Raw genomic sequence first — 109,801 nt, forward strand, 5'->3', positions numbered from 1 at the left:
ACTGTTCCCACCACTAACACATGACCCTACGCTGTGTTCACTGCATCATTCCATGTTTGGCACTGATCACCACCTGCACTCATGTATATATCTTTCTACGTAGCACTCTTAATTCTTATTCTCATGTATATATCTCATGTATAGCTCATGCACATATGTTTCCACGTAGCACTTTTAATTCTTATCCCTACTTTTATTTTTTTTCCATGTCTATTTAAGTGCTATTTATGACACTGTTTGCACTGAAGCACCGCAGCAATTTCCTAATGTTGTAAACCTGCTCAACATTTGGCAATAAACCCCATTCTGATTCTGATTCTGATTACCTCTGCCAACAAAAATTGCTTGTTTTTTGGCAGGATTTATGGAGAAGTGGTAGCGGTGACCAAGAATGGTTTTAGAATATTTAGGATTTTTTTTTTCCTTCATATGAAAAACACAAAAATGGATTACTTGTCATACACATAAATTTACTGTCCAATGTACCCTCTAGTGCACGCTTTACAAAATAGCAAACAAAGGCTAGAGGCTGAAGGCTTTATATAATGTTTATTAACTGTGAGAAGCCAAAATTGTGACAGAGTGAGATTTCATTACTTGTGCAAGTTTAAAACTCTATAAAACTGAGACTGACGATGGGAAATCCTCACACTGGAGGAAAAAGGTTTACGCTTGCAGAGCCTCATGTTGCTTTACTAATAGTTTAAAGTTTAATTCCATTACTTCAGTAGCTTTTCACAGTTTACCACCATCAGAAAACTAAAAAGGAAGAGGCACGAGAAGGTTCTTGGTCATGAGAGGCATTTCTTTATTGATCCTCAGGGCACCAGAGACTACAAGAAATAAATAGTGATCCAATGAACACCACAATAGAATCGCACCACGACACGAAACGCGGTCCGGCACAGACGGAGTATTTTCATCTTCTTACACAATATAGAACAGCTGGCCGGTTTTTGGAAAGTGGAAGTAAACAGCTGAAGCAGAGAAGTTATTTCTTCTGAGGGAAGGCTGCCTTCACCAGCTCAAACAGCACATATCCAACACCTGGAAGGAAGAGCAAAAAGACGAAGATTAAAATGGATTTCAAAGTGCTTCACTAAGGATAAGGTCCCATTATTTTCCAATGGATCTGTATCCTCATATGTACTACTTCATGTTCTGTGGTCTGTGGAAAGAACACCATTTGTTAATAGCAGTAAGAGTTACCATTACTTAATCCCAGCAAGATTCTTTCTATTTGTTTATCTGAAAGGTATCAAATATCAACTACCATGGTACTAAACTTGTGTACCACCTGAGGCTAAATTATCAGGCTGGATTTTTCAATTTAAATAAAAACTACAGCAGCTCATGAGGTTCATAAAGTAGCTCAGAGTTTAAAGCAGTTACAAAGACAGGTGTACTTACCCAGGACGGTGAGTGCCATCGTTGTCCTGTAGAGCAGGGCGTCGGCACTGCCTCCCTTTAAATGAACCGGCATACCGTTATCCTCCTGCAACAGAAGATGGAGGGGAACAATCAGGTTTGTAAGCCCTGCTTTAACCAGAACTCATCCAGACACCGACAAAGATTAAACACAGTGAAGAGCAGCAGCAGTTTGCAAGAAAGCCTGCTGATGAGTGAGCATCAAAAACAAAAGAACAACTTTTCAACATCTCTATATATAAATAAATAAAATTGTTCACAATAAGGGTGTTTTATTCTATAAAAGTGATATCTGCTTCTATTCCAACATGGCACAAAGACTTTTGTTTTACACATTTTGGGGATTTGACTGATCTTTTCCCCCCACTTCTAAATCACCATACCAAAGTGACGTAACATGACCATAATGTTCATGTCCATCAGGAATCTGGGTAAGTTAGAAATCTGCATTTCATGTAAAAATTTTTTAGAAAAAGCAAACAATCTTTGTTATAAAATAACCAAAAATAACAGAAGAATACTTTTTTCCAAGAAAATATGAATTTATCAAGAAAAAGGTGGAATAAAGCCCTCGCTTTTTTTAACCTTGTGTCAATAAATAAATCCACAAAGCAAAAATAATCTTTTTTTAAAAAGTTATGAAGCCAACAAAATTACCTGACGCTTAAAAAAAATAAATAAATAAAAAAAATCTGTTACTCAGATCAAAGCTAACATTTAAAAATAGATCCACTTTCTTTACAGTAAATCTTTAAGATGTGTTAAAAAAATATTAAATATATCTACTATCCGAAAAGTGCTGCAATAAAAATATATTCTTAAGACACAGGAGGACGTTTTAGGATATTCATTTTTATCACTGGTCTGAGTTACAGATTGAAAACGGACCTTTTGAAAGTTCAGGTCTAATTTTGTCCTCTTGTATTAAAGTATGCAATTATGTTTGCAGCTGTTTAATCATACAACACATAAGTAGCAGACTGGAGCAGCCAACAGCAGTGCAGGAGAACAAACCAGCTGGAAACTAGTTTAGTCTGCAGCACACACTGGAAGCTGTTCAAATCATCTACATGTTCTTCATTTTCACACCGATGATCTGCTTCAGCACCAGCTCGTCCTTTTCCTGAAAGCTAAAAAACTACTGAAGCCCAGCTAGTGCTGCTGTTAGCGGCTGATTTACTGCAGGTTAAACATGCAGAATTAGTACTCCACTCAGTTCGGAGACTTATCTGTGGAGCTAAACTGACTGAGGTGTCCTCATTAGAAGAACCGCTGCTAAAGAAAGAAAAAAAAAAAAAAAAAAGCACCATTGACCACAAAACTGCAAGAGGAACACATAAATAATAATCCATCTTTGTGTAGACAGACCGGACACCAAAATCTAACTCTTTCAAAATTAAACACAAAGAAAACCAAGAAACTCGGATGGACGCTCGTCTCCACACTGCTCAGAGACTACAAATACGGTTTTAATGTCTGATCTCTGCAATTTAAAAAAAATTATCGTCTACGTTTTTTGCAATTACACAAATCTTAAATGAACATTTTATTCACTGAGGATTTCTGAAGCTCAAACTGAAGTATTTACTGAGTTTAAGGACGCCATCCAAAAGTGAAAGCAAAACCAACCAACTAAAAACAGTTCTGACATAAACATTTCCAGCAACTGCATTTTTCCCTGTTCTTCTCATCTACTTCTTCAGGGTTTCCTCCACTGTCTCATTTTATAGCTAAAGAATAAATAAGCTGATAGGAAAACTTTTAGTTTATAGTAAAACTGCTTGTTCTTTCTTTAAAACATTGCTGCAGGCTGACTGGACATGCAGAATTTACTCTACGATAATGTTTAAAGTTAAACTTACTCCTTATTTATGGCATTTATATCTATGATATTTATATAAAACAAATCTAATAAAAATTAGCAAACCACAAGTAATTAAAGGCATTGCCTTCATATTAAATACTTTTTAATTTAAGCCAAAATAAGACGTTTTAAGAACATCTTAAGGATTTGTAAGCACTGAGAGGTGTCACAGGTTTTTAAAGTGGTATGTTTAGCTAATTTTTTTTAAGAAAAAAAAAGCTATAGAATCTCATCTTAAGAGGTCTCAACTTGATTCAATTGCAGCTCCAGATTTTGGCCAGCAGAGGTCACCATTCAAGCTTGCATTTAACACTGGATCAAGTCATTGCTATTTTTTTTAAGAGCCCATTTAAACTTAAATTCAGACCATGACTGAAAACTTAGATATTAAAGGTTTTTGTTTTATTTATTTCTTATTCACTGTACTTCTGGCTCTAAAGCAAATCTGATATTGGTTAAAAAGAAACAGTTATACTGTTCAAACCATGTTTTCATGGTCTGAATGCAAAGTTAAAACAAAAATAAAAGATCCAGATAATTGACTGCAGCTCTGAGGGGACCTTAGCTTCCCCAAGCTTTAAAAATGATTGATCCCAGATCACGTTAGGAGTGCCTGATGGTTGACGTTCAGATAACTGAGTACACACCAAAACAAGTGACCATGAGAACATATTTCCTTTAAAATAAACACCTACTGAAGGGAGATAACAGAACTTTGGGTTTTTGTTGTTTTAAGTCAATGACACAAGTTAGGTGGGTGATTGTTGAGGGGCTTTGGTGTCCTCTGACTCCTTCCTTTGGTTGCTAAATTTAAAATGAACAGAGCAGATCTGTTGTCAGCAAGGTGAAGAAAATATGCTTAACTGTGATAAATATCTACAAATATGAACAGATGTGACACCATAGTGACCTTAGATAGCCACCAAAAAAAATTACATTAAAAACTTAAAGGACCTCCAACTTATATTATTCAGTGTGGATCCCTTGAACTAATCACACAGAATGAACACATTAACAATTCCATCATCATTAATTCAGCTTTCTACATAGAGACAGACACACACACACACACACACACAGGAATTATTATTTTGACATATTAGAATGTTTTCAATGCTCCTGTATCCTTTAAAATTTCCCAGCGCACTCCCAATACAAAGATATGAGGTTTGGATCACAGGACAGAGCCTCAGTTCAAATAATAATTAATATTATAGGTATACAGGAAGTAGGAAACGGTCGTATTCTGAATTTAAGGCCGACAACAGAAACACAAAGGAGGCCTTCGATGATGACAGGGTTTTATGGAACAGTTGGAAGTGCAGCGGTCTGTCTGTGTGACCTTTACCTGGAACACCTTCTGTTTCTGGGGGACTTTGTTCTCAACCTGCCGCCGGACGGAGCTGGAGATGCTCCGCCGCGCCACCTGCTGAAGCGCCTGGAAAACAGCAGCGCAAGGACACGGAGAAACACTCATTTAATGAAAATATAAGAACCCAGTCTTGAATACACAGAAAACAAACACCGAGAGGCCGGACACCACCGCTAAATACAACTCCTCTGCAAAGCTAATGCTAACTCTTCCCGGTGTTGACCCCTGCTAACCGTTCTAAGCTAAATATAGCCGACTGTTTTTACCCCGGTGGCTCATCCATCGCATTTATCCAGCTCACTAGTTTAAAAAACAACACCCAAGAGAAACTTGTAAATAGAAAATAAACTTACATAAAATTGTCTGTACATGCTCATCGTCCGTCTACAGTCCGCTGTCTGTCACAAGGGCACAGGAAACCTTTACTTCCGTTTCCACTGAAATCTTCTTCGCTATCATTAACTGTGCTCATGCTGCGCGCTGCTGCCCCCTACATGAGCGTCAGGTACCCACAGTCAAGCATGAGAGCAGATTTACAGTTTTTTCTGAATGCCTAAGCACATTTTTTGTAACTATTGGCTAATTTTGCAAAACTCTTCACACAAATAAGAAAACCTGTCACCCAATAATCAAAACATTGTAGTTCTCTTGCAAAAGCAAACACAGCTAGATTAACTCTTCACACCTTCGTAAAAATGGTGTTTCCGTATCAAACAGTACACACAAGCCATCATCTACTAAGCACACAATGCGCCAACTGCACACTGATGGTATGAATACAAAACACATCTGGCTTTTGCTTTCTCTGTGCACAAGGTAGGCTATGTCAGTTTGAGCTCATACTTCTGTCATAGATCCATAAGCATAGACGGATCCAAACTTCAAGCACTGGTGTTTATTCAAACACATCAAAACAAACACAAGTGTTTATTTCCAAGTATAGGATTATTTGCAATCGCCATAATGACTATATGGGTTACTTGGTCTGCAGTGAACATGCTTCCTCTGCCCCCAGCATCTGGTCATCTAGCAATTCTGTAAAGTAACAATTTCAGTATTTTTACATCAATGGTATTGGTGTGTTTCTCATTGGCATATGGCAGTGCTACAAATCTTTGTGCGAAGTGACTGTACTAACCGACTCTCATTTCAAGATGTCCTTATGGTACTTGCTACAGTGTAGCGGCTCGAGTTAGGCTGGACCCGTTGGCCAGCTACCCTCAGGGTCATTCGACGGTTGATTACATGGTCCACTATTGTAGCTCTGATGTCATCAGCAATTCTATTTCTTACTCTTCCTACCCTTCCTCTCCCCCCTCCTCATCTTCCTCTCCCCCTCCTCGTCTTCCTCTTGCTCCTCCTTGTCCTTGTCGTCCTCTTCATCCTACTTCTTCACCTCCACGTCCTCTTCCTCGGCCTCCTCTACTTCTCACTCTTCCTGCTCCCTCCATTGTACTCCGCACACACAGCTTACCTGTATTATAGTGCTTAGGCTGATTGCAAAGTGAACTAATTATCTAAAGAAGTTTTCACATGTGAAAGTGTGCCAGACAGTTGGCAAATTAGTGTTAATGATAGCCATACATGTGTATACTTTTGCTAGCAGTGTGTTGGAAATTTGGTAATTGAGTGTTGTGCAGTGAATTGTGCCTACAGTTTTGCAAAGTGTGTGTTACAAAATTGCAAACTGAGTGCAAAGCAGTTTTTGTGCTTTTAGTTTTGCAAACTCAGTGAGTGGTTTTGCTATAAGTCTGAATAGTTTTAGAGATTGTGCTACAGGAATCACAGTTAGGGTTTAAGCATTCAGAAAAAACTGTAATCAAACGAAATTATAGAATTTAGAATGAACTGGTTCATATATTAATAAATATATTATACATATTATCATATCATATATCATATAACTTCATATTTGCTTTCTGTTAAAGAACCTCTTCTGGGCCCTCAACACCAGCTCCATAACTAAGAAAGCCCAACAGCATCTCTAGTTCCTGTAGAAGCTGAGAAAAGCCCATCTCCCATCATCCATTCTCACCACCTCCTACAGTGGGACTAAAGAGAGCTTCCTAAGCAGCTACATTACTGTCTGGTACACCATCACTGCACCATATCAGATTGCAATACCCTACAAAGGATAGTGAGAACAGCTGAGATCATCGGAGCCTCTCTTCTCTCCATCACGGACACCTATCGCACCCGCTGCATCTGCAAAGCCACTGGCATTGTGGAGGACCCCATGCAGCCCTCACACACACACTTCTGTCAAGAGGTACCAGAGCATTGAGCCCCTCACTGCCTCACTGTCTTCCAATGTTTAAAGACGCCGCTGCTGCTGAACAAGCTGAAGCCAGTTTGAAGATGATCCATTCAAAATTTGTTGGTAATATAATAAAAATATATTTTTACTAATTTTTTTAACATTTCGTTTGATCTAGACCAGATTTTCACCAAACTGGAAGCAGCTTGAGCCATTATCGGTGTTTACCATCACACAAAATCTGAAAATGAGATCTTGAAAACTGTGGATGCTAGAGTGCTAAGATACTGACTACACACTCCCTCCCTTTTGGATTGGAGAATAAAATACAGTAAAAGTGTTTTATGACATAAAACTTATGAGAAAAATAAAACTATTTCCACACTTATCATTTCCGGCTGACGAATTAAAACGACTCATCTTTTTTTTTTTTTAAATCACAAATTTATTCTTTTAAAGCAAAAACAACAAAACACAGGTGAAGTATCAAAAACACAAAAGTCAAATCCAACCAGACACAAATGCAGGTAATAAATTCATTTCTATGTTAAAAAATAAAAAGCATAATATATCTCGGCACATCTGAACATGCAGCATCTATTTAACGAGCAGGTGGAAGCAGCTGCAGCTCCTCGTAGCTTAAAAATGGCTGTAAAACGACATAAATTCACTCGTAGCACAGAAAACATTTAATCACATGTAGTGCTGAGTCATGCTGCTCTGTTGTTACTGCATGTAAACCACAGTGGATGAAACTACGCATCAGTGCAAATTTCTCTGGATACTCACTCAAATTTAAACCTGTTTCAGACTCTGCAACCCTGAGGTCTCACGTGCAAATACTGGCTTTACTCTAGCAAGCAAACATCTCATAAAACTGTTCATGTAAATACAAAAAATAAACACTCTTTTTTTTAGCTGCAGTACTCTGTGTGTTCCCTTGAAATTGCTACAACACAGTTAAAGCGGAGTTAAAGATTTAGGACAACAACAAAAAGGAGGCACAAAGACAAGCCACCCGTTCAACGCCGTACCAGAACCAACGAGGGGCAGAAAGAGACCGCGAGAGGGTCTCTTTTTTTAGTTTTTTCCTTATATTAATTCTGTCATATTTGCACATTTTGTTTCCCATGAACTTGCCAAATTTCTTTTTTACATTTTCACATTTTGACAGTCTCATACATTTTTACTATTAATTTTGCCACTTTTTCTGGTAAATTTACAACTTTAGCCACATTTTCTGCCTTCGGTGGGCCTAACACACCATCATACACCCGAGCAGCGCGGTGATAACAACATCTCAGCAGCATGCAGCTCACACACTTATACTCCCGCTCACTTCCACTTCACCATCAGAGATCCTAAAGTGACGTAAAAAACTTTCCAGACTCCTCCCTGTTAATTTTTTATTATTATTTTTTTTAATATTTGAAGAGCCTGGCTGGGCTTTAGGTCGTTCTGCGTGCTGACTTGAATCTCTGACACAATCGTTTTTGTTAGACTTGTATAGTTAGGAGAGGAATGAGCACATTTTCAGCTGATTTCTTTAAGATTGGCATTTGAGTGTGACTTTAGAACATGAACTCTGCACTACAGCTGAAGATGAATCTACCATCGTCACCCGTTTCCTCAGATTCATCATCGCATCACATTTATGGCGGTGGAGGCGAGCTGGAGCGCAGCCGGCACCTCAGTTTGAGATGTTAGCGCTGTTGTTGCGGTTCCCGTATTTGTGGTGGATGACCAGCAGCACGACGCCCAGGAAGAAGCAGACGGAGCCCACGGTGATGTAGGCGATGCCCAAGAATGGGTTCTTGCCTCCCATCCAGGAGATGGTGCTCAGGATCATCCGCTTCCTGCCCTCAAAGCTGCGAACAGGGTAATCTGGTTTTATCAGGTTAAAGGTACGACAACCACTTATTTTTCTTTTAAACCTTCATTTAAATTTTATAAGAATCTGTTTCTGTTTTTTTCATGCAGTTTTGCTGTCACGACTTTCACGTTAAGGATACTGTAGTCCACCACTAAGGTGTAGTTTCCTCGGGGGAGGGTGGGGGCCATATTGTTCTTCTTTTGGATGATGCGGTAGAGTTTGCGGAAGGTGGGCAGAGCGGCAGTTCTCATCCACACGATGAAATCCTCATTGATGAAGCCGTTGTTCTCCGGATCAGTGTCCAGCTCGTACACAGGCCGGTGCCAGTTCACCGGCTTCACTGTTCCTGAAGTGGAAGTGAAAAAAAAAACAAAAATAAAAACGGAATAGACGTTGATGATTATCTTAAAAATGGTCAGTTTCTGATATTGTAGCATTACCAGTATTTACTAGTAATATTAGTAACAGAGGATTACTATTAAACAATCAAATATATTAAATAATAAAAATCTATCTAATCTAACCACACAATAAAATGTAAAAAGTGTGTTGTTAAATTATAAAAATACAAATATTAAAAACTAATTAATACAATCTAAAAAAAAATAAATGTTACTTAATAAAAAAAAACAAAAATGTAAAAAATAAAGGTAAATAAATGCAGAATTTATTTCTGCCAGTCATCAATATTTACTTCTAATCTCATTATGGTGCATGTTACTGCATATTCATTTATTTATTGAGCCACTTTTAGGTTTATGCTTTATTTCAGCTGTTTTATTTCCTGTGTTTATAACACGGAAACAGTGCAGCTCTGTGCACAGGAGAACGAATCCTTTTTTAAGACTTGTCTGCAATAAGAAAAACAGACAGCCTCTCCCTCAGAGAGAGGGAGTGCAGCAGACGTAGCTGACTGGCGATACCTTGAAAAACAGCCGTGAGGTTTGAGTTGGTGCCTACAGGGTTCCTGAACTTCACATGTTTGTCCGTCCACCAGGCAATTCCTGTGGACGTCAGCGGGATCGGGACACTTGTGCCGTTGGGGTCGTTGTAAAACAGCTTCAAAGTGTCTGCAAAGAAAGCAAAGACGGCTGATAAGAGAAATGTGAGTCCTTCAAAGACACGTTCACACAAACTGATCTGTGATGATCTGTGACCATAATCATTTACTAACAGTCATTTTTTTATGTTTTCTTCATTCTCTCTTTGTTGTTAATCTGCAAGAAAAAAAAATGGTCTCACCGTTAAACATGCTGTTGGCGATGGCCCCACACGGAGCAATTGGCTTATTATCAATGGAAGCATATGGTTCACACTCCTTGCTGGGCTTCTGTAAAAGACGGAGAAGGAAAAGGTGACGAGAGAGAAGTGGCAGCACGTAGCGCAGCATTTAGAGCTGTAAGCAAGGATATAACCCAGCAACAACCAAGTAGAACTTCCTCTAATGTTGACCGAGGCTGGCTCCAAATGTGACACAGTCCCCACAGACTCCTATGTTAAAAGGTTCAGTTTTAAAGCAAAAATGAGCATGTTTACAGTCAAGATTTTTTTTTAAAAAAATGCATTTTGGCCTTTCTGGACACTTCATAAAGGTTTTACAGGATGACACCCCTATAAAATTGGGGGCGTAGCTGCTTGGACTGATAGATGTGCTCACACAGGCAGCTTGAACAATGTGTTTGTGCTGCTGTCTGAAGCGTGTTTAATATTATCATCTGACAAACGTTATGTCATCCTCTCCCGTTAAATGTGCTAATGGACCAATGAGGCCCAAGTCTGGGCTCCAGGTTTGGTTCTCCATACTTGTCTTCAAATGTTGAGATCACCACCATGTTTTGGTTTGTTTATTTATTTATTCACCTGTTGCTCTTCGTTTCTTTGACTCATGCCTGAAAATTAGCGTATATATAAAAAACTAAATATGTTTTTGAAATCTAAGTTTTAACTGCATTTAAACCCATTTTCCCTTGTTGTTTTCTTGGTCTGTGACCTAAAACATTTTGTCCTTGATATGAGTTCACTTTCTTTTTCCTGCTTGCCATTGGAGATGAAGCTCCTACCTTGAGGGAATCGATGTTTCCGTTCAGCTGGCTGTCATCTCTTGACTTCACGTAACGTCTGTGATTTTGGTAAAAGTTGGAGAGGCCATAATACATGAAGACGTTGCTCTGTTTGATTGAGAGAAAGATGTGTAAAGGTTAGCTTAATCAAACTGGCTGCCGCTGGGCTGTAGTCCTGGATGCATCTTACCTCGTAAGGCTGATCCAGCTGGAAGGGGATTGTGCAGGTGCAGGACTTCGTGTTGTTCCAGCTGAAGTTCTTTGCACAGTTGTAGCAGGGACTGGACGTGTCATCTCCGGTATAATCGATCTGTAAGCACGAAGAAAATAAATATGATAAATAAATAAAGTTAGCTCAATATATTTCATGATACTGACAGCTTTATTTATTTAAGATATGTGAATGAAGAGATATTCAAGATACAATTATATCATGAATATGAGCGTTTTGGACAAAATGTCAGTATTAACAGAATCATTTAGCTCAATAAAATGTTTAACCCTGTTTTGGAAGAGCTTTACCAGATAATGATCAAATTGTGTTTGTGCCATTTGATGGGAGTTACACTATGTGGACAAATACAATATTAATGCAATACTCGTGACACAGAAAAATCAGCTCAGTTTACCTCAAACTCCTTGATGTTGTTAGACGTCACGTACAGGCCGATGCCGATGGGGATGAAGATGAGCCCGATGATGAAGAAGGCCGGGAGGACAGTGCCCGCGGTGAGGATGGGCTGCCACGCGGGGAGCCTCTGCTGCTTAAAGGCGGTGTTTTCGGGCTTCTTGTTCCGCAGAGTCCCGCCACCGGGTCCAGACACGGTGATGTGACCGTCCTCGTCTTTGGCGCTGTAACTGGACGCCATCATAACTTCGGATCTGTGATTTATCCAGCTGACCTTAGCAAGCTAACGGGGCTAGCTTCTCGACGACAGTTGTTTTTAAAAGGCGCCGGTCTTAAACGACGTCGTCATTAGCTTGTTGCTAATCAAAGTTCTGTTAGTTCATCTCTAAACCACGGAGAGGCTAGCTAAAAACGGCTAGCACTTCCTTTCCCGGAAGTGTGCAAACAGGTTTGTCAACAACACCCAGTGACGTAACTCTTGTGGTGGCTACTGCTGCATTCAGTGACCGCTGCGGAAACAAAAGATTCAGTCAGTGCTGTATTGAAAGGACACGTGGATTGGTGTAACATAAGAAGATGGAAATCTGTTTAGTATCTAATTACAATTATTTTATTCTACGAGTGATACAGCGATGGTTTTATTATTTCTCGCTGGAATGGCGAATAATTGTTTTCAATTTCCAAAGATGAGATTAAGATGTACGTGAATCACCTAAAGGCATCGTTATTAGTCATACAACGTCCAAAAATCAGAAATAAATAAGTTTCATTTCACTGCTAGTAGAATTTTATTGACAGATTTAATTCTATCAACATAAAGAAGTTCTTCACTGAGAATATCCGTGTGTGTGAATAAAGTCTCAGAAAGCCATCACGTAGGCTTCAAACAGCATACATCATGTATATTGAAAAAGAATAACAAAAAGCGAGATGTTCAAGGATTCGAATTGAAATTTCCAAGCACTGTTTGCATATGTTCACATCCACATAAATAATATGGCAAATAAACCATCAGAGACACTGTATGTCATTCATTATCCTCATGTCCAACTGCAGGATATTCAGCAACTTTCAAAACATGTTTGTTTGTTTTGTTTTTATTTCATTTCATATATGTTTTAAAACTGATTTAGCAAAAAAAAGAAAAGAAAAACTTCTTCTTTCCACTGTTCCCTTTAAGGGTCACCTCAGTGGATTACCACAGTGCCTCTACATCATCCCATCTCATCCTATCATTCCCTTTCACACCAATCCTCTGTATGTCCTTTTTCACTACATCCATGAATCTTCTCTGAAACCTTCCTCTGCTCCTGCCTGGCAATACAGACTAAAATTGTTAACGATTTGATGCCTAATAATCATAAATGTAACTTCAAAAGCCTCAAATGTGTTTTAAACTTTTGAATATTTGTCATTTAAAATGTATTAAAGCAGGTAAAACAGCGTGCCAGTACACCTCACTGGGTTGAGCAGATACAAATAAGCCACAAGGCGATTACCAAGCCCCACATTTGAATTAACTGAGTGTTTTCCCACTCCTCTCTCTCCTGGCTTCCCTGTTATAATAAAGGATAAAAAGCCCCCAAATAATAATAATTCCATTTTATGGTGTTAATTTATTCCACTAATGGAAGGTGTTTGTTTGTGAACACAAAGGGGGGGAATGGGAATCATCAGAAGTGGGAGGTGTGACTGTTTGCATCATGTACTGAAGCTTCTGATTTTTTTTTCTTTTTGTTTTTGTTGTTAAAAGTCTCCCATCATCTTCACCATTCTTCATGGCTCAGCGGTGCCAGTTTACTGTGCCAGCATCCATCAGTGAACCTGTGGTGGAAAACACACAGACAAGAAAACCTTCATTTGAGTCATCACGCTCCCCTTAGACAGCTCATCAACTTTAGAGCAGTAGGCAGTTTCATATGTATAAAAGATTTTAGAAATGAAACAGAGATTTGCTTTCGTCCGAGCTCTACCTCTAACCTGTTTTAAACTTACAGCTTACATAAATGAAACCATTTACTTCCTGTTCGACTTGTAACTTAATGAAGATAAAGGAAGTGATTATTTTGTAGTTATAGTGCCAGTTATTATATTTATTCAGTTATTATATTTACATGAAGAAAGGGTCTACTTAGAACAGGACCTGGACTGAATGGATGGATGGATGGATGGATACTGTTCACTGTGTCTCTTGTCTCTTTGTCTTCCACAGCTATATGTTTAGCACCCATCAGCAGATGCAGCTCTCTGCGTGTTTTTTGTGTATTTTTTTATCTATTATCGTGTTTGGTTTTGTCAATTTTGTCTTTTGTCAGCATCAGTTGCTTGTAAATGTGCTTCATAAATAAAGTTGTTTTGAGTTACTGAATACTTCACATGTGCACAGGGTGTGAGAAGATCAATCAGTAGAAGCAAATACAGGAGGACAAATATCTGAAAAATGAGCACAGCACAATATCCGTGAGTGCATCTCCATCTCCGTCTTAGGTAACAACATCGAAAATGCATCCTGCTCTCTTTGGCATGAAAATATTGTCACCTTGATCTAAAGTCTGGAAAAACAGTAAACATTCCTCATCTGCACTAAAGCGGTGCAGTGACTTTGCTGCAGGCTATAATAGCACACATCAGAGTGACTGAAACACGCTATATAACAGGAGGCCAGACTCTTGTCCCACCCTGCTTTCTGGGTTACTGAGGAGTGCAACAAATCAGCTGTATGGGTGCTTACTTGCATAAATGGAAGTGCACAAATTGCACCTACACTGGGCCTTTAAAGGGGCTACCTGTTAGACTCCGGATTGGTTTTAAAAGCCGCTGTATTGCTTCAGACTAGCTCTCGCTCTTTTTCAATTCTTGACCATTTTATTTGTATCATCCTATTATGATAATAAGTCTGTTAATCAGGAATGGCTGTGGCTCAGCGGGTGATCTACTGAAGGTTGGTTGTTCAATCCCTGGTATCCTTGGGCACGATACTGAACTCTCAGTTCTTCCTGATGTGCTCATCAGAGTGTGAATATGTGTGAAAGGGTGTGAAAGATGTGTAAAGGGCTCCAAGTGCTCAAATAGAGTAAATAAAGCACTTTATAAAAACCAGTCCATTAAATCAAGTGACAATATATATACTGAGGAATCTGTCAATTTTTTATCTGTTTTATTCGAGTGTAGCCTGGATATAGTTGGATATATTATATAAATCTAGTTATAAATGAGTAAAAGAAGACACAATCAGATGAGTCCGAGCTGTAAATGATTGTTAGTTGTTAGACACTGTAATGGCCGGCCCACTCCCGGCAGTTTTTCAGCTCTGCAGCTGGACTGCAGCAGAAAAGTCCCGCATGTCGGTTCTGAGCAGTTTTCTCTGAGGAGTGTGCCCGGCTCAGCCCAGCTATGATTTTCATAATCCTGTTCAGCCTCTGATGTTGTTCCCAGAAAGGACTTGATCCCCCCCAAATCTCTAAGCAGCAGGCTCTGGGATTGATCATGTTTACCCTTCTGTTTTCCAGCTGCAGTCTTTAATATCCTGCCATCTTCCTCTTTCCTCCTTACATCAGCATATCTCACACTCTCCATCTTCCTGAATCACTCTAATTAAGTGGTAGCACAGTTGCTTGTTCATATCACCGCATCTCTCCACATCTCCTGACAGATTACACAATCAGCAGGTAATTGTGTTGGCTGTTTTGTTCAGCCTGCGCTGAGACAATCATTAGAGGAAGCGTGAGGCTGCTGCTGCCTCACTGAGGCAGTTTAGAGATGTCAGATTTCTAAATGTGATCAGTTTGTTGCTGAAGTGAATCTCAACTCAGTCGGTTTATGTGCACTTGTCCACAAGAGGGAGGTGAACGTTCACAATGTGGACTAACGCTCACAGGTCTGTGTGGAAACCATTCTGAATAATGGCCAGCAGGGGGCAACTCCTGCGATTAGAAAGAGAAGTCAGTGAGAAATGGGTCGACTTCACCCAGCTGAACACTTTCCTGATGAGTTTATGATCTCAGCTGCTATTTATATATGATGCTCATTTAGTAAATGATCCCATTAGAGCCAAACTGACTCACAGGTCGCCAACTCATGATGTACCTTGTCCCTCTGTTGCCACGGTACCAATATTTACATCATACAACTCAATAAATCCCTTTACCAGGTAACTTCAATTATCTTTAGTGTCTAAATTTTATTCTTGTTTTTCTTTACTTCTCAGGCTGAGGTCCACATGCATCTGTCCAACTGCTCACATTCTCAAATGCACTTTAGTTGAAACCGGAATAAGAAACCATTACTCTGCACACCTGTGATGAAGGCAAAATCCAGGCTACTTAAAGGTGAGGAGTACAAATATCTTACATGAAATGAATTTTTACTTCTATACAGGATGTGGAATCAAGTTCAGAGAATTAGTTTTCATGGTTTCCCGGAAGTGCTCTGGGAAGCAGCACGGGCACCACGCAGTCACAAAGATGGAAGTTACGAAGCAAAGCCGTACTTGGTTCAGAGATAAATAGTTTTTATTTTGGTGCGTGTCACAAACAATTCACAGTCAGCGCCTCGGTCACCAGAAACCTCCATGAGCTGCGGTGAAATAAACACATGCTATAAAAATACGATGATGACATTAAAAATCTGAACCATCTATGAAGGAGCGGCGAGATGGAGTTAATCAAATCAGCAAAGCTTTCTCGTGCAATTAACCGGCCGTTCAAATGACATGAATATTATCTGAAAACATGAGTGGTAGCACATTAAATGATGTTTGTAAAGCTAAGCTGTGGTAAAAGGCAACATCACACACAGTCCCATGGTGAATGCACACAGATGTGTTCTGCGTCTCTATTCTGGCAGCAGATTTGGGGATTTGGTGGTGAACCGGCACTCAGCTCTTTCCTGCTGCTGCAGAGGCCAAGCCACACACAGTCGGCTTCCTCAGCTCGATTTTCATCGCGTGGCTCTCGGCCCGTGACTCTAACCTTGTCACCGTGGACACGCCCAGGACCGCTTTGCTGCTTGGTTTCATACCTTTTGACACAGGGATCCGTGTTGCGGTGCTCCGACTGTACTGCACATCTGCACTGGGCTACAAAAAGAAGAAGAAGAAAAAAAAAAGACAAAAGCCAGCATGAGACAGAGACAAGGATCTTTTAATCGTTTTATTAACTGTGTCACTGATTTCACTGAAGCAGGGATGGTGAGAATGTGAGCTCCCCAGTAAGCATGCTTTTGGTGGCTCTGATACACGATCAGTGGACTGAGTGATGGTGGGTCATTTCGGGGAAAGGGGAGAAACTCCTAACGACTAGGTACATAAAGCACCGTATTTTTCGGACCATAAGGCGCACCGGATTATAAGGTGCATCAAGCGAAACAAAACAGTCAGATAAGTCAAACTTTACTCAACTCATTCTTCTTGCTTCGGTCCGTTTACAGCATCCTGCCACGAGATTGCATTTGTCCCCAACCATCGGGAACCCTCACGTTATTGCGTTAAAAGTTAGCGTTCGGTCTCCAGCTTCCCTGCGTTTATGTTATGCTAATATAGCTAGTGATCACGTAGCACATCATTATATACCAGCTAGCCCAACTTCAGTAACCATACAACTGTTACTGCCGTTTAGTTTTCTGTCTTTATTTATGTTGGAAGTGATAGCAGAGCTGTACGTTTTAATTTTTTCAGAAATCTCTCAGTCAGGACATGGTATATCATGTTTAGGTGGAAACTAGCAAGCTAACCTCCTGCCAACTTCTAACCCCATTAAATTTAATAAATTCTGTTTTTATGGATGCCTGGATGTTAAACTTCATTGTTACACCTGTTAACGAAGCAACGCTTATCATTTTAATCAAAGATGAAAGAATTTACAGTTTTTAAATCTCAGTGATGCCGCTGTGTTCGTTTGACTTTGCGACCTGAAACGGATGGAGTTTTGTACCCAGAGTACTCCGCGAGGCTCCTGACTACGGTAGCCATAATGCTCTGACAATCCATCAAGCTTACCAAAGTTGTACTAAAACATTCGAGGTCAGTAAGCGCAACCAGCATTCATACATAAGGCGTACCGGATTATAAGGTGGACTGTTGATTTTTGAGAAAATGATAAAATTTTAAGTACACCTTATAGTGCGGAAAATACAGTACACTGAAGTTTGTATTGCTTTGTGATAACTTTTCCATTTCTGTTATATTATGAAATTATGTAGTTCACTGCTGCTGGCGTTCATCATTCTGCACCTCTGGGCCAAAAAAAAAATAAAATCAAGCCCAAGTACCAGAAAGCTGCAGTTCCTGTAGTGACCACTTGAGGCTGGCTCTAACGGTGAGTCACTCAGACGCAAAGGTTAAAATAAGAACTACTAACACACCCATTTAAACTGTCCAAAGGTTTAATTATGCATATTTAAGGGAGTGGTTTGGTTGTACTTAAATACACTCTTAGGAATCAGCTGTTGCGTTTTTAGCATCGTTAAATATTAGTTTTTTCTTTGTCCATCAGTTATCGGGATCTTCTTTGTGTCTCAGTTGTACAGATGTACTGTTTTCTTACCGATTCTTTATGTATAAATCCTAATTTAAACATTTATTGATATCTTTTCAGGTAAAGTTGTTTAGCAGTTTAACCTGAATGTCCACAAAACCTGATTTTCACCTGAATGTATTGATTTGACCAAATCAGTGCTTACTGGACCTTTTCGCACCAGTTTGTTAGGGTTATGTTGAGGTGACTTTGGTAAATGTAAATCTTAAGTGCTCAAAAGTCAAACCTTCAGTGCTCAGTAGCTGCTTTAACTTAGTTTGAAAAAGTGAACTTGTCAGTTTGTAAATTTATGCTTGTGTAGGAAAAGCCTCTCTACAGTGTTGAGCAGTTCTGGGTAAAGCATTCTGGGGTTAGTTCAGATTATATATTCACAAATTCAGTGTTTAATACCTGGACAGAGTGCTATCTAGGAAGCACAGACCACCTGTTTTCATTTTGAAACATTTCAGAAGCAACTGAAACGTAAAAAACAATTGAAACACTTCAGCCATTGCTGGAAACAAAGAGGAAGATATTCATGCCTCTAGGTTTGTATTCAGGGAGAGAGACAGATGGAGGTCATTAGAGCTAATGATCTCACCACTGACTGCGTCGGCCTGGAGGCGGCCGAGGTGATAGGCGTGATCGTTATGCTGCTTGTCATTTTGCTCGGAGTGGTTTTCCCCGCTTGGCGTGGAGAGCGGAGAACTGTTCCCGTTTCTCTGCTTTCTGAACTCAGGCCAGTTGGCCTGAGTGTCAGCACAGGACTGCTGCAGGCCTCAGATGGCCTCTTAAACTGTGGACCCAGGTGGATGTGGATCTTGTTGTCCTCTGTTGTGATGATGTTGCTGTTGTATTTCCTGACAGGTGCAGTTCCAGGCTGCTTCTCTGGGGTCACCTTGATTACTGTGCAGCCTGTGGAAACTTCGTGAGGCTCAGATAAAGCACACGCTTCAGCCACAGGGGTGGTGCTGACCGTGATGATGGACACTGGTGACTGATGGCTGCTCCCACCATTCCTCTCTGGACTCTTTGCTCTGGAGATGGTGGTGATTGTGACAGGAGATTTGGCTCGATTGAGACCTTCCATTCCGTCACAGGTTTTGGTCTTTGAGGTCACGGTCGTGGGTTTAGGGACGATTGTGATGCGGGGTTTCTGAAGACCGAGAGTCGGGATGATGGTGGTGCTGGAGAAGAAATCTTCAGCTCGAGGGCTGGTGATCTCCAAGGTGGCAGTGCTGTTCCCGTGATCTGGGGTCACTCTGATATGAAGTGGCTGACCCGGTTTTTGGGACATGGTTGCCTCCGGTGGATGAAGCAAAGAGACCCCGTGGATCTTCTCAGGAGTGGTCTGCGTGATTGTGATGGCCTCCTTCTTTTTCATCCAGGGTATCCAAGACTTTTTGGCTCCAAGTTCCGCTGAAGCTGGAGGGTATCGTTCGAGAACTGTTGGCTTCTTGAGACTGTGTTGCCTGAGGTTACTCATCAAGTGGTTCTCCTCAAGAACTGATTTCCGGATAAAGCCCGCTGCCGTCTCGTCCTCTGCGGGCTCGCTGGCCATCATATCTGTCTGGACGGCTGTGGAGGTAACCGGGACATCCACCATCCTCCTGCCATTCATGCTTGGCCTCAAGGCACGACTGTACCGCTTGGCAGCTTCAAGCTCCTTGTTGAGGTTCTGCATTTCTTGGCTCATGCTCTTATTCTTCTCTTCCTCCTCCATAAATCTCTGCTGGAGGACAGAGAAGTCAACCTGCAGCTGGGAGAGCTGGTCCTCTTTGTTCATCAGCTCGTGGATTTTCTCCTTTAAAGCCAGAACATCTGCCTGCAGATCTTTGGTTTTGGCCTCCTCCATCTTGCAGCGAATTCTCAGCTCAGCCTCAGGACTCATGACTTCTCCTTTCTCTATGGCTTTGTTTCGGGCAATCTGACTTTTCATCTCTTCCAGAAGCTTTGATAGAGCATTTGCTTTATCCTGCTCTGTCCTGAATTTCTTTTCAAGCAGATCATACTCATCTTCAGTTTTCATCAAATCGCCCTCAACCACCTCAAGATGTTTGAGCCGGCTCTTCAGTCTTTCGATTTCTAGCGTGAGCTCTGTTACTTTGTTATCCTCTTCTGGATTTTGGTTATTTTCCTTGCTGGCCCGCTTTCTCTGCATTTCCCTCTCCGTTTCCTCAAGTCTGTCTATCGTCATCTTCATCCCACTCAGCTTGCCATTTAGCTCCCTACACTTTTCCTCTTCACCTGCCAGTTTATTCTTTAACTCATCTCTCTCTTTGGTAAGCGTCGTCACCTGGATCTCCATCTCCGATTTGTATTTCAGAACTTTTTTGCTCTCCTCTATCAGCTTCTCTGTGACCTCTGTCACCTTCCCCTGCTCTGCTTTGAACATCTTACTTAAATCATCACTTTTCAGCTCTTCCTGTTTGAGTCTTTCTGCCATGTTTTTGCGTTCATCTACCAGAATAACCGTGAAGGACTTCAGCTTCATGAGCTCATCTTTAAGGGCCATTTCCGCTTTTTCGAACTTTGACTCTGAGGACTCGAGTTCCTTCATCCGGGTTTTCACCATCTCCAGCTCACCGGCCAAATCCTTCACGACACGTCTCTCTTTTTCCAGGTTTGCGTGAAGCTGTGAGCACTCCGTTTTGCTCCTGTTAAAGATTGCCTCCAGTTTCTCCAATTCAGCCATTCTCTTCTGGAGTTTCTCAACTTCCAACTTCAGCTCCTTGCTGTGGTTCTCCTCTTCCTGCAGCTTCTTCCTCAGCTCCCTGCACTGAGTCTCTGTTTTGGTAATCTCCTCATCTTTGCCCTCCATCTCCAACACTTTCTTACGCAGATTCTCCAGCTCGGCCATTAGTGAAGAGTTCCCACACTCTCCTTTGCTGATCTTCTCCCTCAGCTCCTGCAGGTCCTCCTCTGATTTCTGCAGGACTTTGTTGCTCTCTTCCAGCTCTTCAATCTTGCGTGTCAGTCCAGCCAGCTTCAGCCTCAGCTGCCGGCTCTGGGACTCCTGGTTCGCCAGCTTGGCGGTCATCTCCTCATGCTCCTGTGTGAACTTTGCTGCTCTCTGCTCTAGCTCGGCCTCCAGCTTTAGGACCTTCTGGCTGCTTTCCTTGGCGGTGTCGCTGACAGACGCCAGTCGCTGCTCTTTTTCCTGAAGCTTCTGAGTGAGATCCTGGATCTTCTGGCTCTGCTGGTCGATCTGCTCAATGTGCAGCTGTCGCTCGTCTACCAACATCAGGGCAAAGGACTTGAGCTTCACCAGCTCTGCTCTGACCTTCTCTAGCCTTCTGCTGTGCTCCTTGTCCTTACGAGCCTGGTAAGCCTTCTCCTGCTCCAAAAGCCTTTTGAGTCTGAAAAACAAAGACAGTGAAAGATCTTAGTTAATCTCTGCTAAAAAAAAATTTTTTTGGAGCACTTGCTTTCATGGACCAAATGTGAATTGTTTGTTTAAAAAAAAAGAAGAAAAAAAGCCAATTCAATTGTAATATTCTTGGGATGGTAGTCCAAAAAGATCCAAGTGCATGAATGCCAGCTATGAGATGGCAGTTTAGATTTGGCAATTTAATTTTTCAGTAAGTTACTACATTGGGTTTACACTTTTTAAATGTAGTTTGTTTCCTTAAAAACAATAATTTATTATTAATTATTATTATTATTATTTCAAATGTGTACACATGTAAACACATCTATGGGGAATATATAAGATGTTCTTAAGAGGCATTATAAAACACACTCACAGACATCCCCGTCATACGGACATGCAAGTCTCAAGCATTATCTGCATCTCCTAAAGCTTGTATTTCTGATCAAATAGATAATTTGTCATTTGTATATTGTACTTTAGTTTTGTAAGTGCACAATATTGTTTTTAGTTAGGTTTTTTGTTTCTCGAAAGTGAGAAAAATATGTTTTTTTAAGTCTACTTTTAGTTATGAATTCATTTTTTCATGTCATTTTATTCCAGGATTGTTTTAACTCCGCGAGTTTGTAAAGTAGATCAAGTCGAGTAAAACTTTTCCTTTTGATAACAAACATTTTCCATTCTATGTGGATACATTTTCACCTCATCGCCCCTAAAAATTACAAACTAATAGTTGCCTTTAATTTTTATTTTGAACACAGTTTGCAAAGACGGGAAGATAAATGGAGCAATTTCACAGATTTAAAAATGGCATCAGCACAGCACTGCACAGTGGCCTACAAAACTGAGAACTGAGCTTTTATTTGTAGATGTTTAACTGATCTCTGCATGAGTCCCTGCAGGTCTGAGAAAGACGCTTTACAGCAGTTACATAAGACACTGGGATACATCAGCTGAGCTCTGGATCAAAAAACAAACTTCCAACCTCTACACATACACCTTCACAGCTTTATCCTCCAGGGTCAAAAACTTCTTCCCCTCCAAACTGAACTTACCCACCGGCTGGGCTGCAGTGCTTGCTGATCCATCTCTGAGGGTGTTTTTAAAAGTAGCAGCCAGACTGCAGCTCAGCGTCTCCTGGGGGGGTCAGAGAGGGAAGGGAAGGAAGGAGGGGCCCCAACTCCACTGGAAATTAGGCATCACATTCCAAACAGCTCATTGGAGGACAATGAGAAAGGTGGATGTCGTGCTAAAGAGCACTGCTCTGCTGGATGGTGATGTCATCCACCCATCCATATATGGACACAGAGGCCCTGCCCTTGTTTGGACACCAAAGTGGGGGGAGGAGGAAAGGCTCAAATCTTCTTCACTGTTTTGCTTTCCCTCTGGGGAAGGAGGCACGACTAGACAGCAGGTGACATGACTCACGTAACGTGTCCACTTTCAAGTTCAGATTTCTTTTTCCTCATCTTTACTTTGGCTCCAGTTTTAACCCTCTGCTACCCACCATGCAGCCCTGCAGCATTTCCACAGAAACAAGACAACAATGCAAGGCGGGAGTTTTTGTTTGGGAGAGGACAATGCCAGAGTTGCACAGCCTTTCTCATTATAATCCCCTGGTATCGTGCAAAGCGAAAGGACATAGATATAATAATATATTTCTCCATAGTGGCTAAAGGGTGGGTGTGGGTGTGTGTGTGTTCCAGACAGAAAAGGCCTGTGGTTTGCACTGCAGAGGCTGCTAAATGAGCCAAATATGAGCAGTGCAAAGAGCTAACAGATGCTTACAGCTCTTCATTATTCCAAATGCATGTGATACATAAATACCACAGGAACAAGAAGCCACACTGTACAGTAACTGCCTGTGTTTTGTGGCTTCGATACTTACACTTTTGTTGGATGTTTGTAATTTAGAGATCTGGGAAATTGCTTTCTCAGCTTTGTATTTTAAATGAATAAAAACCATGAATGTAATCTTTCTTTTTAAGTTCAGAAAAAGCAAATGCCTATCCTGCCATTCAGTGTAGGAAATACTAGAGGAAAATGAGGAAGTACTCTCATGTGATTAGGGATTAATATCACCAAGGACTTTTTAATAAGTTCTGCTCAAAGAGCTGATGCGTTATCAATTTCTCACCGAGATGTCCCTCAGCCATCTGAGAGATACAGTCTCTCTGGTCACTGCCACCAGGCCTCATCCCACCTCAACATGCCTAAAATACCTCACCTGGGAGGTGTCCCGGTCAGATGCTGAACCACCTCCGCGGGTACCTTAAAGTAAAATAGGAGATCTACTCTGAGCTTCTGACCCGGTGTCTAAGGAGGAGTCCAGACATCCTTGACAGGAAGCATGCTCACATCCACAGTCTCGTTCTTACAGTCACTGGAAACATTCAATAACCAGTAAAAACCAAAGCTTCACCTTCAACGCAGCATTCGCATCATTACAGACTCTGCACCAATTCCTCAAATCCAAACATCTGGCAAGCAAATGTTTATTAAGGTTTAATTCTTTTTAAAATTCGCTTTTTTAAATAAATCTTGGTAAAATACAAAACCACATTTTGTAAGATTAAAAAAAAAACAAAAAAACAAAAAAAACTGAGCCCATAAAGTTTTTACTGAAGGCCAGAGACTAAGAGCTCAAGTCTTTTTACAACGTCTGCCTAGTTCAAGACACTTCTGCCTTCACTTTTCACCTCCATCTTTTTGACCATCTGTGGTTAGCGAGCATAGCAATCCTGCTGCCAATGTTAGCTAAGAGCTCCACTCAGGTTTGAAGTGTCACTTCACCTGCTGTACCCCAGTATATGAAAAGCCCTGGTTTTAACCATCTTGGGAGTTTCCACTGCTTTGAACATCCATTTAGATATCAACCATCTATCCTGAGCCTACATGAGAAAAGCTCTGAGGCTTTTACACCATTTAGACTTAAAACAAATTTGTTTCAGATTAAAATCGTACCACGCATTCAAAAGCTGCACTTTTGAATGCGTGTTTGCACATTAAAATTCTTCCCTTCCTCCCAAATTTTACTCCGATTGCTCCCCCATGCTCACAGGACACAGTATCTGTCATTGCTGCCTTGTTGGCAGATGATGGCTCTGCAGAAAGCCTCTCTCTGTGTTTGGGTCTATTCATAGCCTCAGCACTAACCGAAGCCTGTCACAGAGAAGGAAGAGAGCCCCAAACAACCATAAACCAGAGCATGGCTGAGCCCACAGCAAACATCGGGCCAGGAGATGCTGATCTCAAGCTAATAATAGTTGCAGTAATTACCATTAACGTGCTGAACAGACGCGTCAACAGGCACGCTTTGATACAGAGGAGGCACAGTTCATGTTCTGACACAAACTGGAAAATCTCCACCACTGTGAAATTACAGAGAATCAAACCTACATTTTTCTAAAGACAAGCCTGATTTATCGGTCAAAACGTCGATGTCTCAAACCACATTAACCCATAACCACACTGGGCTCAGGGCCCTCTGGGTGGTCATGACAAAAACTGACAAATCCATGTTGCCGAGACTGTTGGATTCCCCCATCAGGAATCGATGCAGATCGACGATATTATATGGATAACAGTTTTCCCCTTCATCAAAGCCACTGAAATTTGTATTTCTATAGTACATACCAGTCATGATGACAAGTCGTTTCCATAAATACATTTTAAAAAAATTAATGAAAATCATCCAGCAGGCAACAGGTCAAAACAAGAGCTGGAGCTTGGATTCTGTGAGGTAAAGTTAACTTTTACATCACAACCTTTTGGACATTTCTTCCTTCATTAGTTAATAAACATTTGGTTGGTTGCAGCCCTGGTTTGTTTTATTTTAGCCAAATGAATTAAATTTATTGCTTAGATCAAGTCTCTAAATGGCAGGTTTTTCGGCAAAACACTCAGCCGTAGCTCAAAGTAAATGGATGTAAACCCTGCTGGTGCACTGTGGTGGACATATTTTCATTGAAGGATCTTAGCTTGTTTTTGGTGGGGGCCTTCCAGAGTCAACAGATTCATAAGCTGGTCTCTCGACACTTATTTTGTGTAGCTGTAGTGGTCTGTGACTGTTGTTACGCAAACAGAGCCTTGTAATCGGCCAGCGGGATCTCTGCTGGGAATGACATCATCAGGGTCGACATGTTGGTGATGCGAATCCACACGCTTACTGCAGCCAGCAGGAATGTGTTATCAGAGCAAGGGGAGAGGTGAGATCAGGGCGACGTTAGAGACACAGAGTCTGAAAACTTCCTAACGACCATGAAACTGAACCAACAGCTCTCTAAAAAAAAATTGAATACACCTGAACATCTTCACTGTTATACTTCAGGTCTGTCCTTCAACCTGCAGACCACTGAGCAGGCACCACTGCTTCAGAGTTTAATTCATTTAGATGGTCTTTTCTCTTTTTTTGAGCCATATTCTGTTTACTTGAATGTTAATTTGCAGTAACATTCACTCCCTTTTAACTCTCGTTTAGGTCTCCTCCTCCACCATTTTCTGAGAAAACCAACAGTTAAATCAGTTTATCAGCTACAAACCTAAGTGAATCAGGTTTTTATGACTTTTCCTTTAACCTGCTGCATCTTAAGGAAGCTGATGAGAAAAAAGTGAATGAGGAAGAAAAAAAAGGAATGGAAAAGCCCCACAATAATGAAGACAGCCAGTATCACACATATTTATGATTCTTAAACCATCACTGAAAATATGAAAGCAAGCAGAAAGATGCTGCTATGAGCCATGCAGACAGATCTGAGACTCGGTGAAGCATTTCTCCACATTCGGGCTGTTAAGAGTTTTTATGGAGCATGAGGAGCAGCTGAAATCTTCTATTGTGCAGATCTTCTTATGCCATCTCTCACATTTGGGCTGTTTTGATGTTGGGTAATGGAGGTCAGTCACTGGAGCCATCAGCACACCTCAAACAAAGACCTTATCAGATCACTGCACACGTTTTCTGATGCTCAGTTTGGGAGGCCAGAGTTAAACTTTCCAAACCAAACAAGCTCACGAGTGACAACCATTTTCCACCATGTATAAAACCTACTGTATCATCATAAATTCTGCTTTTATTTGGAGCATTCATAACCATAAGCAGCCCAGACGTGAATTACAATGTGCAAAATGTCATAAAGTCAGAATTTGAACCTTTTCAGTCATCATTTCCTTGTTTTTTTAAATAGTCTTACACAAGCTATTTAGTTGGATTTAGTGATTGTTACAAACTGAAATAAAAAAAAATTCCATTATGTAAAAGAAAAAAAAAGAAAGAAAAAAATGTTCTTATTGTACAGATAAGGCCTCCAATCAGACTATAAGGATGGATGGAAAGACACCACAGTGCCACCCATTGCTTGATTTTATAACCAAAAGAAAGCTGCCATCATAAAATGTGCAGGTACAAAAACAGTTATCTGCTAATTACTGCCAAGAAACAGACCAACAGTTATATAAAAGTTGAGTTTCACTCACTAAAAATGAAGCACAGAAATCCTGTTTGTTCTTTTAGTACAACTATTTATGTAAAAATTCATATTTTTACTGACACGGGTGGCTACAGCTGCCCTGCTCGGCATCTGCTGCTTAATACGCCAATTCTTGATGATTTTTTTTTTTTGTTTTATTTTGTTTTTTGTTTTTTTGTTTTTTAAAAAACTCATTTAACATAATTGTTATGAAGGAGGAAATCATTTATGGAGATCAAACAGTTGGAACCACTTTGTGAAGAGGCTTTTTTGAGCCACATTAAGTGTACTGACATTTTCATTTGGAGTAATATTCAATCTCTTTTAGCTCCAGTTTTGGTCTCCTCCGCCTCCCACACCATTTTCCAAGAAAAGAAAAAAAAAACAAAACAGCAAATGTTGTTTATCAGCTACACTGACTTTTTCCTCTTACCTGCTGCATCTAAAAGCAAAGCTAATGAGAACCAAGCGAATGAGGAAGACATTAATTTGGACATTTTAAAAACTGGGAGATTATGGGGATTAACTCACTTTTGCAGTTTTATGTCAGAAGCAAAGTTGCTGCTTTAACAGTATTTAAAGCAATGCAGCACATCAGTTCACATCAGTCGCTGCTGCGTGTTCTGTTTTTGCGATGACTCTGTAAGGCATGTTTCACCACCTTGCCTATCAGACAGCATCTAAAACCCCGCTCTAGGTTTTATCTGACCTGGCCAAATAAACATGCATCTGCAGAACACACGTTCTTTCAAGAACAACTCATCTCTCATCATCTTTTAAGAAACGTATCCCTAGAGTCTGCAAATCTTTCTAATCCCATGGAGTGAAAGATCACAGCTTGGTGGACTTCTAAAAATACAAACATTACACATAACATCAAATGATTTCAGCATCCGGCAGTGTTTGGTGTAATCGCATTACTTTTGTCATGATAGCTTGATTTCAAAATGTTTTAAAAATCCATGTGGGAGATGGAACAAAAAGGGGTGATGAGCACTTCTAGTTTGAAGAGTGTGGCTAGAAGCTGAAGCTGTTCAGCACAGCAAACTGAGCACAGGATTGAAATTTAAGTTTTTCTATTAAAAAGTTTGGGGTTTTCTTTAGCAGAGCTGAGCAGCTTCAGCTCATGATAACAATTTTTCTGAGAAACATCTGTGATGCAGATCCTTCCATTTGCTCTTTGTTTTTTTGCAGAATACTTTGTGTGTGTGTGTCCATATGCACTTGCATCACTAACTTCAGGGTGAACTTCAACTGAACTTCAGGGCTTTTTCTGTAAGCCACATGACATCAAAGCTCAATAGAAAGCAACGCTGACCCTCTCTTAGCAATTTAGCTTTCATTTTCAGCAGGTAACCAAGGCAGATATGGACAGGCTTGTAAGCGTGATGATGCAGTCCCAGCTTTACTGCTTTCTACAGTAGAATCTCACCATTTTTCTGCTCTGTGGCCTCGTTTTCACCCACTTTACTATCAGCTTTGTCCCAATACTAAAAACTACTGAAAGAAAATTTGTGCAGATTCAGCTAGCTAATAAAAGCAGAAAAGCTTAATTTAAAAATCAACAAAGATCCAAACACCACACTGGGGACAAAGTTAACAGGAACACAGTTGATCAAACAAAGACAGAGAGGACGAGAGCAGCTAGGAAACAAGACACAGGTGGAAACAGTTAAGGTGGAGCAAACAATCAGAAACACAGGGTGAAAAACCAACAGAAACTGAATGTATATGAAAAAATATTCATAGTCACCCCTTAATTCAGGTCATGAAGTCTTGAGCTGACCGTTTTCCCCACCACCATCTAGGTGTTTTGAAACAGGATTTGACATGCAGAGAGGCGGATCTGACTAGAAACTGAGGTGACTGCGTGCTCATTGGATAAGAGCTTGTGATTTTCAAGTCATTAGCCAATGAGCATAACCCTCTGTCACTCTAAGGTAAAATTTATGTTGTATTTAAATCACACAGGCCTAGAGATTGGTTTGCGACCACCTGGCAACCCACTGGTTGCTAGGGGAAAAGCGAGTAATCAAGTGGTGGCCAGGGAGATTGCAGAGTGGTTTGTAGGCCTGTGTAACCAAAGCCATTAACTCATCATAATCGCTGGCCGTTGTGTTCCCATGAATAACTGGAGTTCCGATGAGCTGCCCCCTGCTGGTCATTTGATAGAATGCAGCAGCGCCTGAGAACAGATGGCCTGGATCAACTTTAACAGCGGGGTGTTTATTTTTTAAAAGAAAAGGGAGAGATTAATGCGCCACCTTCACAATACACAGCAAATTCAGGCATAAACAACCCATCTGAAACCACACCATGAACGCTTACAGCGAGTTTGCAGGTTTTAATTGAGCTGAATCCAGAACTGAAGTCAGAATCCTGCTCCTCACATACACGGTCTTAAATAATCAGGCCCCATCTTATCTTAATGACCTTGTAGTACCATATCACCCCATTAGAGCACTTCACTTTCACACTGCAGGCTTACTTGTTGTTCCTAGAGCATTTAAAAGTAGAATGGGAGGCAGAGCCTTAAGTTTTCCGGCCCCTCTTCTGTGGAACCAGCTTCCAGTTTGGATTCAGGAGACAGACACTATCTCTACTTTTAAAATTAGTCTTAAAACTTTAAAACCTTTCTTTTTGCTAAAGCATGTAGTTAGGGCTGGATCAGGTGACCCCGAATCCTCCCTTAGTTATGCTGCAATAAGTGTAGGCTGCTGGGGGATTCCCATGATGCATTGAGTGTTTCTTCTTCACTAACTATGTGTTAATAGACCTCTTTGCAGTGAATCATACTTGTTACTAATCTCTGGCTCTCTTCCACAGCATGCCTTCTATCCTGTCTTCCTACTCTCTGCCCCAACCGGTCGCAGCAGATGGCCGCCCCACCCTGAGCCTGGTTCTGGCGGAGGTTTCTTCCTGTTAAAGAGAAGTTTTTCCTTCCCACTGTCGCCAAAGTGCATGTTCATAGGGGGTCATATGATTGTTGGGTTTTCACATATTCTATTATTGTAGGGTCTACCTTGGAATATAAAGCATCTTGAGGCGACTTTTGTTGTGATTTGGCGCTGTATAAATAAAATTCAATTGAAAATTGAATTGGTTCGTGCGCTCTTGGCATCTTGGTACAGATGTTCCAAGCTGCTATAACTAACAAGGGCTTAGTTGTTAGTCCAATAATTTACAATAATCAGCAATGTGGGCATTTTATTAGCATTTTCATTATCAGCTGACGAGGCACAAAAGCTAACCTTCAAAATAAAACAGGAACTAACCTGAAGAAGGATCACAAAGGCAGAAGGGGACGCAAAGAGGCACAAAAGTTACAACGGGGCCGTGGAATAATGCAAAACTAATAAAAGCAGAGAAATATGAGTAGGCAGAGTAATGCATTACTTTAAAAAGCAATAAAGATTCAGTTGTTATAGATTATGTTTTTGGCTCACAAGACCACAAAATGTTGATTAAACCGCTGCTAAAAATAGTTCACAGCAGCTTATAAAAGGTGCAGTAATCCACCTCCAGCTTCATTTTAAACATCATAGTTTGAGCTGATTTTAAACGTTTTCTTTTATCTTCTTCAGGGACCACATGGCTTTGAGTTTTAGAGATGGACTCATTTTGTTGGTTTTGGCAGACTAACTAACTTTTTTCTTCAATATTTGAGACTGTTGAGCTCTTTTCATGCCAAAGTAAGCAATCTAAAAGAAAACAGGTACTTTTGTCCAGCCAGCCTGAACTCACCTCTCTCTCTCCTGCTCCAGCAGGTTGGTGAAGTCGTCACTCTTGTTGATGAAGTCGGTGTGCTTTTGCTTCTCGTTGTCCAGCTCCATGACGGTGCGGCGGTGGCATTTCTCAGCCAGCAGCAGCTGCTCCAGCATCCGTCTGTACGTATCCTTCTGTTTGTCCTCCAGACGGTCCAACTAAGGGCAAAACGCGTCAACACTCATTATGGACAACAACCCGCTCTCTAACATCGCATCTGCCAGCACAATATCACAAACCATTAGCCATGGTTATGGTGAGATTGTACTTGTGGGAGAGACTCTCTGCACACAATTCAAAACTTGTCACGCTTACTGCACATTTGTTCAGCCTTTCTTCCTCCACTGCACCCGCAGATTTCACCGAGCATGGAAAATCAGGTTTTGCTGCCATTCTGCTCACCAGAGAATCACTTTAGGATCTAATTTCAATATTTCTTTTTTTTCAAGAACTCCAAACCAAAGTTTTACAATAACTGTTTTATAGCTGGATATAAGTTTAATTTACTCTGTGTGTGTCTGACTGAGCACAGTGAGGACATTATTTCAAGCTGTGGTTACTCCACCTTCCTCTATAAATCATGTGTTGTCTCTGTATTCAACAGTCAAAGCTTCGACGTTTCCTTTTTAGTTTAGGTTCAGTTCACAGTCTCATTTACAACAGTGCATCATCAAATAATTGTTTTTATTATTATTATTTATTCCTAAAATAGCTCGGTACCTTTGAGATTAATGCACTTTTTTTGCCACTGTGTGCTCTAATCCAGTGTAAAAAACTTGTAATTTCCTTTTAAATGATGAAATGAAAGTTATCAGTGTGCTCACTGACCTCAGCCATGGGCTTCTCGTACACATCATCTGTGCTGCTGCCACTGTGGGTGAGCAGGGCGTCTCTCTGCAGGGCCTGCAGGGGTTTGGTGGGCACAGCCGAGCCATAGTGGGCCTCCAGAGTCTCAGGACGGGTTCTCTCGGACTTCAGCAGCCCGATGATGTCCTCTCTGGCCTGAGGAGACACAACAACGAAGGCGTATTGCATACATCCACCTCATTCATATATTATACTGTGAATATTTCTTTTCAGAGGTTTGGTCAGCACTTCCTGACAGAGAGAGAGAGCTGAGACACTCAAATGAGACAAAGCTGACTCCAAATAAAACAGCATGCAAAAAGCTTTGCGTCAAAAAAGGCTTTGCGTCAAAAAAGCTGGAATGATGCAATAAAAATACAGATTATAAAACATATCACATGATTTGATCATTTTAATCTAAAATAAGCTCTCCAATAAAATAATAATGGATTGCATGTATATAGCGCTTTACAATTCCACTATTCATTCACTCTCACACACTGGTGTGAGTAGTCTGTCATTCTACCCACAGCTGCCCTGGGGTAGACTGACAGAAGCGAGGCTGCCATATTGTGCCATCGGCCGCTCTGGCCAACACCAGTAGGGTAAAGTGTCTTGCCCAAGGACACAACGACCACAACAGAGAGAGCTGGGGGATTGAACCAGCAACCTTCCAGTAACAGATGAGCTTCCCAACCCCCTGAATCACGGTCGCCCCAAATGCTAATGCAAAAAACAAAACATCATCAACTGCCATCAGCTTCAGTAACACACATTAGCACACAGCTTTGCATGATGCACAGTTCAAAATAATCGTTCTTTATTTTATACCAAGCCTTGGTGCAGCTTCTCTAGTCATCATTTGTTTAAAATAAAATAACTCCTCCCCTTTTAAGCTAACGTTTCTCTGATAGGCTGACCTTGTAAACAGAAGGTTTAAACAGCAAATGGGAGGGGCTTCTGTCAGTAGAAGGCAAAACTGGTCTCCATGACATGTATAAATAGAAAAACCCTGCAGGAATTATTTGCACATAGACTGACATCATTATTTGAAACTTTGGGCATGTTTAATACGAGCAGCCACTGTTTGAACAGCATCTGTTTGACAGGAACTAAGAGGCAGAGCAGATGCCCTTCTAGTTTTATGTGCAGTCTCATCCCTGACCTTCCAGGTTTGTGCCAGCAGAGAGCGCTGTTTCCTTCATACAGCATTTCATTTCACAGATCTACAGCTATGAAGCCTGCTTGGTTTATTAAAAGCATCACAATCACCTCTATTTTCACAGCACTGGAAATATACATTGATTTAAAAAGCTGTTTTTACGTTACAGCCATTTAAAACATCCGCACACCTTCACCAAAGAGGGCTCTGTAGTCTGCTGCTCCACCGTCTCAGTGTGTGCTGTGACATCTAATTCAGAGCCTGTGTTCTTACTTTGTATATCTCATACAGCTGTTATCGCAGCCAGCCGTGGATCCTGAAGATTATAGTTGTGATCTCATAGAAAGCATCAAATCTCTGTCCTGTTATTTTCTGTCTTTACCCTACATGTCACTAGTGAGCTATTTAGACCAACACATGGTGGTGCTGAGATGAGCAGGATAAATGTGCACAATAGAAGTCCAGAAAGTAAGCAAGAGAGGAACTAAATTAAAGGAGAAAGCAACAAGATCAAAAAGACAAGGAACGGCTGAAAAAATGCAGATAGGTTCACAAACTGACAAACAGTGAGGAAAAGCACAAAAGCACAGCAGAAGGACAGAAAGTCAAACTGCAGCGTGTGCAGCTGAAAACAACCCGCCAAAAACTGCATTTCCCCACATGTCCACTCAAGACTGACGCTAAAAGTGAGTTACAGCTTTTGGGGCTGCAGATGTCTGGAGGAGCGTCCTCCTGTCAATCAAAGTAGCTACGCCCTGAACTTTAAGTAATGACAAAAATCAGGTGGATAAGTTTAAAAAAAATTGACCTCCAGAAAAATTAACTTTTGATAGAGACCACATGCAGCAGTCTTATTCACGTAAATATGTTAAAGTTAAACATCCCAACATGGAAGTCTATGGGGACTGCCACACAGTTGAAGCCGACCTCTAGTGACCATTGGAGGAACTGCACTTTAACACCGGCTCGGTTTTTCAGCTCCCGGAGTTGCTGCTCAGTTAAAAATCGATATAACTCGGGATTCTGTTGCGGCTTGAAAGTTGACAAGTGGCCACTCGATTGGTGTCCTAGCTGTAGCTGCTAGCTGTCTGCTGGGCTTCACCTCAGCTAAACTGGACCTCTGGGCTGTGTTTGTTCTGTCAGTGACTTTAAGAGCATTTTTTATTTCATTCTTAATTTCTCAGAGATTAGAAATCAGTGGATGACATCATAGTGGCTACACCCATCTTTTATTTACAGTCTATGGTTGAAATGCATAAATGAGACTTTATTTAAAAGGATGCTCTTGTCATGGTTAAAAATGTGCTTATTTAGCTTGAATCTAAAGCAAAGCCTGACCCTAAATAGGTCACCAGTAACCTGGCAACGTTCCTTTCTCAAACAGGAAGAAAAGGAGTGTGTATGATGGGGAGTATTTTCAGCAGTGGTTAATCCACATTTGATACTCCTGTGAGGTTGTATGTGGGTCTGGTTTAAATAAACTGCAGTGTGTGTGTTCATAGTGATGAAGTATCATATCACCCGAGGGAAGAGTGCGGCTCACTGATGTGTTTTTAATAGTTCTTGGACGATAACGGAGCTCAGAGGAATAAGATATATAAAGGTTTAATCCACAGTAGTGGCATGTGATCAGCGTTAGTTTAGGTATATTTATGAGATTTGTCGACTTGGAGAAAACACATGATGATGCTTGTTGTATTTCTGGCTCTGTCATGCTGCAGCAAACTCTCCTTTTGTGTCTAAAATCTTGATCTGTTTTCTATTCCTGAGCACCTGACACGTGAAACAAAGCAGAAGAAAAGCAGCTCTTCCTGTGCGAGACATTGCTCTGTGCTGATTATTTCTCTGCCTGATGGAAAATATTCAACACGCCCAAACAGATGAGCAGGATGGAAACAGAGGGCGAGGCAGCAGCATCCTGCCTCTCCGGAGAGAGCTTTATAAATGTGCCTCCATTAGAAAATCATTATCAGAGTGGAACCCAGAAGCAGCTGGTGGGCTGTTTCCACAAAAATCTCACCCATCACATGCTGTGAAACATCAATATGTCTCAGCGATGATGAAAAACTCCACTGCATTTATGGCTTTCACATCCCCAAACAGCTTCAGGCAAAGAAAAAGAAAGGAAATAATCAACACTTCAGCTTAAACGACTGAGCTGTCAAATAAACACTACTGCACCATCTCAACCAATACAATTAATTATTAAGACAACTGATCCTACTGTAATCAAACTCAGCTGATTCAGTCAGGTGTCCAGCATGTTCTCAGAGGTGCTGCAGGTATAACGCCACAGCCATGGCAGACATTATTACTGTCTGATGGTATGATGGCTAAACCCGTACATGAAAAGATGTTGACACTGTTTCCATGCACGATTGAAGTTCAGTCAGACACAGACACACTAGGATTACCAGAGCATGTGCTTTTAAATATAATGAACACTTTTCAAGCTATGTGCATATTTACATTACATTACAGATAAGAGGAAAACAGCTGTCCAATGGCTAAAAGAAGCAGCAGAAAGAGTCTCCAGCTGGTTGTGGTATAAGCAATAAAAAAGCCCGGAGGAGATGGGCAGTAACCACTCTGGGAAGGCTTCACCTGGTGACCTCTCCTCCACCTCAGGGCTGGATCCATTAAAACCAAATGGAGTAATTAGGCGTCTTTGATGTAATGAAGCCCCACCATTAACAGAATGCTTTTCTAACCAATCAGACAACTCAAAGAGCTTTAGACTATGAGCCACATTTAACTATACATTCATGCAACGCTGCACTCTTTAAGCACTTGATCTACTTCACATCCACAACCAATAAAGAATCATCACTTAACCTGGCATGCATGTCTTTGGACCTGTAAACAAGATTAAATAAATAAATGTGTACTTTATTGATCCTCGTGGGGAAATTCCTCTCTGCATTTAACCCATTCACCCTGTGAAGCAGTGGGCAGCCATTGGGCGCCCGGGGAGCAGTGAGTAGGGATGGTACCTTGCTCAGGGGTACCTCAGGGTAGCCGTTCAGTGGAACCCCCAACCTTCCGATCATGGGGCCACCACTCTACCTACTGAGCTATCCCTGCCCAAAGCAGGTTCAAAGTGACCACTCAGTCTTCGCTGTCTGTATTAATGAGCCACACCAGCGGCTTTGACAAACTACTTTTTGCCCCGTGAATGAGAACGAGTCAAAGGTTTGGTTGAAAATACACTTTCTTTTAGGGAACATGGTTAAATATGAATAACCAAATCGAGTTACTGAGCTTTCTCATTAAATAAGGACATTTCTTTGAACTTTAACCAGCCACCATCTGAATGCACGTATTCCCTCTCAGATGTAGTTGGCAGCGCTCAAGCCATCAGTTCATTAGAGATTTGCATGAAGTTGGTTGCCAGACACATAAATGTGTACAGATGGTGTGCAATAATATGCATGTGAACATACGTATGAACATGTGATCACTGTACAGTATGGAAATGTTCATGACCATAATCACAAATGTGCAGTTAAATTAAATCAAATCAAACTGGAAAAAATGGGAAAGGGTGATTTTTCAATGCAACTGCTGCAAGGGGCAAACAAAAAGGGACAAATTTACAAAAATATGTCACATGACCTTGATGTCATTCATACCTGAACTTCTCCCTCCATGACTCCTAGCAGGTGAAGCAGGTCCTTCTTGGACAGATCTGGTGTTGCTGGCTTCTGGCTCTCTGCAGCTTTCTGAGGTTTCTTCACTGAGCCCGACACCCCCGTCCTCCCATCCTTCTCCTCTCGGTGAACTTTCATCTTCCTCTTCGTCAGCTCCGACATGTTTTCATCTTCCTGCTTGATGAAACCTTTACTGGGCTGGATGTGTCCATCATCTGGACCTTCCATGGTGCAGGTCCTGGATCGCATGTTTTTACCTGTGGGAAAGGGGAAAAAAATGGAGACCATTAAGTTTAAAAAAAAGACCCAAGGAAGCCAGATGTTTGTCTTTTTATATCAGTGTTGGGTTTCAGCTTGTAAAGATTTAAAAATGGTAAAAATGGCCTGCATTTGTATAGCGCTTTTCTAGTCCATAGGACCCCAAAGCGCTTTACACTACATTCAGTCATTCACCCATTCACACACACTTTCACACACTGGCGGTAGCAAGCTACATTGTAGCCACAGCCACCCTGGGGCGCACTGACAGAGGCGAGGCTGCCGGACACTGGCGCCACCGGGCCCTCTGACCACCACCAGTAGGCAAACATGGGGTTAGTAACTTGCCCAAGGATATTTGGCATGCAGCCAGGATGCAGCCTGGGATCGATTAGTGGCTGACCTGCTCTGCCACCTGAGCTACAGCCACCCCATTTACTTGGCTTGAAGGTTTGCTTTGGACACCTACGACATTAACAGGATCATTGTATTTGCAGCTCAGCCTCAAATTCCAGCTGTATGCACAACAAAGACATTAGCAAGTGATGAAAGCATGACAACAAAATAAAGGCAGTGAAATATTAACCATGATGGATTACCCAGCTCACCTTTCAGAATTTCAACCACTGCAAAGATGATTTTCATAGTATTCAAACTAACTGGCAGCGATGCAGCAGCTGCCTGGAAAGTCCAAACCACTAACTGTATATAAAAGATGATCATGGCCACCAGACTACAAATCACCCAGTGGCTTGTCGAACGACATTTGGAAGGCTTCTCAAGTTTGACGTTTTGGCCGTCATATAGCGGACGCCTTCAGTGATGCACAGCATTGGTGATACAATAACAACAGGTGACTCATATAAATATTTACTCATCATCTAAGCTTTAGACGTCCAAATGTTTCTGCAGCAGGCTGTAAAAATGTTCATTTCTGCTGAAAGTTGAACATTTTAACATGAGAGTCTATGGGAATTGGCTTTGGGAGCCAACCTCTAGTGGCCATTATAGGAACTGCAGCTGAGTTGAGTTGGTGAGAACTAAGGTTCATATCTTCATCATATTGGTTTCATATTGCAATCATGCAAACATCCCAAAGAGCATCATGTCACATTCTCACATATGCGGCTTGCATTACCCTGTATTTGACAATGATTGGTTTGTAGGTGGAACTGTGCAAATGATGTTGCTCAGTCATCGATTAGACAATCACCAATTGAATGAACCAAGAAAAACGATTCACATTCCTCTCAGGACTTTTTACATGACTCATGAGAAAAAGAAAAACAAGATATAATACAATGAATTAACAATTTAGAAAGGTTTAAACACTTTTTCAAACAGTTTGTTTTTTGTGACCCTCGTAGACAATGAGGACATTTAAGTATCCTTAGTAGGAGGAAGAAGTCACATTCATGCCTCAATTTATGAAACTGCATCCTGTAACGAGGTTTCTTAAACCCATTAATGGAAAGATCTTGGAGAAGCTCGCGGCTCTTCAACGGTAAATTGATACACCTGATGACCAGTGATGGTCCATCCATATTAAGTGACCATATTAAGTTAACTTTAAAAAACAGTTTAAAAAAATATTCCCATTCCAAAATGTTATGGGACAATCTCATTGGCTTACAGAGTGATGATGTCACAAGGACAAAAGGGGAGTGAGACGCAGCATTTTTAGTTGATTTGTTCACAGCAGTTGTGTTCGCAGCCTTCAAACGTTTGACCAAAGATACATTTGGAAACCTTCTCAGAGTCGCTGTGTACAGACTATGTATCCACAAAAACGCCAACTAAGCAAAAAAGATTACGCTGCCTGAGGTGATACATTTCTCCAAGAGAAGAAGCAAAGCTTGATGAAGCGCTGGGAAAAAAATAAAGAAATCCTCCAACAGAAGGAAGAACAGGACAAAAAGCAGAGAGAAATGGAGCGCAAATTCAAAGGCGTGGAGGGAGAAAACAAAGTGCTGAAAGTCAGGCTTGATCAAACACTGTGAAACAATGAAGAGCTTCTTCAAGAAAAAGAGCAACAGAAGAAAAGACAGGAAGAAGAAGAATTTATTCTCCAGGACTTTGAGAGGAAAAACCTACAACTGCAACAATTCTGTGATGAAATGAAGGACAAAACAACTGAACTGAAAGGAGAAAAGGAGAAAAGGAGAAAAGGAAAAACTGGAAAAACGATGTTCAGAGATGCAGCGTAGGATCAACGGAATAGCGAGAAACAACTCAGAGCTCATTAAGGGGATGTTGTTGAACTTCAGTGACTTCAAGAGTGAAAACACAGAAATGCAGGCACAAAAGCAACAACAAGAGAAAGTAAATGAAGACCTGCAGCGTACGCTTCAAGAAATCCAAAGAAGAAATGAGCAGTTAGAAGACATGCACAACAAAGCACAAGAGAGAAGTACAGACATGCACAAGATGACTCTAATGCACGAGGCAACATCCAAAGAACTGAGATAAAAGCTTGAAGACACACAAGCAACATTAGAAGATGTGCAGCAAATATACCAGAAACCCGAGAAGCAAAATGCTGAAACAACTGATGAGTTGAAAATCCTCATCCTGGAGAAAAAAGCGCTTGTGGAAAAGTGCCTGAAAAAAAGCTTCCACTTGTTCCAGAGGAGGGACATCCCCCCCCAGCCTGGTTCTGCCAGATGTTTCCGCCCGTTAAAAGGCAGTTTTTCCTCCCCACTGTCGCCCAGTGCTTGCTCAGAGGGGATTGTTGGGGTTTTCTCTCCTTTACCCTGTTTTTTTATTTACTTGTTTCTTTAACTTTTGGTTCTTACTTTGTTTTACCTTGTTTCTTTATTTACTTGTTTGTTGAACTTTTTTTCAACTTACTTAACAAAATAATAAACCAATTGAATTGATCCTTTCAGTATTTTTCATCTTATCTTTATATAATTTTTCCAAAACAATTTCAAACAATCAGATCTGTCTTTTATTTTCTTGTTGAAACCTCATAAATGGTGAACTAGGTGAAAGCTTTTCTGCTCTTTGCAGTGAGACAACAGAAATGCAATGATGGCAGAAAAAAGTCACACTTTGATGAGCCACAATTTAAGCTTTACTGCTGCACTGAATACTGAGTTTCGTTCTTTGTGCATTTTCGATGGGGGAAAGCTTTGGAGAGCCCGACCTTCCCATGTCTGAGCAAATCTCCTCTACGACCAAAGCCAGGTTAAACTATTGTGCTCACTGTGAAAGTGAAAAGTAGCTTCGGCATCACATCACAGGAAGATAAATGCAGTCACCTGGCTGTGACTTCTACCTTCATTCATACGCATAATAAAAAAAACAAAACAAGTTACAACCAATTGAATCTGAATGAGGCCAAAGTTCATGATGTCTGGATGAAAGCAGGTCGTGACTAAGCCAAAGAGAATCCTGGCAGGCCAGAAGTAGCAACCACGTTACCGATACCCGTTATTAATAGTTGTTTCAGGGTAGATGCCAAAATTTCCCATGTGTCAAAACCACAGAGCTGAAAAGAAAAGGCTCAACCAGGGGGTCAAAATCTAAAGCCAAGACAAGCTCATCTCAGTAGCTGGAGGTCCAGGTGTCAGATGGAGAACATTTCGACAAGTTCAGGGAAAGAATCTGATCTTAAATCCATTCAGATTATATCCGCTGCCCCAAATCTGGATTTAATCAACATATCATGGATTCCAAACCACAAATATGGTGTCACTCCACATTAAAAAGTGTGCCTTGAATCCGGAGTCAGTCCGTATGATTTATTCTTCTTCTACCCTTCATCTGGAGTTAGTTTATATCATAAAATTAAATACTGAATTTGGATTAAAAATGAAGAGTTCAACACTCAGAATGTGCAGTCAATCCATATGATGAATTCTGATGTGATTCTGGAGTCAGTTCATAGGATGAATTCTCTATCGTCAATCTGGAGTTAATCTATATCACAAGTTCTTTAATCTGAATCTAAAGCTGGTTCATTTACACGTGACTGAAGCATGTAGCTCATGTTTAAGAAAGCAAACAGCAGTTCACAGTTTTAACAGTTACTCTTATGTCTGTCGTTGAGAGTAAAACAACTATTGCACCACAAGACCATAAAAACAAGCTAAATTCTAGTTATGCTAGTAAGAAGTTGAGATAATAAAATTCAAATTCGAAGGATATATTCTTTTAACCTGTAGAGTTTTATTTTGTTAAATGCTTATTCTGCCAGTCTGCATTGAAAAACTGTCCCAGGAGGAACTGCTTGAGCAGCGTTGATGCTACTGTACATAGACACAACATTAAAACACCAACACAATCTCTCCCACTTTTTCCTATTTTAGTTCAGATATGACACTAAATGCCCAATACAAGTGTGTCCTGACTCACAAAGGATCCACAGGCAGATCACCACCAAGAAAAACACATTATTTCTAATTTTTGTGTACTCTTGGCAACAAACAGACCAAAATTTAACCAATAGCATAAAATCGTTGGAAGTCAGAAAGTTTTTGTCCACAAGGTTTAATTTCAATCCTAACTCTGAAACCTGCACTGATATCAAGCTCACAGGACAATGAAGCTCCTGGGACATGTTGCTGACGTTCAGCAGGCCTTTCACTGGAAGCGGCGCGTACGGCGTCTGTAAGCAGAGATGCTCTGTTTACAGGTCATGTTGTTTTCATTTCTGTTGCTACATGTCACATCAAAGACTTTTGCAGGCTTCTGATGGACTCTCACTCGTCAGATACCGACACACTGTTGCACCGAGTCCCAGATAAGTAAAGCCATCCCTATAAACAGTTTACCTCCCCAGAAGGAGCTCTGAGTCATGATTTCACTGTGACCTTATCAGCATCACATCCTGATGAAGCACCGATGAAAAGTCTACTCAAAGAGTTTTCCATCACTGAACGTCTTCAGCACAGAAAAACAGATTTATTTCTCGAGTATTATTAGAAACCTCTTCCTCTTTAATGTCGCCTGCAGTGTGTCGTCCACCATCTGTAACTTTCCAGAACTGGTGATCTCACTTCCACATACAGGGAGTGCAGAATTATTAGGCAAGTTGTATATTTTAGGGATAATTTTATTATTGAACAACAACCATGTTTTCAATGAACCCAAAAAACTCATTAATATCAAAGCTGAATGTTTTTGGAAGTAGTTTTTAGTTTTAGTTATTTTAGGGGGATATCTGTGTGTGCAGGTGACTATTACTGTGCATAATTATTAGGCAACTTAACAAAAAACAAATATATACCCATTTCAATTATTTATTTTTACCAGTGAAACCAATATAACATCTCCACATTCACAAATATACATTTCTGACATTCAAAAACAAAACAAAAACAAATCAGCGACCAATATAGCCACCTTTCTTTGCAAGGACACTCAAAAGCCTGCCATCCATGGATTCTGTCAGTGTTTTGATCTGTTCACCATCAACATTGCGTGCAGCAGCAACCACAGCCTCCCAGACACTGTTCAGAGAGGTGTACTGTTTTCCCTCCTTGTAAATCTCACATTTGATGATGGACCACAGGTTCTCAATGGGGTTCAGATCAGATGAACAAGGTGGCCATGTCATTAGTTTTTCTTCTTTTATACCCTTTCTTGCCAGCCACGCTGTGGAGTACTTGGACGCGTGTGATGGAGCATTGTCCTGCATGAAAATCATGTTTTTCTTGAAGGATGCAGACTTCTTCCTGTACCACTGCTTGAAGAAGGTGTCTTCCAGAAACTGGCAGTAGGACTGGGAGTTGAGCTTGACTCCATCCTCAACCCGAAAAGGCCCCACAAGCTCATCTTTGATGATACCAGCCCAAACCAGTACTCCACCTCCACCTTGCTGGCGTCTGAGTCGGACTGGAGCTCTCTGCCCTTTACCAATCCAGCCACGGGCCCATCCATCTGGCCCATCAAGACTCACTCTCATTTCATCAGTCCATAAAACCTTAGAAAAACCAGTCGTGAGATATTTCTTGGCCCAGTCTTGACGTTTCAGCTTGTGTGTCTTGTTCAGTGGTGGTCGTCTTTCAGCCTTTCTTACCTTGGCCATGTCTCTGAGTATTGCACACCTTGTGCTTTTGGGCACTCCAGTGATGTTGCAGCTCTGAAATATGGCCAAACTGGTGGCAAGTGGCATCTTGGCAGCTGCACGCTTGACTTTTCTCAGTTCATGGGCAGTTATTTTGCGCCTTGGTTTTTCCACACGCTTCTTGCGACCCTGTTGACTATTTTGAATGAAACGCTTGATTGTTCGATGATCACGCTTCAGAAGCTTTGCAATTTTGAGACTGCTGCATCCCTCTGCAAGATATCTCACTATTTTTGACTTTTCTAAGCCTCTCAAGTCCTTCTTTTGACCCATTTTGCCAAAGGAAAGGACGTTGCCTAATAATTATGCACACCTGATATAGGGTGTTGATGTCATTAGACCACACCCCTTCTCATTACAGAGATGTACATCACCTAATATGCTTAATTGGTAGTAGGCTTTCGAGCCTATACAGCTTGGAGTAAGACAACATGCATGAAGAGGATGATGTGGACAAAATACTCATTTGCCTAATAATTCTGCACTCCCTGTACACTTCACAGAGCAGTCATTCAGAGAGGGGCGAGGCACGGTGCTTGATTAAAGCTCCTCATTTTCTTACGTTATCAGTGTCTCCCATTCCACCCTTTTTTCAACAGAATTATATTCTGGTTATAAAAACATTTCATTTCTTTCACATGTGGCCCTGCATGAAGTCATGAACGACTGCACAACACCTCTGACATGTAAGCAGACATGCATAAGTTTACTAGAGCTTTACTAAAGCATAGGGCCAAGGATGTACTCTAATGGAAGCAACCACTTCGATGAGAAAGTCCTCCACAATACACTACAAACGTAAATAAATCAGACAAAACTGGGTCCTGAATAAACAGTGTTTCCGATTTTCAGTCCTCTGTTGTGAGCCATATTTCTGGACACATGATGAGTCTAAGATGTTCTCTGATTTACAAGACGGTGTGGATAAAACCTCTGACAGCTGTGGACTGACACATGAGACTGTGTGGATGAGTGGAAGCACGGTGCTTAAGAAGATCGTCCAATAATGACAAGGTCACAGCATTGACCCTGTGATCGACAACTGTTTCCAAAGCATTTTAGGAGATAATCTTTAATGTGAGCACTTCTGTTGTGTTATTAAATAATAACCCTACATTTAATGTAAAAGTCCAGATTTAAAACCTTTTGTGTCACATAAGAACCCCAAACATGAAGTCAGGTAGGAGACACTCACTAATGTTGCCGACAGGGGTTAGCGTGGGATAGCTTGGAAAAAGGCACTAACTCGTGTGCATTGAAAAATTGAAGTTTTTAAGTCTGTTGATGCTGCACGAATGCAGCGCTCTCTGATCGGGGGCAGGTGTAACTTAATCTGAGGCCTGATATGTCACTCATGTGCTATGCAGCCCGCTAACAGTGTAAATACAGCTAATGGGCGTCCTTGCAGCAGTCTCAGCTGTTTGTTTGGTGAAACTTAAAGAGGTATTTTTAGGGTGTCCCCACTCATGTCCAGGGTCCAACAAGGGGAGACTCTGGGGCTATCACTTTATGAGCCATCAGCAATCTCAGAGATGCCTGAACCTCAACTTCGCTTCACAGCTGCAGCTCTCGCACACATCCACAACAGCATTTGTTGTAAACAAAGTGCCCGTTAATCGGGCGAGCTTGAAGCGCCTCCAAGTTAGCAGAGGTCACATTTGGATGAAAACACCAGAGCAGTTAGCAAACAGCCACCGGCTCGGGTTTCATATTGTAAAGATGTGTCCGGGAGTAAATATAGATCATACTGACAACTTCATGTGGTCTCTTGTTCATTAAATGGATTAGAAACAAACACCACAAGTGCTGTCATGCAAACACAAACCTGACAAAGTTGGGAGACTATGATTTACAAATGATTTGCAAATCTCAGAAACCAAAAAGACCATAGAAAACATATCAAATGTTTAAATGTACCATTTTGAAAAAAATATTTTGAATTTTGAATTTTAAGGCAGCAACACATCTCAAAAAAGTTTCCAACTGTGCAGCATCCCGTCTTATTTTAACATTAGACTGCATACCTCTGTGAGCTGAGGAGAGTAGCTGTGGACTTTAACAGAGGAACGTTGTCCTGTTCTGGTCTGAGGAGGATTCTAGCTGCTCAGCAGTCCTGTTTCTGCTTTGTCCTGTTGTGGGTTTCATGATGCTCCAGATGTTCTCAGCTGGTTGAAGGTCTGGACTACCTGCAGACCAACTCAGCACCCGGACTTTTCTCTTACAAAGCCGTGCCGCTGGAATAGATGCAGTCTGTGGTTTAGCATCATCCTGCTGTAATATGCAGGCCTCCCTAAAATCGCACATCATCTGGATAGGAGCATGTGTTGCTCTAAAACCAGTATATACCTCTCAGCATTGATCCACCCCCACCATAGCATCAGAGATGCAGGATTTTGAACTGCGCACTGATAACGAGGAGGATGATCCCTCTACTCTTTAGTTTGGAGGACCTGGTGTCTTTTTTGGGATCCTCTTGGGATCCTCTTTGCCTCAGTCCATTTTAACAAGCTTTGGTCCACAGGAACCGGCGCTGTTTCTCCATCACAGTCACAGTCAGTCTGGCTTCTTCACTGCATGATGGAGCTTTAACCTGCGTGTGTGTGAGCACCACACTGAGCAGTTCTCAGACGGTGATTCCTGAAGTGTTCCTGAGCCTGTGCACTGATCTCCTTCCAGAGTCATGTTTTTAATGCAGCGCTGCCTGAGGACCAAAGATCATGAATATCTATTATTGATTCTCAGTCTTGTTCTTCATGCACAGAGCTTTAACCCGCCCTAACCCCCACCAACTGCAGTTTTCTTGGCTGATTCCGAAAACACTTTTTTTAGATTTTGAATTAGTTTATGGACAGTGCATCTGCATATATGTTGGTCATTAGGCAAATGTACTGAAACCTGCAGTCAGCTGAGACTGAAGAAGCCACTTGGATGGATGATGAAATGTTCCTCCCACTGAAAACGTGACATCCAGATGAACTGAATCAACTTTCTGGGATTTCCTCACCTGGATGATGGAGCATGCATCAAGACTCTACTGGACAGGAGTGAAGCTGTTTTTGTGTGAACACTGCGTAAAATGTTTATGTGTAATATTTAAGTTTCCTTCTTTTCCACTCTAGCTCTAATTTTGGTTTCTTTAGTTTTGTGTGTGTTGCAGGGTGGATTAAGAATATAACAGTAACGACAAGAACAAGTTTGTTTATGTGTGAAGCATAGAGTATAATTTTTTCTTAGCTAAACTTCAAGGATAGATTAATAATTCCAAATGCTGATGAACCAGGAAGTCACATGAATCTTTTTGTGAAAAATTTGAATGCAGTCTTTCAAAGGCTGTTTGACCTGTTTGTGAAGCTCAGACTGCTGAACATAATATTTGAGTAGCTAATAATCACAGAGGTGACTGCTGATATTTCATCAGAAGCTAACTTTCTCGTCCACTGGCAGCAGTAGCCGTTGCCTCACAGATCTCTCACCACTTGCTCTGTTTTACGAGCTCAGCTGTGAAGAAATAATCCTGCGAAAAGTCCGTGGCTTCCTGCCAGCTGAGCTCACAAACCTCTGGATTCCCAATAAAACTCCATCCTTTACTATGTGGGATTCGGCTCATACTGAAGAGGCAAAGAAGTGTTTATTTGTGTAAGGCCTATCAATAATGCAAGGCCATTCACAGCACTTTATACAAGACATAAAAAGGATCACGGGGGTGTCATTAAAAGATGTATGGTTCTGGTCTCCTTTATAGAGAAAGATAAGTTATGATGAAATGAACACTGGAGCAGTATCATAAAAATCACTGAGGTGAGCTGCAGTTCCTCTGATGTCCACTAGAGGCTGGCCAGACAGGGAGTCGGTCTTCACAGACGATATGTTAAAATGTCCAACTATACAAATAAACACGTGAATGTGAATTATTGTGTGACTCATCCAGGGAAGGTTTTAAATTAGAGGTGTGTAATTTGAGAGACGATGTGACAACGATCCACACAGAGAGTTTTTCTGCAACACAGCGTTAACGTCACAGAAACCACGCAGACATTAAGTGTTTTACTAACATTACTAAAACAATATATCACACATGGGGTGATGTTATAGTATAACTTTGTATTACTTTTATTTGTTTTGTAATATTGTTATAATGGGGTCTTACCTGTTCATGTTAGTCTTACATGATCTGACATGTTTACTGAAAATTTCCTGAAAATTTTATTACTATTATTTTTGTTTTTGTTTTGACTCCCGCTGTTTTTATCCATTTGTTCATTTTACCCAGTGTGGTAAAGCCTTCGTTCTCTTGTATCTCTCTTGACCCCCTTTTCCATTAGTACCAACTTGGATCGACTCGCCATGTCAACAGCGTAATAAATGACTCGCCCTTTGTTACTTTGTCTGCGTGTGAGCCCTGGATTTGTTTCCTGTCCATCACACTTAATGACACAAAATTTGCTTGTAGGGTCTCAAAAATGATTGCAGTGTTGGTGGTGCATTAAAGGTAGTCATTAATATTTTAATGAAGTTCTTTGATTTCATTCTTCTCTTAGCATTGAAATGTTAACGACTGACGTCACAGTGGCTATGTCCACCTCTTATACACAGTCTGTGGTATGAACCCACTTTTCCCTGTGGGTAAAATTTCCTGCACTGCAGACTTGGCTCATGTTAGCCAGTCAAGTCGGGTGGGGTCACATGCACTCAAATGACCTCACAGTAACTCTGCTCCAATCAAAGTGCACTTTCTCTAATTTGCTGTCACGCATACAAAAATCCCCACATAAATTGACCGTGTAACACAAAAATCAAAGCACTAACTCAGCGTGTCATTCTCCGCTTCAGTCCATGGAAAATCACTGAGCAAGGCAGGCTGGGATAAAATGCTTGACTAATATCAGCCCATCAAGCTCTTGTGCTTATAATAGTGACACTTACAGTTGGTTTCAGCGCTGCTGCAGGCTCATATTACCTCCTTATTACCAGGCAGTCAAAGCCACATCAGAAATAGAACAATTATAAGCAGCACTCGACAGCCAGCACGTGCCCTTACAACCACATCCTTAATGCTGTTTCTATACCTTCCACATATCTGCTTAAATTAGCAACTTTCTTGCTTTGACCTTGTCCTGAAGTCACAGATATGACAAGCAAACGAGCAGCCAAGGTGAACTCATCTTAATGTTCATGGTTTTTGACACAGCCATTATTCAGCCTTAGTTCACTTTATTAATCAGCATCCATCATTTTAATCAGTGGATGATTTTAAAAAATAATCTGTTGGACAAACTCTGATAAGGTTTTCTTGAGATGCCATATGGATGAATCTGATAGCATGAAGGGTCATTTTTTTACACTTAACACAGCAAATAAAAGACACAATAATCCAAACCTGCTCCAACATGGGAACAGCTATTCATGGATAACTTGGACTATGACAGAATACATGCACATCTGGGCAGTTCACTGAGGACACAGATGTTGCTGTTATGAAGGAACATTAATTCACTATGAATGCAAACTGTATCCTTACTTAATTTAAATTACAAGAATTTGTAGGTTTTTATAACGTTTTAAAGATTATTTTATTAACTGCTCACTGAGGAGTATAGCTTCATACACTTGTTTTATTTAATAATTTATACCTGGTTTTTCTAAGTTCAGACACGTTTGCATTTGCAAAGACAAAGACGCTTTGCAAATCTCAGCTTGCATAAAGTGAATCTTAAGTGTGTGGCTATACTGTCAAGTTCAGGTGACTGATCCTTCTTAAAACAGCACACTCAACCAGTGTGAGTAAAACTTATCTATATTTTTTCTTATGTAAGTATTTCAGTGTTTGAGTCGGTATAAAAAGAAAGATATTTGTTACCTGTTTTACTTGTTTTTATTGAAAGTATACTTATTTTCATACTTCAAGCCTGAAAAATTATTAACCAATGTTTCCTACACTTCTAAATTCCTACATAGACCCAGAGAATCCTACACAAATCTGCAGAAAAGGAGACACGTAAATTAACATATCTTCTTCTGCATCCTTTTCCTCTTATACATTTACTTTATGTAGTATTCATGTAGTATTTATGTAGTATATGTGATTTTACTGAATGTTGTGCTGCACACAGATGCATGTGTTCTTATTGTCTTGCCGTCTGTGAATTGTGGGACAAATAACATACAAACAGATGAGGGAAAAGTAATTTTGTCTAAAGTATGCACTGTAAATACTGAAAGGCTGACCTTTGGTTTCATCCCAGAATGACTAAATAGATTATGAAATAAGGTGTGTAAACAGACAGCTCAGCCCAAATACACTGAATATATTCACTGTTTTTGTGTGTTATTGAACAAAATATGGCCTTTTTAAATCACTAAATCTATCCTACCCTCATTTTTCCAGCTGAAAAATAAAGGAAATGTTCAGTTTTTACACCCAGCAGAACAGAGTAAAAGGTAATGTTTCTTAGATCGTCATGTTTTATCCATCCTCTCCATCGCTGCCTGCTGCCTTACATGGAGTCTTAAGGCCGCTCTGGTAAGTGAGCAGCAGAGCCACAAAGAAGCTGGTACAAAAATAGAAATCGTAAATGCAGCCCAGTTTAACCTGCTCGCTCCAGCCTGCTCACCCATCTAGGTGAGGCAGGAGCCACAGGCATCCTCTGCACACGCCTTCCTCTGGCTTTAGTAATTCATCCATTCATTTACAGCCGACAGCCCTCATCGGCAGTTCGGTTATCACAGAGCATCCATGACTTACTTTTATCTTTTATTCAGCATACTGTGTATTATGGAATATTATGAAAGAAAAGGAAGGATTTCACTAACATGTCTGCACAAGGTATATTCTACACCTGAAGACTGACTGTGGCTTAAATGTTTGTATCTGTAACTTTCACTGATGTAAACTCTACATGACGCAGACGTGCTCCTGAATCAAATCCAATATGTAAATTATTTTTTTCTATTTTCATTTTTTGTAAAAAGATCATGAAATGTTGTTTGCTCTCTGAGCAACAGAAACTCCAAACATGCGATTATCCTTGGGTTTTGAGCTTTGTTGAGTTTGTGGGTTTTGTAAATGTTTTTTTAATTTGTTTCTGGGTCCTTGGGTTTCTTTTCTTATTCATGACTGTGTCCTTTACATTGTTACGTTTGGTTTGCCTAGTTTACTCTTTCTGTCTCTCTGGTATTAGTTTGACATTGAAGTTGTCCGCATTTTCTCTCTGTTAAATTCTTGTTCCTGTTATGACATTATTAGTTTCCTGTTTGACTTTGATAGCTCTTTCTCACTGGTATCTTGTGTTTAGTATTAATTCATCTCCCGTGTCACTGTCTTGATTGTTGTCACTGGTGACTTATCATCCAGCTGTTTCCAGTCTGTCTCTGGATCTATGTTTTGGGGCTTTCTTTGTTTTTTAACTCTGCTTTGCGTTTGGGTAAAAAAATGTCCTACATGCTATCCAGTCGTTAAGTGATGACGTGACAAATCCTACTTCCGGGTCTAAAGTAGTCTGCGTTTAATATGGCTTTTGTGTTGTTAACATGTTTAATGTTTTGTATTTTCTTCTATTTAGTCTCAAAAAGCTCCTAAAACAGTCAGTGATCACTGTTGACCTCTCTCTAATCATTTATTTAAGCTCAGTTTTTAAAACCTTAGGATGTAACTACAGCCCAGCCCATGCAGCAGTATATGAATGACTAACCTCGTATTGTGGATGGATTATCTCAGTTGTTCTCGTGGCTGAAGTTTGGTCTTTTTACAGCATCCTGCCATGCGATTACATTTGTTCCTGACCACCGACAACATTCACGTTAACTTTTATCAAGTGGGAAAAAAGTTAGCTTTTTATATTATGCTAACATAGCTGTGTCGCTAGCGGTCATGTAGCACATCATTACTAGGGTTGCCAACTCCCTGAAAAATAAATAAGGGACACCTCGTGGCCAGGGCCGGGCGACCCAGTTGTCTTCACCCTTCCCAGTGTGGTGAATTTTCTAGCTCTTTTTTTGTGTGTGAAATTATTTTTTTAACCATTTGACTTGAATTTGATTTAAGTAGATGTGTATTCTTTGTGATATGAACACATGTGAAACAAATGATCATTTAGCCATTTATTTTTAGCTCAAAATGACAACATTAACACAATAAAACAGGTCTCCTTCTTAAACAGAAGCCTGTCATGCTTAACTTTTGAGAATATAAGTAAATCTTTCTTTAAAAGAACTCTGTCCTGCTTAACTTAAAATAATAGAAAACAATAGAAAGAAAAACATTCTTGTAACAGTGCACATTTAGTGCATTTAGTACAATTGGCTTAATGCTAATCAGCTGCTCCTGTTTGTAAACCCGCTTGTTCCCATGATTACGCATCTTAACTCATCATCATTATTCATCTATGTATTACTTTTATGTATTAGTCATCTATTTGTTGTAATCATCTATCCTTGCAGTTGTTTATTACACAAAATAAATTATATTATCACACTTCTGGCCACATAGCGCTGATATTCACTGCACATGCCCATATTAACTTTTTCCAGCCAGGTGTTTTCCTTTTCCCATTTTTCCCTTTCTCTGAACAAACATTGCTGCTCTAATGCTGGGCTTACACTGTGCGGTTTTAGGCCCATTTTGAGCCGATTTTTGAGTGATCGGACCGATTTTGGCCTTCATCGTGCATCGTGTAGTATACGTGGGGTAACGAGAAGTGATTAACACCTCACGACCAACTCCCGATCATCAATCGCTCGTGAGGGTCTCACCACAGCCGCTCACACTGCTCGCGCGCAAACACGTAAACGTTGGTGTAAAAGATGGAGCAGCACGGCTGTGCAGCCTGTGATCTGGACACAAGCGATGGAGGCACACAACCGTGAAAATAGTTGGATCTACACTGCTGCTCTGTCACAGCTGCCCGATCAATGTTTTTCATTAGCAATTTAGCAAAGTTGATGGTGGTGGTGTGTGTGTCTGTGTGAGTGTAATGCTGGGCTTACACTGTGCGATTTTTGGCCCATTTTGAGCCGATTTTTGAGTCGTGCGACCGTTTTGGCGATCGGCCCGATTTTGGCCTTCATCGTGCGTCGTGTATTGTGTAGTATACGTGGGGTAACGAGACGCGATTAACACCTCACGACCAGCTCCCGATCATCAATCGCTTGGTCGGGAGGGTGTCACCGCAGTTTGTCACACTGCTCACGCGCAAACACAAATGTCGGCGAAAAAGACACCGCAACACAGCAGTGCAGCGTGTGATCTGGACACAAGTGATGGAGGTACAACTTGTAGAACTTTGGAAAGCTCATCCGAGCCTTTTCGATGTGGCCTCAGAAATTATCACGACACAACAACCGTGAAAATAGTTGGATCTACACTGCTGCTCAATCACAGCTGCCTGATCAATGTTTTTCATTAGCAATTTAGCAAAGTTGATGGTGGTGGTGTGCGTGTCTGTGTGAGTGAAAGACTGAGAGAGAGAGCGCGACAGATTCTCTGTTATAACCTTCATGTTATGGAGGCACAGTGTGAGCACTCAGGTCGCATCAGAGCATCGGGCGGTATAGTGTTAGACCCTGCATCGTGACCTACCAACTTCTAACCCCTGCGAGTCAATCGTGCAGTTTGAGCAGGAGCTGAATAACGTGACTGAAAAAATCGCACAGTGTTTGCCCAGCTTTAGGTGTACTGTCGTCCGAGACTTGCACCGCAGTGTCGGCGTTTGTTTCCCTGTTGGCCATGCTTCTTGTTGTGGTCATCTGTTGTCTTCCGGTATTTTCTCCGTAAGCGACCTTTCCTTGACCAATGAGATGAGCGGTAATCTGAATTGTCATACTCGTAAGTGTGCTGTCAGCTCATTGGTCACAAAGCAGGAGAGGGGCTGGGAATTATGTTTTCAAACAAAGCGTTAATTCCATTAAAAGTTATAGACTACTTTTGATTCTCACTGTATTACGGGACAAAGTGCGTCCCTTATTAGCTCAATACGGGACGTGTACTTTTGTTTCGAAATACGGGACGATTCCGTATTTTAAGGGACGGTTGGCAACCCTAATCATTACATACCAGCTAGCCAAACTTCAGTAACCCTACAAACGTCACTGCTGTTTAGTTTCCTGTCTTCATTTATGCTGGAAGTGATAACAGAGCTGTACGTTTTAATTTGTTTCCAAAACCCCGCAGTCAGGACATGCTATATTGTATTTAGATAGAAGCTAGCGAGCTAACTCCCTGCTAACTTCCAACTCCGTTAAATATCATAAATTCCGTTTTCATGGATGCCTGGATGTTAAACTCAATTGTTACACCTGGTAGAGCAGAACGCTGATCATTTTATTAAAGATGAAAGACTAGACAGTTTTTCAACTCTCAGTAATGCCATAGTGATCATTTGATATATGGACCTGCAACGGAGTTTAGACCCAGACACGGCTAGTGACGTCAGACTTAACGACCGGATAGCATATAACATGATGTGTAAACATGGTAAAAGGATTTACCATGTAAAAAAAATGTATACGTTATTCAATGAGTAAACAGACACGCTGGCCCAAAGGACTCCAGGACCAGGAGCTCTAAGCTGGTCTGTACCTCGTATTTTTTTAATGTAAACGTAAATTACTCAAGATTTTATGTAGTTATTAACATAGCATAAACTGTACTTTCACTCCCCAAACTTCCTTCCTTCCAATTACTATATAATGTGCTACTGCTTTATAACGGCAAAGCTTTGTAACATCAGCTGATAAAGGTGAGGAAGAATTGAAATTCTATTAATAACATGTCCAAGTGAAATCACGTAACCTTAGATAATTACGGTGGCCTTGCAAAGAGTCAGTTGTGAAATTAACAGACTATCGTTCTGATCATCTTCTGAGTTGAAGCAGCAGTTCATGAAAGGAGGAAATGATTGCACTGAACATAATCAAGGTAGTTATTCTTTTTAAACATATTTGTCAGAACCCTTTAATTATCATTAAAATGTTATGGTTTTTGGACAGCAGATTAGATTAAAAAAATATTTTGTTACCTAACAAATCTTCTCAGTCAGTTTCACTTTCCTCCTCCTCTTTTCCTCCTCTCTGGGAGCTTTTATCCACTTAATAATTCTGCTCAAGCTTAAATAGCTGAGATGCTCTCAGCTTCATGGAGAATTTAGTTTGTTTGCTGTAGTTTCACCATAAATGATCATACTGAAATCTAATCTCTTGTTGCTTCTACCATAAAACTCCTAAATTAGGAGGTTTTAACCATCCAAATCCTGGTGCATTCTCGGACCTCGTCAGTCATCGAGGCTAAAATTCTTCGGGTTTATATGAGGCAGGTTTCCTCCCAGGAGTTTGTGCGTGAGCTCTAATCAGTGGTGACCAGTCCAGAGAGCTGACATCATCCCAACATGCAGTAGGCCAGCAGCCAAGTCCCACATGCCTTTCAAATGGACTGAGTATGAAGTCACTTGACTCATAAACTCTGAGAGGAGGAGGAGGGGGAGGGTGCGGGTGAAGTGAGAGCGAGGCAGGATATCACGAGGGTTTGAACACTGCTCATTTTACGTCGCTTTAAATTTTTACAAGCCGTTTAGCTCCTGAGCGTTGACCAATCTCAAGTGGTTGGTGGTCAGCCCACCACATGCATGACTCGAGAAATGAGTCATGAGAGAGGAATAAGTTTGGACCGTATCATAAGACTCCCACCGCATCACAAACAGCCATACTGACTAAAGGGGACAGAGATTTATTAAGTATGCGTAAGGCTTCTCACATCAATGAAGAAGATCTACATTTAAATAGAAAATCTGGGATAGGAGAACCTGAATAACTAAATCAACATTTAATGAGAGCCTTGAATTACTGATACCTGTTATCAGCCGGCTGAATGGCTGTTATCAGTCGTTATCAGTCTTTTGCCAGCATGTGGCTTCTTCAGCCAACGAGGAGGCCGTTATCACTTCATTCACTGGTAAGTGCAGAGCATAGAGTTACACACCATGGCTCATCCACTGGTTAGTGAAGTCCTGTTGTGAGCTTAAGCTGACGTTTCTTGCATCATTTTGTGTTTATTTTGAAACCATATGTGATGAACAGCAGTCCATCTCACTGTGAAACCCTTGACAATGAGCACAACCACAGTAATCCTCCAGTTTAACTTGAATAAAGACCCTTATTTACAAAAATAACCTCGTGTTTTATTCAGAAGCCTGGAAACTAGCAGGAAAGTGTTTACTGAGGTAAATATGAGGGAGCACTGGGTCATTTTCCCACAGACTTCCACGATTTAAGCAGAAGTTTTTTATGGAAGTACTGGAGTCACCTCCTACTGGCCCCTAGAAAGAATGAAGATTTCAGTTGTTTGCAAATTAGTTTCAGACCCAGAAGTTACATCCATCTTTGTATGTTGCAGATCACACCGCTGTGTTACAGCATGTATAGAAAACCAATGCCCTGTGGATGAGAATGGACTGGGTTTTCCAGTACCATCCAAGTGGGAGGAAACCCTGGAGACAAACTATCTCATCTGGCCTGAGAATGGGTGGATGGGTGCATGGATGGATCGATGGATCTTTTAACTTATTTTAGGGTTCTCACCAGTTTTCTTTGGTTCTGCTGTTTTTAGGACTAATCTATTGAAGCAATCACTGTGTAAGGTGAATGAGGGGAACAAACTTGCTGGATTTCAGCACCCAAAGGAGTGTCAAAGAGGGGGATTTTACAGTGTGACAACCTGGGTCATAAGGAAGTCTTTGCAGTAAATATTAAGGTTCAGATCACACATCAAATGCATCAAACAGACAAAGTCTCAGTCCAGATATTGGAGGACATTATGTCCCTACTTCAGGGTTTCTGAAAGAGTAAAAATAAATATGATTCAAACTTGGATAAGAGTGCAGTATGTCTACCTTGTAATATGATGGCAAATTCAAGGCTGAGCTCAGACAGCTTGCCACAACATCAACATCCCATCTTTCCCAGCGTGATCCATCTTGATGTTATCAGCTGTTTGATATGCCCTCCTCATTGCTACAGAAAAGTGTAGCCAAACAAATGCAGTGCTCGCCTCTGCTCCCTGTTATGCTGTCATGGGAACAGCAGTTGTTGTTATGAAACCAAACATGACGGCGGACGCTGGTCCCACACAGATTAGTGAGCTGAATTAGCAGAATGATCTCATAGTTCCTGTCTTATCAGTTGGCCTTGGGTTGCAAATGGAAGATACGGTCACACTGTTACAAGCTGAAGCTGAGAATTTAAAGGCTAATGTGACCAGAATCTGCAACGGTTTTAGAAATCAGTTATAGTTTTTCCTCATTTTTTTTTCTTGAATCCAAATTCAAGTCAAACATTTGATCAAGTTTTCACAATCACCAGGAGGGTATTTTAAAACAGCCAAAAAGAAATGAGGGATTAATCTTTTGCTTTAATTGTGTTTGCTTTGGATCTGCAAAGCGATTTTCACCTCTGATGTCCACCTATAAATGTACTGGAAACATTGGAGCTATTCCTAGAAGCAAATCTTTTCCATTATCTACGTTTGCTGAGTCAAACTTGGAAACATCAAGTTTTATTCACTTCACTTATCCAGATAACGGAGTAATCCTACCCTATGGCACGGAGCCCAGGCAGTAAGGATTTTGGGTACAAGTTTCTGATCTATCAAAGGATTATAATGGAGAATTACAAGATCTAATAATGCTTAGGGACTGATTAATTCCTCACAACTACAAGACATTAATAAGAAACACTAAATTTGTCATTTTCAGCTCTTTAAATCATTAAGGAGATACCTATAATCGACTGTTTGACCAGTTCTGGAAAATACTCAATTTATAAACTTCTTATTAACATATACAACTACTTTATTTGTCATTCAGCTGCATATATAAATGTTTCGCACTGCTTAGAAACATAGCTTCATGCAAACTCTCACATCCCACCTCGTCGTCAGTGTATCAGTCCATGTTTGCTTGTGGTGTACCTCAAAACTCTTTTAGTTTTTTTTTTACCTCTTGGTGAAATCTTCCAGGAGCATCAAATGTATGTACCACTGTTATGTAAGGAACTAAGATCTATTTTGCAACACAAAGCACAATAACCCTGAAGCAGAAGTCAAAAACGTGATTTCTCAAAACTTTTTTCTGACTAGTTACTTTTTGATTTTGCACCAGATTATGACTGAGGAATCTCAGAAGAACCACCCCTTCTGAAACCCAAAGATTCCAGTTATTGGGAAATTAAAAGGAAAGAGACACAGAAGATGATGAAATGACACAATAAGAAGAAACTCTTGAGTTGTGAAAGCTGGGTTGAGATGAGATCTTTTTTATGAATTGCATGGTTCGAATGTTTGTTGGGATCCTGGTCATCATCAGCGCTGCGTTCACAAACCGTTAAACCCAAACACATCCGCTCTTTCATCATAACAGTTTAGAGGAGACATATGTTGACCCATTTAATATCCTGTTAGGATTTGAAACAACTGGTGCAAATCAAACATCTGGATCGCCACCAAACTCTAATCAGTGGTTTCATGTTGCAGATTATGTTTGATAATTTTGAAAAATAACGTGCTGACGGACGGGTCAAGCAAACAATTTCCACATTCAAAAATTTAATTATGCTGCTTTTTATTCCCATCCGTTGGTTTTTGTTTGTTTTTTTGTTGTTGTTTTTTGCTGCCTGTATGCACACTTTTTAAAATAGCTAGCAAAGCAAAGGGAAGGTCCCAGGAGATCTGGGCAGGGTCGGAGTATGCTGAGTACAACAACAGAGAGGAGGTCGAGTTAAAGACCTTCTCTGTTTAATGTTCAGCTCTGAAACACATAAAAGCGGGAACATTTTTAAATAGAAGAAGAGACGTCTGATGTATAGTTCAATCCTCAAAGCAAAATCAGAACCAAAGCAAAACCATGAAATTAATCCAAAGGAAACATGTGAAGGTTTGTAGCCTGTGTCAGGTCCGGCTGTGCCCGAGGAGTCCAGTGCACAAACATTAAGGAGTAAAGGAACAATATATAAGCTTCTTATATAGTGCACATCGGTCCAGATTTCACAAATATGCAGACTTCATCTGATAATACATGATTAAAATATTTTCAGATGGTTTCCAATCTTCATTTTTTTTTATGTGCAGAAACAAAATGTTAAAATACAGTACAATGTAAGATTTTAAAATGAAGGAATTTTTTGTATTCATTTTTTACTTTTTTCTGTTTTTTAATTTTGTTTTACCTGGAATTTTTTTTAGGGTTATTTTTATTTTATTTTTTTACATTTTTGTTAGCCACCAGAAAGAGTAAGATGAGCACCTTTTTCTTTCTGTTGTTAAGGTTTTACTAAACAAATACATTTTTGAGATTAAAACTCTCTTTTACGACAGTGTCCTGGGTCCAGGCAGTTCCACATAACCCACCATGTTTTATGCTACTGTGGGTTTATTCCTAAGAAGGTGCTACAGAAAATCTGTTTTCTTCCATTCAACCATTTTTCAAAACTGTTCATCCAGCTTGTCCTGGGTCTGCTCCGGGAGTAGGCCCCGGGGCAGACCCAGGACACGCTGGAGAGATTATATCTCTCGGCTGGCCTGGGAACGCCTTGGGGTTCCCCCAGATAACCTGGAGGAGGTGGCTGGGGAGAGGGAGGTCTGGGCCTCTCTGCTTAGGCTGCTGCCCCTTGGATAAAGCGAACGAAGATGGATGGATGGATGGATGTTCATCCAGCTTAGAGTCATTGAGGGTCATCTGTCAGCGCAAGGCTAACACAGACAAAACGTTCACACCAGCAACAAATTTAGAATCACTGGTTAAAATAATGCGTACGTCTTTGGACTGTGGGAGGAAGCACCCATAGCACCCATGTGTGTGCAGAAAGAACACTAACTCCACACAGCTGACTGAGCACTTTTGGCCACTCCCTTATTTTCCAAGGGGTCGCCACAGGGATGGATCCACATTACACCAATACAGGACTGCCCTTCCTTCCTCCCTCTATCCTGGTTTGATACTGCCACGTGTCCCGTGGTTTCTTTCTCCCACCAACTTATGTTCACTACTACACTACGGTATTGCGAAAATGCATCTTTTTCTCTCCGTTTTGACCTTCCGTCCACACTGAGACGCCGTTTTTTGTAAAGGAAAATGCAGCGTTTTGAAAACGCTCTCCAAAACAGATACATTTGAAAACGCCGTTTTCACTTCGCAGTGTGGACAGCGAACCTGGAGCCTTTTCGAAAACGATGACATTGACGGAGGGCATTATACAGCAGTTGTTTTGTTTGCTCTCAATTTTGACAGCCCTATTAAATATTAATATCTCTTTGTACATGCTCCAGATAGCTTTTCTTCAAATTCTTTAATTCTCACTTGCTTTTCCAACTTTGTACTTTTGTGTTACTCGCAGCAACAACTCCACCTCATTGTAAGTCCATTTAAAAAACTTGGTGCTTTTCCTCAACATTTTACCGCAATGTTTCAAAGAGCCGGAAAGTAAATAAACGGCAGACAGAAATGAGGCAGGTCGAATCGTCTTGCATTGCACGCATGCGCATGACTGGAGCGTAAGCGTTTTCAGCCGTTTCAATGTCCGAGAACGCTTACACAAACTCCTAAACACAAACTTAACAATGTAGTGTGTGCTGTACAGTGTAGCGAGGAATGCCCAGACCTCTACATTGGAGAGACCAAACAGCCACTTCACAAACGCATGGTACAACATAGAAGAGCCACCTCCACAGGACAAGACTCAGCTGTCCATCTGCATCTTAAGGACAAAGGTCACAAGAAGCAATTTATGTCCACAGTGAGCGACTATCTTTGAACAGAGGTGGTGGCTTAAGACACCAACTGTCTGCCATCTATAATACAGTTTTGAGATCCCTTCCCAGACGCCTTAACCCCCACATCCCGGGCCATCTGACCTCAGGAAATCACATGATAGGGTGGGGCTAGGTTTCACCATGAGCTCACCCGAAACCTTGGCTGATTGTGACCTACTCATGTGATTAGGTAGAGGATCATTAGGGGATTGATTGTCCCTCTCGATGGGATACTCCCACAGGGCTTAAATCTGGGACTCTCCACCATTTGACCCTAGAACAGAAGAAGCTTCTTGGATGAGAGGTGAAACGTCTTCAAGCCACTTAAAGAAGTCCAGACGCTTTTCTTTCCAAGCTCCTTAGACTACGATGACCTGGATGACTGAGAGCCTTCACAGACATCTGCTGTTTTGTGCTCTAGTTTTGGAAATTAAAATTCCAGGATTTTCTCTCAATGTCATCCGGATGCGCTGGTGTGTTGTGTATGTACAGTTTTTTCCCTTTTTGTTTCACAAACCAACATGGAGGTGTTACACTACTGGGTCTGTGTAATTCTGGGTTAAGTTATATTATTTGATTTGTTGTTTTTCATGGGTTTGGTTCTCTTTAATTTTTTTTATGTGTGTTATATTTATAATTCCTAGTTTCTAGTTTTCTGTCTCTATGCCTTCCCTGTGTTCCATGTTTAGTTACTCTAGTCTCTGTGTTTCATGTTCCTAGTCAGTCGTGTCTCCATGTCACAGTGTCAAGTCTGCATCTTTGTGAAGGTTTCCTGTTTATTTTGATAGTTCCTTGTCCTGTGTTCAGTGCATTTGGTTTTGCTTCCTCCACGTCTCGTTATGTCAGATTAGTCCAAGCTCTGTTTTCCTCCTGTTTCCTATTCCCTCGTTACTCCGTTGTGAATTTAAGCCCTGTGTTTTCCTCTGTCTGTTGTTGTAATACTCTATGTGCTGTAAGTTTCTCCAGGTTTCTGGTTTCTATTATTCTTAGTTCCCTGCTCCTTGTTTCCAAGTGTTAAGTTCTTAGTTTCCATGTTCAGGGTTTTGGTTTTTGTAAGTTATTTTATGGAGGATTTTTCCCAACGAAAAAAGCTGCTGCTTTAAGTTTACATTCCAAGTACAAGTCCTGCATTTGGGTCCTTCATTCTGCCTACTGCACCTGACATGATGCAACCAGAATCCTAAAACACTGAAGCTACACAATAAGGGGTACTACACCAATGAGTGACATCACTATCGCTATGTGCATTTTTTATACAGTCAGTGCCAGTCAGACCAACAAGCCTGCACCACTGCTAAACACTTCTCACTGACTCTCAATGATTACAGTTTTTTCTGATTGCTTACAGTTTTTTCTGAATGCTTAAACCCTAACTGTGATTCCTGTAGCACAATCTCTAAAACTATTCAGACTTATAGCAAAACCACTCACTGAGTTTGCAAAACTGCTTTGCACTCAGTTTGCAATTTTGTAACACACACTTTGCAAAACTGTAGGCACAATTCACTGCACAACACTCAATTACCAAATTTCCAACACACTCCTAGCAAAAGTATACACATGTATGGCTATCATTAACACTAATTTGCCAACTGTCTGGCACACTTTCACATGTGAAAACTTCTTTAGATAATTAGTTCACTTTGCAATCAGCCTAAGCACTATAATACAGGTAAGCTGTGTGTGCGGAGTACAATGGAGGGAGCAGGAAGAGTGAGAAGTAGAGGAGGCCGAGGAAGAGGACGTGGAGGTGAAGAAGTAGGATGAAGAGGACGACAAGGATAAGGAGGAGCAAGAGGAAGACGAGGAGGGGGGAGAGGAAGACGAGGAGGGGGGAGAGGAAGGGTAGGAAGAGTAAGAAATAGAATTGCTGATGACATCAGAGCTACAATAGTGGACCATGTAATCAACCGTCGAATGACCCTGAGGGTAGCTGGCCAACAGGTCCAGCCTAACTCGAGCCGCTACACTGTAGCAAGTACCATAAGGACATCTTGAAATGAGAATCGGTTAGTACAGTCACTTCGCACAAAGATTTGTAGCACTGCCATATGCCAATGAGAAACACACCAATACCATTGATGTAAAAATACTGAAATTGTTACTTGCTAGATGACCAGATGCTGGGGGCAGAGGAAGCATGTTCACTGCAGACCAAGTAACCCATATAGTCATTATGGCGATTGCAAATACAGTTTTTTCTGATTGCTTAAGCACATTTTTTGTAACTATTGGCTAATTTTGCAAAACTCTTCACACAAATAAGAAAACCTGTCACCCAATAATCAAAACATTGTAGTTCTCTTGCAAAAGCAAACACAGGGCAGGGATAGCTCAGTAGGTAGAGTGGTGGCCCCATGATCGGAAGGTCGGGGGTTCGACTCCACTGAACGGCTACCCTGAGGTACCCCTGAGCAAGGTACCGTCCCTACACACTGCTCCCCGGGCGCTGCACTGGCAGCTGCCCACTGCTTCACTGGGTGAATGGGTTAAATGTAGAGGAACTATTTCCCTATGGGGACTAACACGCACACTTTACTTTTACTTTACTTTACAGCTAGATTAACTCTTCACACCTTCGTAAAAATGGTGTTTCCGTATCAAACAGTACACACAAGCCATCATCTACTAAGCACACAATGCGCCAACTGCACACTGATGGTATGAATACAAAACACATCTGGCCTTTGCTTTCTCTGTGCACAAGGTAGGCTATGTCAGTTTGAGCTCATACCTCTGTCATAGATCCATAAGCATAGAGGGATCCAAACTTCAAGTACTGGTGTTTATTCAAACACATCAAAACAAACACAAGTGTTTATTTCCAAGTATAGGATTATTTGCAATCGCCATAATGACTATATGGGTTACTTGGTCTGCAGTGAACATGCTTCCTCTGCCCCAGCATCTGGTCATCTAGCAATTCTGTAAAGTAACAATTTCAGTATTTTTACATCAATGGTATTGGTGTGTTTCTCATTGGCATATGGCAGTGCTACAAATCTTTGTGCGAAGTGACTGTGCTAACCGATTCTCATTTCAAGATGTCCTTATGGTACTTGCTACAGTGTAGCGGCTCGAGTTAGGCTGGACCTGTTGGCCAGCTACCCTCAGGGTCATTCGACGGTTGATTACATGGTCCACTATTGTAGCTCTGATGTCATCAGCAATTCTATTTCTTACTCTTCCTACCCTTCCTCTCCCCCCTCCTCATCTTCCTCTCCCCCCTCCTCGTCTTCCTCTTGCTCCTCCTTGTCCTTGTCGTCCTCTTCATCCTACTTCTTCACCTCCACGTCCTCTTCCTCGGCCTCCTCTACTTCTCACTCTTTCTGCTCCCTCCATTGTACTCCGCACACACAGCTTACCTGTATTATAGTGCTTAGGCTGATTGCAAAGTGAACTAATTATCTAAAGAAGTTTTCACATGTGAAAGTGTGCCAGACAGTTGGCAAATTAGTGTTAATGATAGCCATACATGTGTATACTTTTGCTAGGAGTGTGTTGGAAATTTGGTAATTGAGTGTTGTGCAGTGAATTGTGCCTACAGTTTAGCAAAGTGTGTGTTACAAAATTGCAAACTGAGTGCAAAGCAGTTTTTGTGCTTTTAGTTTTGCAAACTCAGTGAGTGGTTTTGCTATAAGTCTGAATAGTTTTAGAGATTGTGCTACAGGAATCACAGTTAGGGTTTAAGCATTCAGAAAAAACTGTAAGTCAAAGTGTTTAAACAGACCAAATTACAGGAGACCATAGGGGTGGATGAGCAGGGTGCAGCACGAAGGTCCTGGGCAGGCTTGAACCAACCCAGCGGGGCTTTTCCCTCCACCAGAAGTAACATGCTATAATTCAAAAAACGTTTTACAATTACGTTCCCCTCATAATGATCCCATTACATCTCTGGAATACCATAAAACCATAACACAGTACATCTTTACTACTATTAGTGTAACACAAGTTTTCTTTCATTCAGGAAAACTAATGGCACTTGACTGCAGAGCATACTTGCACAAACGTTCATGTTTTCCATTCATTAGCTGCTTATAGATATTTCAGTCTGGACACAACAAACCTTGTGTGACTGAAAATTGTTTTCCTGCTGCAGCATCTCCGCCCAGCTGCTGTAGAAACTGTGTCGGAAAGAGCAGAGCTTGTCTCTCAGCTGAGCGGCGCTTAAGCACTCTGGTAAAACATCTATTAAATTAATGCCTCCTGATGTACTGCTTCCTGAAACCAGCCTTTACTGGGCTGTGAATAAGGGAGTCATAACTCACTGATTCACTGAGCGAGTGTCTCACAGACGATCCTTTCATGACTCAGTAACGACACACTCAGCGTGGCTCAGTGGGTGTCGCTCCATTCCAGTAACTCATTATTGAAGCCGTCACTATACATCTAAATGACGCCTGAAAGCATTTAACTGATCACACTTACACTTTAGTTCTGAAGGTTTTATTTTGGCCCCACTTCAGCCTTATTTAAAAGGTTGATAATTTCTCGTTTACACACAGCACCTACACAAAGCTGAGCCGAGTCTGCTTTTCCTTATTCTCTGTCATGTATCTCTTGCTCCAAATGAAGAAGTCAGCGTACAGCATGTTCAAGAAATCCCTGCAATCCCCTATGATGCCACAGGAAGTGGATATCCCTGATGATCCCATCTTAAATCCCTCTGTTTGCAAGAGACAGCCAATCAGAATCAAGTTGTCTCAAAGGGGGAAGAGCCAAAATGGCTTGTTACAGAAATGACATGAAATGAGAGGTTGTACTGAGGCCCAGTATGAAATAAATAAGGATTATTTTGAACTGTGAATCATACAAAGCTGCTCTAATAGATCCCAAGTGTAACAGCAGGACCTGGAAAGGAGATGATTAAGGTCACTTCGCTTTTGTTGCATTTAAGATCAATTTTGGCTGTATAATCTGTCAACCAATCAAATTCAAGAATTCGAGAGAGTTTAAGAAGCCCTGAGTCTTTTCAGTTTCAAAAACTCAGCTGACTAGCAAGGGGTGCCTCAGAACCTCAGGGACAATACGTGTCAGTGTAGGCCAGTCATTAACCAAACCCTGCTTTTTTAACTCAAGTGGGACCAAAAGGCACAAACTGAAAATCCTCCTGCACTAAGTAAGACTTGAAACTAGAGACGGAGACCATAAACTCATCAGGAAAGTGTTTACTAAGCTCACACAGAAACCAAGTTAAGGACAGATTTCCTTTTGCCATCAGAGGAGTCACCCCCTGCTGGCCTTTAAAAACCATGCAGGTTTATGCAAATTGTTGGCTTCATGCTCCAGAACCAGAAGTATGTTGGCATACTTTGGCATGCAGAGAGGAGCAGCCAGGGATCGAACCACCAACTTTCCAGTTAGCGGATGGCCTGCTCCTCCTCCTGATTGTTGACCATCAAATCACTATGTTGCAGGATTTTAGCTCCTCCCTGTGTTTAGGTGGAGACAACAGTCTTGTATTAAAGATGTACCACGCCAGTTTTGGAAGGTTAAAAGCATGGGGGTAGTATTAACCCGCAGGTTTCTCAGCCAAACAGCCAAACATCTGGTTTGGAGATTTTTGTTTTCTACTTTTTTTCCCCCGACTTGCCATTTGACTTCTTTGCTACAACGTTAGGTTTGAAGATGGTGGTTTGAGTTAACATGCACCTCTTCACAACATTAACCCTGCACGAAAACCTAAGAGTTAGGATCAGTGACTGTGCCAGTCTTACTAATCCCATCCCTGAGTTTATAACATAGTGAGACCCTGGTGTTTGCTATGAAGACTATGGTTTCAGTCAGTGACACTACAGTCTGTTTCCTAGGCTTTTTAAATACTCGAACACTTGTCCACCCAAGATTTAGTCACATCGCCATCTGTCATTTTTCTTTTCACTCTTTTCCTCTTTCAGTTCTCCATGGTGGACCATCAGGTATCATGGGTCATTCAGATGTTTTTGATCTCAATCTTTGTCTAGCAGCACCGTCATCCTTTTGTCCATTAAATACCTGAATTGTGTGGTTGGTTTGCAGTAGGTGTTTAGGTCCTACACAATCATTTTCACAACAGTTCTTTCTCAACTGTTGATGGTGCAAATCTACTACACTGTTTCTCTGTGCACACATCTGTCCCCTCTACTGTTCGGCCAGATTTCCCATCAGAGTCAAGGGTTGGGGGATGCAGGGTGTGGTATGCTGCACAAACTGAACTCTGAATGTTATTTGTGACACTTGAGCCTTTCTGTGTCTCTGTTTTGTAACTCCACACGCTTTCTATTTTTGCCAGCTTCGCGCAGACATCTACTGCATCATCTGCTTCTGTCATATTTTCCATTTCTAGGTTAAAGGATGTTGTTTGTTGAAGAGATTGTGCAGACAAATTTATGATTTGGAGGTTATATTAATAAATCTATTAGAAAAACCTGGCATGGGATAAGAGTACAGTTTTTCTTTGGACATTTATTAAAGTGATCCGTGTGGGGAAACCAGAGCATGGCCTCCCACTCTCCTTTTAGAGTCTAGAATTTGCATCATGAATGTGCAGTATGTGATGAAATAATCAAGTTTGGAAAGGAAGGCCTTTAAACCCGTTAAATTGTAAACAAAAAACATTTTACCGCTTTCAGTAATTCTGAGTAAGTTTAATCATTCATCATGAATTATTTGGATATGCTTTAATTGATAAAACATTTACAGGTGAGGTAAAAGGTTCATGAAGAGGTTTATTAGCCTGTGAGCTCAAACCTGACCCCAACCTCATAAAAATGTGCTTCATATTTTTGTCTCTGAGGTCTTAAGGTAGTTGGAAATCCTGTTGATTTTTCAGTATTATAAAAGTCGCAAAGCAGCAAATGTTAATTAGTGACCATTTTAACTGGATTTACAGCAATGACCTTAAAATATTTTTGCCTAATAATAACTAATAATGTTATCATTTCTAAACTGAACGCACACACATCACACTTAGCTTAGATCACGTTTTTCACTCCATTACAGATCAAATCCACCGTCATGAGTCAGGCTTCCATAAATAGCTTGGTTTGAGTCACTGCTGATGTTTTGTTGACCCGTCCATCCACCCTGACCTCCTCCCTCAGCTGACTATTTGGTTCTGCAACGTCATTTGTATGACTGATGTTGCTGTGCATCGACAAGACACATTTTAAATATAACATTTCCACACTTCTGATTATTAGTATTTTTGATTATTTAGTGAATGAAGTTACAAGGAAGCAGAACACCAAGCTTGTCTGATTTTTTTCTGATGAAAAAACGGGAAATAATTCAGCTGCCAATAATATGGAACAACACTTCAAAACTACCTTAAGTAATTAGCTGATATAAACTACTGTAACAAATCTTTAATGTAAACTGCTTTATTTATTGAAATATCCTGATTTCTTTATTTTAATCATTATATTTAGACTCTGGATATTTATTTGTTGTGGAGTTTTTTTTTAATTTCAAATAAACATTTTGATAACTTCTCATACTGTTTACTTGGTGATATAAAACCTATATTTATCTCAGTTTTTCTGTTAGCTGACATTTAATTTAGTTCAGATGATCTTGTCTGGATTTTTTTTTTTCTTTAATAGCAGTTGTGATTCACCAACTCTTTATACAGATCTCTGTATCTTTGCATTTCTGAATATTTGAGGAAAAAGTATGTTTTTATATGATTGTCCTGTTTTTTGTATAATAACTGCAAACAATAAATAAATGCGCAAAAAAATTATAAATACTGTTTTGCTTCCATCAGTGTAAGGTGTTTCAGTAATGGTATACGCCAATATATTTTCAAAATTATCGGTCTATGATATTGGCATGTTGGCAAATATGATGGCACATACCCATTTCAGTAGTGGTCAGATGTTTTTCTAGATTTCTTTGTGGCAAATTAAAACAAATATATCAAAACAAGCCAGAAATCAGAGTTACTCACCTGGTAGCTCTTAGTGTCACAGCTGTTCGGTCCCAAAATGACTCCAGTCCTTATTAATACTTCACTTCTTCTCCAGCACTCACCACACCAGCGTGTCTGTCTTCTTTCCTTTAAATCTTAAATCCAGCCTTCACTGTGTCTCCTTTTCTGCCAAAGTTGGAGCATGGTGAAGCTTTGTCCTCTCCAAGTTTGGGCTGTATGCTCACTGGCCGAGAGAGTATGAGTGAGAACTGAAGACAGAGAGAGAGGGGAGGGGATCGTGCGAGGGCAGAGATGAGAATAAACAGACTCTTTCTCTGAGCTGAAATAAAATAAGTTCTCTTTTTGCCGCAGGATGTTCAGCCTCTCTCTTTACGCCTGCTTGTTCCCGGTCATCAGCACTGAGGCTCTGCTCTATATTTAACCCGTGCTCTCACTCTGTGTTAGCAGCTCAACTGACTGACGGACTGACTGAGGCTCGTCCAAACCCCCAACAGCTGAGCTATCAGCCCTGACCACACCTTCTCCTCCTCTCACAGCCAAAGGACTAGGTTTGGGTGCGTTTGGCTTGAGTTGTGGTTTGTTTTGTTTCACTCCAAAATATTTTTATTCTTAACAGCATGAAACCCAGATGTTCCTGCCCCTCTGTTAATGTGACATCACTGTACTTGAGTTGATCACTCAAAATTAAGTGGATTTAACTTGAATAAACAAGATCAGTAAACTTCTGGTATTCATGGTGAACTATCAGCTCTCAGATTTGCTTTGTTTTCATGTGTTTTTACCTTAAATAGTCAGTTTGTCTCATTCACTTCTTCCAAGCACTCCCCACCTTCTTCATTTCCTAACCCTAACCCTAAACTTGAACACACCATCTTCTCACCTTTCCCTAACCCTAACGAGTGTCTTTGACAATCATTTCTTTGACCTTCTCACCCCTTCGCTAACCTCAGTTTTATTCCCAACCTTTCTAATCCTCACACTTTTACTAAACTTGACCTCTTTTTTAATCATTTATGTAACGTTTAGCTTTTTAGACCCACTTTTGTCCTGCTCACATTGAATAATTCTGAATACAGAATTGCCCGACTGCTGCTAAATATAATTTTATTTATGTGAATATGTCTGTACACAAACACAAACATATATCATGTATTCTCTATTTAAACAAGTTAAACATTCAGAGCAGGAACTTGGTAATGCAACAGTGCCACCATCTCTAATCTGACTCCTAATTTTTAATCCTGACCCCCTGAAATTTATCCACAATCACTGACCCTAACCCCCATGAATCTAACCCCTAAACCTAGATCCAGCATCTTCCCATAATGCAGCGCTGCAGCCTCCTTGCTGAACGCTAGGCTAACTGGGAACATTCCCACGTCAATCAAGTCAAACTTCTGTTATTGCGAAGCTAGCCGCTCACAATGGTGGAGAGAAAAGTTGATTCTGAAAGCAGAGCCTTTCAGCGCCAATGGGTGACTGAATATATGTTTACAGTCATTGCTGGTAAACCTGTGTGTCTTATTAGTGGAGCTAATGTGGCTGTAATTAAGGAATTTAATTTAAGACGGCACTACGAGACAAAACGTCAGGATAAGCTGAAAAACCTAAATGCAGATCAGAAACTACAGAAGTAGAAGAGCTAAAGAAGAATCTGACATTTCAGCAGACGTTTTCCACCAGAGCAAAATCACAAAGTGAAGCTGTTGTGAAAGAAAATTTTATTGTAGCAGAGAAGACAGCCAAATCAGCCCGGTACCACTCTGAAGAGCTGCATGATGAAGCTGTGCGTTGTCTTGTGTCCAGACAAAACGCAGATTTTGGCAAATGTGAGCCTGAGGAGAAATACGATTGCTGATCGGGTTTGTGAGATGGCCACTGATTTAAGAACACAGTTGTGTGAAAGAAGCAAAAACTTTATTGCATACTCTCTTGCTGTGGATGAAAGTACAGACATGATGGACATTGCACAGCTGGCCATCTTCATCCGTGGAGAGGAAATATTGAACATTAAATCAATGCACGGGACAACGACAGGAAAAGAAACTGCCCTGGGACAAACTTGTTGGACTTACAACAGATGGAGCGCCGGTGTTGTGCGGTGAAATAAGCCACACAACACCGGCGCTCCATCTGCTAGTCAGCAGGATGCGAGTAAAGATGCAGGAGGAGAACTGTACCAGTGAGTTAACAGCATATCACTGCATCATACACCAGGAAAGGTAAAGTCCTAAAAATGGAGCATGTAATGATCACCGTAACGCAGACCGTAAATTTTATCTGAGCTAAAAGTTTAAATCACCGTCAATTTCAGTCTTTTATGTGGGAAATAGATTCAGAGTTTGCCCACATTCCTTATCAGACAGAGGTCCGTTGGCTGAGTTGGGATAAAAATTCTCAATAAAGTTTTTGAGCTCAGCAAGGAAATCTGTCAGTTCATGGACATGGCATGTATGATGCAGTGAAGGCATTTCAAGTGAAGCAGTCACAAATGCACCAGTGCAACCTGCCTCACTTTCCCTGTTGCCAAGTAATGTTGAACCAAGTCAGCGGACTTTGCTGAACTGCACCTGTGCAGATTCAGATGGAGCTGCAGTGTAATGATACACTCAAAGTGGGCAAGTCCTCAGGTAAACAAGAGTAACTACCAATAAGAGTGGAGGATGTTGTTGATGCATTAGAGGGTTACCTAGGCAACCAGTGCCTGGAACGTCTGCAAAGTCATCTTTACCCCTAATCTTTAATCCTAATCTGTGTGTTTTAGGCTCTTCGTTCAGGTTCTATGTCCATGTGTAGGAAGAGTTGCTCTAATTTATAATACTGTTCCCGTGCTTTTAAGATGTGTTTCCATGTACCTCTAAATCAATGCATATCCAATCTGTGGGCACATGTATATGTTTATTTATACTACTTAATATTCTCATTGGTTACACAACTTAATCCCTAAGTAACCCCTGAACCTTAATGCTGAACACAAGCCCTACCTGGTAACCTTAAACTAACTCTAAGTTCTCAGAAAATGTGATTTTTCACAGTTTGAAATTTGCCCTTGAGAATCTTGTTAATAGGGTTACAAAAATTAGACCTTCTAACTAGCACACGTAAAAAACTATTAACATTTTTCCACCAAATATCCCTTTGTTCCCTTAAAGCTATGACCAACATTAACGTAAGCAGACAAAACTTTAAAGGTCTGAGAATTTCTAAGAATCAATTTAAGACCTTTAACAGCCTTTTAAAGATGTGCATATGGAAAATATTTGAGTTCATGTATTTGTAATATGACTCAATTGAAACAGGAAAACAAACACTTTTTGGACCGACTGCTTTGTAATAGTGTTATTAATCATGTTGTGGTTTATTGTAATCAGCAATGAGGTTGTAAATGTTATTTTTTCAGTGATCTTCGGCTCAGCTTGAGTCTGGCTCAGCTGTGTACAACAATGGGCGTGTTTGCGCGCTAATTTCTCGTCATTGATTGTTTTCAGATGTAAAGTAAAATCACTGTTTCAACAGCCATCCTGAGGCTGGATCAGACCAGGCTTTTCAAACACGACGTGATTTATTCAGGGCCGTGAACGCAGCAACATTTGTTCCTAATAAAGCAGCTCTGAGTTTGACTTTATCAATGAGGAAGAGTGATAACCGGAGCTGCGTGTTGTTGCAAAGTTTGACAACCAGCTTCAGCAGACACAACACAGCTGAGTTTGTGCTTTTAAGAAAAGTGATTTTCTTATCAGGGAGTGATCTCTCTGAGATGTTTTCATGAACAAACATTGTTAAAGGAGCTTTAGTTTTATCCTTCAACATATTGAATCCTGTCAGCGCCTTTCATAAAAGCGAAGCCAAAACGGCTTGCATAATTACACACACACACACACACGTTCATGTTCTGGAGATCAGCCTGGTCTTCCTGGAAATATTCAGTCTTATAAATGTGCCAAATACATGTGAAGGATCAATCCATGAAATAAAACAGTTGCTGGACGGTGACATGTTCACACACCCACACACTGAAAGGAGGTAAGCGTCAGTCCATTTTTGTTTCAGGAGTCATCCGGCAGAGGTGTGGACTCGAGTCACATGACTTGGACTCGAGTCAGACTCGAGTCATTAATTTTATGACCTTAAACTTGACTTGAAAAAATGTTCTAAGACTTGTGACTTGACTTGGACTTTTACACCAATGACCTGGGACATGAATTGGACTTGAACCGGTTTACTTGAAAAGACTTGATATTTCACCCCAAATATAAAATTGAACACTCATATTATATGGAAAGTGTCTACCATTAATTCACTTCATTTATTCAAACCACACTCCGTACGTATGTGTGCGTGAGCTGTAGCACAGCCAATCAAATTAACCAGATTTAAAAAAAAAAAAAGAAAAAGAGTCAACAAAAAACCGAAAGTCATGCTGATGTGTGTCTGTCATCCAGACACACATCAGCAGGTCTAAAGTCACTCTGGTGTGCAGTTTAGATCCCATTTAATTCAGGTTACGTCAACGTATGATTTCGAATTTGTTTCTTAGTGGGATCACTCAAAAAGATACAGATGGATTTGTGTGAGACTTTTACAAGAACTGAGTTAGTTCAGCTTAGAAGTCTTAATTTTTGGAAGATGGAGAAAAACTGAAAACATCTTCTCAAATACATGTCAAACTGAAAGAGTTTAGAAAGTTCTAATCCAAATCCAGTCATGACCCTTTGAGATGTGGGAACTTATTTCATGCCTTAAGAGGTATGTAGTCTCACACGTGTTTGTTGGTAAGATTACCTCAAAGCAGGTGGAGAAGAGAACCTATTAGACCTTTTGGTGCAGACCTGGATCTCTTTCTTTAAAGCTCAGAAGCGAGGCCTTGACTCTAATGGATGTCTGAGTGCGCTCTGCAGACAGCAAGGAACGTCCGGTCCAAATGTGGCCCACATCGGCAGCTATCTCTGGGCCACGTTCACGAGTCTGACTCAAACCAGCCATACTGCCACCTGATGTGTGGATGCACTCATCTATAATTAGCTTGCATGTCATAGAAGTTACTTGCTAAAATAAATGTCTTCTGCTTTCCTTATATAGTCCCATGGAAACACTGCTGCAATGGAACAGGGTCAGTGTAAGGTAACGAAGGGTTATCTTGAACCTTGAATCATGCAAAGCAACTTTCGTGGAAATAAGAAGAATAGGTTGACGTTAACATTATCACTCTGAGTGGTGAGATATTCCAGCACAACAAATCGAACAAATCGCTGGTAAGTTCAACACAAGACGCTGGTGGGGAAAGTGTTAAAGATGCTGTGGTTTATCTTTGCATCATGATACTGGTACAGCGCCGTCGCTCACTCATTCGTCACACCCAACCTTCCTCCTGCACTCACACAGTTTGGTGCCACAGCTCGTGTTTTATCTGTAATGTTCCATTAATTTGAACCTCTGTGGGGACCGCAGATGAACGAGAGAACTGCTGCCATGTGATAATCATCTCACTGCTTCCACACAGAGGAAGGCAGTGACTCAATTTACTGTAATGAGCTCTGAACATCGCTGTGGATAACCAGGGCTGCAGAGGACTAAATATACTTCAGGTGACTGAGGTAATAACCTTTTCTTTTTTCACCTGAGGAGGAATAGGATCGTGGCAGGACAGCTGGAGATATCAAAATTTGCTGGAACATTTTTTGGGAATTACATTTTTTAATATCCTTCAAAAACAGTTTCACAGTAAGGTCCAACCAACATGAAATGACACCAACCGAAACTCACTGATCATCTTGTTTTTCTTAAACTAGCACACGGATACATTATGCAGTTATACAAAGAAATTTTTGCTGCATTTTACACATTTTTAGCAAATATTTGCTTAGAAAACACAATGTTGTGTATATTATAAGCAAATATTGCTTTGCTTTGGGTTAAAATGGTATTGGTCTCAAAATAAAAGATAAAATATGTGGTTATAAAACAAAAAAATAAACACTTAATGACTTGTAAGGCCGGGTCCACAAGACGGATGATGCCACCCCCCTTGTTTGTTCAGACTGAGCTGGCCAGGAACAACCACCAGGACTGGCTTAGTCTGGGTTCCTCACCGAGGCCCATCTTGCCTTGGAAGACTCTACCAGGGGGAAATTTCCCACGACATCATATCTCCAGGGAACACTCAGGCACACAAGCCACTGCACCATCATAGGATGGTGATTAGTACAAGCTCACAGTACAGATTCTGCTTCTCCACATCAGCTGTGGTGGTTTGAACATCTGACCCACATACAAGGCCTTAAAAAATCAGGCCCCATCTTATCTTAATGACCTTGTAGTACCATATCACCCCATTAGAGCACTTTGCTTTCACACTGCAGGCTTACTTGTTGTTCCTAGAGTATTTAAAAGTAGAATGGGAGGGAGAGCCTTCAGTTTTCAGGCCCCTCTTCTGTGGAACCAGCTTCCAGTTTGGATTCAGGAGACAGACACTATTTCTACTTTTAAGATTTGGCTTAAAACTTTCCTTTTTGCTAAAGCAAATAGTTAGGGTTGGATCAGGTGACCCTGAATCCTCCCTTAGTTATGCTGCAATAGGTGTAGGCTGCTGGGGGATTCCCATGATGCACTGAGTGTTTCTTCTTCTTTAACTATGTGTTAATAGACCTCTCTGCACTGAATCATACTTGTTATTAATCTCTGGCTCTCTTCCACTCTCTTCCTGTCTTCCTTCTCTCTCCCCAACCAGCCGTGGCAGATGGCCGCCCCTCCCTGAGCCTGGTTCTGAGGTTTCTTCCTGTTAAAAGGGTGTTTTTCCTTCCCACCCAGTGTTTGGTCATATGATTGTTGGGTTTTTGTCTTATGTATTATTGTAGGATCTACCTTACAATATAATGTGCTTTGAGGCAAATGTTGTTGTGATTTGGTGCTGTATAAATAAAATTGAAATTGAAATTGTCCAAGATGCCCTTTGGAAGCCTCTTAGATGAAATGCTTGGGTTTGTTCAGCTGGAGAGATTAAGTCTCATGAAATCAGTTCAACAAAAGCATCAACCATGCCTTCAGTTCACTGAACATGTAATGAGCTCAGGTGATGTTGTATGGAAACCACAGGCATTATGCTTTAAAACCTCCTGTTAGTGATCCAGTCAGTAAATTCTTTTAATTAGTTTCATATTTTCTGTTATTTCATTGGGTGATATAAGTTGCTCTTTGTCTGTCCCCTCACCCAGACAAAGAACTTTATCTCAATCTGCCTTTGAAGACCCTGCCAAGGACAAATTGCCTCTGACAATATACACAAACCCCTCCACTCCAATAAGGTGGCGATTCACAGGGGGGACCACCCTCCCCTATGGTCATGAGTTCTGGGTAGTGACTAAAAATTAAACCGTAGGTACAAGTGGTTGAAATTAGTTTCCTACTCTCCCTTAGAGATAAGATTAGGAGCTCAGTTGGCTGGGACTCAGAGCTTCAAGACCCAGAACTCGCTGGAGGGATTACATGTCTTGACTGGCCTGGGAATGACTCAGTGAGCTGGAAGAGGTGCCCGGGGTGAGGGAAGCCTGGGTTTCTGTGCTCAAACTCCTGGATGGATCTTCTGTCTTTTCCACCACTCATAAAACAATTAAAACAGTGAACTTGTTTTTAAAATGTATCATCTTCAGGTTTATTTCATTTCTCTCATTAGTCATCCATGATAACGGTTGTGTTTGATGTGTAATGCATTAACAGTACATATGATCTGTATTGTTAGGTTGCCTGGGTCGTCGACCCAGTGTTTCGTGTTTTTGGTTGTTTGATTTTGTTTATTTTATTATGTTCTAGTTTTCTTTGTCTAGTGGGTTAAAGGAATATTCCAAGTTTAGGTTATCTGAGTGGTTCATGTTAGGTTGTTTATTCCTTGCATTTAGTGATTAAATTTTACCTCTCTCAGTGTCTAGCCATGTCTTTGGTTCAGTCTGTGTGTTTCCTGTCTACTTTGATAGTCCTTGTCCTTTGTCAGCTAAGTCTGCTTTGCTTCATGTGTCTTGTTAGCTCTGATTTGTCCAGGCTGTGTTACCAACTTTGTGTATTTAAGCCCTGTGTTTTCCTTGGTCTGTGTCACAATCTCCATCATTCTAAACTGTGTGTTGTGTCTGCCAGCCTGCCTGTTTAGTTATTTGTAGTCACAGTTTAGTTCGTTTTCTGCCGTGTAGCAATAAATCTAAATTTGAGTTCACATTTGCCTCCTGGAGTCTGCATTTTGGGTCCATTCCTGCCTGCCGCACACAGCCCTTGACACGTATTGGTAGTGCTGGGGTAGGTTTCTGATGGTAGGTTTAGAAGCAGGACCAAAATCAGTTTCTGCTTTACGCCCCATAAAACCTTGGGCCGGCTCTGGATCGATGAAAGGCTGGATGGAAGGATGGGCAACCTTTTGCCTCTTTTCCCTTCATTCTACTGTTTAAATTTCACAGAGGAGAGGTCTCACAGTCACGACATTTATTTATTTTAATTTTAAGAGGGTTGTAAAGTTTATTTTGAAAATCTATTAGTATTATAGTCAAATACAGCTACATCTTTAAATCTGAAAACGAGGAGTTTAAAGTGCCTCTGACTGTATGTGCGGCAGAGTGTGAAATCACTGTGCAGGAATTTTTGCAATGACATCATAATTTGTCTCAGATCTATGAGGAACATCGCCATCTAGCTATCGTCGCCGTCTCTTCATGAAACTACAGAGTGCACAGCATGAAGAATAAAAGGGGAAGCGGGAAATCTTATCTTTTGACCTATCAGGATAAATCATTAATCAACACACCTGTCTCTGACAAGAATTGTTATAGAAATTTAAAATGAAGTCATATTTTTGTCACATTACCTCAGTCTAGAAGCTTTTCTTTTCTTAAATTCTGGTTTCAGAATTACAATCATTTTATTTTATTTTGTTTTGTTTTGTTTTATTTTTATTTTATACTGCCTTGTTTAAAATTGGGATACCTGCCGGGTTTTTTATTTTATTTTATTGTTTTATTACTAATTCATTACTTTTATTTTTACTAAGTGGTAATCTGTGAGTGAACATCTATAAAACACGGATTCAGGATAAATGCCTTTTAAAAAAAAGAAAAAAGTTGTATTTGCTTATGTCGATATATGTGTAGGTCAGCAGTCGGCCAATTCACAAATAATGGAAAGCTGAACATCCGTAGGTTACTTTCAAAATAAAAGTCAGCCTATTAGTCATTTGGTGTTTCAGTAGAAGTGATCAAACGCGTGTAAAATTAAGATACGTCTCTTCATATGCATGTAAATACACTTAATTGTTTTTCTTGTACATTTTTTGTTTTCAAAAATAACAACTGAAACTTTATTTTATTTGAAAAATCAAAATTCAAGCAACTCAAACTCACCTGTTTGAGTTAGTGATATTTTAATGATAATTTTGTGACTCAAATTTAAAAAGAACAACTGTACTTGACCAGAAGCAAAAAAAATCTGCAAACAGTGGTTAAAGAACTAATAACACAACCAGAAAGCCACAAATATGATCTAATCTTCACTTTTACATGTAATTAAATGTGTTTACTTGTAACCTTTCTTTACAAATGTACATCCACACCCAGAGACAGGGTCACAAAGTCTGCAAGTGCTTTAGTTAGAAGCTCAGGTCATGATGACACGCAAACAGAGGCAGAACTTCAGCAGCAGCAGGCAGCTACACACACACACACACACACACACACACACACACACACACACACACACACACACACACATATGCATATGTGTGTGTATGTATATGCATATGTGTGTGTACTTGTGTGTGTTGTTTAAGATAACAAAGAAAGAAAGAAGAAGAGAGTAAAGCCTGAATTTCAGCACAAGAAAGGATATTTTTTAAATTTGGAACTGACTAATGGCTGAATAAACTTTGTCTTATAGCAATCTTTCAGTCCAACATGTAGTCTCAATCAAACATAACCACACTGAGGTATAAAGACAGACTTCAGCACGCCAGAATCCTGTTTCACAAAGCAGTGCTCAGAAGTGCTTGGCTCATTTGTTTGTTAAATATTGGAAAAGTGAAGTTTGTTTGCACCGGTTTGGCCAGAAGCGCAGCTAAGGGGTGGCCATGGGTGCCTCTGACCCTGACCCCTTCAAAACAAAAGCATAAATCATGAATAACAATTTTTATAGAATGTTGGGATTATAAAGAGACTTCTGAGAACTAACACAATGAAAAGAAACTTGGAAAATGCTGGCCACCTCACAATGACTGGCCTGTTATTCGGATGGAAGGTCTTAGAGCTTATATCTCACAGCAACTGCTCTTGTAGTACATTTAAATTGTAATCTTAGAACCTTTATTGACACCTTTAAACTTTAGCAGCTCCTTCAGATTTTTTATTAATGTAGATTATATAGAAAATACATAAAATAGGCTATATGAACTACTGTATGTAAATATGTAAATATACTACTTGGTCCACAGTAATTTCCAGCAGGGAAAAATCTGTTTATGTGCCACCACCAAAATAACAAATGATACGACTCTGGCCACCCGTGTGACACCACAGAGTTATACCGCTTCTAACTGAGGAACTGGTTTTGTAGAGCCACTTCTGCCTAGAAAACTGAAAATACGCAGGCTTTATGTGTTTGGCTCAAAGGTTTCTTTTATAATGTAAAACTCAAGATAAGCCAGATGCTTAGTTAAAGATTTTTGAAACTCAGAAATTCTCTCTTCCTTGGTAGTAAAAGAAGACAGAGAGCTTTAAAAACTATCCAGGAACTAATCTCTGTCACATTAAGAAAGAAAGAAAAAGTGTTTTTTTCATGACACTGCGGTCGCGGGAAGCACTGCGGGAAGCGTATCTGTAACCGGAAGGTCGCCGGTTCGATCCCTGGGCTCTCTGTCCTGGTCGTTGTGTCCTTGGGCAAGACACTTTACCCTACTTGCCTACTGGTGCTGGCCAGAGGGGCCGATGGCGCGAAATGGCAGCCTCGCTTCTGTCTGAAATGACAGTCTGCCCCAGGGCAGCTGTGGCTACAACCGTAGCTTGCCTCCACCAGTGTATGAATGCGAGAGTGAATGAATAGTGGCATTGTAAAGCGCTTTGGGTGCCTTGAAAAGCGCTATATAAATCCAATCTATTATTATTATGAGAACTCTTGGTGGCTGGCCAGGGTAACATTGGTGAACGTTGGGTGGAAAATTGATCAATTTGTGTGGTGTTTTTGGAAATGTGTTTCCACAGCTTCAGTGGAAAATGTAATGTTTTCATTGTAAAATTACACCGTTTGTCCTCAATAACCCTAAATGTTTTGGGGTTTGTTTGTTTTTGTTTTATTGTAAATTTACAGCTTTAATCGTACAAATTGTTAGTGTTTTCCTGCTGAATTTTACACTTTTTATCTTCTAAATTTACAAATTTATTCTAATTTTTTTTGTCATGACTTTGGCACTTTTTTGTAAATTTACAAAACTGATTTTAAAAAAATTAATGTTATCTCATAAATATGTATTTTTTTCTGCTAAATGTACTTCTTTAACTTTTTTTTAATTTAAAAGAACTTTTCTCGTGTTTTCTCGTGAATTTCTTTTTTATTCTGTAAATTTACAACTTTAAGCTTGAACGATGTGAGGTTTTTTTTCCACAGAAACAAAAGTTGTTTTTTGTGAAATTCGCATCCTTTTTACGGAATCGTGTATTTATTTATACCTAGTACACCGTGGTGACTATATTCCATTTTGTTTAGAATATTTTATTTTGAAAGCATTTACGCACACTTCCGGCACCGAGGTGAATTTCTGCAGCCTGAACTCCGAGCTGATTGTAGGCAGCAACATATCTGCTCTATTGAGTGCGCTGATGAGCAACACTATCATCCGAGGAGGATCATGGACTAAACATGGCCCACAATAAGAGCTTTTTCTTTGAAGGTAAGCCGTGACACTCTGCTCCGTGCTCCGGCCGCCCAGCAGCTTTTTTACCCACACACAGAGGCAGGTTCTGGCCGCTCTGGCGTTGAACACCATCGGTCCAAATTACGTGTGGAACACCAGCGAGTTATGGCTAGCATTAGCTCGCTGTTTAAACACATTTATCCTCACACACACGGGGTTGAACTGAGCGCTGCGAGGCCGCGGGCACAGACACACTTCGGGGCCCAGAGGGGGAAGTTGAGACACGTGCAGTCCAGTCCAGTCCGGTTCGGTTCAGTTCTGCGGGCTTTACTGGACTCTGGGCTTGCACAGTCTGAGCTAGCGACCCCCTCGTTAGCGCTGACGTTAGCTGGGTTTGCAGTGTTCAGCGACAGGCCTTCCTGTCTCTGCTTGGCAGCTAGCTCTAACAACACGTTAATACAACAGGAGAAAGATGCAAAAACACCCGAGTGACACACAGAAAAGCGGCGAAAATGACACACGCAGCGCCCAACCTAGCAGGGTAACACCAGCCCAAGATGTTAGCATGCTAACTGTAACATTAAAAAAATGTAAACATTAACCCACCGTGCTTTCTCTCTGCCCTTCAGCTTAAATTCAGATTGAAAATTGAACTCTGAAGGGCTCCCGTCACTCACAGCCAGGTGGTTTACATATGTCGGTTAATGCCTTGCTCACCGGCTTTCTGAAAACCACACAAAACAGATTTTATCTGAAGGTGGTGCCAAGCAGTTAAGCTGTCTCCTCATGAAGCAGCCCTTTTTTTTCTTTTCTTTTTTTTACCCTGGAACAAAAAATAAAACGTATATCTTTTTGTTGTTATTATTGGGGGCATTTATTTATGTATTGTTCAGCCCATCCAGTATGTTACATATGGCCCGTGAGGTTTGCTGTTATCTTTTTCTCATTGAAAAGACTGAGGTTTAAAAGGGATAATTACATTAGTGAATAATAAAATTCAGATAGACTCAGCAAGTTTATTTTGGTCGATTGTTGAGAGTTAGGAGAACATTTCATAAAAGCCAAAAATCACATTTTAGTCCCGCAGGCTTGGGGCATTGTTTTTCTTGGCTCGTGGGCATTCAGGGGCTGATTGGTCATGTTTTACTGGGCTTGGGATATTACACCTGCAAGCGCAGTTGGTCTGAGCTACCTTTTTGTTAAACAGAAATATGTGCTGAAAAAAGTGGATTTTTCCAGCTTTTGGGGACGTTGATGAACAAAAAAGGCCTTGTTTTGAAGTAAATGAGGTCAAAAAGCACCCTGCTGGTGATTTTCCTTTATCTTTGGGAGGCAGCAACATTTTCTGTTTACAGGGAAAACCTTATTACTGTTTCGATTAAAGCTTTGCAATCAATCAAAATTCAAACTCAACTGGCTTCCAACAGTGATTAAAATAAGATGATTAACGTCGTTCATCTTTAGCTCTTCTCTGAATCCTCAGTCAAACTCCCATAAACAATGTGGCAAGTTCATTTAAGCTTGAGCCAAAAATGGTATTTAAACCAGATCATTTGTTTTTAAATGATTTCATTTCAAGAACTCTGTCAAGGAACAACAAACATATAATAATAACTTTATTTTGTGTAGCATGATTTAAAACTCTCAGCTAAAAAGTGCTTTGGTTTGGATTAAAAATATATTTAACAAATATATGTAAATTATCAGTGTTTCAGTCATTGTTAGATACACACACACACACATTAGAACAAAAGCCGTAGACAATGGACAAAAGAATAAAGAGAAGCTAACCTATAAAATAATTGTTTAGTTCTTGTTAGTAGCCGAGCTACAGTGTTAAGGACCAGTTGAAGATGAGCTAAGGAGGACTGAGAGATGCATGTCAAACAGACAGTAATCGAAATGGGAGAAAATTAAAGCGTGTACTGGAAGTTTCAGATTATTTGGTGTCAGTAAAGGACTGATTTTAGTGATATTCATTTCATTCATTTAAGAAACAAAGACTGGATAAGCCTTGAGATGTGAGCTTTAAATTTGCACTTCTGGTTAAAAATGACAGCAAGGTTCTAAGTAGATGATTTGTTGGCGAGGGGGCAGAAGAACATCAGTTTTGCCAGGATTGAGAAAAAGTAAATTTGAAGACGTTCAGTCGTTAATGCCAGTGATTGAGGTAGGAGAGTCTCTTAAGGTTGTTTGGATTAACAATAAATTACAGCTATGTATCATCTGCATAGAAATGATGCAAATTGTCTTTGAAACTGTCCTGGGGTAACACATACGAGGAAAACAGTGTTGTTCACATGTGAGGGATGCTGATGACAACCTTAATTTTAGTTCTGAATTTTTCTTTTCTTCTTTCACTAGTATGATGGGGGAAAAAATGTCAGAGATGCCAAACCAGTTCTGTAATCTGTCAGTGAGTTTGGTATGGCCAGAGATGTTGAAGGCTGCAGATAAGTTAAGATTGGGCCTTCATGACTCCCAGTTCATTCTTATCTCATCCTGGACCTTCATGCAGCTTCTCAGGTCTTTCTGTATTGAGTTAGTTTTTCAGTCTTTTAACTGCGACCTGCTGGGGGTACATTTAGATGGGGCAGGGTGGCGTTTTTAAAAGCAGGTGGAAACCCTGACCTGCTTTTTGTGCAACTGAACAATGGAGTTGGGGTATGCATCTGTTGACAGATGGGAAATCCAGAAAGTGCTGCAGAAGTAGAACAAAAAGTTTGAAAGTGCTCAGATCAGTGCAAAGACATTTGTTTACACTAAAAACAGCTTTAGTTTTAATCTCTGTTAGTGCAGCTTTTTGAGACTGTGAGTTAACTACCCCACAAACTGTTGTAATTCTTTTTTTTTATTTAAATACAAATATAGCCTATATTGTAATTTAAAAGACTAAAACTAGCACAGAAACAAAAAAAGATCTAAACTGAAAAGAGAAAATCTGCAGGCATCAACTGAAGCCCAACTGGCCTGAAAACAAACTCAAAATGAAATAAAAATTAACGCAAATACTAAATACAGGTAAACGTAGGAAAATAGAGTTGTTAGCATCGATACCCCACCTGGCTTTTTAAATCAAGATCAGAATAATATTCCCTCCCTTCCTGCTTAATCTGGGAAATGTCATGTTCTTAAAAAAAATCTCAATCTTAGTAGAGGAATTGCAAGCGTTGTAACCCTGAAGCTGCAGGCCAGGATTTGATGTCATGCTGTGGATCTGTAGAAACCGATTTCAGGACTGTGCTTGAAGTGTTTCAGGTGAATGAACTGGGTGTTTATTATGGGGGGAGGAGGGTCCCTCTGAGCTCATTTATGATTGATAATAAGCTGTCAGCTGCTCAAACATCTGTTTGGATAATTCCTGTGTGACAAAGATGCTTCCCAACCCTCTATCGTGGATTTGTCCTTCAGGAAATCTACTGTTAGACCCCCTGCAGTCCAGATAAATGAGCGGAGTAAACCTCAAAGAATTGAAACGGCCTCGACTCCCTGTTTTCTGGGGCATTTGTTGTGATTTATGAAGCTGGGAGACGGAGCCAATGTGAAGCTTGCAGAGTGTGTGTGCGGGGTCGTCTCTATTAGCTGGAAGAGATAGGAACAGGCTCAATTAGGTTTGTGCAGGATTGAACTAGATGAGAGGCAGCTGAGGCAGGGGAGCTCTGGAAGAGTAATGTAATATGTGCATTTGAATTTTAGCTTCTTTTTTCCCCCCCTAGTCATTTAAAAAGACCCATAAAATGGACAAGTCACTAAAAATAGAGCAGTGTTATTCCTTACAAGATGAAAATATTCAGCTGCTTGTCTCTCCTAATCCTGGCCTCAAGTTTTATGCGGGACACTTGGGGGGCAGTGGCCTCAGAATTAGTGTTTGTTGGCGGTAGAGCTTTAAAAAAGCATGCCTGTATGAACCGAGGGGACCTAATTGTTTAGCTGCTGGGCCTGCAGCCAGACGGATAACCTGCATTAACATGATGCCATCAGTTTGTCCACTTTCTGATCCCCTAGATGGAATAAATCAGCTGAAATGCAGCCTGTTTAATAACTGTTAGGTTTGTTTTTTCCTGGTTTACTGAAGTAAAATTCTTCCACCTTTTGAATTCCCTGCTGGGTGCTGTGGTTTTGAAATCCGCTTCAAAGTAAATCGGTTAATTTTTGGGGGGAAACAGGAAGTCAAGCGTTTGTGGCGACATCCAGCAGATGTTTTTGCATTGGTATTTGTCTCCGGTGTTTTTGTTTTTGGTCAGTGATTCAAACTAATATGCAAATTTTAAAAATATTTTTCTCCCTTGAGGAGGTTTAGGGACACACAAACACCAAAATAAGGTATTAATTCCTAAGAAGGTTGCATGTCACAGCATGACAGAGAGAAGGCGCGAGTTTAACAAAACAAACACAAAGGTGAAGAAAAACGCGCAGCTGACATAAAAGAAGCTCCGTTCCCCTTAAACTTAATATGGGTATTCACATGTTTAATGAGACTTCGTGGAGAAAGCTGGACGCTGCTTGAGGCTTAAGCTTCTTGTTAAAGGATATAGTGACTGTTCCAGGATAAAAGATGGCTCTAAGCCGGTTACCTTTCTAACCAGCAGCCGCTTGTTTTCAAAATGCCACCTTTCTGAGAAAAATTTGAGCTATAACTCAGTTTTCAGAGTATGTACTGTATTTTTAAAAATGTGTTCTGTGAACAGTAAATCTCTTTGAAAAGCCTCCCAGATTCTGTTTGCCAGGCTGCCTGGAAAAACAGATTTTTATTCATTTTAAATATGATTGTGCAGCTGTTTATTTTAACCCCATAACTCATGGATAATGCAGAGCATGGACAGCTGCTCACTGTGTTTTATCACATGAAACCTGTCAAGTTAAGGTCACTGGTAACAGACTACTTGCATATGTTTCTGTCAGTAACACACATCAGACTCGCTGAGTTTACTGTCACATGTAGTGACCGCTGAAGGTCCATCCTGAGATGATGAATCCACAGCAAAGCTTAGCTGGAGGCATTAAACTGCCTCTGACATTCATTCATACATTCACAGACATCAGTGACGTCTTTACGCACTACAAACCTCTTTACCTCCAACCTTCAAGACTTGGTACAAACATTTAAAAGCAGTTTTGTTTGTTGGAGGAAATGTCAGACATCTTCTGCAGGACTTCCAGGTTATTCCCACTGATTTGAATGTAGTTTCCAGTTGCTCGTAAAATGAATGAATTCTACTCTCATGTCACAGGTTATCACATTTGGCATCTGTTTAATAATCTTTATTTAGAGACACAAATTGGCATCGTTGTCACACTTTCTCATTGATGCTAACGCAGTAATTAAGTCTGTAAAATGATTAGAAATTTGCTGTTTGATCACACTTCATTGCAGTGACGTGAGTGTATTCCTGTTGTCGCCACGCTGCAGCAGGTTCCCGTCTTTGCTGATTATTACCAAGCTTTTCATATCTTCTAGGTGAAAGGATCAGCCCGTGAATTGCGGGGCATCCTGTAAATGGTCATTTCAGCTAATGCCTGTGTCTTGTTTCCGTGCACTGACATGAGTCTGATTTATTATTCAATTCAAGCCCTGGATAGATCAGAGACCAGGCGAGATGGAGGGTACAAGCACAACTGGAGCTTTTCTCTTTCTGGTGACTGTGAAGAGGAAAGGAGACATGAGTAAGCACTTCTCCAGCCCTCGTTTTCAGCACCACCATCAGCGCTGCACTGCACTGCACATACAGGAAAAAGACCCCAGTGACACCCCTGCTGCTGACGAGCAGCCTATTCCCCACTGATTATGAGTTCAGTGGTGTTTTAGCGCAGCAGACCTGAGCAGTGTGCTATTGTAAACCTCTGCGTGCATGCACATCCTCGCCTGCTAGGGTTGGACCGATATGTTGGCTAATATTAAACATCAGCGACCAGGATGGGTCGCAGATTTGTAAAGGCTTCCAATAATAGGAATGTAAAAAGCAGGACATCAAAGCAACTGATGATTAATTTCTATTTAATAATTGCTTAATGTTCTAAAACCCAAGCAGATGTTCTTTTAATGTCTTAATCTGAATGGGCAGTAGTCCAAAAACAACACAGCCACCATGTATACTATATACTGTCCTAACGCTAAAGAGGAACACGAAGCATTCCTCTTTAGTGTCATTTTAGGACTTAAGCTAAACTACAAAGTCCTTGTTAGATGGCAGGTAGAATGGGAGTTGGCACAAATACATAAGCACCAACAAGAAGAATGGGACAGTAAAGCGGGTCCTGAATGTTAAAGTGCCTAAAAATTTGTGACTAACTTCAAAACAGAGTCACCTCTGGCTCCAAAAACCAACATAGCAGCGGCTAAAATGTTAATTTTTTGACTAGTTTACCAGCCGACCCTCTGGGAGGCATGGGGCAAATTTATTTATTTATTTTTTTTGGGGGGGGGGGGCAGCTTCCTGTGGATCTCCAGACAAGACTTGGTTTTCTACTAAACCACCATCATGGTTTTGAGATTACATTTGGTTCATTTTGTGCCTTTTTTTTTGCACTTTGCATGCAAAAGAAGAAAAATTTGTTAGTCAAATTTGAAAACCAAACTGGGTGCCAAAAGTCCCATCTGTCTGCATCTGAGGGATCATACGCCCATCCCTGGGACTGAGATTTGATCTAAAATTGCTGCTTGCTCTAACAATTTGAGTTTGAGTTTTATTTAAAGTTCCTTCTTTTTAAAGTTACCAATGCTGATTCAGAAATCAAATCTCATCCCAGATATAAAAACAGTTTCTCTTCATTTATTATTAGTTGGCATATCTAGTAAAAATAAACTCAGCCTTTAGTGTTGAGATCACTTGTCTAAAGTTGAGGTCCACAACCTAAAACAACACACCCATTTAAAATTAAAAATGTAATAAATAAAAAATGGTGAAATGTTAGTTGCAGGTTGGATTACACCTGGAAGAATTGACGTAGCCACCAAGGCTACGTCCACACTAGCCCGGATAGATTTGAAAACAGCGTTTTCGTCCACACTAGCGTTTTCAGTTGTTTTCACAGAGTTGTGCGTCCACTCTCGAAAACTGATACATTTGAAGACTGTGCGTCTTCAAATGTATCAGTTTTCCAGAGCGTTTTTCTTCAGGTAAAACGCCGTCTCAGTGTGGACGGGAGGCCAAAACGAGAGAAAACGATGTGTTTTTGTTTGAAAACGCATTAGTGTGGACGTAGCCCAAATTAAAAAGAACAAAAGCGTCAAATTGGAACAAGCTCATGTTTTCAGATTTTCATTGATTAAACTTTTTTTTTTTTAAATAGCTTCTAATAAATTTTCTGTCTGCCTCTTAATTATCTCTGCTCAGTCTGTGCTAAAATGAAGGAATACAAATAGTGGAGTAATGAAAATATATCGGTCAAACCCTACGACCCACTTTGTCCCCATTAAAGTGCAAACGTGTTATTTTATACCCACACGGACACATTGAACAGCCTTTGACAGGCTGAGTGTTAAAATATGTTAAAGCCGAGAATAAACATGCTTTTCATCATGTCCTCTTTTCCTCTCAGTGCGAGTGTGGTGAGTGTGGAGGACATGGACCGGCAGCCGCTGAGCTCCCCTGAGGGGAAAAAGGTAATCTCTCTCTCTCTCTCTCTCTCTCTCTCTCTCTCTCTCTCTCTCTCTCTCTCTCTCTCTCTCTCTCTCTCTCTCTCTCTCTCTCTCTCTCTCTCTCTCTCTCTCTCTCTCTCTCTCTCTCTCTCTCTCTCTTTTCTCCCCGTCGCATTTCCTGACTCCCACCCGCCGGTGGCGTGGACTCCCAGCGGGCCGTGGTGCTCTTCGATCAGTCCTGCAGTCGGAGCAGACGATGCCAGAATCTGTTTGGCGCCCGGCGTGGCACCCGAAGGACCCCGGCGAGCTATGAGCTCAGGCTGCCGGGGCGTCGTGGGAGTCGATTTTAAGGGCAGCTGATGATGATGTTGTTGGGGAAAATGTGAGCTCTTGGTGGGCGTTGGCCTGTAGTGATTCTCTCGAGGATGAGCTTGCAGTCAACTGGATGTTTTTTAATTTTCGAGACTTGTGTGTAACATTGTCTTCATTACAACAGCGCTCATTTATGCCCGTTTCAAAACTAAATGAAGCCTATGAGGTTGAATGCAGGAAATCATAATTAAATGCATCACTGTCTGTTAATCAGTTTAAAACTGCTGTTGATGTCATTTTAAATGTTTTTTTCTGACCAGGAATCCAAAATGCTAAAAGGGAACATTAAGAAAATTGAAATTAAGAGAAATGACTGATTTTTGCTAAAAAAAAAAAAATGACTGGGAACACAGATTTGTACTAAAAGGTTCAAAAGATTTGCCACAACTGTATTCTAAATTTCAGTGTCTTCAGCACTATCTGTGGCACTATTTGTCAGTAAAATACTGACAAATCCACCCGGTTGGTTGGTGGTGCATTTTATTTACAAAATAATATTTATCCTGTATTCAGTAAGATTTGAAACTAGCAGCTTGGATCATGCACTGATCAGAAGACTGTTTACTGATCTCAGAAATGAATTGAGATGTTGGGTGGTTTTCCCATACACTTCTATACAGGTGAACTTCCTGAACCCAGAGTTGCTGTCCCCTACTGGTCGTTAGAAAGAATGCAGTTTAAAGGCACTTCCGTGTTGCTTCACATTTCAGATCTGGAAGCGAGTGATGTAATTCTCAGTGGCAGGAAATTTGTTGCATTGGGTTTCACAAAAGTGCAAAACTTTAAGGTTTACTGGTTTGTCTGTAGGCTGACTGTTTATCTTGTTTTGTCTCAAACTGCTGGCTTCCTTTTTTTTTTTTTTTTTTTTTTGGTAATAATAATAATATACGTCTCCTCTCTCCAGTCTCCCACTCTTAGGCACTTCACTCCCTCGGATTCCTTGAGGACGTATGAAAACCGGACGAATAATCACATGAAGCCTCTGACCAGGCTGGCACCTAAAAGGCTCAGGTATGCTGCGTGCTGTTTGTATAAGCTCTCTGTTTGCAGGCAATGGAGTCAGAAGTGACCACAACAGAGGGCGGAGTATTAGGTTATCAGATGATTGTAGCTTGGTTTGTTATAAACCTGCATCCATAAATCCCTTAAAAAGGCTCAAAGTCTCAAACTGCACAAAGTCTGATTAATAAGGACCATGTCAGTGGTTTGAATTCTCTGAAATGAAGTCAGGCCTCAGTGATAGACTGTAAGCCTTAATAAAGTATAAGTGTGTCATTAACATAGAATTAACCCCTTTGGCAGCTGGTGTGATGTGAATAATGGCTAAAATAGTTTCTTGTAGTGGGCTGTAAACATGTAAAGTTGGATACTTGTGGAGCCTCAGGTGGCTGTTAGCAGAACTACAGTTGTTGACTTCACTTGTTGCCAGCAACAAGACGAGACACGGGTGAACAAATGGAGGACGATTTAAATGTTGAAGCAGCAGCGACGGAGGTAGAGCTGGTGGAGGAGGAAGAGGAGACGCTTGTTAACAAAAAAAATGCATCATCAATCGTTTGGCAACATTTTGGATTCAACAAGGATGATATTGATCAAAAAATTGTTAAATGTAAACTCTGCAAAAAGACTGCGTCAAGTCAAGGTAACACAACCAACCTCTTCCACCACCTGCAGCACAAGTTTTTGTTTAAGAGTTTATAGTTTTCACTAGTCACATGGCAGTGCTTAGTATTTATTATACTTTTTTCTGTGTTCAATTGACATTTGTGTTTGTGACATTATTTGTTTACAAGTTATAGTACCTCAAGGCCTTAGCAGAGATAGGCCTTTGCCCATGATGGCATTACATTTGCACAATCATTGTTTACTTTGTGAATAGCCAATGTGAAACATATTTATTATTAAACTATTTTGTTTACAAGGGATATACATTTTTTAGAGAGCATGGTTACATATTGTATCCTACACTTTTTATTTTGTTCAGTTAATAAATCTTAACCACTAAAAGTACTTACTACTATTGTCTTCATTTATTTTCAGTGACATTTTACAGTCCTTTAAAGTGGTAATAATATAATTGCAATGAATAGGTCTAGGGGGAATAATATTATCAAAATAACTAGAGGAATTATGCTGCCTGCCACAGCCCCATCAAATGAAAAAAAAAAACAAAAAACGTTTGGTTTTTTTGGCACTTGGGGTGGTTATCGTCCATTTATCGTTATCGAGGTTAACTGCTCAATTTATCGTGATATTGATTTTAGGCCATATCGCCCAGCCCTAGTCTCATTACTTGAAACTACAGGCACACTAAAGAATCTTTGGGGCTGAATGTGGGTAAAAATATTTTCAGAGTGAATTCGTGTTTTGTGTCTCTGTCTTTGTGTTAAAGGGTTAATGTGTTCTTTCTGTCTCTCCTGCAGTGAGGGCCCTCTCACAGTCGTGGTGCCGTCCATGTCCAACGGACCCACACGCCTAACGTCTGCACCTTCACAAGGAATTTTTATACAAGGGCGCCACTTTCAGCACGCACAACTGCCCTCCGCAATAAGGAAACCAGTCCAAAGGTGAGACAGAGCCAGTCCGAGCAACTTCTTGTACAACTGCAGATTTGTTTTTTATTTTTCTCCTTTTTTTTTTTTTTCTTTCTGGCTTACTTGGAGATAGGGCTGTGCGATATGACAAATCTCATATCCTGATATAAGACCTTTATCGTCCAGACAATGATATTTAACACAACATTTTTACTTTTTCTGTAAATTCTGTGAATCTCGGGCAACTCGACTTGCGTGAAGTGGTTTCACCTGGATGATAGCTGCTCCCTTTTGCAGTCTTCTTGTATATGTGCATACATGTCACTCAATTACTGTAGCAAAAAATAATGGATGTAGACATTTTCTACTGTACCTGAGCACCCAGAGCGCTTCATACAGAGAAGGCTTTGGACTGCGTCCCTGAGTGTGTCCTGTGGGGGGTGCTGTGGTAGTGTGCGGCATCAGGCCTGTGGTAACGTGATGTTTGATTCTTGCGCAGCTACAACGAGTCCTCGGTTTGCTTTGATGCCGACAGGCTCAGACTCGTTCTACATTGCCTCTGGTCGGTGACTCTGGTCATAACTTCTGTGTGACAGAATTTCCTGGTGCAGCCCAGTGATGGAGCGGTTCTGGTCTTTTGTGGATGATGAAGTTCTCTTGGCTTCACTTTGTAGCTGAGAGCGATGTGGCTGGGAGGAGCATCGGCAAATGATGCCACGGAAAAGTGCCCAGTGTGAGGGAGCTGCTGGCTCAGCCAGAGGAGTTTAAGTATCTCGGGGTCTTGTTTGTGATTAGAGGAGGGAGCAGGAGATTTTTGCAGCATCTGCGCTGATGTGGATGCTATACCTCTCTGTGGTGGTGGAGCATGAAAGCCAAGCTCTCAGTTTAGTTGTTTCCCACCCTCACCCGTCGTCACGAACCGTGGATACAAGCACCCTCCAGAGTTTTCTTTGAAGGGTGTCTGGACACTTGGTCAGCGGGGGCTCAGAGTACAGCCGCTGCTCCTCTGCATCGAAAGGATGCATGGACGCCTCCGAGGTCCCATAAACACATCACGAACGTCTCCTGCACGCTCGATACTGCTGTTTATGTGTGAAATTTGCTTGAGCTATGACTTCAGGAATCGTGTTACCGGCCTCAGAGTGAGTGCTGCTTCTTACTGGAGTCATTCTGAAAAACCACCGTTTAGCTTTTACATCCCTATAATTCCACTGTTGGGAAACAGGCTGCGTAAATGTTCCTTAACTAGATAAAACTAAGCTGATGCTTGATAAGCATGAGATATTCTTGACAGTAGATGAAAGTAATTTGAATCTAAGAGATGTGCTCGGGTTCCTTTTATAGTCTTCCTGTGTGTAAAAGGAAGTGTGCTGCAGAGAAATAAGTTTAATTGAACTGCAGCTGCAGAAAATGAATTACAGTGCAGGACTTGATTGCATTAGTGAGATGTTTTTCTCTCTTGATTTTCATCTTCAAGCAGCCTTGATTTGAAGGAAAGGTAAGGCTTTGATCCGAACTAACCGGAGCTCATTTCATGGCCCTGGATCGTTGATCCTCTCATTTGTTTCTAAAGGTTTTTTGTTTGTTTGTTTTTGTGCTCAGCACATTTTGTCAGTTTTTGCTTTGCTTAAGTTTCATGACTGTTTGATGGAAACACTCTTTCCAGGAAAGTTACTCAGGGCATGTTTTTCACAGTTATTGTTTCATTAACGGTGTGAAGTGTTGAGGTTTTTCTGAATGAAGAAGGATCTCAACCTCCATAAAATACCAGACTGAAAGCCAAACTTGCTGGATGGTCTGTTTTACACTGTGTTGGAATTACTTTGTCACATAATTCCATTTAAAAGTGCTACCAGCTACAGCGGTCGTGTCACACTCCCCATATATACATAAAATTAAAAAAATTGGACCCCTGTGAAGCTGATGATCAGAGAAATTGTGCACATTGAAGAAGCACTCATGAAACTCGGCATATTTCTAAGATGTTTAGTTCTTGGAGCCTTTTGTTGACTGTTTGTTTTGTGCCGTTGGACGGTTATGAGAGGGGAAAATGAAGAACTTCAGTCCCATCCAAAGATACTGGGACAAAATCAAATGTAAACGGCTCTGGAAGCTTTACTTGCATGCCTCTAGTGCTCGGTCTCCATCGTAAATATCCCATCAAACACCTAAAACGAATTTTCTTCAGCCAGAGTGCCAAACCGTTCCGTTTGCAAAGTTGTACAACAGACTCTTTGTAAGTGCTCTCATCAGAAAACCTGGAATCAGTAAATATTTATCATTAATTGCTTCATAAATGACTTAATTTTTATGGCAGCATCTGTTTCTTGTGATTTTTAGCTTCAGACACTATCAGTCTCCGTGAGAGGTTTGTGTTTATTTTAAGCCCGGTTAAGCCTCTCAGTGTTCAGCCTGTTAATTATTTAGCCTGCGGTGTCTCCACCACGATCAAGATTATTTTTAAAGTTTCTCAATTTACAGAAAAAAAAAATGTCTGAAAGTCAGAGTGAAGATCTGGATTTGCTGAGAACATGAACTGCCAGCTTTGCCAGAGGTTACCAAAGTATTTATGTTTTGGTTTTTTTTGGTCCCCTTCTCCTGCAGAAACGACTTCACCACCACACAGCAAACTCTCGAGGTAGACAACATCGTCCTCACCTGCCCAGAGATGCCAGGTAACCTCACAGCACACTGAGCGCATCGCACTGCATGTTTTTAAAGACTTTCCCGAGATCAGGCTGCTGGCGATTACAGGCAGTTGGCTGGTGTTGAGTTTCGACAGGCACGCTGTGTTCCCGTTACCTGCAGAGAAAAGTGTGCGCGATGTGTTCGGCATCTGTGTGTGTAAGATGAGTGCTACTCGGTGTCTGTATTTGTGTAACGTTTGTGTAAGCGGGCTGCGTGTGTGTGCTCGCTGAGTGTGACAGCCAGCAGCGTCTGCAGGGCTACAGATCTGGGCTCAGCCTCCTCCTTGTTCCTGCCAGAGGACGAGGAGGAGGAGACCCAAGGCCTCCCACATTAATCCTCCAAGCTCCCGGCAGATGCAGGAAACTTAGAAAAACATTTGCTGAGCTAATAAATGCCAGGCTCTGAAGGCCATTGGGTTATTTTGCAAAAGATATTTTCAAAATAAAGTGTGACCTTGGAGAGGAAGGTTTTCTTATCAGTAGTTTTAATTTTGCCAGTTAAAGTGATTAAAGGAGCTCAGAGAGAATAAAATAATTTCGTTACGTGCTGAGGCATGTTTCACTGCTCATAATAAAACGCTATGAATCAATATTTGGACACCTGTGAGCGCACCGAGCATTTCCACTTAAAAATGTACACTTCTCCAGTCTCACTTAATAAGATCATGTGGGACTGTTAGTACGCGGCAGCTCGTGCCCGCTGCACTAGTTCGCCCTGGGTTTCGCCTCCCAGACTGCACACACGCTGCCTTGTCTTTGTCCAGGAAGGTTTTCAGAATGATGCCACCTGTTGATCCTTTTATGGGTTCATCTTACAGAGGAGGAGACCCTGAACATAAAACGTCGTGTCCAGCAGAAGAGGAAACCGCTGGAGGGATGCAGCTTTTCTTCGCAGGTCAAAGCAGCAGAGGTGAGGGAACCCAACACTCGGCAAACAGTCAGACAAACTGATGAATGTTTGGCAGGAAGTGGGTATTCGCCACGGTCTAAACTAACAGAGTGAAGAGCTGGTGAACAAATGCAGAGTTTATCCATCCCGTGTGGAAGACGTTAGATGAATTCATTCATTTAAAATCCGTGATTTATTTATTTTATTTATTTTTAAATAATAATGCGTCAACTATGTTGTGAAAGTGATGACTGTACAGTTTGCTGCCCAGCTGAAGCTTCATGCACACAGAAGGGGCTGCAACACAATCATTTAAACGAGAAATCAGACTTTTGGCTGTGAAATAATCGACTGTGGGGACAAAAATCGACACCACCCAACAGTAACAGAGGTGATTGCATGTATGAGGGGTTTGTTTTATCATTTTCAGTGGGGAAAAAACATTTTGTCACTCATCCTCAGTCTGAGGACCAAACACTACATCCACATGAATCAACATTTCCAGACCTGGATGATTCAGTTGAATCAAGACAAATTATTTAATGTGGTGTTTGGTCAGTTTTGAAAGCACTAAACCAAATCTGGAGTACAGGTGTCTTAGACAGTCTGTTAGTACTGCTAACTGCACAGTAAAAGTACTTCAAAAGGCTCCAGCAACACATCCTTTAGACAGGTCCACTAAACATCAAGCCTGAACACAAATGAACAGGCGAGTTTTCACACCTTTATTTCTATGGGGCTGACCCCCTGCTGGAGCCTCTGGTGGACATTAAAGGAACTGCAGCTATGTTAGTCTTGGCGGTTAAAGGTCGGAGTACATGTGTGAAAAAAAGCTTTAAGAGGCTGAGCTTGGCAGCTGTTATGTGTCACAGGAGTTGTAAAGTAAATATTGGTTTAAGATGCTGACTCAGATTCCTGAATGGGTAAATAAACAGTTTTTCCTAGTAAGGTCACCATATCTGATTCCATGTTATGTTCACTGCTTGCTTCTGCTGCACATAACTTTATTTTTTTAGCCTCTTTAAGTTTTGTCCACCTTCTTCCTTCTGATCCCGTTTAACTCGTAGTTTTGGAGCTGAAACAATTTCATTAATTCTCACTCATACAGACTCTCGTCTTCAGTGGAATAAAGAAGAAAATCTGTAATTAAATCATCTGCTTGTAACTTTCAGATTGTTGTAGTGACCAGAACAAAACCTTTTATCACCTCTAATGAGTGTTTTATGTCGGCAGCCTCTCCGGTCGACCGTCTGCTCGAGGATGTGTGTGAAGTGCAACAAACCGAGTAACGACAGCAGCAAGTGTCAGAACTGTGGGAACAATCTATCGACGCCGCCGTGCCAGCAGACTACGCTGCCCACCCCGGCCCTGCGGCCCTCCATCAGATCCCAGCCCTCCTCTGGACCAAACAGCCTGCAGCAAAACTTTTACAAACCGGTCGTGACCGCAAGGGTTCCCCGCGGGGACGCCCTGTCCACACGGCTCGCGACCACCAGGGGGACCCTGCTGCCTCTGAACAACGGGAGGACACCCCTGTTAGCAGGGACGTCGAGCTGCTGCGCGGCCAGAAACCCACCCAAAGCTACGAGGACGGCGACGGCGGCACAGCAGCACGAACTGAACGATCCTAGTGAGTAAAGCATCCGAGCTTTTCATCGAGCTTCTAGGTAAAGCAGAGTGTGGAGATGATGAATTCACTCGTCGTGCATCACTTTGTGGCTGATGTTGACAGGAAAGTGTAAAAAATATTTAATAAGTAACTGCAAATAAGTAAGTACAGTAAAATGAGATTAACAAGTAGTCTCTGTAATTTAAGATGGCTTTTCTGCTTTTGAAGGATTTGGTTTCGGGTGATCGTGGCTCAAGAGTTGGGAGTTCGTCTTGTAATCAGAAGGTTGCCGGTTCGAGCCCCGGCTTGGACAGTCTCGGTCGTTGTGTCCTTGGGCAAGACACTTCACCCGTTGCCTACTGGTGGTGGTCAGAGGGCCCGGTGGCGCCAGTGTCCGGCAGCCTCGCCTCTGTCAGTGCGCCCCAGGGTGGCTGTGGCTACAATGTAGCTTGCCATCACCAGTGTGTGAATGGGTGGATGACTGGATGTGTAAAGCGCTTTGGGGTCCTTAGGGACTAGTAAAGCGCTATACAAATACAGGCCATTTACCATTTTATATTTTCATATCCAGTACCTTTCCTGTTTTTCTCTCCGAGATAGAAGCTTTAAAAGACTTCCCCTAGAAGTTCCACATTTTTGGGGGCTCAGGATGGAAAAACCAATTAATTTGTCGACTTGCTTCCTGTTTACTTTTGGGTTTTGCATAGTTTATCATACTGGGATAAGGCGTCCTTTTGATTGATTAAATGAGATGTTCTGGGCTTTTACTTTAACTGCCTGTCCTGAAGTTGATCCCACGTCTCTCATATTTTTAGTTTGATAGAAACTCGGTGATTGAAAGCTCTCAGACTTATTTTCAGTAGCTGTTTGTCCTCGTGCTTGAAGCCCGTCGTCGAGAGTGTCTCCAGTTTTTACAGAAATGCAGTTTTCGCCTGGTGACCGATCGGGATTAGCCGATTCATGTCTGCACACCACCTTCGGTTTGTTTAATGAAGCCGTGCAGGATTTGAAGATTCTCAGAGTTAAAGTTCATCGAGGGATCAGATTCGTAGTCATTTTGTTTGTCCACGTGTTTGGCTGCTAGAGCTGCACAGAGCTCAAACATCGGAGGCTTCGTATCAACCGGAGACGCTGAGAGACCGAGCTGACATTTTAAAGGCTTATAGCAAGAATGTACAGTAATTATTCCACCAGTGGAAGTGCATTTTTAAAAAGCTAGAAAAATTATGTGCTTCTAGTTCTGCCGTGTTTGAAAAGACACAACCTGAAAATCTACATCACTCCTCATGCAGGTCCAGATTTGTGTGGTTTGCTTTTTGCACATATGAGTAATGTCGTGTGGTTGAAAGGTTTCCGCTCACTTCAGGCACAAAGCTGAAAATGAGCCAGCGGAGAGACGTTTAACAGGGTTTCATGTTCCCCTCAGTCGTCCTGTCCAGTGATGAGGAGGAGGAAGAGGCCGACAACGCCAGCACAGGAAGCGTCAACAGACTGGACAGCGTTTCCCCTCGACCCGCCGACTCCGCTCACTCCTCTCCGGCGCCCTCCGGAGGCAGGGTGGAAGCGGCAGTGAAAAGCGTCGCAGAGGAGGAGGAGGTGAACCTGGACTTCTTTGAAGAAATGGTGAGCACGAAGATCACGATACCTCGGCGAGCGCGGATGAAAGATCAGGTGAGACGTGGTGGGATGTTTTTGGGGCTCGTCCGATTCCTCCTGTAGCTTCACCGCAGATAACTGATGCTTTTCCTTCTTTTCTTCCACAGTTTGGGAATCAACCTCCCGAGCAGTTCTCACCGAGGACGAAGAAACCCAAAATTGAGTCCAGCCTGTGCGACAGCATCATCCTGGAGTGTCGGAGCGTAAGAGTGGGATCTCTACGCAGGATGGTGACGAAGCCCGTCGTCGTGAGTCTCTCCAGTTTTTATAGAAATGTAGTTTTCAGTCTCGGGATCAGGATCAGCTGAATTGTGTCAGCACACCACCTTTGGTTTGATTGATGAAACCGTGCAGGATTTGAAGATTTTCAGAGTTAAGATTCATAGAGGGTGGGTCTCAGATTTGGTGCTTCTTAATCATTTTTCTCACGTTTTGAGCCCTCTGAGTGCAGAAGCTGGAATCATTACATTTTCAGGGCTGGAAAAAACACATTTAAGCTTTACAAACTGCATCCAAGTCAATTTTCACCCACTTAGAGTCACAGTCTAAACCTGCGTCACGTCTGTGATGTAGAGGAACACGAACGAGCTTCGGTAATTAAGATGCTTTGTGTGTTTTCTGATGATTCACTGGAGAAAACGTCAGAGTGCCTTTTCAAAGGTCATATCAACCAGAGTGCTTTCCATTTAAGGCCCATGTATTCACTTTCTTAATGACCAATCAATTCTCCAGAAAATAGCATCACCATTCCCGGAAGATCCCTCGGATCTGTGTGTAGAGAGCAGGAGGGCGTGAAGCGTCTGATGTCTTTGCATTTCCCTCACGATCAATAAGAAGTAGAACTCCGAGATGCAGCTTTACTATTTGATCTTTTCCAATTGGCTACAAACAGTTTAGTTGTTCCTATGAGCATTAATACCTGATCCTAAACCAGCTCTTTGCTCCTGCTGACATTCTCTAAGCCTGCACTTTAATGCTGGTTTTTATTTGTATTATTGAATGTCAGACCTTTGAAACAAAATGAAAATGAAACACTTTTCTTCTTACGCTGATTTAGTCAAATTTTTGAGATGTTGGGAAGTGTGTCAGCTTACAGCTTCAGTGATCACCGTCGGCCTCTGTTTTTATTACCACTATTCATCGGCAGCACGTTTTAAAGCTCAGTTTTTAAAACCTTATGATGTAACTACAGCCCAGCCTATGCAGCAGTATATATGAATGACTAACGTCAGATTGTGGATGGATTATCTCAGTTGTTCTCCTGGCTGATGTTTGGTCCGTTTACAGCATCCTGCCATGTGATTGCATTTGTCCCTGACCACCGAGAACGCTCACGTTAAATTTTATCAAGTGGAAAAAAGTTAGCGTTCATCCTCCAGCTTAAATGTGTTTATATTATGTTAACCATAGCTGTGTAGCTAGCCACCACATAGCACAGCATTATATATGAGCTAGCCCAACTTCAGTAACCCTACAAACGTCACTGCTGTTTAGTTTTCTGTCTCCATTTATATTTGAAGTGATGGCAGAGCTGTACGTTTTAATTTTGTCAGAAATCTCTGAGTCAGAAACTCAGAACTTGTATCTAATATGTTTAGGTGGAAACTAGAAAGCTAACTTCTAACTCCATTAAATTTCATAAATTCTGTTTTCATGGATGTCTGGATGTTAAACTTTATTGTTGCACCTGGTAGAGCAGCCACACTGATCACTTTATTACAGATGAAAGAAAGTAGACCGTCTGTAACTGTCAGTGATGCTGCAGTGTTTGTTTGACTTTGGGACCTGAAGCAGAATTTGGACCCAGAAACAGCTAGTGATGTCTTACTGACCAAAGAGCTTAAGCATGCACCTTTAGCATGTCACTCTCGTAGTGCAGTTTCACGTTATTTGTGAAAACAGCCACTTACCCATAACTGTGATTGGGATGCTGCAGTGCCACCTCTTTCATGTGAGCACACAGGGGAACCTCTGGGTTAGCTTAGGATAATTAAATCCTGATAAAGAGAAATTAATTCGATTGCAGTTTTTACATAGAACTTGAGTGTGTTTATACTTTCACTCCACTTCTGTGTTCTCTCAGGGACTTTAACTTGGATGATTTTCAGAGTATGAATTTTGTAGTGTAAGCTATTATACAAACCAAAAAAAAAATCAGCGGTGGGGGATGAAGGGGTCTATTTTTCATTAAATGATCTTTTATGTTAGTATTCTAAGAAGAGTTTTAAACACTTACCAGCAGCAAGACATAAACTGCTGATATGTGAAAAATGACTGAATTTGTATTAGAAGAGTTATAAGGATCTACAGTAGACAAATCTGCTGGTAAATAAATAAATAAATAAATAATAAATAAGATTTAGACTTCTGGCAGATTAATTAAACAGATTTAATTAGATGTACCGTAATTGTAGTTGCCATTTTTTGTGGTGTTACCTTATGTGTGACGCTAGGGGTCACTTTTTGTGTGTTAAGGTATGGCGTGTTTATGGAACTGCATTTAAGGTAGACACGGGTAATTGGTGTCAGGTGTTATTGGTCAGAAGAAACAAACAGTTTGTGACCGCTGCACTGTTGTGATTTTTATGATAAATGATGTTGGATAAAGAAAGTTTGAATAACTAAAACAACCGATGGAATGCAATAAAGATGTTAAACAGATGCGATAAGTACGGCTGGAGTTATTGGACTGTGACAAGAAAATTCATAACGGTGGCATCGCGTCACCCCTGCCATCGAACACCTCAGTGGCTTCAAGCGTAGGCTTAGCCTCTACCGATGTACAATGTAAAAATAAAAATGTTTTAAAACCTGAGATTTAAGCCTCAAATTTAAAAACTGATCGAATCCTGAGTCCGGTGAGAATAAATTAGTCTGTCTTGTTCTTTTGTCTCCTCAGTTTTCCATCGAGCACATCCAGCTGGAGACCGAAGGTATGAAGCCGCACTAATGATGGCATTAAATAACTCGCAGAGAGGAGGAAGATGATGATGGACGCTGAACATTGCTTCAGAGTAGAGCTGGGCGATAGTACGATAACGATATGTATCGCGATATAACTTTTACTCGATAGAGAAATTAAGCTATCGCGATAGACCTCGCCGCTCTTGTCCTCCAAAAAAAAAAAAAAAAAAGGTCAGCCAATCCAAATTAAGTAGCGCAGAGCCGAACCAATCACAGCCGCAGCGTCACGTCGCGTGACTTGTTACGTACAGCACAAGTGCCAAGCCGCACGTGTGTTTGTTTGGGAAGCAGCCAGCGGGTAATGGAGGAAATAAGTGTGCCGACTAGAAAAATCAACCGAGCGTGACCGAAGAGAAAACAGATGATGGTTCCAATGCCGGAGAGATTGTCGAACGGAAGAGCCATAGAAGTTCCGTAGTGTGAAGGTATTTCGGCTATTTCAAGTCTGACAAAAAACAGAGTAGCGTGCACTGTAAATTGTGCCGAAAGCAAGTCTGGAAATACAATAAACTGGTGCATGCGTCACACTGTGCGCCACGTTATTGTTTCAGTGAAATGAATTTCTACAATACTGTTACTGTTAATTCTACTCTCTGCAGTGTTTAAATGCTTACATGTACACACAGTTACTGTCCGTCCACACATACGACTCGGTTCTGCTTCTATGCCCCAGCTTTGTTTACTTTTTCCCACCGAGGCTTCTAGACTTCTGATTGGCCAACATTTCTGCACGGTTAGGAATCTAGCGCCACCTGCTGCTTTGGCATGTTCATAGCAGCGTTTTCCTTCATTTCTGCCTTTATGTGTGGACGGGATTATTTTTTTAAAACAAAAACGGAAAATCTCCGTTTTCAAAAATACCCGTGTACGTGTGGACGTAGCCTCAGTCTCTGACTGGAAGCGCTAATTCGTCATTCGGCTTTTGTCAGACTAAAGTAACTGTTAAAACTGTTTGAAAAGCTCAGCTATACAACAAGGAGAGATTGAGAATTTCCTTTTAGTTCTCAGTTTATTTGATATTGACAAAAGTTAGTCAGTTTTGTCTGTTCTTCTGTAAAACAAACTAAGATTTATTTTTAGAATTAGTATTTTGTTTCTAAGTGGAATTGACAATTTAGTCTGTTTCGTTTGTTCTATTTTGAAACTTAAACGCTTTAGCGGCTGCCTTTTGTGTAGTTTGCAATATTTGCCTTTATTTATCTGAAAAAGTCTCATGTTCCTTAAGTACATCTACCCCGTTGAACTTATTATGGGAAATAAATATTTAAATAAGAACAAGCTGCTGATTATTTCACATTTTACTTGTGAGCAACGGCACAATTAAATCTTACAAATATAGTTATTTGGCTTATATCGTGATAGATATCGTTATCGCCTGAAATGAAAAAAACATATCGTGATATGAAAAAATCTCATATCGCCCAGCTCTACTTCAGAGAAATGCAGCTGTGCAGTTTCCTCTTTGTGCTCGTCAGCAGAGATCAGAGCTGTTACTAGGGGGAGAAAAAAACCCTGAAACTGCAGCAGACTGCAGCACGCTGCCACTGATCAGATAAATGATTAAATAAATCACATGACATCAGGGTGGAGGAAGCCCGCAGGGTGTCAGGGGCAGGTGTTTGGTGTACATTTCCTAATAATTAATAACACTTAAATGAACCTGTGATCTCTCTTTTATAAACCGATGAAAACATGTGGAGGACAGAAACTCTGAGCTTCAGCAAACGTGAAAATAAAGTTGTTGTTTACGCAAACGCACCCTCATGGCGTCCCTGTTCGTTTTTTTTGTTTGTTTTCCTGAAATGTGTCCATTTGTCCACCTTCAGGCTCAGAGCGCGGCACTGTAGAGAAGGTGTGCCTTCAGGCGTCGGAGCTGATCAGCTGCGAGTGGTGCAACGTGCGGAAACTTCCCGTCTTGTTCTTCCAGACGACCCCGCAGGAGTGCCAGCGCCTGCGCACTCAGCTCAACATGTCCAAGGAGAAGGGAGGCCAGTGGTACGACTGCACAGGAGACGGTGAGTACACAAATGTTTCCTTGGCGGCGTGGCATTGACGTGTCTTCACGCTGAGTCAAAGTAAACTCAAGTCAGACCGCTACCCCTTCTCGCCGCCAGAGTCGGACGAGAAGTACATCGTCCTCATCTTCGAGAACGGCTTGCCGATGAAGGAGCAGATGATCCTGGAGGACATCCTGGGCGAGATCGGCAGGACCAACAAACTCATCCCCTTCCCTGCCAAGCTGCCCTTCGAGGAGGCCAACATCCGACTCGTCAACTACAACAAGGCAACAAAGCAGAGGGAGGAGAAGGTGGGAAACCTGCAGATCTCAAAATAAAGTCAAAACTGGGCTTATGTAATGTTCGAGGTTAACGTTTATATGTACCAGTATTACATTTATGCAGTAAGCTGGACGCCCTCTGGGGATGGGTATCGTTTAGGTTTTATCCGATACCAGTACCAAACCGGTACTTTTGAAACTGTGCTCGAACCAGTGCTTAAAGAATGGAGAACACAAACTTTGTCCTAAACCTCTCATGTTCAGCTGTTTCCCACTTTTTCTTTGGTCATTTTAGCCTTTTTGGCCAGGGTGAAGGGAGTATCTGCCATCAAACAAGAAGACAGCCGCATGTAACTACGACAGTGTTTGCTAGTTCACCTTACATGCATTAATGTAATAACGTGGTTAGCATACTCAACGTAAATTACACACGAACAACATTAAGCTACTCGCCCAGAGAAGAACGGCTGCTGCTGCCATCATCATCCGTCATCATTTCTGCTACACTGGCAGGGCTAGGGGCCAGGACTCTACTCTTCGGGTTCTTGGGGGATGTTGCTAACTCCGGGTCCGATAACAGGCACCACACCCGCAGTAGATGTGCTCGGTGTGAGTTCTTGCAGCAAGCTACCAAATACGGTGCATTTCTCGGCTTTAAAAAACCCTGCTATGCGTCACCAGGTGTTTCATGAGATTCAAGGCATTACCTCCTTTGCACAGTATCAGCTTAAAGCACTTGTTGCAGGCTGCTGAGTTTGCATCTTTTGCTGTGAAGTACAGCCAGACTTTTGACCGCTTTGCTTTGGGCATTTTTAATCTGTAGCTCTGCTCTAAAAGAACGTACGTACCTGGGCCCGTCTACTATCCTCGGAAAGGTAAAATGATTGGCTAGAATTCAAATTGTATGACATCTCAGGGGGAAAAAAACACCGAAATAAAGCAAATATTGCGCTACCTTTTATTTCTTTTTTTCTTTCTTCTCTTCTTTGCTCTCTGCAGGTGACGCCGGTACACACCCCACCCAAACTCACCCCCGCCTCCTCCCCAGTAACCAAGGCTTCACAGGTCTCCCCCGTAGCATCCGTCAGCATGCCTGTGCGCACGCGGATGGCCACCCGACAGCAGACCAGCGCCTTCTTTGAAGATGATGAAGACGACATGACCGACCTGCAGCCCACCTTCTCCGGACCAATCATCAAGTGAGCACCTCTGCTGCCCCCTGCAGGGCTTGTTGACCTGTTCAATTCAAAACTAATCCTGCAGTTTAAATCACAGCGTCACGTTTACTTTTCAGTATCAGGAGTCGTTTAACTGTTTGCCCTGTCGATGGCGCTGCTGTTACCCTCATCTCTGTGTTGCAGGTTAATGGTGTACCCTCCTCCTCCAGCCAAAGGTGGAATAACCGTCACTAATGAAGACCTGCACTGCCTTAATGATGGGGAATTCCTTAACGATGTTATCATAGACTTTTATTTAAAGTAAGTTTTCATGTCGTCTATACTCAAGATCATTCTGGGTTTTTTTTGTTTGTTTTGTTTTTTAAGGCTGAGATCATTTTCGGTGACATTTTCTTCCTGTCCTGTTTAGATATTTAGTTTTAGAAAAGTTAAAAAAAGAAGATGCACAAAAAATCCATGTGTTCAGCTCTTTCTTCTACAAACGGCTGAACCAGAGAGAGCGCAGGAACGCCCCGGACACAACAAACCTGCCGTGAGTGTCGCCTCTGCCTGCACCGGATGTTTTTAAAGATAATTGTCTGACGGTTTGACTCCTAAACCTGACTTCTTTTGGTTTCCCAGCATCCAGAAAAGGAAGCACAACAGGGTAAAGACGTGGACTCGACATGTTGATCTATTCCAGAAGGATTTTATTTTCGTTCCTATCAATGAGTCGTGAGTGTCTGGATCTGTACTCGGCTGTTTTTCATGGGAAGCTTTGGTCCTGTGAAGCCGTTGAAATGCTGAATGACGGAAGCTCTGTTTCTATTTCCTCAGAGCGCACTGGTACCTGGCCGTTATCTGCTTCCCGGGCCTTGACCGTCCGGTGCTTGAGCAGAACCCGCTGTACCACAGCCTGTTTCCCGCCACCCTCACCGCAGAGTCTGAGGAGAACATCCCGGACCACTGCCGGCCTCTGTCTCCCGACAGAGACGGGCTGGACAGCTCCTCGGAGCAGCTTTCACCCGGAGGAGCTCCGGAGGGGTCCTTGGACGATCTGACTGATGGCGAACTCGCTACTGAAAGCCCTGCATTCACGGAGGGTGGGCAGCAAGAGCCCTCTGCAATGTCAGGGAACGGCCAGGTCAACGGCGAGCAACAATACACGAGTGAGTCGAGCACCGGGGCTCTGACCAGTGGTTCAGTAAGGGCGTTTCAGAGAAACACGGGGTAGTTAAACTTACTTAATACACCAGAATGTGGTGAAGTTTGAAACGTTCGTCTCTCGAGAGGCATTTAATGAAAACAAAGCTACATGTTGCACACAACGGCGTAGCAGGGAGTTTGCCTCACAGAGGCATCTTCATCACACCCTTCTCACCCTGCTGAGGGTTTGATGAAAGTTTGTATTCAAGTTTTCTTCTGTTTAATAATCTGTTGATTGGTTTCTGCGATTTCTAGGCGGATTGCACAGAATCAGTATGTGCTACGGTTCAGGAAAAATGGACGACGACCCCTACACCTTCTCCGATGACCAGAGCTCCTGTCAGGTGCTTCAGCCTTCATTGAGTGTTTCGTGTGTGTGTGTGTGTGTGTGTGTGTGTGTGTGTGTGTGTACGTACACACACTCAATGAGTTCTGTGTCTGTGCAGGACGAGTGCAGCGAGGACGGGACTCTGGCTGAAGATGGTCTCGGCTCCGACGCCTCGAGCCTGACAACCAAACAGAGCCTTTGCAAACAGTGAGTGCACGCACTGCTGCTACTCCACCTGCAGAGGGCGCCGCTGCCCTGCTGAAGCAAAGAGCAGAGCGAGCCCTCGCTCACACAATCGTGTGTTCTCTCTTTCAGGCCTTGTATTCTCATCATGGACTCCCTGAGAGGCCCGGCTCGATCCACCGTGGTCAAAACTCTGAGAGAGTGAGTGTCCACATCTGCACTGACAAACATCTGGCTCATTCCTGGTATTCGTCACTGTTTAAGTCCATGTCGTATGAAAATAGGCCAATGATCATTTCTATATAGCTTGTCTTACACGATTAGCCCCCTCTATCACAGGAAACAACTCTAGGTATCCAGTTATTTATTTTTACAGTCACTGATTTATTTATATATTATGTTATTTCTACTAATATATTCTTTTAGCACTGTAGCCTAAAATGCTCATTACTTTTGCATAGCATTAATAAATGCCTAACTTAACTGAATTAAATAAAATGGTATTATAAAGTCTTTATGGTTAATTAAAAGGAGTAAACTGACAAAAATGTAATTTTAAAATCTTGGACCTGCTCACCTGTAGCTGTGCTACTCTGCAACCAAAACAATGAGTGTGTCTTTACCGCAGCTTCAAGTTAATACAGAACACAACCAAAGAAACCCGATGCTGCAGTCAGCTAAGTTTGATGCCTAATCTTAGAGGAGACAAACATTATCAAAGAGATGGTGTCTGTCTCCTGAATCCAAACTAGAAGCTGGTTCCACAGAAGAGGGGCCTGAAAACTGAAGGCTCTCCCTCCCATTCTACTTTTAAATACTCTAGGAACAACAAGTAGGCCTGCAGAGCGAGAGCGAAGAACTCTAATGAGGTGATATGGTACTATAAGGTGATTAAGATGGGGCCTGATGAAGACCTTGTACAGGGAGTGCAGAATTATTAGGCAAATGAGTATTTTGTCCACATCATCCTCTTCATGCATGTTGTCTTACTCCAAGCTGTATAGGCTCGAAAGCCTACTACCAATTAAGCATATTAGGTGATGTGCATCTCTGTAATGAGAAGGGGTGTGGTCTAATGACATAAACACCCTATATCAGGTGTGCATAATTATTAGGCAACGTCCTTTCCTTTGGCAAAATGGGTCAAAAGAAGGACTTGACAGGCTCAGAAAAGTCAAAAATAGTGAGATATCTTGCAGAGGGATGCAGCAGTCTCAAAATTGCAAAGCTTCTGAAGCGTGATCATCGAACAATCAAGCGTTTCATTCAAAATAGTCAACAGGGTCGCAAGAAGCGTGTGGAAAAACCAAGGCGCAAAATAACTGCCCATGAACTGAGAAAAGTCAAGCGTGCAGCTGCCAAGATGCCACTTGCCACCAGTTTGGCCATATTTCAGAGCTGCAACATCACTGGAGTGCCCAAAAGCACAAGGTGTGCAATACTCAGAGACATGGCCAAGGTAAGAAAGGCTGAAAGACGACCACCACTGAACAAGACACACAAGCTGAAACGTCAAGACTGGGCCAAGAAATATCTCAAGACTGGTTTTTCTAAGGTTTTATGGACTGATGAAATGAGAGTGAGTCTTGATGGGCCAGATGGATGGGCCCGTGGCTGGATTGGTAAAGGGCAGAGAGCTCCAGTCCGACTCAGACGCCAGCAAGGTGGAGGTGGAGTACTGGTTTGGGCTGGTATCATCAAAGATGAGCTTGTGGGGCCTTTTCGGGTTGAGGTTGGAGTCAAGCTCAACTCCCAGTCCTACTGCCAGTTTCTGGAAGACACCTTCTTCAAGCAGTGGTACAGGAAGAAGTCTGCATCCTTCAAGAAAAACATGATTTTCATGTAGGACAATGCTCCATCACACGCGTCCAAGTACTCCACAGCGTGGCTGGCAAGAAAGGGTATAAAAGAAGAAAAACTAATGACATGGCCTCCTTGTTCATCTGATCTGAACCCCATTGAGAACCTGTGGTCCATCATCAAATGTGAGATTTACAAGAAGGGAAAACAGTACACCTCTCTGAACAGTGTCTGGGAGGCTGTGGTTGCTGCTGCACGCAATGTTGATGGTGAACAGATCAAAACACTGACAGAATCCATGGATGGCAGGCTTTTGAGTGTCCTAGCAAAGAAAGGTGGCTATATTGGTCGCTGATTTGTTTTTGTTTTGTTTTTGAATGTCAGAAATGTATATTTGTGAATGTGGAGATGTTATATTGGTTTCACTGGTAAAAATAAATAATTGTAATGGGTATATATTTGTTTTTTGTTAAGTTGCCTAATAATTATGCACAGTAATAGTCACCTGCACACACAGATATCCCCCTAAAATAGCTAAAACTAAAAACTACTTCCAAAAACATTCAGCTTTGATATTAATGAGTTTTTTGGGTTCATTGAGAACATGGTTGTTGTTCAATAATAAAATTATCCCTCAAAAATACAACTTGCCTAATAATTCTGCACTCCCTGTATGGTGTGGGAGAAATTTAAAAAAAAAAAAAAAAAAAAAAATCCACATACCAGCGAATACTTGGAGTCATGGCTGGAAAGTTCAGAAAGTTGTTTTTATTGTTTGTTGTAAAATTTACAGTTTTTATAGCAGAAGATTTCTTTTTAAAAAGCTGCTGCACAGTCATCAGTTATTTGATTACCTGTTGCTGTTTGCACAAAATCATCATTACTGTGTTAAACACACATTTTAAACCTAATCAAGAATGTCAGCATAAATATTTATGAGAAACCCAAACTGTATGAAAATCACTTATTCGAGTTCTGCAGTCCTCTGCTTACACACACACACACACACACACACACACACACACAGCACCTGTGCTGACGCATCTTCCCAGCGACCAATCAGTTGCCTCCATTTATCAATCATAGAAGTAATCTGCTTGGAGTGCATAAAATGCTTTAACGTTGAGGCTACTCGGACCTGCTCTGTGGGTTTCGTGGCGTCTGACTGCGTCTGCGTTTGTTTTAGGTACCTGGAGGTAGAGTGGGAGGTGCGTAAAGGCACTCAAAGGAGTTTTGGGAAGGACGTCATGAAGGGTTCCAGCCCACGCGTCCCTCAGCAGGACAACTTCAGCGACTGTGGCGTTTACATCCTGCAGTATGTGGAGAGCTTCTTTGAGGTGAGAGCTTTATAGAGTTGGACATCGGTGCAGTTCTGGTCAGGAGTTGAAAATTCAGGCTGCTCTGTAAGTGACATTTGTCCTTCGTCCTTTCCGTACAGAATCCGATTCCCAGCTTCCACCTGCCAATGAACCTGTTGGAGTGGTTCCCTCAGCAGAGGATGAAAACGAAGCGCGAGGAGATCAAGGAGCTTATCCGAAAGATTCAAGCTCAGCAGGAACTGGACAAGAAGGAGTCTGACCAGGTCGAGGCTCCGCCAGGCTCCCCAGAGGAGCCGGAGATCGAAGAGACATCTGGGTTGAACGGCAGACTGCCAAACGTACCCATTAGACCCTGAATCCACCTCACCCCCCTCCTGTTTGGCGTGGGAGGGGGGCGTGGACCTGATTGTACGCTGCTGGTTTCACTTTGACGTGTCTGAAACGTTCCTCACCTCCCTCCGTTAACCACAGACCACACCTGAACTTTGTACTGAATAAATGATGAAGTGTAAATACGCCGGAGTTTCTCCCGCTGCCTTTGTAATTTACTGTTATACGAGTCATTCATGGAGTGCCCCGTTAAGTTATGTTTCATAGATGTTCTTCTCTCTGCAGGAGGATCCCTGCAGAAGATACTGTCTCGCTCTCGCATTGGTTATTTTCTAAGCTTTCAGGTTTGTGTAGACAAACAGAAGGAGAAGAATAAAAGAACAGAAAATTGCTGTCTAAGTTATAAGGATCCACCCGTCTGAGGAGAGAAACAGTTTTTGGAGAGTTGATTTCCAGCTCGTGAATCACACGGTCGTAGTTCAGTGCTTGTTGTGTCTCTTCCATGTGGAGTGGATAAATTTTCAGCATTAAAAGAAAACTTTTGATGCAAGAGCACTTCCTCTGCCTTAGCTTCTCATTTGTTTCCTCAGCCACAACATCGACACCCACCGTCACAGCGCGGACCGCCGGTCAGCTGATCCGGGCTCCAGCTTCAGGTGGAGGTTTGGTTTGAGCGTGATGTGGGAGGGGTGTAAATGTAGCAGGAAAATATCCTCCCAGCTACGTGCTGTTGATATACAGTGGCTTGAAAAGGTATTCGGCCCCCTTGAACTTTTCCACCTTTTGTCACATTACAGCCACAAACATGAATCAATTTTATTGGAATTCCACGTGAAAGACCAACACAAAGTGGTGCACACGTGAGAAGTGGAACGAAAATCATACATGATTCCAAACATTTTTTACAAATAAATAACTGCAAAGTGGGGTGTGTGTAATTATTCAGCCCCCTCACATGTCCTTTGTCCTTTCCGTACACATTCAGATGTGCAGAGCTGGTAGAGACATACCCTAAAAGACTGGCAGCTGTAATTGCAGCAAAAGGTGGTTCTACGAAGTATTGACTCAGGGGGCTGAATAATTGCACACACCCCACTTCTCAGTTATTTATTTGTTAAAAACGAAGTGGAACGAAAATCATGTCTGATTGTACACCACTTTGTGTTGGTCTTTCATGTGGAATTCCAATAAAATTGATTCATGTTTGTGGCTGACAAAATGTGGAAAAGTTCAATGGAGCCGAATACTTTTGCAAGCCACTGTAAGTGAAATGAAGCAGGTATGTCAAACATCAACTCTGCTGAATTTTGTTTTCACCAATGTTTGGAGTTTTCTGTGACCTCATCCATCTACCTGAATGTCTTCCTTGACTTGCAAGGAGTGCCTGGAGTTGGCCACCCCTGCTCTAGACGCTGCTGAACTAGCCCAGGGGTGGGCAACTCCAGGCCTCGAGGGCCAGTGTCCCTGCAGGTTTTAGATGTGTCCTTGAACCAACACAGCTGATTTAAATGGCTAAATTAGCTCCTCAACATGTCCTGAAGTTCTCCAGAGGCCTGGTAACGAACTAATCATGTGATTCAGGTGTGTTGACCCAAGGTGAGATCTAAAACCCGCAGGACACCGGCCCTCGAGCCCTGGAATTGCCCACCCCTGAACTAGCAGATTAAGGAGCTGCTTCACTCCTGGCTGTTTCATCTGGGCCGCCTAGATGCCGAGAGGACTTTGAACGTCTCTGTGTGAACCTGCGTTAATTA

The 109,801-nt window shown here is 41.4% G+C and overlaps 4 protein-coding genes across 8 annotated transcripts; 1 reads left to right on the plus strand and 3 right to left on the minus strand.

Moving 5' to 3' along the window:
* Nucleotides 1-784: 784 nt before the first annotated feature.
* cox7a2b (cytochrome c oxidase subunit 7A2b) lies at nt 785-5,162 on the minus strand. Its single transcript, XM_004561056.4, has 4 exons — nt 5,018-5,162; nt 4,641-4,730; nt 1,411-1,495; nt 785-1,047 (listed from the first exon to the last, which is right to left on the minus strand). The coding sequence occupies exons 1-4, from the start codon at nt 5,039-5,041 to the stop codon at nt 992-994; spliced, it is 255 nt and encodes an 84-aa protein (XP_004561113.1). The 5' UTR covers nt 5,042-5,162; the 3' UTR covers nt 785-991.
* Nucleotides 5,163-7,351: 2,189 nt separating this feature from the next.
* LOC101480712 (cell cycle control protein 50A) lies at nt 7,352-11,911 on the minus strand. Its single transcript, XM_004561057.6, has 7 exons — nt 11,484-11,911; nt 11,045-11,164; nt 10,855-10,962; nt 10,037-10,124; nt 9,718-9,864; nt 8,934-9,140; nt 7,352-8,805 (listed from the first exon to the last, which is right to left on the minus strand). The coding sequence occupies exons 1-7, from the start codon at nt 11,724-11,726 to the stop codon at nt 8,612-8,614; spliced, it is 1,107 nt and encodes a 368-aa protein (XP_004561114.1). The 5' UTR covers nt 11,727-11,911; the 3' UTR covers nt 7,352-8,611.
* A 175-nt stretch (nt 11,912-12,086) lies between these two features.
* filip1b (filamin A interacting protein 1b) lies at nt 12,087-67,750 on the minus strand. 4 transcript variants are annotated; one of them, XM_076874184.1, is made up of 8 exons: nt 62,401-62,576; nt 36,235-36,509; nt 31,423-31,596; nt 30,574-30,752; nt 18,596-21,353; nt 18,406-18,470; nt 16,502-16,559; nt 12,087-13,306 (listed from the first exon to the last, which is right to left on the minus strand). In XM_076874184.1, exons 1-8 carry the CDS (start codon nt 62,408-62,410, stop codon nt 13,298-13,300), a joined length of 3,528 nt encoding a protein of 1,175 aa, XP_076730299.1. In that variant the 5' UTR covers nt 62,411-62,576; the 3' UTR covers nt 12,087-13,297. The 4 variants fall into 4 exon arrangements, with proteins under 4 accessions (XP_076730299.1, XP_076730300.1, XP_004561115.1 ...); XM_076874185.1 differs by lacking the exon at nt 18,406-18,470 and having other exon boundaries at nt 62,401-62,572; XM_004561058.4 differs by lacking the exons at nt 12,087-13,306; nt 18,406-18,470; nt 62,401-62,576 and adding an exon at nt 67,303-67,750 and having other exon boundaries at nt 15,976-16,559.
* An 11,282-nt stretch (nt 67,751-79,032) lies between these two features.
* On the plus strand, nt 79,033-108,602 carry senp6a (SUMO specific peptidase 6a). Of its 2 annotated transcripts, XM_004561062.4 has the most exons (23): nt 79,033-79,192; nt 84,727-84,820; nt 86,696-86,759; nt 88,012-88,118; nt 89,531-89,674; nt 92,246-92,316; nt 93,147-93,238; nt 94,451-94,847; nt 96,253-96,497; nt 96,590-96,730; nt 99,382-99,415; nt 101,273-101,461; nt 101,561-101,754; nt 102,724-102,923; nt 103,086-103,202; nt 103,312-103,434; nt 103,524-103,616; nt 103,719-104,050; nt 104,343-104,431; nt 104,534-104,622; nt 104,731-104,799; nt 107,585-107,735; nt 107,837-108,602. In XM_004561062.4, exons 1-23 carry the CDS (start codon nt 79,162-79,164, stop codon nt 108,071-108,073), a joined length of 3,303 nt encoding a protein of 1,100 aa, XP_004561119.1. In that variant the 5' UTR covers nt 79,033-79,161; the 3' UTR covers nt 108,074-108,602. The 2 variants fall into 2 exon arrangements, with proteins under 2 accessions (XP_004561119.1, XP_004561120.1); XM_004561063.4 differs by lacking the exon at nt 84,727-84,820 and having other exon boundaries at nt 79,037-79,192.
* Nucleotides 108,603-109,801: the final 1,199 nt, after the last annotated feature.

Source organism: Maylandia zebra, linkage group LG15 (genome assembly GCF_041146795.1).
Source record: "Maylandia zebra isolate NMK-2024a linkage group LG15, Mzebra_GT3a, whole genome shotgun sequence".
Taxonomy (NCBI): Eukaryota; Metazoa; Chordata; class Actinopteri; order Cichliformes; family Cichlidae; genus Maylandia; species Maylandia zebra.

Bases quoted from the DNA above. Each gene is read 5' to 3' on its own strand.
- cox7a2b (XM_004561056.4), bottom strand. From the start codon at position 5,041: ATGAGCATGTACAGACAATTTTAT. The intron at 4,731-5,017 runs GTAAGTTTATTT...GCTGTTTTCCAG, and splicing joins GCATGTACAGACAATTTTAT to GCGCTTCAGCAGGTGGCGCG. The intron at 1,496-4,640 runs GTAAAGGTCACA...CTTCTGTTGCAG, and splicing joins AGAAACAGAAGGTGTTCCAG to GAGGATAACGGTATGCCGGT.
- LOC101480712 (XM_004561057.6), bottom strand. From the start codon at position 11,726: ATGATGGCGTCCAGTTACAGCGCCAAAGACGAGGACGGTCACATCACC. The intron at 10,963-11,044 runs GTAAGATGCATC...TCAATCAAACAG, and splicing joins AGCTGGATCAGCCTTACGAG to AGCAACGTCTTCATGTATTA. The intron at 9,865-10,036 runs GTGAGACCATTT...CTTTCTTTGCAG, and splicing joins CGCCAACAGCATGTTTAACG to ACACTTTGAAGCTGTTTTAC.
- filip1b (XM_076874183.1), bottom strand. The intron at 30,753-31,422 runs GTCAGTGAGCAC...TTTTGCCCTTAG, and splicing joins ACGAGAAGCCCATGGCTGAG to TTGGACCGTCTGGAGGACAA. The intron at 16,560-18,595 runs GTGAGATCATTA...TTCTTTTTGTAG, and splicing joins CCAGGCCGACGCAGTCAGTG to CCCAGTGCAGATGTGCAGTA.
- senp6a (XM_004561062.4), top strand. From the start codon at position 79,162: ATGGCCCACAATAAGAGCTTTTTCTTTGAAG. The intron at 96,731-99,381 runs GTGAGTCTCTCC...TTGTCTCCTCAG, and splicing joins TGGTGACGAAGCCCGTCGTC to TTTTCCATCGAGCACATCCA. The intron at 103,435-103,523 runs GTGAGTGTCGCC...TTGGTTTCCCAG, and splicing joins CCGGACACAACAAACCTGCC to CATCCAGAAAAGGAAGCACA.